This window comes from Haliotis asinina, chromosome 14 (assembly GCF_037392515.1).
Source record: "Haliotis asinina isolate JCU_RB_2024 chromosome 14, JCU_Hal_asi_v2, whole genome shotgun sequence".
Lineage (NCBI taxonomy): Eukaryota > Metazoa > Mollusca > Gastropoda > Lepetellida > Haliotidae > Haliotis > Haliotis asinina.
Genome location: NC_090293.1, coordinates 35,519,790 through 35,635,187, shown reverse-complemented (window position 1 = coordinate 35,635,187; position 115,398 = coordinate 35,519,790). Strand labels below are relative to the sequence as shown.

Here is a 115,398-nt window from a genome sequence, read left to right as displayed (position 1 = left end):
CGTCACTGCGGGATGCGACCATTTCGTCCCGCCATACGACGTACAAAAATCGGTTTAAAGGGGTGCGGAAATCATGTCCGCCAACCTCAACTGTTGTGTTTCCTGTCGAGTCCAGATTTAACTTGAAACCGTAGTCAACATGAGACCTGTTTCACACACAAGTGGAAATTCCGTATTCTCTAACCATGGCCCAGAAATGACATCCTGAAGTTTTAACATCCCCATGCTCAACTGCCACATGAAGTGACACCCCCTAGGAATCGTCACATTAGCAACATACGGTTGAGGTGAGCACAAGGTGGACCACCAGTTGTGGCTGGTCACTCGTCGTTTTTGTTTTTTTTTGTTTTTTTGTTTGTTTTTGTTTTGTTTTTATTTTTATTTTTGGTCTTGTGCGTGCGTGCGTGCGTGCGTGCGTGCGTGCGGTTTTTGTTTTTTTCTTGTAACTTTGTGCATTGTTGATAAGCATGGTCGTGTCGGAATGAAGCCTGCCCGAGGCCGGTTGGGATATTAATGTAGTTGTGGATTGATTGTGGTGTAGGGTAGCATCACTGACTGACCAAACCTTACTCCATATTGTGCAAAGAAGGGCCCCGATAGTCACTAGTGTAAAGACAATGTACTGACACCCTTTTTCGTTCCGTTAAGAAAGCGTAAGGACATAAAATAGCTTAATTTTAGACACTTAAACTAAAGCTTCATCAGCCAATGCGTTCCTATCTGTTTAAGATAACGAGTCGTTCAGATATCTAAATTTATGTATTGACTCCATGTAGGTAATGTTTGATTGAGTACTTGAATATATGGATTATCTTTCCGGGCACAGCTATTGGGAAAGACATAAAAACTGGATACGAAATCAGAAGGCATTCCAAGCAAAGCAGCACATTAAGAGTGCAGGAGATACTTCACAATGTAGTTAGTGTGTATTCTTAATACTAGCATACATACTATACAGAGTCTTAAATCCTTTCCCTTTTGTACAAATTAAAAAAGAAATCGCCATACAGATACCACAGTGTACCACAAAGTGCATTTGCCTTTTTGTAGATCTACGCATTTCTTCTCGACCTGTTCCGTGAAGGTCCTGTGGTAGAATAGGCCTTCAGCAACCCATACTTGCCATGAAAGGCGACTATGCTTGTCGTAAGAGGCGACTAACGGGATCGGGTGGTCAGGCTCGCTGACTTGGTTGACACATGTCATCGGTTCCCAATTGTGCAGATAGATGCTCATGTTGTTGATCACTGTCTGGTCCAGACTCGATTATTTACAGACCGCCACCATATAGCTGGAATGTTGCTGGGTGCGGCGTAAAACTAAACTCACTCACTCTTCTCGACCTGCCAGCTGGGCCCGGTGCACAGAACGATCTTGGTGCATGTGTTATTGTAAGCCTGTGTTGAAGGAGAATAGGAGAGATTTTAGCAATTGCGTTGTTTTCCGTTTCAGAATAAATGCACAAACTTATGTTTAACGATAGTATTGATCAATTTTATAAAGGTTACATCTAATTGTGGTCATGGATGAAAATGGCGGGCTCATTTTTGAAATCGCCAGTAGATGGCTACTAAAATTGTTTTAAACAAAATGCAGCAGTAATCTTTCCACAGACTGAAATAGGTAGAATTCCAAGTAAAAGTGAAATTCAACGTCATGACCTGATAGGGAGATTTGGCGTTTTTTAACATCCACAATAGCAAGAGATCTGAACAGGGTTGAGACCGAGGGAGAATCTTGCAGGTTCGCGAGTGCATTTCGTCTGGCCAACTCTCTCTTTCAAGCAAATGGGACGAGACATCAGTCCAAATCGCTACGGCCCAAACCTGGCTTTCATTCAAGGAAACCTGACTGCCCAGCATCACTGCAACGAACTGATGACACCAATCAGTGTCTCTTCTATCCGCCAATACCGTTGATTTCGTTTCCAGCAACATAGCGACAAACACCGCACGACCAGCCTGCTATTCTCCTAAGAAACAATGTTCAGGTGTCGCCATGGCCAACCAAGTTTCCTAACGACTCACTCGCCAGTCGAGCCTACACGAGCATGTGAGAGTCACACCAATATTCACAATATCTGTGACCTATCTGTAAATCTCTGACGTAGATATGGAATGCTGTATCCGTTGCAGACATCGGTCGACTCAACCGGACCATGAGGCGACGCTGCACAACAGTAGATGTCATATATCTGTCACACATCAACATTTTCCTGCTTTACAGGAAGGTTGACGTTATCTTTTGAGAACATTACCGAAACGTAAATGCCATCATATAGAGAAATTAGCAATGAATACAATGCCACATACATGTGTTTGATTTTTTTCTTTTAATCTGTATACACCATTTGTCTACTTACCGAAAAGATGAACCCTTTCAATTTAGTATATGTTTGTTACGAATCACATCAACTGTAAGATCGCTTTAGTGAATTGCACATACAGTTCACAACCAGTAAGTATTTTATCCCATAAATAATAACATTCATTTAGTCATGTTATCTTCGGCTATTTTCTTAATGTGTATGTATAGCCAATAGAAAAAAAAATGTATGACATATCTATTCCTACTGGGAGGAAATTATCTTTATCACGTCATGTTCTCTTGAGGATCCACCAAAACGTAACTTTAAAAAATTGATACCGACTCATCGTCAGCAGGCCATACCTGCACCATCGACAGTGATGGAGAATACAGATAAACGCTACTATCACCCTTACTCCATACTCCACCAGTGAAGATTCGGGGTAGAATATGTCTTCAGAAACCCCTGCTTGGCACAAAAGGCGACTATGCTTGTTGTAAGAGGGTGGATCGGGTGATCAGGCTCGCTGACTCGTTTGACACATGTCATCAGTTCCCAGTTGCTCAAATCGATGCTCATGCTGTTGATCACAGCATTGTCTGGTCCAGACTCGATTATTTACAAACCACAAATATAGTTTATTCCACAGAGGTGGAATATTGCTGAATGCGGCGTAAAACAAAATTGGCCTCCTCCCTCCCCACTACACACCTATACCACAAAGGCACAGACAAAATATACCTCAAACACTGCACTGTCAAAGGTGATAATGAAATATGCTACATATGCACGTCTCACAATAAAAGCTTGTCCATTACGAGATCGATAACAAATGATGTTGCCTCGTTGTAGTAGTATTGTCTCATTCATGTATGGATGTACTGTGTACCACAGTGGATGGTTTTGGTGAAAATATGAACTGAACTGAACCATCCACTTCCCCCGCGTCCACCCGACTGATCCACGTGTTGGTAGAGATCATGTAACATGATTTCCCTGACATTTATTTATCCCAGTGAATTCGAATAATATCGTCTGTATGTAGGACTCAAGATGCCCTGAACACGGCTAGTATTTAAGAAAGGGAAATGCGCACACAGATATCCTGTACGTGGACAGTCGGCGTGAACCAGCATATAAGTGTGAGCTAAACCTCCAAACAGTACCTCACTTTCAGAGTGCGTGACTGGAGCTGGTGGGCAGTTTCAGAATGCCTGACACCGGACTTCTATTTTCATGTGAGTATTACGGAATGCTGAGCAAATAGACTAAAAGCAGTCTAAAGGAGTCCTCGATTACCCCTGGTATTATAAATATCCTACATATGGATAATTGCAGAATGTGATTCCTCTGCTGCATGAAACTGTTCCAAATTCCAGTTTAGGTCCTGACGTGGTCAACGAGTCATGTATGGAAATGTTTCATGGCCTCCGTGTAACACATATTCACCAAGTGGTCCCACAGTATACAGCTGTGAATCCCCTTGATTCAACCGAGTTATTAATGAATCGATGGTTGTGAGTGTGTAAATCAGGGATTAACCTGAAGATTTGAGGTCATTTGTTTATATTATCGCAGTTGGTTTGTCTGGGTCATACGGTTTAGTTTTGTAGCGAACTTCACAAATGCCATACTCCCGATGTTCACTCCATCAGTGGTCCGTTTTGAAATAATCTACCTGGGTGAAAATGTTTGAAAATATCGACTGCGAGCCCATTAGTCCTTCCAGAGTATGTTTCAAACAGTTTGTTGTGTAGGCTTCTGTGCCGTCAGGAGAAATAGCCTATGGCGAACTTTCTGATTGGCATGTCACGAGGATTATGCGTCTTCGCAATGATCAGGATACGCTTCTAGGTGGTGCTACACAATCAAATAACTTTGGTTTTAATCTTCACAAAACAATCAAAATATAGGCTCCAAACTATCTTGCTGAGACTTTAGGTAGATTATTGTATATCTGTGGCTGATTTCTCAACGATAAGTATTTTGTGTCAAAAAAAAAAAAAAATTCACAGAATGTAATTTTTTAAAAAAAGAAATTTTTTCTCTGATGATATATCTATGTATCCGACTTTAGGAAAACGTTAGCAAACTCACTCAAACCCATCCATACGTCGTGCAAATGACGTTAGTGCCAAATCAGGTTTTGCACGTGCAGTCAATCACCTGTTCTTCGCATCGAAGTTTTCTTCATTTGCACGTGTTTGCATTTGCCTCAAGAATAAAAAGCCACACTTTTAAACCACAGTTCTAACGGTACTTTAAATACCACGATTGTCAAATGTGCAGCGTGAACGTGCCGTTGGCATGTTGTAGGCGGGAAGATCAGTTATTGACGTCGCAAGAGCAATGGGATGCAGTCGTCGTAGTGTGTATGACTTGTATGTCTACCACATACTGGCACCACTTCTGATCGCCCAAGGTTGGGTGGTCCACGTGTGACGTCACGAGCAGAAGACCGTCAAATCGTCCTACGACACCAACGTGACAGATTCCCGCCGGCTACACAAACCAGGGCTGAGATGTTTAGAGGTCGACTGTCCTCACAGACCATTCGAAATCGGTTGCGGGCTGCCAATCTCCATTCTCGACGTCCATATCGTGGGCCAGTATTGACCCTGTTTCATCAACGTCAACGTCTGCTGTTTGCCCAACGTCAGCTCCGATGGATCCAGAGAGATTGGAATCGAGTCCTTTTTAGCGATGGATCCAGCTTTACCCTCAGAGTCGAGGACGGCTGGCATAGAGTCTGGAGACGACGTCGTGAACGGTATGACCCGTGTTGTGTACAGGAAGTCGACAGATTTGGGGGCGGCAGTTGCATCGTGTGGGGTACTTTCTGTGGGAACAACCGTTGATCTGGAAACCTCACAGATGCTGCTTACCGCGACCAGGTCCTCACCCCTGAAGTCGTTCCTTTTATCATAGTTCTAAAATACGCCATGTTTTCCCTCGGTCTTACATAAATATTTCTGAGTTTATAGAATTGAACTAAACAACCGCGTTCCATACTGTTAGTTTATACGATATACTGTCACTTAAACTATGCAGTATAGGCTAACTACACCAGGGAATATTTTAGTTAGGTATGACCATGTAGCACCACCCTAGATATGTAGTCTACGTCAAAATAGCTTACAGTATAATTTAGTAGCGTCAGGCATAATCTAACTTTAGTACATCACATTTACATATAATCGGGCTCGTGGAAGCAGAGAAATCATTGTGCACGTCTTGTATATTTTATTACGTGTTTACAATCAAATGTATACCAGTGAATGTATTTCTAAATGATTATTGAGTGCCTTTAATTCAAATGTATTACATGAGATATTATACTGTACACGCAAAACTAGGGAGCGCGCATAAGCCTTGCTGTTGCATTCTGCTGCTCAATATTGCTACGTTTTCAGTATTGTTAAGCTCTAATTATATATACGTTGAACACTTTCAACAACATGATGTTCGACATATGATCTTTTGTATCTCACGATAATCTAGATGTAAAAATGTGGTCATATGATTCAACTAGCACACTGACATGTATATTATTTGTGTATTTATATTGCGCCCTTTAAGTTGTGTTCCCTGTCATTTACGACCTCCACAAACAGAAGATTATTTCAGTTATTGATAACACATGTATTACTTATCTTACTAAAACGATACCTCATCCGTCTCTATGCTTATTTGTCAGCTGCGCTGGCTTCACCTCCGTGTAATCCTTGCAATTGTTTATTGTAAGGTATTTTGTCAGTAAGGTTTGGGTAATTGTTAATTCACATGGCTTTCATATGTATTATTGGTACAAGTTTTGCTAATGTTTTATTATGTGATGACTCATGAAATGCACCGAATAAAGACTGGCCACTAATGGATGCTTCTCTTGGTTATTTTGAAGGTGTGCGGTCCCAAGCTAATTCCCCGACAACAATTCTAGGTATTATAATTATCCTAGGCCACATATAAACCCTAAAAAGGTTACTATAAGGTCAAGGTTATTATACTTTCATGGCGGCTCATTGCCCAGGTCTACAGTTCCAGCCTGATCATGCTCGGTCGCATACCGCGATGTTGACACGAAATTTCCTTCAAAACCCTGGACTGGCCATCAAGGTCCGCTGACCTTAATCCAATAGAGCACGTTTGGGATGCACTGGGAGCAGGCTTCGTGGTCTTAAGGAACCAACCTCAGAATTTGTAGGAACTTGGCGCTGCCTTGCAAGAGCAATGGCGCAGAATTCCCAGCCACGTGCTCACAAGCATCAGGCAGTCGATGAGGAGACGGTGTTTAGCAATGGTGAATGCGCGGGGCGGCCATACACAATATCGAACTGAGAAATTTCGAATTTTTATTCTTGTGACTTGACATTCTGCATACCCATGTTTTGGAACGGCGGTGTAGCCCAATGGAACTGATTGTGGGTCTGTCAGTGTATCGTGTACATCATACAGATCTCACTAATGAAACAATAACAATGTAACCATCTTACCATCTCTTGTTCTCTTATAGTGCCTTGAAGAAAGAATGTGGAGTTTCTTTTTTGACTCAGTAATTTGATAGTCCTAATGTGACTGTGTTTTGACTCAGTAATTTGACAGTTCAAATGTGACCTGTTTTCTCATGCTCTGACTATACCTGCATCTCCTGTTTCAGTAGCCCTGGCTATTCTGTCCTCACATCACGTCTTGTGCTGTCCGGCGTTTACATCGTGCCAGACTCGGATGGAGACTGCTCTAGTTGCACCCGGTGCTGACATAGTCAGCCTCTGTCAGTAGGTAGACATCTCCTGTTCTCTGTCTAAGGACTTACTTCACGCCAGGAAGAGATTTTCGTACGTCTGATTTGGTATTGACACACAGCATAATTGGTTCTGTATGTGTGTCCTGAAAATAAATACAGTATACCCTGGTTATGATGCCTCCGTTTGTCCAGGAGAAAATATATCCAGAGTGGCATTGTAGTCAGGTAGGACAGTCAGAGGCCCTATGTTATCAACGTTGAATGAATGGATAATCACAGCATATACAGGGGCTGCAGGTGGCTTTTTGTTGTAGGTGTCAGGAAGTGAATTGTCAATTTGTCACATGTATTTATGCTTAGTAGCAACGATTCCACGAAATCTTAAAGCATCAGTTGGTTTAGTCAAGTAATCCGAGTCATGTCAATTAACCAATTAATGTATATACACTACATGCAGCCATGCATTATAACCAGAGGAAAATAAATGACTTTTGTTAAAAAACAACATCGGAAAATGGCGTCATATCCAGTTGGGGTATTATAAGGGCAGGAGATCCGTTCTGACAAAAAGACATGGTGCTATATCCAGGATGGCACTCTTACCAGGGTGTTCTATAAATGACTGGTAACGAATCATACTGCGATTGTGACTGATTCCATTTGAAAAACGTTTTGAAGTTCATCCAATTGTGGAACACTAAGCCAAAAGACAATTTCACAAAAGTTATCACGTCTCCCTCTTTGCACAAAAGCGAGGTGTTGAAAGTCAGAAAATAACACTTCCACAGCACCATTGTGACTGCCGGAATATCTGAACATCCAGATAAGTCTGAATACCGACTCTCATTGATGACGTCACAGGGCGCGAGGGACAACAACCAATGACGTAAGTGATTTATAACTGCTGAACCTTATTTGGACATACACAACCCTAGAGAGGTCGGGACATCACTATGGCCATGCCGACCAGGGTACGTTTCCTGAATATTATTCCATTGTCTTGGGGGAACAGTATCCATTGTGGCTGTATTTAGAGAGGGGAAAGGGCAATTAGTGGACAATGACATTTATGTAGCGTTGACTCTCTTCATTTTATCACAAATCCCACTCGAGGTAACACCCACGGAACGGATGATCCTCTTGGATGTACACTGAGACGACTGGTCACCTCTCCGGCGATATACTCCCACTACAACCATCAAGATGGAACAGGTTGATCTTGCTCTCGTCGCAGATCAGTCCCCCTGGTCAAAACACTGAACTGCCTACGTAGCATAGTTAGACTACTCACGTCTTTTTGGCCGATGTTGGCGGGTCAAGGCCACCCAGCAGTGTGATATGGCCTCAACTCTTACTGCATCAGATCATCTTATCCCTGTATGTCTGATGGTGTGGCGTCCCCAACTTTGTACTTGTTCTCTCATGAGGTGATCACTTATGGTCTGTAGTTAAATGGCCTGTTCCAGTCTGGTGGAGTCGATGAATGCTGAGGACGTCTAGGAATGGTCAGTCGTTCGCACGCAAAAAAACCCAACATATTATCAGTGGCACTTAGAGACACAATCACTTGCTTTTTAAAACCTTTTTTTTTTCATTTTTATTCCCAAGGAAAAACTGTTTTGAGCCCAACTTCTCGGGATTTCCCAAATTTCATTCTAACAGTCAGAAAATGTTCTATTTGTATCGGCAGATGGTTTTGGTCTTAATTCGGTTTCCTTCAGCCAGCATATGAAATGTGAAATGTACAGTTTCTTTTAATAGGCAGTATATGTTGTAGAGCTCTAAGAGACTACCTTGAGTGTACCCGGGGCGCCAGTGCGTCGTGTGGGGTGTCAGAGAGAAGATACGTTGTGGAGGCGTTCAACGTCGTCAACGTCAGATATTCCACGCTCTGCTCAGCTCTCCATACAGGTAGGTATAACATCATCAACTACCCTTCCGTGTTATATAGCATTAACAATGTATCGGGACGCGATTGTATGACAGAATTGGACTCAAACATTTGAAAAAGACTCAACTGCTTGTTTTTCAAATGTGGTTCCGTAAGAAGGAAAATTGCAAGACGATACAATGTATGCGGCATAACGATTTCTAAAAACGAGTATTTCCCGAGCAAGGGGGTTTAAGTTTAGATGTTGTAGTGGCAGGTGAATGAGCAAATGGTGATAGTGATATTTATGTTGGCACTGGCACCAATGATATATCAACTACACCTAGTTGTTGAATGGATGGTTGAATGGTCGGCTTAACAGTTTCAAAATATCTAGACATGTTAAGAACACGTGAGCATACTAAATGGATCATGCATGCAAAATCGGTCCACGTCTCTGGTGCCCTGTGCTACAGGACTTGCTACAGGTGCCAGGCCGTCTAACACACACACGACAAACTGCAAACGTATCTTAGCAATTGACTGTGTCATCCTGGCAGACATGCAACATAAGTTATTTCTGGGATTACACTGTCTGTATGGACCTTGCGGCTGCTGTGTACAGTGGACATATGTATCCCTTGACGTTACCACGGACCAATGCTGCTATGTCCACTCACACAAGCCATACTCACCATTTCAGCAAGTACCTCAGCAACGGTAGACTCAACCACGGCAAACACTGCTAGTCCTTCAGCTGCAACATCTACATTGTCACCGACAACGACACTAACATCCATTGCGATCGAGACGACTACCCCTGAGTCTGACTTGGCACCCCAGAACTATCCGACTACCTTACCTTCCGTGCTGAGTAACCAACCGGAAGTGACGTCAGATCATTCCTCACAAAAAGACCAGGTTACAACGTCTGTGACTTCTGCAACCACTGATCAAATGTTAATAGCAACCAAAAGAGATGGTTCAGCATGTATCTACCTCCCTGGTGTTGCTAAACAGTCATCTGTGCAATGTAAGTAGACGTGAATATAACTAAATGTCACCTTGAATATTTTAACACACTTCACGTAAACCCTTTTGAAAACTTCTCAGAATTACAGAAAATGTATTTTCATATAAATATGACTCTGATATAGAAAGCAAAATAGCGTGTTGTGTGAAAGGTCCAGTCAGACCTCTTATTTCACCACCAAATATGTGTCAGTCAGTATGTTCGATGAGTCAGTATGCACCTATATTTAACCCAGTACGTCAGTGTAATCTCACCCACACTCACTTGTGTTATTCCATCCTCGTACACTTAATCTAAAGATAAGTATGCTTAATGCTTTGAAAGGTGCCTTCGGGTATATACCTCTTTTGGATATGCCGTATGCCCGATATATACCCTCAACTCGGTATATACCCATATATCTATATATATATATATGTGTGTGTGTGTGTATGTGTGTGTGTGTATATATATATATATATATATATATATATATATATATATAGTTACCCTGGATAGGATGAAGTTAAGCAGAACGAAACCAATTCTGTATTTCTGTATAAATGTCACTCTTCACGTTAACACCAGACAGTGGATATAACAAACAGGTTTTCAAGCCAGTTGTGCTCGAAATAAGTGGGTTCGGTTTCAATAAGACCTATTGCAGGAAAATATTTATATTTAATCCTTATCTTGTTTTAATCCTTAAGTTGTTTTAACTTTCTTATTCCGTGCCTGATCTAGGCAAATTAACTGACAACTAATGGTTTGAAGGAACTCGAAACCACATTTCACATGGTAACATTCAGCTCTAGGTCTATGACTAAACCATATGGTGTGTTGTGAACGGAACTGATCAGCCACGCTAATTCCTGTATCTGACTTCCCTAGGAAGTAGAATAGCGAGAGAGAGAGAGAGAGAGACGGTATGGTCTCATCAGTGATTTGTCTCATCAGACAATCTGTAGTGGTCCATAACATCTCCTGTCATGGCACTTTGGAAATATCTTATGGTTTTGAGTTTTCGTGAGTATATGTTTCCTTATCAGAGCTCCATTGATTGTCTCTATATCAGAGCTCCATTGATTGTTTCTATATCAGATCTCCATTGATTGTTTCTATATCAGAGTTCCATTGATTGTTTCTATATCAAAGCTCCATTGATTGTCTCTATATCAGAGCTCCATTGATTGTTTCTATATCAGATCTCCATTGACTGTTTCTATATCAGAGCTCCATTGATTGTCTCTATATCAGAGCTCCATTGATTGTCTCTATATCAGAGCTCCATTGATTGTTTCTATATCAGATCTCCATTGATTGTCTCTATATCAGAGCTTCATTGATTGTTTCTATATCAGATCTCCATTGATTGTCTCTATATCAGAGCTTCATTGATTGTTTCTATATCAGATCTCCATTGATTGTCTCTATATCAGAGTTCCATTGATAGTTTCTGTATCAGAGCTCCATTGATTGTTTCTATATCAGATCTCCATTGATTGTTTCTATATCAGAGCTCCATTGATTGTTTCTATATCAGATCTCCTTTGATTGTTTCTATATCAGAGCTCCATTGATTGTCCAGTCTTGTTTCTTCATTTATTAGTGGTTGGGTATATCGCTTCGAGTCATGCGCTTACGTGGTCTTCAATTTCTTGGGGACATTTGACATCACTGAATCTTTTATGCTTACATTCAGTTGTATTAACATAGGTCGTCTGGCCTATACGACAGGACACGGTTAACAGACACTAAAAAATCCCTACTTTCCGTTGTTGGTGGACGAAAACTCCTCTAACTATTTTTAAGAGATCCTGACTGGCGACTCAAATGACCTTTGTTTTCCGATATTCATTTATAAGTCCTTGTTTCTTAAACAATACCTGAAATTGGAATTACGACTGTTTTCATTTGCCTAATACACTGATTTAATATAGACAGGTTCTGGTCTGAACAATGCCTCGCACGTGACTGCTTTCCTCTGTACCCAAAACTTATAGTCAATATTTAGCTGAGGAGGGGTAGGTTCGCGATTACTTTTTAATCGTATTATTAACAAAAATATTGATATGTATTTAGAGCCGTACATGCTATGTTATGATAGTTAACATAGTCGGACACAGTGGAAATACAGAGGTGGAACATGGAAGTAAAAAGAGGTTTCGTGATTCATATTACAACATAAATCATTTGTTCTTCCTCAAACAAGAAGTGAATGCGTTTAGTTTGACGCCGCGCTCAGCAACATTCCCGCTATAAGGCGGCGACGTGTAAATTATCGAGGCTGGACCAGACAATCCAATGATTTGCGCAATTGGGAACCGATGACATGTGTTCACCAAGTCAGCGAGCCTAACCACCCGATCCCGTTAGCCGCCTCTTAGGCCATGGCTAGGCCAATATTCTAACTGTTATTTTTCGTATTATCTTGATTTATGTAAATAAAATGAATATCGACTGATGCCTTTTTGTTCCGGTGTCATGTGTATTTAAGTTGGGTTATCGCCCATGTTGATTTCAGTGTGCACAGTACGGCAGGTTATGTCTCAGTTCAACAGTGGATGTCCGCAGGTAGATGACTGTGCCCAGAAGGTTTTCACAAGTTTAAACAGCCCTGACGACGTTTTTATCTGCCGGTAAAGTTCCAAATTCAATCTACCAGGTCGTCCGTATTTTGTTATTGATTTTGTCATCTCCCGAATGTTCACTGGAACGTGAAAGAGATCAGTTTTCGTATCTGCAATAAAAGAATATTACTACGATTCCACACCCATATATTACCCTTGTCATCCTAATGTTTCGCCAGATATATTTATCAACAAATCGTTTCCGAAGTAAAACAACTCCACCTGTCCATTATTTAAAAAGAAACATGTTCCTTCTGCTACCACAACCTCTGTGTGCGTGAATGTGAAACTCGGCTGATGTCATCACGACATTGTTGGTTGGTGGTCCAGTCGGCTTTAAAACATTTCAGTCAATTATCAGTTAAGGAATTAAACAATTTTCCGTTATAGGTCACTGGTCAGTTACATAACGTGTGCCCAGAAAGCCAAACGTGTATGTGGAGAGGTCGACGATTCCGATATACAGCAGAGTGTGACAAACATATATACAGCAAAGAACTGCACAGGTATGTAAGTTATACAATTTGACGGTTAACGCCCCATGTGCCCTGTTCAAGACTACATGTAAACCCCCACAAGGCTTTATTCATTTGTTTTGGGGTTATTTAAATGATGATCTCACCAATACGTCAGGTACATTACGGCGACCTTTAAACATTCAAGTCTTGACCAGACAATCAAGTGGTCGATATTATGAACATCGATGCACGCCTTCAAGGTACGATGACATGCAAAGCCACCATGGAAACACGGTGGACTTGCGCAATATACCATGGCAGAAACTAACATATGATATATATTTATATTTCAGCTGTTCTTACGGACGTAACGACATCCGTGGAAATGCCTGCTGTTACGGCTCGTAATTCAGTATCAGGTACACGTATCTGACTTGCAAGTTTCCTCTATCTTTCGTTGTTAACAGGTGTTTAGCACAATAAATGACTAGGTCATCATCACATATTGCAATGCTCGTGCCATGTATCTCCCTCGTGTTGCATGTTAGCACTGCATCAGCCCCATGATGTATAGTTGACAAGCAAGGTACACACGATGTTTGCTCTCCGCCCTGACTTACCAAGCACTGTGTTTGGTGCATGTCGCCTGAACGGAAGTGTAGAGCAATTCTCCATTGGTTCAATGTCGGCAGCTTCCTCCCTGACAGTTCCAAGCATGTCTTCGTCCCCAGCATGTTCCCAGCGTGTAACCTCTCCCCCTGGCTGTGTTAATGTGGTGCAACCTCTCCCCTTGACTGTGTTAATGTGGTGCAACCTCTCCCCTTGACTGTGTTCATGTGGTGCAACCTGTCCCCTTGTCTGTGTTAATGTGGAGGACGCCTTGTAACAGAGCCCATGTGCCACTCTCTGTTATAGCGCCGACACGCGGGATCCATGAGACTGGTGAAACCAGCACCCAACCTGAAGCTGCATCTCCGGCAACAGATACCACCTCTTACATTCTAAGCACTGATCGTTTTAAAGTTACCAATGTTCAAAATGTTGATGTTACATCCACTCACTTGAACGACACAAATACTCCGACGATGTCCTTTGAAAGCACCAGTCGCTTGGAAGTTACGAATACCCAGAACAGAGATGGAACAACGACGCAGCGGTTGAAGGGTACAAGTACTCTGCCAGTAGCCTCTGCACTCACCAGTCGTGTGAAAGACACAGACACCCAGAGCACTGAACGCTCAACCGCACCCCTAATGTCCTCAACATACAGACCTACACAAGTCTCATCCTCATCAGACAGACATACACAAGTCTCATCCTCAACAGACAGACATACACAAGTCTCATCCTCAACCGCTCTCAACCGTGAAACCATCACCGAGGTGAAGACATACGCGCCCCAAGTTACGTCGTCGTCTACGAGGCACTCGTCATCTACTTCAGAGCCAGCAGTCGTCCGGCGAGGTAGATCGAGCACATTACGGGTCACAGTAGCACCACTGTCACACAAGGACGACACCACAGTACCCACATCTGGAATTGATATGACCACCACAGGAAGCAAGACAACGTTTAAAAATAACCTTGGGGCGAGTCTAGTGACAAACACGAGAACCTCTCGAGTTACCTCCCCTTCCATTCTTCCAGGCCAGCCCACAGACGTTACATCAGGTTTTCATCAGTCAACGAAGTCAGCAGATGGCACCGGATCTGGAACTGACATAAAGAAGACGAGTACACCAATACCAGGCGAGCTCCCCATCACTCCCCCACCTGAGGAAGAGGAGTCGACCACGGACACATCTAACCCTCAAGGTGGAAAACACGTAACACATTCCAGACTTGTTTAATGTGATTACAGAAGTAACATTTACTCCGATATTAGCTCAGGCGTTGGTTTATCTATAATGGCGTGAAGACAGGTTCATATTGTGTGTATGTTTGTGTGTACGTATGCAAGTACATGAGTCTATTACATTGTCCATAATGGGGAAATGTGTATTTTTGAATGACAATTCAAATTTTGAATGATTTGTTGACTTATCCAGATTTGTAGTCTATACACTTAAAACCTGAACATTGACTCAAGATTTAAGACAGGCTGAATTAGACTCATCAGTTCAACTCTCAAATTTTAAATTTGGATCTATTTTGATCTTACGATGGTCAAAGTATTTCTGTAAATATGTAGTTTATATAATGTATTGGAAGCAGTTTCAAGCCCACCCGCCGTTCTTTTTCCAAGTCAACACAAAGTTTAAGGTTTGCGTTGAACAGTGATTTGTTGTACACGGTTATACACGTTTCCGGATCCATTGTTAATGTTGTTCCTGTTTTAATTCAATCACGACCCTGCGCAAACAGTGTTATACATGCAGTTAGAACTTGAAGTCTAGCAATTGTAGCGGAGCACATGCGAACCACAGATATTCTGATCCGAAGCCGGGCGCCATGCTCACATGGCCAAAGTGTTTAACCTCTGACAAGGTAAGGGTGCCATCAACAGACGACACCTCCCAACCCGTATGACAGGGTACTGAGTCAGACTCTTACTTTGCTCCAATTTGATATGAACGTGCTCAAACCCGTTTTAGACGCCATTGTAGCGTCCAGAAAATGACCGAGTCCCGGGCTGGGGTTCGAACCACGGACCCTCTGATCAAAAGTCAGGCGCCGAGTCCAAATAACGCAAACGGTTAACCCCGTCGAGAGTGAACAGTGTGCCAACCTTAGACTCTTCTCACCCACTGCTAATGTTTCACAGCATACAACAATGGACAATAAAATTGACTGAGTTCGCATACAGTTTCAAATCTGTTTCAGGTGTGGGAGTTCCATCCTCAGGCACAAACGGTAAGCACAAGATCTGCTTGAAACAACTGGATACAAATCTGGGGCTCCTTTTATGAAGCACTAAAGTGACAGTAAGTCACTAAGGTAACCTTAGTGAAATGTTAAGGAATGGGAGTTAAGGTTAACCTTAGTAAAGTTGGTTTGTGAAAGGAGGCCCAGATCTTGAACTCTGTTTGAATGAGTACAGGACCCTTAAGTCAATATCACCTGACATCGTTGTGCTGTAGATAGAGCAAGCGTTTAATACCTGAGCATAGTTTTCCAATAGTCGTAATGCTGAAAACGATTTGTTCAACCGTACCTTGTGTGATGTTGATATCTGAAGAGGCTGCAACATCGGTAAGGTAAGGTTAATTCTGATTGCGGACACAGTAGTCAGCTTTCGATGCAACCCTGATGCCAGTTTAACTGACCGTTCGTCGCACTGTCTGGACTCTTGTGTTACCCCTAGAAGTAAATGATGCTGTTATAAATTTCATTCAGGTGTATTGTGTCCCCGTTAAGGGCGTAGTACTTGATACTGCCTATAGTGTGTACTATAGATGTGTATGCTTTCTTCAGGGTCTCTGGTTGTATCTACCGTGTCCACTGTGTTCGTCAGCTGGGTCTGCTGGACGTTGTACATCACAACTACCTGAAACCTGAACTTCGGTTGTCGAGTGTGCTGAATGTGTGTTGAGAAATGGCATGATGACCGACGAAGGAAATGCTACTTCTGAAGACAGGTGTAGGAAATATCACAGACGACCGGAGTTTGGACAGGAACAGCCGCTTCTATTTCGAATCTTGTGTTTATAGTCTTTTTAGTTTTCAAGGTATGTGTAAGGACGGGGAGGGAAATGCTAACTCATAAATATTTAAACTATTGGATTAAGTTATTATTTAACAGATCAGGTCAGATGGTGACTTTTGAACACATAGTCATGATTTCATCGGAATCGCACAAACGTCTTTAGAAATATGGAGAGTGTGATGACGCTGTGCTATTGTATTTAATAACGACTGCTAGGGCACAGTCCTGCGATCCAGTCCAGCAAGTGATCGCCAAGACCTAATGTCACAGTGACCTGACGGTGACCCTGTTGGACACTGTAAGGCGACAGTACATTTTGGGGGGGATGTAGAAGGTGGCCGGAAGTGTGTGTCACTGCATGTCACTCATGCTGAAACCAGGACTTTCATTCTTAAGCCACTTCCTGTTTTGACCTGATTAAATGCTGACATGACAGCTTCATCATGGATATGTCTCGGCGCTTTATGGCACAATACAACTAGTGAGGTCAGGCGAAACTGGGTTTAACATCATAGTTGAGAATATTTCGTTCATATGACGACGAGCATGAGTGTGTATGTGTATCTGCTTGTACTAGCCCAGACCCAAGCTTGTTTTGCAGTAGTTGCTCAATAAGATATCACGCCGCTGTTAACTCGGATATAGAAACTAGTTCCGTCCGTGCGCCCGTCCGGAGCATATCTCCTAAAGTATTCTTGATGACTTAACCAAACTTCACACACATGTCAAGGATGATCCCCAGATGTGCCCTTTGGGGAATAGACCCAGATATGAATTTTATTTTGTGGCTTCCATGGAAACATGAATGTGGCTTTGAGGATGTCATGTTGTCCTGAGCAGATCTTCCAAACTAGCTTTATCAAACTTGGTACAAATGTTCACCATGATCCCTAGATGTGCCTTTCGGAGGTTACACCAGTCCATGTAGTTTCCTTTTTCTTGGTTTCCATGACAACAAGTTTGACTTCGACTGAAATGGGTAGTTGTGCTCTTTTCCGGAGCAGATCTTTCAAACTATTTCTTCACCAAACTTGGCACATCTATAAATGTGGTGGTTTACTAGTGCTTTTTGGTTGGTTTGGATATCTGAATAAAATGTTTGTTGCGTTTCCAAGGCAACAACTTGGACCTCGACTGAATTTGGTGGTAGTGTTCTTTTCCAGAGCAGAACTGTAAAACTTTACTATACTCCTTCCACTCTATCATATACACTCGAAAACATTTGACATGCTGTAATCATAATTAGCAGACATATTCATGAAGAGTATTTGGCCGTGACAGGGGATATTAATGACTTTATATTCCTGCTAGTCCGCGAAAACACTTATCAAGTAAGTGAAAGCACTGCCCCTTACTTGATGAACCGATGTCTTTAAGCTACCTCAATCCATGCCTTTAGGGTACGATCATAAAGCAAGACAGCCAGGCGAAGACCGCCAATACTTTCCCCCACGTCTCAACTGTTTCCTGTTATGTAATATCTGATTAAGACAATTGTGTAATTGAAGTCGGTATTTGTGGGTTCTGTTTTCTGGAAATGGGTTATTATGGGGTGGATTTTGAGTCAGGTAGCGTGATGTATGGCGAAGGGATGATAAAGGAAGTTCCAGTACTGGCATCACAGCTACTATGAACATATAACTTAATGTATTTCATGTTTTGAATTAAGTGCAAATAATGTATTTAATGTGCCATGTACAAATGTATCAGAATGACGAAGAAGGAATTGTATATTGTGTCGAAATTACATACAAGTTACTTTGTATTTGAATAAACGTGTTTAATGTTACTGTTTTACGTGTTGCTTAGTCTTTCCCTTCCGCTGTACCATCATCATGCTAGTGTTGTGTTGGGGTAAACGTCGTACCGTAATCATGGTGACGTCTCGGGCTCGGCGTCGTGGCGACGTGTGTCAGGCTGGACGTCGTACCTTCCTCATGCTCGTGTTGTGTTGGGCTAAACGTCGTACCGTCATCATGCTAGTGTTGTGTTGGGCTAAACGTCGTACCGTCATCATGGTGACATGTCTCGGACTACGCGTCGTGGCGACGTGTGTCAGGCTGGACGTCGTATTGTCCTCATTCTAGTGGTGTGTTGGACTAAACGTTGTACCGTCATCATAGTGACATGTCTCTTACCGGGTGTCTTGGCGACGTGTGTCAGGCTGGACGTCGTACCTTTCTTATGGTGACGTGTGTCAGACTGGACGTCATACCATGCTCACTGTGACATGTGACACGTGTCGGGCTAGACGTCGTATAGTCGTCCTGGTGACATGTAACACGTGTCGGGCTGGACATCGTACCGTGTTCAAGGTGACGTGTGTCGGACTCGACGTCATACCGGGCTCATGCTGATGTTGTATTCAGGGTATATAATTGTGACGTAAAAATTATCACAATGGACATAACGTCGGGTTCTTGCGTTGGTATTCCTCACTGTATGAAAGATGAGGCTAACGGTCGTGATAATCATTTCTTCCTGCGGTAGGTTACCAACGCTCTCCCACAATATTACAAAGTACGTTTTACTTTAGATCCAAAGCAAACAAAACTGCTGGCAATAATTATATGGCAGGATAAGACGAATGTCAATATAACTTACCGTTTATGATCTATGATGTTTTCTCTTCGAAATTGATTTCTTGGCGGTTTAAAATAGTAACTGTGAATAAGTGAGTGAGTTTAGCACTCCATATTCCAGCAGTATCAAGGCGAGGGATACCAGAAATGGGATTCACACATTGTACCCGTGTTGGGACTCGAACTCGGGTCTTCGGTGTGACGAGCAAACGCCTTAACCACTGGGCTACATCAGCGACCCAATAATTGTGAGAGACTTAGGGTTGAGCTTAACTGAGGTAACAATCTTATATGTCCCTGTCATCGTGAACACTTAAGTCACAATTAGTTCTCTGAAAATTCAAGCCAACGCCCGGGTATGCAGTGACTAGCGTAAAGATACCCGCAGTGATAATAACACGGAAACCAATGTCCTGACAGGCCGAATGTCAGTGTCGACAACTTGATCAGTCATCAACAAAGAAATATACATGCTGCGTATATATGGTCTCCTAACATCCTGGCATAATGTGTGTGTCCTGTATTTGATTCATTTAAAACTATAACTCACCACGATTAAACCATTGTCTCCCCATAAATGTGTACAGCATCACAGCGTTTTGTCACTAACCTCGTCAAACCGCCAGTTTCAGTTTCAAAGGTTTAACGAGACGGCAGGACAGCTGTCCTGTCAATTGCCAATGGTGTACACGAAGTGTCCGGACACTCGTAACACTAGTACTGCATATTACAGCATAACAAAATAATATTTTCCATTTAATGCCACTACAGAAAACAAATAGTAAATATACAGTAGAAATAGAATTAAACATAAACAGAAGGACGAAGTACGTCTGCACTATATATTGTACTATTACGAAATCCGTACCATTGTCTCTGAGGCGCCCGTATTACAGATGCCACATCAGGGGAGATTTTGTCAGTCAATTTCAAATGTAAGAGGGTCTGATAAACAGTTTCTCACAGAGTGCATTCCAAGTGTGCGAAAATGTATTTTTGTGAGAATTTAAAAAGCACTACAGCGAGTGTGGTACCTATATCTTAAACCTTCTAGGTTTTGGTTTGGTCTGGTTGTTGTTCAACTCAGCAATATTCCGGCGCTATTTGGATACGATGATTTGTGTCAACCATATCGTCTTCACGCTGTGAAATGTCGCGAAAATGTCGCATTGTCTCATTGTCGCGCTATGGCTAATTTGCACCTCATTTTGCTTGTTTTTGAGAGGGCGACAACGCGACAATGCGAATTCCCTCAACAGTCACCCCCTAGCTTTTTCTAGTCTAGGTGTGTGTGTGTGTGTGTGTGTGTGTGTGTGTGTGTGTGTGTGTGTATGTGTGTGTGTGTATGTGTGTGTGTGTATGTGTGTGTGTGTGTGTGTGGTAATATTTGCAGGAATAACACATTTCCGATCTAATGATCCCTAAATTACCACGACAGTGGTAACTGTGACAGCCATGCATGGTTGCACACATGTTGTTGTCCAGTAAAGTCATATTTGTCGGTCACGTTATATGAAACTAGAACATACTCGAGTCACCGGAAAAGTAAGGTGTGTCTTGTCTCGCATATCACAAGTTGACGCTCAAAGGGATTCGGGAACCAGCTTTGTACCGGAAGTTTGTACCTCTCCAGACCTTCTGGTTGTAAAGGCTGATTGCAGTTAACTCCAGACGTACGGTATACGACCTGTTCACTATACAGGGTGGTGGGTGCATGTCACACGCTAGCGACACTATCAGCCACGACAGAAAACACGCCCATGTTGTATGTAAAACAGATTGCAAATACTATCATTCAATTTCATCATATTGTTTGGTCTGCCCCAAGACATAAAAATCGAACAACAATTCTTTACATTAATGATCTTAAGAAACTACAGTATTGCCTTTTTGCCTCAACTTAAGTGTGTTTGATGTTCGAATACTTTCATTTATGTCATTCGATGTAAGAATGCACTCAGACGCCTGTAGAACAGAAACGTAACGGAACACTTTGATGGTTGCTAAATAATATACCGTACGAGTCGACAGGTCAGCAGTTCAGAGCTGGGATGTCACGGTTGTTGATACAGATGTAGATAACGGGATAACAGCCTCGGGAGGAATATCGGATATTGCCACGGCTTTAGTGCGAGCTTAACGCTTAAGGTGTGACAATAACATGAATTCAGTGGTATTTCAACATTGGCGTTTCTTGAAATCTTCAGCAGTTTACACAGTTTACAGGTTCCACTGTTACGTGAATACTTACTTCTGTAGATTGACACGTTCTAGTGTCTGAACGGTTTGGAACCACGAAAGTGTGTGTGTGTGTGTGTGTGTGTGTGTGTGTGTGTGTGTGTGTGTGTGTGTGCTGTCTGTTGTAAAAGTATTTGTTAAAAAAAGAATTGGATAAAAAGGATTATAAAACACAACATTTAAAATGTAAAGTCGAAAGGGGAAATATATCATAAAGAGTGAAAGTAACACAAACCATGTTTTCAAACGAAAAAAATACTTACCTAAGATATAAGAATTCTGAACGGATAGTTGAATAGATTTTTTAAATATGTGATATCACCATTATGTTCAGCTTGTTTATGCTGTTATTGATAATGATAAACTTTTAAATAATTACTCATGTGAAAATATTGATGACTCCCTGAATATTATCAGTGTCCCTTTAACAATATAATAAATGAAGTATTTCTCCATTATTTTAACTGATCTGTAGCTTACATTTTCTCTTTTCACTATTGTTTCCTATTATCCGACCACCTCGTTATCACAGCTACAAATGTGGGAAGCACCGCACCACCTACACAATGTACGACGTCATCAACCAGCGTGCTGTATTCGAATGTCCAGAAATGACGTCATGTTAAAACGATCTTTGATCGTGGCATAACCAGGCACGCCTGTATGAGGCGAGATGAAACGTCCCTATACTTCGCTGTGTATGATCCTGAGAAGGAGCATATTTTATATGTCTCGTGAAACATTATGTATTTGTCATGGTGTGACGCAAATGGGTTATATTTTCAAATTATTCATTAAAAGCTTCAAATTATGCTTAATTAAATTTAAACATTATTTTAATTGAGACAATTTGAATAACGAAATCCAAATTCTCCCAACTGTAAACTAAAGACTGTTCACTTCTTTGTTCAGGTACGCGGATAAGATATAGTGCACACATACACACATACCTGTATCATATGTTGTTGTTATTTGTTGTCATGGTTTGTTGTCTTTATAATAAGATGGGTTTTTTTATCTTACAGTAATCGTCAATGCTCGGCGATGGCACACGAATACATGACAATCACAATAAGAATGACTCAACAAAAGAATGGGAAAATGATCAGCAGTTTGCAGTGGCAATATGCATAAATACTTGTGAGGAGTAAAATAAAGTCCCATATACATAAACTGTAAAATATTATATGTGGACGGGCACAATGTGTGAATATTATATGTATACGAGGATATTAATGTATATCAGGCTGGTCGCGGACGTTTAATGTATATCAGGCCAGACGTGGACGTTCAATGTTTATCAGGCTGGTCGTGGACGTACAGTGTATATCGGGCTAGACGTGGAGGTTCAATGTATATCAGTCTGGTAGTGAGCGTTTAATGTATATCACTCAGGTAGTGGACGTTCAATGTATATCAGTCTGGTAGTGAGCGTTTAATGTATATCAGGCTTGAAGTGGACGTTTGGTGTATATCACTCTGGTAGTGAACGTTCAGTGTATATCGGGCTTGTAGTGGACGTTCAGTGTATATCGGGCTTGTAGTAGATGCTGAATGTATATCAGGCTTGAAGTGGACGTTCAGTGTATATCAGGCTTGTAGTGGACGTTCACTGTATATCGGGCTTGTAGTAGACGTTGAATGTATATCAGGCTGGTAGTGGACGTTCGGTGTATGTTACACTCACCTTTTCCGGTAGTCTGTTGTGGCAGTGATTGAGAGCATTAGTCATACCATTGCTCTATTCAGACGTCTTGTTACCAGGGATACTTAACTAAGGCATGACTGTATTATTATTCTTTTATCAAGTAATTCCTGCAGGCCATCTATTCTCACTGAACCATCTCTGTGTGTTCATCTGTGAGAATCCCAGACTACAGTTGGACCCCGTGCGTCACTTACACCAGGCACAATGTGGGCGGTGATGGCCATATACCATGCACACGTAGGTACTGTAGATTAAGTGTGTTCTATTTTGGTATTCAGTCAGTTGTTGCCAGTAACACACGAGAAAGCGTAAACAACGGCACAAACAAATCTAATCTTACATCCGCCCTTTCGAAGTCGGAAAAGATGAAAAATTAAAAAATGGCAGTTACTTAACACGCGTCAAGCTGACACCCTGTTCGGCACTATCTTAATGTACGCCTATGATTTGTAATTTTACTTTAGAGAAAAGTCGTTCTAATGCATTATGCTCTGGTGAATCTGTTATGGTTGACTGACGCGATACTGAAGTACATTTGAAGTACATATCGAAGGGAACTTGTGCTAAATGTTCATTGCTCCAGTACGTTAAAGGTCTGCTACCCAATCCTGGCCTAAGTCTGGCCGAACTGAGACTCCCTTTGCCATTGCTAGGCCCTTTACAAATATTGAACTGAATCAGTACATGATTACACAAGGAGCCATTGATTGTTTGTTCATTCAGGAAGCAAATTCTGACCTACGCAAACTTGAATCAGATACAATTCACAAGGAAGAGTATTTCGTTGGTTGAGTGAATATATTGAATGTTAATTCCTAAGACTGGCATAGGTGATCCGACCAAATGACGACGTTCTAAATGCATCAAATAAAATATATGACTGTTATATTTGGGATTACACTTTCTCAGTAAAGTACAGATTCTAGAACTTTGGTAGGGTTGAGTGTACACCCCGAGCCAGGCAGCTTATCGCCAGTCAGTCGCCTAACCCACCCAGGCAGCGCGACATCAGTGTGAGTTCGATGGGGCTGAACCCAAAAAAATCACAGGAATATATACTTTGCTGAGAATGTGTAATCCGTATAAAACATTTATAACAACGTTATTGTCAACTGGCATTTAACAGTGATTTCGGTAGCAAAACTGAAGTTGTTTTACACTTGGGAACATTTTTCAGTGACAGACACTAACTGCCGGTCACCATATGCAGCAGACCATTTGATCAGACTCAGTCCATTTCCTGTTATGAACATTACACCATTAGAAGCATTTATGAGGAAGCGACTGATATGAACATGGAGATTATAGAAACAAGAAGTAAAATGTACAAAACACATCCCAGTACTTCAAGCCTCATTGAAGTAGGTCACTGTTGTATTCTAGACCGGTATCGCTTCATCCGTTTCTTCAACAGTACACCCGGACACGTAGTGGGAGGACGGATATACTGTATATAAACTCGTTGTGGTGTCATTCATTCCATTTCTCATTCAGTCATAAAGACAACACTTAAAAACATTAATTTTCCCATAAGTAATTGTTTTGGAATCCACCGATACACTGTTTCTTAAGTTGTTTATTCAAGAAGCAATAGATGGCCTGCGGCAACATGACGAAGGCCTTCCTCTGACACAGGACAAACATCAGCTGCAGTCGCACACTGTATTCCATCTACAATGTATGTTTTTATGACATACCTAATGGTGTAGATATACCCCAAGCAAAATATAGGAGCGTGTATCATGAACAGAGGACTGAGCCTGTGCGTCTACGCACGGATTATAATACAATAAAAATATGTTAGGCGTAGACTGGACCATGAAACCGGGTTGTAATTCAATTATCCCACTGATGTTTTATTCTTTGATAGGATTCATATTATAAGTGATCCATTCAAAATCAAACCCATTTAAAATTCATCTATTTGTAAGAAGTACTCATTGAAAGACAGGATATGCATGATTTCACGCCTCAAAATTGTATGTTGATTCTTGTGTTTACGACATGTGAAATACTTGCATCTCGTCCTTCATAGCGTTACGAACGGGATATTTCGCTATTTATGTGACACTATACGTGCCTTCGCGGTCACATTCAGCCATATTCATGATAATAGCGATATTTCGCTATTTTTGTTTTAAATACCGGTGATGAATGGCGGATTAGTCAGATAGTTGTATTCTACGCAGTAAAAGAACGTTAGATTTATTTCTGCATCACCCTGTAACAAGTTAGAAAGATCATCAACCATCGTGTTTATGTTTACAGTTGCTTCAGCAGCGGGTGCGACCTGGGATTGGTCTTGTTCACTATGTCACCACAAGCTCTCGTATCACTGCGAGACTTAAAGATATTTTTTTAATATGAAACTTTTGAGATGACCCCTCGACTTGAAACGCTTCACAGTACAATATATCTAGAACCTTTTCAACTTGGGGGGTCATCTCAAAAATTGTGTATTTGTTGTTTGTTTGTTTTTGTTTTTGTTTTTTTTTTTAAAAAAAAAAAACCCCGTTAAACCTTGCAATGGCACGTGAACCTGTGCATGTCACCTGCCCATCCCATCCCTAATTCCCATATTACATGCGTTATGTTGCGCGGCTCCTCCTGTAGTAAAAACCGTCTCCAAAATCATGACACGATATGTTGGCGGGAATAAGCCATTGCTGAATACACATTTCTCCTTTCACTGATAGCGTTAACACAAATACACACGTGCCCCCGACATTTAAACACATCTCAGTTTACCCACACATCCCGAAACATAAACTCTATATCCTTCATTGTAGCATTTTTCAAGGTTATAAGCTCCACCTTTCCTGACGTACGAACATTGCCACCTCATCTCTGGACTATGCAGTTGGACTACATATATGTATCGCCAGTTGACCGGGGTCAGCAACTTACTGGGTGAACAATGAAATTCTAGTATTGACTTTCTTCCCCTGTGATATCATTGTTTTCTCAATAGCAATCTAAAGTTGATCTAATCTGCTCCAGGCCTTACACTTCTGTAGAACATACAACGGATATCTCCCATGGAAATCATTAACGTTTCATGTTATGTAACCAACACATCGATACACATGTAACCGTCATCTACGATCATGAATCCATGTTTTTGTAGATTATGCAATGAACAGTTCATATCGAATCGACCATTAATTAACACCGGCCTTGGGGTAACCTTTCCAGGTGCTAAAAGCACACCATTGTGTGTTACTTCACACCTCGGGAAGTCATAAAAACATGTATCCAAATAAACGTTTCACTGGGCCCCAGAAGGTAATAAGAACTTCATGAAAGTAACACCTAAAGATGCTGTCTGTTTTGCTTCTGGACACGCCCCTGGCTAGTCGGAACAGCGGATACATATTTGTATTCAATTTCAAGACGAGGAATTAGCTGGTTCAAGTCCATGTTCGGTTCTGCTTGGTTCTGTGATAAAGAAATGTACAACCCTCTATATCTTCACTGATGATAGCAGCAAGTGATGGCCACTGTTATTTTACATATATAAGGTTACATTTTTCAAATATTATTATGCTGTTTATTTTGCGGAAGGTTGTCAGGTACATTTAATTGCAGAACCTTTTTAGCACAGAAATATTATGCTTGCAAATAAATCGGTCAAAATGTTCATATTTGAGATTACATTCGAAATGATCACGCATATTTGAAAAGCATGAAGATGTTAATATTGACATCGATCAACATGGAACTGTGTCCGTACGCGACGATCTTAGGGATAGACCTGATAATCCGAACAGAAACATTCTTAACGACTGTTTGCTGTGTCGAAGTCACCTTGAAGTGATGAGTCGAGGAGAAACATGGAAGCTAGCGCCGTGAAAACAGTCTGATATAACGGGAGAGATGACGTTTGTGAACATAATAGGTCGTGCGTTGAACCTTGAATGTGCTGTTACACGAACGGTGCTAGGTGAAGTTCCACAGCGTGAAGGTCAAAGTGTCTTAGGACGCTGATTAAGGTTTTGAAAGCCTGATATTGTCTGTGATCCTGTTCGACACTGTCTTAATATACGGAAGTATGTGTGATTGCAGTGTATTGAAATATGTTGGAAGAGAATATGTGCGAATGAGATGTACATCAAAAAACCTGTCAAATCTCACTTAATCCATCTCGGTAAACGAGAAATATACACTTGAAACTGCAGTGGCAGTTTAAGACATCCGGTAAATGACTCCTAGGAAATATTACCATTATAAAATAAACATCATGTATGGTAGTATAATCCATTTGGTGGTTTAAGCTCAAAGGGCTGTAGAAGTTTTCAGTAAGAAGAGACAATTGTACAGATACATAATCCACGCGTTATCGTTCAACCTTTAACCTAATACTTGGACTTGTTCTTGTGACCGGCACTTTCGATACGTGTTGTAAATATCATTGTCTATGAAAACTACCCCAAGGGTGTGATGTTACGATAGCGTCACCAGTGACGCGTGACGCTCAGTCAGGTGACTTAAATCTCCCTGCCTCCTGAATCGTGAGAAATTCTATGCTGACTACCCGGCCAGGCAGGGTCTTGAACCAGTCGTCCAGGAAAGTTCATTCTGATCGCCGCTCAAGGGAGGGGAACAACTCTAAAGTGGAGTTTCTTCAACGATTTGGGAACAATTTGGGTTACTACTGTGACAGCCACTCGACGACTAAGATACTACTGGTCTAGTCACCAAAATAGTGTCACACACAATGTCACGGTTTGTGATTGCGGCGGTGGGGATTTTTCTTGGTCCAGGTAAGAATTCCGAATTAACGGGTTTAGATAAATTTCAAATTTGTCCGTTTTTGTTAAAAAAGTAGTGCAAACATTTCACAGTTCAGGGCACCATTTTGTACTTTCTAACTGCATCTTGTTCAGTACCTCGCTGGAATTATATTTTTAGTAAAACTATGAAACGCTGCTGACAAATTTGGAAATCAGTTGTGCACATTACTGTATTACTACCCACCGAACATTTATCATTTGACACTTTATTCGATTCGTAGATTGGTGATGTCATTTTCAGACCTAGTAAAATCAGTGTTTTAAAAAACACCAGATTTCATAACTTTAAAACAACAATGGGGAAACTAGTTGGCCACACTGGTGAAATAAGACAAGACAATTTCAAAGGTAGATCTAAATACCTCGCTAGCTTTAACAAGTGTATGTTATGATGTATGTTAGATAGCAGTAATCATTCTTCGGCTTCTCTCAGATACTCAAAATTATCTTCACTTCTACTTGTTATACTTCTGATATTTGTCAGTGTCATGCATAAGCTCTGGGTCTCTTTAACTGCTTATAAGATCCACGTGAAATAGTGTCAGCGAAATAAAGAGCGGGTGCTTCAAATACGGTACGGATCGTAGAGTGCCACACTTCCTGCCTAGTTTATGACCTATGGTTGCTTCTGGTAAACAACTCCCCAGGGTCTCACAACCCCTGATCCACCCACCTGTTGTCCTGTAGATGCAAATCTAGAGACACGCCTAATGTACAGGGTGACAGTATCGTCAAGAATTACATTTGTGTAGCTATCACTACATCTGCCATTTGAACTGAAGTAGGTGGTCCAGCTGATGTGTCGTAGTGGTGTAGGGTATCACATATGTACCGGAGATGTCCATCTGTAGTAGTTGCTGTGGCGTAAGGTATCACATATTTACCCAAGGTGTTCATCTGAAGTAGTCGATGTGGTGTAGAGTATCACATATTTACCCAAGGTGTTCATCTGCAGTAGTTGTTGTGGTGTAGGCTGTCACATACGTACCCGAGGTGTCCATCTGTAGTAGTCGTTGTGGTGTCGAGTATCACATATTTACCCAAGGTGTTCATCTAAAATAGTCGTTGCGGTGTAGAGTATCACATATTAACCGGAGGTGTTCATCTGAAGTAGTCGTTGTGGTGTAGGGTACCACATATTGACAATATGGACAACTTTATGGCTAATAACTTCTTTTATTTTGTGAATGCTACGTTTCGATACAGATTCTTTTATCGTCGTAACGCAGATTGTTACATTAAGTGGAGGGTGTGTGTATATGAAAAAAGAAAACAACATAATAGCAGAAATGGGTGGGCAATAACCTGAAAAGACCAGGAAATTAACATGGGAGAAGAAGTGAAAACCAGAAAGATACAAATGAGAGGGAAAAGTATAGTTTGAAGTTTGGGAGATGTTCATACACTTGATAGGGTTGGTAGAGGAATACATCATAAGTGGACGGAGTGAACAGAGCAGAACAGTAGATCATTCTCATAAAAATCGCAAAAAAATGATATACAGAACATACAATGAAATTTGAAAAAAAGACACACACATTATTTTACAAATTTTTACAATAACTGAATTGTAAGCACAATTCATATGCTGGACACTTTTGGCAACAGCTTTACTGGAGCAGTAATACTAAGGTAGATGTGTTTTAACGTTGAGATGAGAGTGATGGACAGACAAGTAGAAAGTGGAATTAGCCACAGATATCTAAATTACACAATGTACTGATTCTATTTTCCCTTAATACATTTACCCAACATCCAGCTTAAATTGAAAGTCTTTGACTAGTCGTTCTTAATTTTGTGATCCATAAGCTGAAGGTTGTGGCAATATGTATGGTTCTAATTTTAAAATATCTTTGGACATAAAATAAGACTTTTCTTTCCACGATGTCATGAATGTAGAAACAGTGCTGGTGGGGAGGGGGTGGGGGTGGGGGGTGGGGAGGAGGTATCTGTTTCATATTTTATGAGGCGTCTGATTTTGTGGGACGGTTTGCCAACGTAAGGACAAGATGTTTTCACTGGGGCTAGATTCTGGTTTAGGTCTTTTGTGTTCAGAAAACCATCTGATCAATACATCCACAACTTCTCAAACCATCCACGTATGGTTAAGACTGGAATCATCTGTACATTAACGAGAATGGGTGAAGAGCATCCGTTCAACAAATCTACAAAAAGAGACTGAACTCCTGAAGAAAGTCTTCGTAGAATTCACTATTCACCCAAAATAGCCAACAGAACCACTCCTTCAACTCTGTCACCTTCCCACATGGGACCTACACGAGGAGAATCTGTATCGAAACGTCGCGCTCACGAAATAGATGACGTTATTATCCATAAAGGTGTTAATAGTTTACTTACCAACATCTAAAACTCCACTCAAAGAACTTACGAAATTTCCCCCAGATTCCTAAGTGAAGTAGCTGTTGTGTTTAGGTAACCACATATTTTCCCCAGATTCCTATCTGACGCAGCTGTTGTGTTTTGGGAAGCACATATTTTCCCTAGATTCCTATGTGAAGTAGCTGTTCTGGTGTAGGGAAGCACACATTTTCCCCAGATTCCTATGTGAAGTAGCTGTTCTGGTGTAGGGAAGCACACATTTTCCCCAGATTCCTATGTGAAGTAGCTGTTCTGGTGTAGGGAAGCACATATTTTCCCCAGATTCCCATGTGAAGTAGCTGTTCTGGTGTAGGGAAGCACATATTTAGCCCAGGCGTCTAACTGTTTGGGTCTGCGATAGGGTAACGATACAGGGCATTGGAAAGCCAAGCTATAATTGTAAGTTATATTATCAGTGTTTTGTGATACCTAGTAACGCCCTGTAGATCTGCAGTACCAAGTGCGTCCCTATTTCTTTGAACCTATTTCTGTAATACCACCTATTAGGCCACCAGCAGTCAGTTTGTTACATGCGTTATGAACCTCTTTCCTCCGACATAATGCCGACACTCCAGAACTAAAATCCTGTTTTGAACACCGTTAAGCACTGCCATATATTTTATAGTTAGCCTTTATGCATAGTGAGCTTTATATTATCTGCTACTCATTAGCAGGATCAAAAGTTTATTGAAAACAAAACAATATTGACAGGACGACATTCGAGTCGTATTTCGTGAGTGTTCTTGTATAGGCTATGATCAGATATATGTGCCTGTCATATGGTATAACGTGCTGTATGGCCTGTATATCTCCTTCCAGTCCTGTGTCATGGCCTTACGGAGCAGGAGTGTGGGCAGTTCAACCATCTCAGCAACTGTACTGCCACAATGCAGAGCACCATCGCCTCATCAAACAGCATGACGACGAGCTGCAAGTAAGTGAACTGTGACCCTTTTATAGATTGTTGTTGGACTGCTTTTCAAATATGTCTGACTATTGTATGACTCTCAGCACATATTTATCTGTGATTTATCTGTGTCTGAATTAACAGGCTGAGGCCAAATTGTCCATCCACCAGTGTTCAGATCTGGTTTCTGTCTGTGTCTGTAACGTCACTTTGCTGATCCCCCGTCTGCCCAATTGCAAGTCTCTGTCTTTCACTTTTTGCGCATGGTTTAGTTTGTGTAACTGTCGTCCGTCCAGGTCTTGACTGATTGTTTTGTGGACCTTCCAAATGTGTCGTGTAATATTTGTGATGTTGTGTTCCAGTGCTATCCTGGCCTACATAGAGTGTGTGGAGAACGTGGCATGTGACTGCAAGCTGACCACCGTCCCAGGAGTGGCCAACCAGCTGACCTATATCTCGGGATTTTACTCCTACCAGCAGTGTCAACTGTGTAAGTATGCAGCCCCACCATCCCGGAAACACCTTCAGATTACAGAATATGTGTAAACGGACCAAAATGCCCTCAGTAAGGTTACTGTGAGTGATATAACGTGACGGTAAATGATTGTACATGCACACATGGCCGTATATGGCGAGTTGGCTAACACCTTAGAGAATAGAAGATTCTGTAGGTTATCCCTGTTAACACAAATCATTGTATATATGGTCGTATATGGTGAGTTGGCTAATACCTTGGAGAACTGAAGATTCTATGGGTTATCCCTGTTAACACAAACCATTGTATATATGGTCGTATATGGTATGTTTCATAAACCAAGTCGTAGTTGATTCAGCTAAAGTCACATGACCACAAAGGATGTAGAATGACAGCTACCTGGTTGATTGTCTGGAAACTCAAAGAGCCAATTGGTGGATTCTCTCTTAGACGACAGGTATGCTCTCGGACCATTCCTTTGCATGATCCGCCGTTCTATAGACTAACATCATGCTAGAGAGTGTGACAATTGGCCAAACAGTCATTAGACATGTAGGTTGTTGAAATATGAAAGTTAAAACCCATTCCAATGGATGATTATGACATCTGAAATACATACATACATGGGCACCAGAACACCTGTAAACTCAATCAATCAAACTTTCGTCAAATTATCACCTACAGACCTGTCAAATCACATATCAAAATATTCTGTTAAACATAAACCCATCCCTGGGGTAATGGCAGCGGTTAAATAGTACAAAAGTCACACATCACACACTAATTTCCTCATAAAATCTAGCCAACATTTGGTGGTTAATGCGCCAAGAACACAGATGTCCTTCCGCTCATTAACGATTGGTTCAGTATGCACAGTAGTGTCCGAGAGGCATTGTAACACTTAGCTGAGAGTGTCAGCTCCAGTGAGTTGCTGAATCACAGATCCAATATGGCTTAAACGTATGTTTGTTTCGCCAAAGCAGAAATCTGGCTCGGCGAACATGTCATGTGGTTTATATAAACGCCGCTCCAGTACATTAAATTATTCCAATCCGTGGATATATAAATGAAATAGTTTGACAACAAAGAATAATATTAAGACCAAATAACATATGACCGTTGCTTGATGTTACTTATGCCCAGTAACCAAGTAAACTGCTGTAGGAAATCAAGTTACATCAAGCTTGTCTTACATTGAATTCATATGCGTAGAGATGGTAATCACTGAAAACGGTTGAATGAACTGGTGTAATGAGTTGATAATGTCTTTTTTGGTGAGTTATCCAATGTACTGTATAAAGTAGTTTTAACATCATATCCTTGAGTATTAACATACATAGTTGTCCTTAGATTCTTATAGCTCTGACAAAAATAGTAAATAACTTCTTCGTTATAATGACCACATCACCACTTGGATGTTTCCAACATATGTCGATTATATCTGTCCGCGTTTAGATCGCTACAGCCGAACTTGAGGTGAAAGCGGATGATTTGACAGAATCCAGTACCAAAATTCGTGTAAAGGTAAACTGAAAAGCAAACGAAAGTACACAGGTTGTGTTTCTTCCAGTAAGATGAAAATAACAAAACCTTTTGATGCAGTTGAAACCGTACTTTGAAGTACACTCCATTACACGTGCTTTAACAGCAAAATGGCATTGCAACCATAAACACCGATGTAGTGATGACCACTGCAGACGGTTCGTACCACGAAGGTCGAGGTCATTCCACGCAGTGGTCTGCTGGACCATATACCAGCAGCACGAAATCGTCTTGTCACTGCGAATCGCCTCACGCGACGTCCCAATGATATGGCTGCTGATGAAGACACCGTCCACATCCGGTTGCCTAGGTGAATTACCCGGGGATTGCGATCTTCTTGGGGTGTTGTCACTCTGGGAAGCCCACTACTGGGCCAATCACATGGCTAGCCTGCCATATTGAAACGGTTTAACAGCCGAATTAGGGGTTGTCTTGTGCAAAATAGTGTCCTTGCAATATGGCTGTTGGAAGCACCGATATGTGACATTCCTGTTGCCCGTTCTTGTTCGACGACCTCAATCTTGGCAGTCTGTCGTGAAATTTTTGTCAAGTGATTGTTCAGTCTTCACGACAACCAGGTTTTATACCCTTTGTACGAGAATTGCTCGTGCATGGGAATATGATCACAATTTTGCAAAAACAAATCGTGCAAAACACGTGAAAATATATTGGTTTGTATTTTGTTAAATGGAACATGATGATTGTGTTCTATACAGTCGGTGTTCTTCAATAATTTTACTAGTTAGAACGCTTTTTTTTTGCATTGCAGCAGTAATTACACCTGTGTACTTTATTTTGCTGGTCAGTTTAGTTACGAGTTTCTGCTGCGTTTATCATGGTTGTAAATTGATTCAGGGAAACAACGTTAACTCTATCAGGCAATGAATTCCACAACATAATCGCGCCTGGTAAAAAGTACTGTTCCTAAGATTATAGTTGGGTTTTTTGTTCAGATACACTATCCGGTCCTAGATCGTTCAGACTATGTGGAGTCAGACGATGATACACTTTTTTTATATAAAGTTATGAGCTTAGGGTTATATCGTCTTTCTTTCAGTGTGCTATCACTGGGCGTCTAAATGTAACTTCTTCAGTAAGATTACCTGTTCAATCTACAGTTATCCCATATATGATTGCAGAAGTCAAAGTGTGGTAAGGTAATTACAAGGAATTATATAAAGTATTTAGAGTTTTCCGAGAAAAACGGTATTTCAAATTTCTCAGATTGATCATTGGACTAATTTTCTTTATCATGTCGCCTATATGAACTTTCTAAGAACAATCGCTTTGAAGTGTAATACCTGGATGTTTATGGTAATCAACATCTTTAGTGATTCATTAATAAGTTCGGTCTGACATTTTTGCCTTTTTTCGCGTGAATGTTAACCTCTCAGTCTTACTACTATTGAAAATAACTTGCCACTTTTTAGCCCAGTCTGAATTTTTTTGCCAAATCTCTGTTTATATTTGCAGCTGTTGCAATATGGCTATCTATTGCAACATCGATATCGATGTATCATCCGCAAAAAGGCGTCAACAATGCCTTTAATATAGATGATGAACAGAAGCGGACCTAAAACGGAACCTTGTGGAACACCACCTTTCACTGTTTTAATATCTGAACTGTAACCATTTATTACCACTCTCAGTATTCTCCTGTCTAGATAACTTACAAACCATTTTTAGAGAGTGCCCCTTATACCGTAAGCCTGAGGTTTATGAATAATGCCCCTCTGCCAAACTCTGTCAAAGGCTTTGCTTATATCACAAAATGCGGCTCTAATTTCCTTTCCTTTGTGTACTTCATCTCCGATAAAGTCATAAATGGATTTGCTATAGAATCACCAGGCATAATTCCACATTGTAAGCTTAACAGAGTGTTGTTATCTCTGCAGAATGTGAAGACGTATTTAAAAAACGCATTTAAAAAAATGTAGCACCTTTCTTACGAAAAGGTATTACTGAGGCGAGTTTTATTACGGATGGAAAGGTTATACAACTTAGCAACTTAACTCTGTTAGAGAGACAGAGGATAAGCTCATTTTTATATTTCCAATGCCATTGGGCCTCGTAGCTTTAGATCAACTGAATATTTTGAGCATCTCCATTACCTATAATGATTGACGACAAAACATGGCCAATTTCACGCGGTTTGGTACCAGACAGGTTTTTGGATCAGAAACTTGAGATTGTTGTGAGAAAAACGAGTTGAGTACATCAGCGATATCTCGTTCATTGTCATAAACGATCGATGTCAATAAACTGACAATTGATGGAAGCGATGGTTTATTATAATTTGTTTTTACATAACTCTTAAGTACTCGCCATCACATTTTTGTACCATGATTATCAGTGTTATTTATAGTTTCGTCAGCTTTAGCATCATAGGCACGTTTTGTATTTCTAACACTTGATACGGAGCATTCTGAACTTAAACCAGTCAGTAGGACCGTTTCGTGTTTTAGCAGATTTATGTATATGATTACGCTTCCTTATTAATGATCGGATTTCGTTATTCATCAATGCCGGATCTTTGGTTCTATCTGTTACAGTTTTAAATCTATATATTCAGTCATGATATTCAATGTTAAATATGTGAGATATTCTGTAACAATATCAAGTTCTCCGAAGAGAAAAGTGTATTTGAGTTCATCCCTTTGATACTTTCGAATATTGTGATCGAAGGCTAAACGTCGATACAGTATCTCCGAGTATTCATTGTCAAACTTACATTGTCTTTCATTCAGTACCAGGTACCTTGTAACTGTGCCAGTCAGAAATATATTTTGGTACAAATTGTGTCTTGATATATATTATTTGTATTTTGCAGACACCGGCGAACTAGTTCCGAAAAAAGGAATACCCTGCTATGGTGATAATATACATTTTGTCAATAAGTGGCTTTGTGAATTGAAATAGTTACGAAATGAATAATCGCTTCTCCTTATTATAGTAATCCTTTTGTTTAGTTAACTTTTCCATGCTTCTGTAAACGTGTCATGTGCGAACGACCAGCAGTATATACTCTCCAGGTAAAAAGACCCAAACAATTGTATTTTCCCGAATTTAACCTGTTAATTTTAAAGTGACATTGACAGCTTAATTTGAAGTATAATTTCTTCTTTATGTCATCACCCCAATTGTCTTTGTCGCAGACAATGCCACAGGCACTGTGATCGAAGGAGAGTTGTTGGTGCTTGCCACCTCAGTAGGTATGTATATCTCATTAACACAGTGTGCTTGCCACCTGAGTAGGTGTGTATATCTTATTAACACAATGTGCTTGCCACATCAGTAGATATGTGTATCCTATTAACACAATGTGCTTGCCACCTCATTAGGTGTATATATCTCATTAACACAATGTGCTTGCCACCTCAGCAGGTATGTTTATCTCTGTAAAGCAGTATATCTGATAAAGACAGTTCGCTGTCCGACTCGGTTCGTTGAGTGTGCCTGAAGAAAACGATGCATAACACTGTGATGTAAGTATTTCATGAAAGAATCGTTAAGTGAAAGATAAATCTTTGACATGAATGGAGCTTTTTCAGCCCTTATGATACTGATTGCTGTCCTTTGGCCAGACTATGACTATATATATTGTATATGCATCAGAGACGTTTTTGTCTGCAGGTTCACTCGTCCTTGACCTTGAGGCTGAGTGCAATGGTTTCCAGGCGTGTTATGCAACCTACGATACTAAGGCTGCCCTCTCTCTTCACGACAGGAACCTCGTGTCATTATGCAGGTGGGTATAGCATTTGTATCTGGAGTGAGTGTGTGAGTGGGTGAGTTAGTCGGTTTTGTAATATGTTCTCACTGAGTGACATCGTAACATCGGCGTCAACAACTGGTAATATAAGCGTTAACTTACTCATCAGATCTAATTCAGCACACGTGGACAGACTATACCTATGAAAATACGAGCCCAGTTGGGTGATTTTACACTTACAAACCCGTCACCCGTAAGCTAATTAAGATTTATCTTAAAATCACAACTAATCTTAGTGTTTTAATAAAATAAGTCATTTTCCTTTTGCTGTTAATGCTAGCATCCAAATGTCATCGTTGACAAAGCGGTTATACCTGACCCACCATTGCAGGGGAACTTATATCATGTTGGTTATTGGCCTATAACATCCCACAGCAACCATAAAGGGTTAACGTCTCATCTTTGACCCAGTTATTTTGAAAAAATATAAGACAAAAATCGGTTAGAAGCAGAAAATGATTAGGTTTATGTTTAGCAAGTGAAGTTTAGTAAAGGCTGTTGGGGCAGTGTGTTTCCACAATGAAGACAAGAGTTCGATTCCAAATTGGGCTTGGACTGAAAAGCACATTCTTATGTCAAGACCATACAACTCTTTCCTTTTCACGGAATTTTGCAAGGTCCGAGTGAAAGAGCTTATGTCATATTCCTGTAGCCTAGGTTGTTGGCGAGGAACACCAGTGTAGACACCAAATACATGACATTTTGAAATCGTTTGTTGAGATACTGTTCGAACATCTTTCTTGTTTGATTACTCACTTTATGATTTCCAGCGTCCTTGACGAAACCATAGTATGTCTGGAGAACGCCGCCTGTGCCTGCGGCGAGAGCAACAACACCAAGCTGATCGAAGACGTTTTGTACAACAACCAGGTTTTTACACAGACATGTTCAATTGGTGAGTGTTCTCAAACACGCGATCATCTTCACAGCGAGTTGGGTTGCACGTCGTTTTAGCAATATTCCAGCAATATCACTGAGAGGGACTTGTACCCATCTGGGGACTCGAACCTGGCTCTTCGGCGTGACGACGTTATGATTGAAAAGTATTGTTTTAATCAGTGACAGAAATATCATCTGGATAAAGTGTAACGTTCCTTGATCATGTTGTCCTATAGATCCCTGTGATACGATAGTGAACCGAAGTTGCAGATGTGAACCTGTACATTATGATTTCATGAATTTATTCTCAACAGTGAAACCCGACATACTTCCCAAGCAAGGCATCCTGTGCTCAGGTGAGTCATCCTTATCACTGTGGCATATACCATTAGGACATGAATGATTGGAAGATGGTGATAGGGCAGGGTTGCGTGTTGTATGTGTGTAGATAAGTGGTGAGGTGGCTATGTGTATACTGTGTGTTGTAATGATTATGTCATGGGTTGGCTGTAAATGTGTGCTAATATGTGTGCCTGTGCCTGTGTCTGTGTCTCTCTGTGTGTCTGTGTCTGAGTATGTAAGCATAATGAATGATGCTTTAAAGATAAAAAAATCCCCCAAAGTGGGAGAATACATAAAATGGAAGAAATAGGGGACTACTAATTTTCGTTGCAGACAATGGCACGGCTGTGGCCCAAACCGTGTGTGACACCAAAAACCCAATCTACAAGTGCTACCTGGAACTGGACAGCACCCTGGTCAGCAGAGGAAACACGATGGACGTCCGGTGTCCGTGAGTTGTCCATCTGTTTGTCCAGTATCCCTGTCCACGCGTCATCCACACAACGTGAACATAGAATATGTGGTCCACTTGATGTCATTGTGATAATCTGAGATCCATCCCATCTGACAGCCACAAATGGACATATAAACTAATAGAAATACCTAAAGATACAACAATAAAACATTTTCGGGCAATGTTTTGTTTGAATGATATCGTACAGGAAAGATGTCTCTAAAGACGGTAACACTTACAAATGTGATACCGATAATGACGATGAAGTGTCAGTTTCATGTCATGGTCACTAAATCAAGCCATGTTCCATTGAAACCCATCTAACGTTGACATGAAGAGCTTATATACAAATGTGATACAGAACAAGTGAATTACGTGTATTTTGCACAGGGCACTTAAGTCGTACATGGAGTGTACAGAACAGGTAGCGTGTGAATGCGGCCTTATCCGTGCTCCGAGCGTCTACCGAGCTATTACTGTCGTCGCCGCATCCTACAACGACTCCGTCTGTTCTACCGGTAATCCTCATTTACATATGCTAATGTTTGGATCATAAATTACGATGATGTAAGTCAATTGTCTGGACAACTGTTTGTATAATGACGCTATTGGTAAATTGCAAAGTATAATTCGATTTTCTGTAAGAGATGTTTGAAAGTGATGAAAATATGATAGACGTAATTAATTCTTTTACAGTTGCTGGCCCGCTGAATATTGTATCCGGCATAGCGTGTCCTGGTATGTTGCTCGTCATTTTCTACTGGTATTTTGTTAGCTTTTATTGAACATTGTGCTACCTTTCATGCAATGTTTTTTTGGGTTTTTTTTTAAGAATAGATGGTGATGGTGCTTCAGCAAAAACTTCAGCACGTTTCATTGCCTAACACCTGCGTAAGGGATGTCTTAAAGTTAAATGTCTTAAAAATTATACAACACAGTGTTGCCTGTTGAATTTGATATCTCTACCAGGAACTGTTTCCAGGAACTGTATTTCTGTGTTTAGATGGCACGGGCACGAGAGAAGATGAAGACCGCCTCATCATTGCCCTGTCTGAAGGTAAACACATTACCTCCCACACGAACCTGCCTCTTGCAAATTACTACTTCTAACACATTGATACGTCGTACACACTACTGCGTCATGTACAACATGACTTCTTATGTCACTAGAGCTTGCACATCAACATTTCTTTCACAATACTGCCTCTTACACATTACAGTTTTTGGACATTATTGCACATTACTGCTTCTTACACTACTGCATCTTTGACACTTCTTACACATTACTACTACTTACTTTTTTGTGACTGGATATTTATGTAGCGCACATATCCATGCAGCTATTGCTTGCTCAAGGCGCTGGTATTTGTTTCCCTCGACTGTTGGATGCCCGTCTCAGCGTCACATAGTATCATCAATCTCAACTCCCTGGGGAGTGTGCAAGTCTTGCCACTAGGCGCACCGAGTTTATTGTGGCATCCTAACGAGGTACCCCGTTCACAGCTGGGTGGACTGGGACACATAGTCACAGTATTTTGTCCAAGTTTACTGCACGTTGCTGTACCCGCAACTAGGTGTATGTACGTATTCATGTGGCCACCATCTGGTCACATACCAAAAGATTCATGAGTTCTTTTAAGTGCACAGGGTTGTGCACTGCACACTAGGGATTGTGACAACACGGAAAGAGTCTGCACACAATGTTGACTCGAAGGTTTTTACACCTGGTCACACGTGGGCTCGATCCAGACACCTCAACCTCGCTGGATCACTAGCCTGGCGCTTTCGCCAGCTCGCCCACCGCACCCCCTTACACGTTACTTCTACTTACACATTACTACTACTTACGCGTTATTCCTTCCTACACATTACTACTACTTACACATTACTCCTTCCTACACATTACTACTACTTACACATTACTCCTTCCTACACATTACTACTACTTACACATTACTCCTTCCTACACATTACACCTTCCGCACACCGCACCCCCTTACACGTTACTTCTACTTACACATTACTACTACTTACACATTACTCCTTCCTACACATTACACCTTCCGCACACCGCACCCCCTTACACGTTACTTCTACTTACACATTACTACTACTTACGCGTTATTCCTTCCTTCCTTCCTACACATTACTTCTACTTACACATTACTCCTTCCTACACATTACTACTACTTACACATTACTCCTTCTACACATTATTACTCCTTCCTACACATTACTACTACTTACACATTACTCCTTCCTACACATTACTACTACTTACACATTACTCCTTCTACACATTACTACTACTTACGCGTTATTCCTTCCTACACATTACTACTACTTACACATTACTCCTTCCTACACATTACTACTACTTACACATTACTCCTTCTACACATTATTACTCCTTCCTACACATTACTACTACTTACACATTACTCCTTCCTACACATTACTACTACTTACACATTACTCCTTCCTACACATTACTACTACTTACACATTACTCCTTCTACACATTACTACTACTTACGCGTTATTCCTTCCTACACATTACTACTACTTACACATTACTCCTTCCTACACATTACTACTACTTACACATTACTCCTTCCTACACATTACTACTACTTACACATTACTCCTTCCTACACATTACTACTACTTACACAATACTCCTTCTTACACGTTAATACTTACACATTACCACTACTTACACGTTACGACTACTTATACATTACACCTTCTTATACATCACTACTACTTACACATTACTACATACTTACACATTACTTCTTCTTACACATTTCTACTTCTGAAACACTACAGCTTACATATTACTGCATCTTGCACATTACTCCTGACACAGGTGCTACACGTATTTTGTTTGAGTACTGTGTTCTTCAGTGTTTAAACTCTTTCTATCCGGTGATTGTGAGCACTTCCAGACAGATGGAAATGCATACATGACTATCCGACCAACATAATTAACATCACATAACCCTGAAACATTGACAAAGATTTAGAAGAATGTTCGCATTCAAGAGTCAGATATCAAAATACTTCTTGTGCACGTTTTTCTATCAGAAATCAAGGTGGTCAATTCAACGGGATATGTTTGGTGATTGTTTGTTCAGTGATATACATACTACATAACCATGAGCATTACGTAACGATAGTACATATTGTCCCTGCAGACCCGTCTGTGGTAGAACTGTATGCTACCTGCCCTGAGATAAAGACCTGCTACAATGGTCTGGACAATGCAACAGGAATAGCACTCTTTCAGAAGAACATCAAGAAACTTTGCGCGTGAGTGAACAATCTGACAGTTACAGCTGCCTGTTAACAGAAATGTTAACATGTCAACCTTTAATTTTCCATGTTAGCTATGCCTATTACCACATGAGCAGAGTACGTGAACTGGTCATTTGGACTTTAATGAAAGTTTCCAAAACATATTGAGAACAATAACCAAGAATGGTCCTTTCCTGTAGTACCTGCCAACTGATTGATTGCATCCCACTGGTGCTTTGCCGGAAAACATTTCCTGCTGTACGTCCGTTTCAATTTACAAGCCTGGGAGCTGATTATCAACCATACAATATACCGACACGATTGTGTTGCAGAGGCCAGAAGGTGTTTATCGAATGCATGGAGGAGTCTTACTGTCAGTGTGGCTTGTACGATACCAAGAATGCCACCACGTTTCTCTCTCTGCAGAGAGATAACCATAGGGCGGCATGTTTCACGGGTAAGCTATCACAGTTGAAAATCACATTGGCATTAATGTCAAGGAATCTTCATCAATTATTACACATATTGCGATTTAAGAAGTACCTTGTTGATTATATAACATCCACTCTGAATCAGAGAATCAGAAATATGCTTGCATTTGCTCGGGGCGTTGGGGAAGCCTAGTCGCTCGTCGCGCCGAAGACCCGGGTTCGATTCCTCACATGGGTACAGTGTAAAACCCATTCCTGGAGTCTGCCGCCGTGATATTCCTGGAGTATTTCTAAAAACGGCAGAAACCAATACTCACTCACTCGGGTTTCTTAATTATATATTTCCCATTGGATATTTGTTTCTCCTGAAATACCCTGGTAGCTTGTCATACAATGACCAGGTCATCCAGATCCAGTTGTTACAAGACGATAACCATGCATTGTACATGCCACGATAATTCTAAATCAATTTGTATTTCAGACTCAGTTCTACGGGATGATTTCAAATGTGGTAGGTGTTCCCTGTCTGAAACCCCAGTCAACAATCTTTTATGAATCGTACAACTGCCTTAGTGTAATAACGTTTTGGACATCTGTTTTGTTTAATATCATTGCATTAAAGTATGATTAAATTTATCCTTTAAATCTGGTAGGCGTTCTCTGTCTGAAACCCCAGTCAACATTCTTTTGTGAATCGTACAACTGCCTTAGTGTGATAACGTTTTGGACATCAGTTTTGTTTAATATCATTGCATCAAATTTGGATTAAATTAATCCTTTAAAAGGTCAGGTGCCCTTAATATGTCCACCGATACTGAATATTATTGTTGAAACGTGCCTAATCTGTTCAATGTTCCATACCTTGTATAAGAAACTCTGCAATATGTGTGTCCGCGAGTAATTTACTCTTCATCATATGGCAGCGGTCTGTTGCAGCATACGGATCAATCGGCTTCAAGTGCACGGACAGCACCGACTGTCAGGTGATTGGGAACTCAGCGTGTCACTCTAATGGCATGTGCGCCTGTAAGGAAGGGTTCATATACAACTCTGAGGACAATGCCATGGCATGCACCAAAGGTAAGGTTCTGTATTTGATGGCAACCATAGACATTCTTACATTTCGACTTCAGCATGGTGAGGAAGGATAACTATATATGGATGAAGAACTCTTTAGTGGTGACAGGAGGCGTGTTAGATACTAGGCTGTATTGTGGATGGTGTCCCTGCTACGGGCTTTCACAGAGTCGTTATGGATTTTTATGATTCCATGGGCACTGAATGTGCATATACATAAACACATAAACATATATATGTATACATATACATACATACATATATACGTACATATATACACATACACATATACATACAAATATACACGCATACATATACATATACACATATACATACATATATACACATATACATACATATATACATATATACGTACATATATACACATATACATACATATATACACATATACATACATATATACATATATACGTACATATATACACATACACATATACATATAAATATATACACACGCATATATATATGTAACATATGTATATGCATGTGTGTGTATACACACACATACACACACACACATGCATATACATATACATATGTTACCGTAAAAAAGAACTTCCTCCATATATTGTTCTCAAAGAAAATTTCTGATGTGGTTGTACTTCAAAGGTGCAAACTTCAAGTCTCACGAATACACTAATGATTGCTCAGCGCAACCTTGAAGGTCCCCCATCATTGTCAGAGACCCAAATATCTGATCAGCTGGTGACCCTGTCCGTTGTCTGTAATATACATCTACTACCTAAAATTGCGGCAGTGCCATCCTGCTGTCAGTCAGTTGTTTGCCATGTCGGATTTGACTATTTGATTGTAGTAACGTATCAATGTAGATGTGGGTGTTGTAAAACAATATTCACTGACGAACCAGTTTCTGTGGTTCTATTCGAGGTGCTGGTGTGATCAGTATCATTGTTATTTTATTGTTATAGATCTACGAGGAACCATCGGGTACCCGTGCTCCACCAACGCAGACTGTCAGGTAATACAAAGTTCTGAATGCGGCATCGGTGGCGTCTGCGCGTGCCAGAAGAACTTCCTCTACACAGAAATAGATTCTGCATGCAAAGAAGGTTTGTTGGCACCATCGTTCACACGTATTCTGTTATAAAGCGAACATTTGTTCCGTTTGTCAGTGTAGTAGATGATATTGACGCTGTGATGACGCAACTTTATGGGTGATCAACTTCTTTATTTTAGCAACTGCGACGTTTCGGTGTAGGTTCCTATAGCAGACAGGGGAATCTTGTCAATCTTCCCAGTAGCCCGTGCATGGGGGAGGGAGGGGGAGATCTTCATTATAAATCGTCATGATTGCGGTGTAGCCTGGCCGTTTGTTCGTCTAAACCCCAGCTTCCCCCATATACTTGAAAACGATATACCTACACCTATACCGAAACGTCGCAATTATTAAAATAGAGAAGTTGATCATCAGTCGTGTCACCTCTACAACAGCAACTTCTACAATACCACTGAGACAAACACATATTGACGCGTGTACAGATAGTTAGTCTACTCACTGTAAACTGCCCGTCAGAGTATATGGGTACATCGTAAGTATGGGAGAGCTACATTAATTTGGTGCGCCTGGTAGCTACTAAAGTTGTATGATCCCCAGGGAGTTTATATTAATAAAACAATAGCCGTTTGAGTTTGACATCCAGTGACTGAGTGTAAATCAAAGCGCTATGATTTGGCGCTATACAGATGTTAGTATAATAATAAAAGTATTTATATAGATCGGGAATAACTGCGAATGGCAGACTTGGAAATGATGACAGTGATGTTGCTGGTGATGGTGTAGTGATATATTGTGCAGGTTACATGTCAGAGTGTATGGCATAACAGATGCTAAGTGACTGATCTCAGCATGTTCTTTTTTCAGTGTCAAGTGCCGTTACTGTGAAGTCAACAAGTGGTGTTTTGCTGGGACTATTCGTTTTGTCATTCGGATATCTATTATAAATAGGAGATAGCTATCCTGTAAATATAGCATGTATATCCTGTAAATATAACATGTATATATATGCTACGTGATATATATTATATATTTATATTTCACATGAAACGTGATCACACATATGTGTATCATGTGGAGAATACAGGTTACAAGAAACGAAGCTGCCACACCGTTATCTCAACCACGGTCGAACTTAGATCATTACGTGCTTGATTCCAATCAAAAGGCCCATGCACTTTGGTGTTTTTGTATGCTTTATCAGCTGTGATGTGTGAGGTGAAAGCGGCTGTAGTAAGAAACAAGTATCACCGTTCATCCTGGCACAGGCAAGGGAAGCAACACTGTAAAGACTATACATGCCTGCAGATTATTCCAACTGAAACTTGTTATCTACACGTAGACATTCCATACACATAAGCACGTGATCAGTTGCCTACATGGCTGAAACAACAACGAAAAAAGGTTATTCACTCACACGACCGACGATTCAACAGTGATATATTGACATTGTCTGTGGGTAGTTAGCGCTATGGACTGATAGAATCTTAGGTCGGAGTAGTCATTACACTTTCTAGTGTCTATGGTCTCAAAGTCTCAATCTAGAAAAATGTCCAATAAACATATCCTCGTTGTCTGTATATTTCGTATTTGAATGATGTCAATAATTTATTGCTGTATATATTGTTTATCTACTATGCTACTTGTTATATACTGTCATATTTACAAAAAGACGTTTAATACAGTTCTTACTACGAAGTTGGGGTTTGTTTTCATTTTGAATTACCATAGTTTCCTTTTGAGTTCTTTTCGGAGACAGCTCCTATCGGATATATGTCTGATCCTATGGAAAACTATGTTGATGCAGAAAGTTTTTTTCAAACACTAACGTAGCGGGAACCAATGATATCAGAGATGTCTTGATTTTTACAGCAGTTCATCAAGAATTTATCATGGTAACCATATTTGTGTTGTTGAGGAGTCTACTTGGCAATGAAAGTACTTAAAGCTCTGAACTTATGACTGTTTGTGATGATACTGATAATGATGACGATGTTCATGCACATGACATTTCTTGTCGTTGATGCTACTGCGACTACTGATGATGATGGGGACGAGGAGGACAATGGTGATTTTGATGATAATGACGAAAACAGTCGTTTAAATGTTTTAAGAGAAATTACATGTGACATTAGAGAGAGTTTAAACATAAAGATTCTATTGATCTAATAGTTTTATAGAAATGGAACTGGATTTCAAGAGCCAAAAAGACAAAAACATCACATAATATTTACAAGTCCATACAGACATAATACATCCCATGCAAAAGAAACATCCCACTACATTCTAAATACAGAAGAGGGTAACTGATAAATGCTATACGCATATTTACTTGAGACTGTTTATATCCTATCAAAAGTACAATACAGTGGATACGATTCTTGAAACTGAGAAACACATTGATATGAGGTCACAAGATGATGCTTATCTTGGGAATCTCAAATCTGTTTTCGGAATACGTTTATCAGCATTTCACATAAGCATAGGACAGAATGTCAAGATGTAACACGTATTCTGACCACACTGCGGTCGAGAACTTGGAAACCAGTCCAAACCTCTCGATTGTATTAATGATGTTGCAACAGCTATTTGTTTCACATTGAACTCAGCCAATGGCAGGAGTGACTGAGAGAGAACCCTGTAGGCAGTAAATGTGTCTGGGTTTTTAGACGCGTTTCGGATGTCTTCTAGAGCAACAACACAAACAATGTTTACCATTAATACACTAAACTGAACTAAGGCGTTACAGTAAATCATCACCTTTGCTTGTTTTTGTAAAGAGAGCTTAAAGGCCACATGCAACCAAAAAATCAAACATAATTAAAACACATTTATCACTCATTCATGACATATAGTGTACATTGCTGCTTTTAAAAAAACAAAGAAAGAAACTTATAAGCGTACAATCGTGATTCAAAAGTGCAATATTTTGTACTTGGGCTTACTTCCCCCGAAATGAAGCCCTCGGGAGACCGAATCCAGTCATAGCGGGTGGATATGCACTCAAGTGTAACGACGGCTTCCGATTGGCTGTTTCATTTGCTGATATGCTGAGGGTTCATTGTGTGTACAGAAAGATGATCTGTTTGATGGGTATTTTAGAAGTATAGCCAGTCACAAGAAAGTAAGATTCTTTATAGATAACAACTTCTTTTTGTGTACTTGATGCGTCGTTTCAGTATGGATTCATATACTGTTGTCAAACAAAATCATATACACGAAAAGAAGTCGTTATCCATGAAGAATGTATATAGAGATGTTGGGTTTGGAAAATACATGTTCTCTGAATTTGCGCTCGATCCAATCAAAAACCATATCAGTAGAGATGGTAAACTACTGCGTGGCTGGAATCTGTCCAAGTACAAAGCAGGACTTGAAACTGACAAGAGTTTGCACCAGTTTCCGTCAGATCCAGTCATCCGAAAAAATGAATGTAGTTTGTTTCCAACCCACAGACATAAAAACATGTCATGTGTATCACATGTGCCTAATTACATAATATGGCAGACACGGGACTCGGGTGCACGAGTCATAAATCAACAATCTATTTTCTTTCTGTCGTATAGTCTGATAGGTGATAAGTTCAAATTGCACGTGGTCGATGATTGAAGCTGAGTATTGCATGTTGTCTTTAGCAGACAGGCAGACAGGCAGACAGACATATTGGTGTGAATAAACCAGACACTGAGCTTTCTCTGTGACAGAGACCGCTTACCACAATCAACAAGTTTTTTTTACGTAACGAGTAGATTATTTACTTGTTTGTGTACACAACCAACATTAGACTACTGCTCACGACCTAAGACGCTGGGCATGCATACTGTTTCAAGCTCCAAGAACCTATTCACTGCGCATGCGTTATGAACGCAGCGCAGCACAGCTGTTGAAGCCAGTTTTCCCCCAGCGCTGAGGGGAATTTAGTGAAACGTTTGAACTCCGATTTCGCGGGCTTTTTTTTCATCGCGTTTTTTCAACTTTATAGCTTGAATTGGCATTTTTTATGATTTGTTTCGATAAGTGCATACCGAAAGGTACCAGAATCTGCAAAGTTGTGTTTTACGTTGCATGTGACCTTTAAGTTACGATGCTTTAATACTTTCCACTGAAACTTTTACGATGTGTTTTAATTGCTTAATTGTGAACCAATATCGTTCACTAATAATCCTGAATTTAAATCTGCAACAATCATCTCAAATATATTTCCGTATGGCCTACATGGACTGTTATAATCCCCAAAGTACATAGTGGGTGCAGTAGTCCCTCTTTGCAAGATAACATGATTATTCTTAATCGAAAAGATGTGTTATACAAGTTATACGCTCTTGTGAAGTCCTCAGCAATATTGTCTCCTGATGAAAAAAAAAACAGGTATCAGTATCTAAAATCTAACATTTTAGCGTAAGGGAAGAAAATGTGGTTCTGATCTTTTTTCATCCAATACATGAGTAATTACTACTCACGGTAAAACATCCTGTAGACCAGAACGAAACCGTGGTAAGGCATTGAACGTTCAAGCGTACAAGTCAGCTTTCCTCCAGAATAGGCTGATACCTCAGCTGGCTTTACCCGGGCCCCATCAGGCAAAGAGTCCTCCATGGTGGACAAGGATCTGGGTTCATAAAGATGATAACTTAGCCCCCCATCTCCACACCCCTGGAAAATTGAATGGTTGTTATTGAGGTCTAAATGTCTATAGTGACATTGTCATGTCACCTTGACTCTGTCGGGGATGTTCTCGGTGTGTGTAGCGGAGTGGAACACCGGGTATCTGCTGATGGACAGCCCAGGGCTGACCTGGAAGCACCAATCCTGGGTTCACCAGGGTCTATACGGTGATTTACGGGTCACTGATATCCGACAGTTTGCTATTCCTGCTGTGTAGAGCTGTCTGGATTACTCCACAACCACGCAGCAGCTATTTGGCTGTATTAAATGTCTGCTTTACTGGCGTGTAATTATCAATGTATGCCCAACGAATTGTTAAAACCGACGAAGTGCCAAAGTTTATTCATCAATTAATGGTATTTTGGGGCTATATGGAGGGGTGGGATGGGGGTAAAGACTCGGCTGATCCGTCACTGAAGTGATATCCGACTGAGCTATATGTCGTACTACAGCTTATCTCCTTGGTATTCATCACACACCGCCTGCACATACTTATACATCGCTATGTCGGGTACGTGGAGTTATTTTTGGGTGGAACAACCAGAAACAACAAAGGATTAATCTAGAACACACCACACTATTAATTCCACCCCAAGAGGTAGTAAAATTAACCCCAGATCCAGGTAGAATTAAATATTCTAAAGTAAAGATGACGTTATATGTTGAAAGTAGTAAACCAACCCTAAACTTTTATCAAATGAAAAGCTTATTAATAATATACAACAGTTTGAAGATTTAACACCAGTGAATAACGACCATTGTCGTTAACTATTTGTAGCAACCACGTGTCTGCGATTCCGTTTTGGCTAGCGACAATCAGGTGCACAAAATTAATGTTTGCTTGTGTTATTAAGGAATAACCAATTTATCATCCAAAACTGTGTTCCACGGAAGATATTGCTAGTGTGAGATCACATGATATCTCCGATGCTATGATATTAATGGTAATACAATGTTGGGAGATGCACATTTTTCATTGAAAACTAATGAAGAATGACTGTTGATGATGATAAATAGATCCTCATCTCTAATGATATGAAGGAATCAACACGCGTTGATAAATGTAAAAATATCCTCGGCGAGCCTCAGATATTTGTAACTTTATCAACGTGTTGATATAATTGATGTCAGTCCACCACTCCTTAGACCCGCACACAGACAAAAAGAACACCAAGTATCACCATACAGCTACATTGTTTGTCACCATCAACACAGGTGAACAAAGGCAGTATAGGTTGGTCGTCTCACTGCTCTGGTCGCCTTGGGTCACTCCCGTGTGATCATCATGGATGTATAAAGATGTTATCTAAATATGCGATGACGTCAGTGTTAATCTTGCGTGCTGTCGGAATGGGCGCAATTAGCCTGAAGGACTGTGTCACATATGTTTACGTCTGCCGGTGTTACCAAACCTAAAGGTGAAGGTCGCAGTCTTGTTTAAGGGACATGTTTACATGAGCACAGTCCGTTTGTCTAAACATGTGAACGCGCACGTTCGTTCACGATGACTCACAAAATACCTCAAAATTATATTATTAATTTATAATTATATTTAGTATATAAAACGTCAATATGGTACATCGCAATGAATATCCTGCTTTTGTTATACATACATCATTCACGGAGGGAGTACCACAATAGGAGGAACAACGCATCTTCACGAATGTCTTTCAGTTCATCAGTTCATGCTGGCAGTAATTAACTACTTGAAACAAGCTTCCTTTTCTTAGCAAGCTGATGGGGACTCAGTTGATCAGACCACACAGGTGGGCAGTAAGTGGGTACCCAGTAGGGACTCTAAGGAATCTGGGAGAAAGTTATTCAGTTCGTGAATACAAATGTGAAAATGTGCAGTAAAATCTAACATGGGATTACACTTTGTTGGTAAAGTACAAATTCTAGTACTTTTTTTAGTTGAGTCCCATCCGGGATTCGAACCCACACCAAATATAACATATGTTACATTTGACCACTTTCTAACTGGCATTGTGTAATCATGCAGTACAATCAACTTTAAGTGACAACAAAGGTAAGTAATTAATCTACCACGTTTGCTCTTGTTAGATACCAGTTTTAAACGGATAAACTTTGAGTTAGTATACTTAAAGCATTAGAGCAATATGTTAAACGCATATAAGCGAGGAACATTACCCCCCCCCCCCCTCTTTACTCTACCATTCATGCTTTATAAAACAGTGTGTTCGGCGGTATTGAATCCTCTCACAAACTACGCTAATACCTTTCTGATAAGCACGTTAACTTCACATGCCAGGAACGTATGAAACAACTCCTGTATATAGATTATATTCGTTTCTTTTTACTCTCTAGGAAAACTAAAGTGGCCATTTTTGGACATATGTTGTACAAAGGTTAGTACTATAAATCTGTCTTTAGTTTCACACCACAACGAACATAACACCGTTTACGTACAAAAATGCATCACAAAGCCTTTCTTAACAATCGACAGTTAAATACGCATCAGGTGATGTACCGAATAAGCATCATTTGTAGGCTCCCAGACATGTAAAGTCTAGCGGGTCAAAAGTTCGACCTTCGGGTGTGTGTGTTCACTCGACTGAGTCGGACTAATGATTTTCGAGTCGTTATTTCAAACGGAGGTATCTCTGCCTAGTACAGGAAAACAACCTGTCACCGCATGTTGTTCAAACACATCGTCACACTAGATTGCCATCTCTCTGGGCAAGAGGAGTAAAACGCTTCAGTCACTGGCTCGTATAAGCATCTTGAAAGGATTCTTGAAAGTCCTTAATTCTATTCAGTAAGGTATGCTTTTCCTAGACAATCTTAACACTCAAAGCCAGCTGAGGCATTGGAACATTGCTTGATATATCAGCGGTGTCTAATGTGCGTTAACGTTTTAGGTAATTATATGAATTTGAACATTTAAGCAACCTGCTCTCTGTATGTCAGTATAAGCCTAACAGGTTTGAATAATTAAGTAACCGGTCGGATAGGTCATGTAACTGTAAACCTTGTAGCGCAATATCGCAATAAGAATGGACTCATTATTATTCCTATTACAATTCATGTTTTTCTATGTGTCAGAAAGACATACAACTTGTGTTGACATATTACGGTACTTTGAGATATAAGGGGAAATTATTTACCATGCAGTAACACTCCGAATCATATTTACAACATGTAATATATCACATTTAAATATACTGCATCTGTGTGGACAAGTTGAAACTTGAGATTGAAGTGGAAACAACGCTGCATCTATTCTTGTCAACCTTCCGTGTTAGTCACCAGTGTATAGGTAAACTAATTGTCAGTTGTCCTGATGGTAGTATATGTAGCACATTTGGGTAACGTCTTATGGAACACGTGTTCTCGAAAAGTAGTTAACTATGTAGTAAATATAATCCACATACAGCCCCCAGAAGGTAAGCACCTGCAACATTTTCGATGTGTATTTTCATGCAGACAGTTTAACGTATTCAACGTATAAACAACGTATTTATTCAGTCATCTGTCTGTGTACGGTGTGCTACTCCGTCATGACAGTCAGTTGTCAAGTATGTTAGCTTCTTAGTACAGTGTAAGCGCTTGTATCCTTACCGTTCAATGTACTCCAATGAAAACGTTTTGATTTTCCATTTACGCTGTGGTGGTTCTGTTTGCGTTTATCGAGTGACGTACATGACTGGTCTCCATGCTGGTGACAGTCGAGATGTGTTTGTTCCGTATGTCCAAAGTGCGTGAATGGTGCGTCAATGGAATCAGTACATTGTCCGTCTGGGTGACTTGCATTCAGCCTAGGAGCAATGTTATTTTTATTTGCTCCGTGACAGCCGTGCAATAAGTCCCATTTATATGCGCACTGAACTACAGGACATTCCCATCCATTGATATGGTTTGTTATAGGACATTCCCATTCAGCATATGCATATTCACAGGGTGTACCATATGACATTCCCATTCAACAAATCCATTGAGCACTGTCAATCTTCGTTATATATTTACACTGACTGTAGAGTGGAGTGCACTATTCTCTATCAAGGTATAACAACATTGATTACTGTAATCGTTAACGTTCCCGTGGCATGCACAGGTACGTCTTGATGACACGGATATGACCAGAAGATGTTCCCAACTAATATGACCGTTATACTCTCCTTGACGTATTTGTGGAATACTATCAGGGACATTCTCATGATCTCGCATTCTTGCACTTTGGGCATGTTAAACTTGCTTCCAAGGGTAGGGATGTCCCCTAAAGTATTCCATACCCGCCTAGGCAATACAGACAGCTGTCTACTTCATCATATTTAGCTCCATGCCAAACAGTAGATATTTGAACACTGTTGAACAACAACATCTACCTTGTCATGTTGTGTTTGAGAATCCTCATGCCGCCCTCAGTCCAGCAGTCTCACAAACGACCATGTACTTGATAGCAGCAATGGTGTAACTGACACACGCACACTCCAGTTCTTGAGCGCACTTCACAGGCTCTCAGGGAGGGCTGGTCCTTAGCATATTACCTGAGAGCTTGTCAGTTATCATGATGGATGGTCATCGTCATGTCCATATCTATATCGACCCACCTAGGAACGTTGTTTATATTGAGAGACATGCCGCCATGATGGCATTTATATAACAGACTATTCCTTGTACATGGGGGCAACACGTATCCTTCTCCTCAGAGTCGGCATCGGAGGTAAGATGTTCTTCCGTGCACAGATCGTGTATGTACATATTAAATCACGTCTAAATTCGTATGTAAAGGCGGTGTAAGGTACAACATGGCATCAACTAAATGTTTTATGCATTCTGTTTAGGTATTTCAGATAGGAACATCCTTGTTTAATTCGACTCACAGCTTGAAATTCATCGTTGTAGAACATTTCACACGTTTCATATATATTTTGTCTAAAACTCTGATCCTGAGCACATAGAAAGATAGGGATATGGTCAGAGTGCTGTCAGTCAGTAGGAGAACGGAAGATGGGTGGGTCGCACCACGAAGACGTTATAAAATGTGCCATCCTGATTAGCTCTCGGCATTTGAAAGATTAAAACAGACTGGTCGGCTGAGATTCTGAATACTCTGACATTTCCCTGGGAACATTCTCTAAGGGGAACATTAAAGCACTAACACACACACACTTCACTGGAAGTCACTTGCCGGGTGAATGTATAGTTTATATGAAATAAAATTTGGCTGAAGTAGGTTTAGTCTCTTTTAATAACCAATAAGAACCTTGAAACCCCAATATAATTTTTGTTTAAGAAGTAAAAGTGGAGGGTAACTGTATATCAAATGGAACCTATATGGTACTTCCTGTATTTTGCGCTGATCATACACATACTATTGTTGCACCGATAGTTTTTCGTGCCAACCATCGATTAATTGCTGTAGGAGACTCAACAGTTGCAGTCCATCGATAGTTTGATGCATCGTTACTTCCCTAGAAAAAAAACAACGCTCACTTCTCTGTGCTGCTGCTATTCTTTTCCTACCCATGAAGATCCGGGTTAGAATTGATGTTCAGTAGCCCATGCTGGTCGAAATTAATGGGATGCTTATGCTATTGATCACTGGGTAGTGTGGTCCAGACTCAACTGTTTACGGACCGCAGCCGCATAGCTGGAATATTGCGGCGTTAAACTCACTCACTCACTCACTCACTCACTCACTCACTCACTCACTCACTCACTCACTCACTCACTCACTCACTCACTCACTCACTCACTCACTCACTCACTCACTCACTCACTCACTCACTCACTCACTCACTCACTCACTCACTCACTCACTCACTCACTCACTCACTCACTCGTGTTCTGTTAAAAGTGCTGCTGCTCCGACCCAATGTATACGCCTGCACAGAAGGAATACAGGCATGTTTCACGTATTTCAACTCCAGGCTGGGAGCGTCCACCGGTATTTGTGAGTTAGTATTCAGTTATCTTGCTGTTCATATTTTAATGAAACAGTTTACAGATATGATGACATGGGAGCTGACATATACGTCACATAATAATGCAACATACGGTACACTCAACTTAAAGACAAATAATTAGCAAAACTTCAAACCCGGGGTAGAAGATGCGATCTATTGTACGCTCGTCTCTTTACCAAGTATTTACGTTATACTGTTATCCATTGTTGTAACCTGGCTTGGAGTTTAACATAATACCTCATCTGGAAAAAGTAATTAAGGTTACATTGTTTTCCACTGACATGACAATGGACAAGCTTCCACATACACTATTGTTCCGTCGTACTTAAATACAACATGATATTGAGTATTTCGGTCTCGGACAATGATCCCATACGGAAGCATAATCATTTCTTCCTGTCCACGTCAGCCTGGCCACTGACCAGCTGGACTGTCTGCAGATGGTCAGGCTGTCCTGTAGTTCGACGGGACTGGTTGACGGCGCTTTCCAGGGCTTCAAGGCCGAGTATGAAGGCACCCCAAACAACTGTATATTTGGTAGGTGTGGCCTAATACTGTTAATTGGTGACCTACCTTTGTGAAAGTGAATGTTTCAAGATTAGGAAAGAGGATTGTAGCACGGAATGGTTGATACATGTGTGTGCACCTTTAGATATATGATCTGTATCCAAGTGAAATAAAAGAAGAATGCTTCTAAATGAGACATCGGGTCGTTTGTTGAACGACATCGCCATATATGGTTGAATATGTAGTCTGTGAAGTTAATATTGTTATCTATATAGCTATACTAAATTTACTAAAATGTTGGCTTTATGGAAATAACTGTTTATACATAGTGCACATAGCTGCCTTTATGTTTACAGGTCGTTGAATGCAAACAATATCATAAACGATTTCGTTTCAGGTAACATAGCTCAAAGTCCGGATTATGCAGGTGAGCTCAAAGATATACGATTCATACCCGCAACTGCTTCTAGGCAATGGTTTTACGGGCAGTTGTTTCGTGTATTAGTTTACTATTCAGAACATACACCAATTTCACGCCATAGGCTGTAGTACTGAAACGGTTCAGAAGGTACAGGTCTGTCAACATTCTGTGGTCTGCTGTGTATATACAGGGGTGCTAAGCTCAACACCGGATACCGTTGCGTATCGACAAATGGAAATGACAACCTAAATTTACAATCGATCGGACCACTGCTTGATGAATTTATATATATAATGGTGATGATTATATAATACGAGACAATATGCACTTCTTTAAAGTATGTTTTGAAGGTGCATTGAGCATTGAGCATTGGTTGTGGATGCGGTTGGTTATTTTCTGTACTTATCTTACAGCCTTCCAATGTACGAAACTGTTTGATGACTGCAGGTCTACAGCCACGATCACCACTTGTGGGTAAGGACCTGAAGAATTAGCGTCATTAGGAGGACTTACTCACAGAGTCTGTTAACATTCATCAACATAACAGTTTCCAATCTCTTGACGGAGACTGAAGAATAAGCACCTTTATTTGCCGAATATAAAAAAAACCCAAAACACCTACCTCTTTATGTCGGGAAATGCCAAAGTAAATAGTACTTCTATGTACTATATATAATTTCATTATGCAGCATCAGGTTTTGCATAAGTAAAAGTATTTTGTCACCATCCACCAGTTTGGTGGATTTCTACGAGATCTGTACGGGCGGTCTTTCGGCATTTTGTTCTAAACAAAATCTACAAAACGCCACAGACTTCATCACATGGGAGAAACAGAGGCTTGCTACAGAACAAGGGTGCTACTTTGGTGAGTAGTAAAACATATACCCTCATATATCAACCTTACACAAGGGTGTGTTGTCTCCCTTTCAAATGCCAGGAATATTTATCATTAGTGTTGTGTGATAATTCAAAGCCAATGTAACTAGTATTAACTGTAGACCAAACATTGGTCATTGGCAATGTTGTAATCTATGGCCACAAGTTACATTCATAAGATTGTTACAATTATTGGCTTGTTACGTTCATACGATTCTTACATTCATAGTATTGCTACATTTACACTATTGTTACAATTAGGCTTGTTACGTTTATACGATTGTTACATTTATGCATTTATTGCCATATTCTACAGACTGTATAGATTGAATCATAGTGCACTGTCTCCCCAGTAGGCTAAGGAGTTGTATATTTTGGAGTTACTTAGCCGATCGAGGGTTGGCATCAGAGAATTGCTCCTACTCTTGAGTAGTCAACACCTCATGTTTAAACAGATGATATCTGCAGTACGATATCCACGCACTAGTGGGTTTCTGTTTCAGCTACGACACCAAGGGTTCTATTGTCAGGTAGGTCCATCCTGTAGCACCGGAGTATCAAGCGTTCTTGACTGTTATTGTCATGTTAGTAAATGCTGTTTACGTCTGCTAAAAATATTGTAGAAAATATTCTGTAGCCAAACACTATAGTCTGCATTCGTAATGAGAAACTTAAATACACTCAACTGTAGAAGCCTGCTTTGTCTCGTTGGGGGGCGGGGGAGGGGCTAATGGTTAAAGCCTTCGCTCGTCACACCAAAGACCCGGGTTCGCTTCCCCAAAGGGGAATAAGGGGTAAAACCCAATTCTGACGTTCCTCATCATGATGGTGCTGGAATATTACTAAAACCGGCGTAATCCCATACTCACTCACTCGCGAGATAAATGCTGAAGCGTATTGTATTCATGATAAGCTGAGGGATAAAGCCGGTTTTGTCCACTGCTAAGATACATAGTGTACATAGACGAGCGTTGTTCAGGGACGCGTTAGGTAATGTCGTATTACAGTTTACACAAGAACGTTTATCATATTATCGAATATGAACATGTGCACATAAAAATCAAAGAAAGACAACAACGGCTACTGACCTTACTTGCGACTTTACTACTTTGAATGTTTCTGTGCAGCAGTTTATAACATTGAACTGTACCTTGATATGTACACCCCTTCCCCTACAGCTCCCACATGCATCCCACGGTACATAGCCTGCTATGAATCGGAGGGCATCACTGCTTCTTCAAACCCATGTGTGTAAGTAATATAAGTTACCTAATTCAAGGAAGAGAGTCTTTTAATGTCGATGACGTCACCTGATCTTAAACATACAATGTTAATATACTGCAACAGTTTCCGTGTGAGACAGCTGGGCGAGAAGCCGTAGCGTGTATTCTCTTACTTAATTCCCAAAACTACTCCACCATGAATTCTATTTGGAAATGTATGTATTGAATGTCTAGTTTTATTTCTTACCCAGATGAGGATATTTTCATGACTCATGTTCATGTTTACTTTATTCTAATGACCTACATTGCTTTGAAGATTTCCTTTTGAAAATGTGTTTAAACTGTGTTAACTATGCCTCGTTTCTGTGTGTGACGTCAGAGCTGTGCCTGTGTATGAAAGGTGCCTACAGTCGACGGTGACTGACGTGTGTGATGCTGCAGCGTCACAGATGGTTCTCTCCCTCATCAGCTCTAAGCAGTCAGAATGTGGTACTGTAGTGCTATCAGATGTAGATGTGAGAGATACATTTTGTGTTCAGTGCAGTTAGCTTGGAAATATAAAAATGAGAATTTTCAAAGTGTTATCGCGCTTATTTTAATTATTGATAATTAATTTTTACAAAACTTTGATCTGGCTTGGCTTCTTCACATTCTTCTCTGCTAAGAGGTATATGTAGACTTGCTCTTTGGAAAAAAACACGAAAACAAAATCCAAGAGTTGATAATTACTGAAGGATACTGAAAGATATGCCTAAAGCCTAAAAAACCCAAAACAAACCCAATCAAACAGACAAACAAAAACAAACCAAAACCCACCACCAACAAAAACATGACAAGGAATCACATAACGGATTAGGCCCCATGATGAGCGAATCTCGCGTTATGTACAACAAGAGTTCCACATCGCTGTTCGAGCCCAGAAGTTGAGCGTAGCAGGTCACCAGACTCTGTATGTCGCCAGCGTATTACAACACTTCTTCAAAGATAAATTTTTATGAGTAAAAATATTTCAATTGGCATTCTCATTAATTAAATTAGCTTAATATAAGTGGTGGTTTAAATTACGTCCTTCACATTAAATGGTAAAGTCAGCTGGTTCTGAAACACATGAATATAACATGTACATTGATTTCCGAAAGGTAAAAGAGATGGTCTCATAGCTTCAGTGTGCGTTTTCAAGAGTAGTAGCATTAGCGTGTCTTGATTTTAGCCTCGGCAACTACAGCGAAAACCGCAACATCACTAGCGACAGCTCTGTCTACTCAAGCGTTTACTTCACCTAAACACATGGCAACATTGACAACTGCTCATGGTGGAGTTCGCATCTCAACACAAGGCATTGACAATGTGCAAGGACATATCAGACTTGATTTCAAAGGTTATTATAACACTACTTTTACAAGTATTACTTACAGGATGTTTTTCTGCTGCTTTATAATTTACACCAATCTATACCTTTTTTCATTTATTACAAGTCACTCAAAACACAATATGCTTAGAGTAAGCTATTCACGGGATCCGGAAATATACCATGAATTCTTACCAAACATCTGATGTACGACACATGAACCTGAAAACAAACACCTGTGTTAAGAACGTTAAGTGGATTATAACTTTTGCTAATATTATTTTCTTAAAAGCGTTTCAGAAACACCAGTGTCTAATGTCAGTTAAGTGCAATTTTTGTTTTAGCTGTTTCAGTATTTTCTGTTTTTGTTTAGTTTTGTTAACATGTTTAATGTTTCAGACTCTGGAACGCACCTTTGTCTCCATGCTGTGGTGGTTGTGTCATGTGTCTTGATGCACGTGGTCCTCAGATAGCGAGTGACGACGGTACAACCCCAATGTCACACTGATGACAAGCACGGAAACAGAATGGTTGAACACTGCCTGTGCTTCAGTCCAGTGTCATGTAAATACCAACATGTCTCCCTAACGTCCGAATCCAGCGAACTCTGTACCTTGTTTTGCCTACCGTGATTGTTGCTTATCTCCATGTTCAATCATTAACAGAACTGCTATGTTTTCATGTAAAAAGGTTGGAATAATGGTTTGGGGTTGTTCTACAAGAAAATAAAGATATCGCGATTTTTTTCGAATCCTGAGTTCGAATCCCAGAACCTTGACGTGTCTGTACCACGCCCGCGCTCGTGTGTTCCCCCTATGTGGCCTTTCTACTGTCGTTTATAAGACGTGCCTCCTACATTAAGCGGAAACACAACAGTCAGTATTTGTCAGGTTTGTCTGGAACTAAAGTGGCCTGTTTACATGAAACACAGTCCAGATGATATCGAGTTAACACGTGTCACAGTGGCAACAGATCTGACTCCGTTGTGTTGTCTTTGACAGTGGATACGAGATTTAATATCACTTTTATTTCGGTTCCGAGTTGCCGGTTACAATCAATGGTGATGGGAAAGATGCTTTTGTGTTCGTCAGGAAATAAATTCCAGACCACGTGTTTCATTTATATGCTGTTTGACTGTGTGTTTCAAGTTGGTTCTGATCAGGTTCAAAGCTGCTGTAAAGTCTGTATCAGTCTAGGGACCTGCAGGGGCTTTACACAGGGTCCAGGATTTCTCCGCGCATAGCCTATTTTTCCACTTTAGATTATTTGGCTTGGTCCGTGCACATTTGCCATTGGCAACGTTGTTGCCGCCCTCGTTGGCGTCCCAGTTGGTGTAGGTCGACGCTGATCCATCACCCCACTCAAAGACACCCGATGTAGCACTGTAGACAAAGTCTGAAACATACAGGCTGATTGTAAGCATTCGGCCAACTCTTGGGACCTAGGTAACAAAATATATATATTGCACAAAACAAATGCATAAATACAGAATATATATTCAAGTTATGCACAATAACTAAGTCCTTTAATAGGACCCATATAAGGTGTTTCTGTCCTGACAACAATGACAACCCAACAGAGCACGTGCTATATTAGAGTTATTTCTTCCAAGTTGAAATTTTCTTTGGCTATATATAACGTGAGTCACTCAGTTAGGATTGTACATAATCACTGACAATACACGAGAATTTTAGACATATTCTCTGAAATCTTGTGTAACAGTAGTTTGAAGTATAGTTCATTGCTGTTGTGCATGATCACTGTAACATTCACCGCTCGTGATGCTAGTACTTGCTTGTATTTTGTACAATAGTTAATGCAGCATGGAGTTCCTGCTATCTAATTAACAATAATAGGAAGCAAGTAGTTCCATTTTAGGAGGCTACGTAAGAAACAATGAACATCCTATCTTTAAAAACACTTGTGTTACTAACGGACGGCAAGGAGTGTGCACTACAGTAAATCAATGTCTGGGCCATAGGGTAGAAAAGCAGATTTGTGACTGTTGGGGAGATTTACTTTCACAAAGGTCATACCTACAATGTACTATAAAGTCATCATGGAAAATATATAAATTACCATATACAAGGAGTATTAAACATCAGTCTGTCACTCACCTAGCCACAGTTGGGTTGACGCATAGTTTCCTACAAACGTGTTTTCAGCATCGTCTTGTACGGTGAGAAGACGACTGTCACCCCTGAAACAATGGTGACTGGTGAATGAGCATTGTATACATGAGAGAGGATCAGTTGGATATATGAGAAAACACTGAAATAAATCCCACCCCTGTCTGGAACGTTTGCCTCCTTGGTAAACCAGAAATGCTGATATGGCGGTGGGAATGCTCATTATCAAATCGACTTTTGAGATTCAGTCCTCGAACACCAGGTTTTAGCAAAATAAAGGATGAACTTCATTAAGCCGACTGCACGTCTGAGACGACTAGGGGTTTCTTACTATCAAAGCTAAGTGCGTCTCTTAAGGAACAAAGACTGAGGGACGATTTTTATGACAGGTTAACCTGACATTAATTTCAACATATTTGATAACAGTGTTTAGTACACTGCAGAAATATATAGGAAGCTTTCTGTCAGACAATCTATATTAGGTACTCCCTGTTGTTGTTTGTCCGTTATGTGCATAATCCATATCGATCAGAGGGATGTGGTGGTTGAAAATTGTTCGGGTCATCATATTTTACTAAACGCTGAATCCAGTTACAGTCAAGGGACATAAGTATCCGTCAGTCGGCAAAATTCTCGTAGACTTGCATGTTATTTTAGTGTAGCTGTAATAATTTTCATTAATTCAGTTTTGTTATTTGGTTGTCAAATTTTGCAGGTTGTCAGGAAATCATTTTGGTCACATGTACATACACAGAAAGTGTTTCTACTTGTCAAAGCAGATGTCTCCCCTTTTCCCTATTACACGTGTCAGTTAGTTTCAGAATTATACTCAGGAAACGAAGTCCAAATTGTTGCTATGAAAAAATGAAAAAATAAAACGGATAACCACACTGTGGTTTTTATTATTCCAGCCCCACCAAACAAAAGCAGAACATATAACCAAGAACATAACCCAAAACAACAACAACAAAGAACAACAAAACAGAATATCGTAAATACATGTATTGTGAAACGTGTTTCGATTGTGTGGTGCTTTGGATACAACAAAGCCGGGAACAGATTCCTGGTGGTTGGCATGTTTAGATGCCAAGAATTTCAGCAGCTGAGCAAGAACGAGCCATTGGAATGTCGCAGATTAGGTCATCGAACAGTTATCCTGGCAGAACGTTCGGCTGTACAAGACAAGACGTGGGCTGTATCGTCCGGCCCACGGAACATGTCCACCTGACTGGTTAGACACGTGGCAGTACCGGAACTGTAAGACTGAGAATGATCAATATGTAAGATGATCATAATCTACGCATTCATCGCGATGACGCCATCAGTCACCGAATCAATAAGACGTGATGTCGACCATTTAAGGACACCCCATTACACTATATGTACACTGGGCTGGGTATGAGAGGCTGTGGCAAACTAGGTACGATATTTGTGGTGTTTTGGCATCACGTGAACTATGTTGGTGAATTGCAAGTCCAAGTAAAAACAGTTTTCAAAATATTTTCGTTGCTTTTTAAAATTATATATTCTCCCAGCTCTATTTGAGTACGCTCTTTTGTACGTCAGTTAATAACCTGGGCCTCGTTCTTCAAAGCGATACCTAAATAAAAAGACACTCACTGGTTACAGAAGGCAGACGCAGCAGAGAAGGTGGCCCACCGCCGTACGGAGAGGTAGCAGTTACCGCCATGGTACACCCAGTCTGAAATATAAACCAGGAATCACAGTATAGAACGCCGCCACATTATGACATACGAGAGCATGGGTTTACACTCTAGCTCTGTACAATATGCAAAATATATCACCCATACCCAAGTACATTCTAATTATAACCCCCATGACACTTCCCAGTAGTAGGTGATGGTATTGAGATAGTATTGAGATAGTCCCGTCCTCTTAGCTATCTGTGTATATATTGGTAAGAAGGTTTGCCGCAATACCTGCACTTACCAGTTTTCAAATGCATGGAGTCTAAGCCCCGCCTTTCTGGAGTAATCATAGATGTAATTACAAATGCTAGTTTTAAAACGTAAGACCAAATTATTTCAAAGCGGACACTGTCTCAGCCTAAAATGTGGCCAGCATGTGATCGCCACAGTAACAAAACCATTACTTGAGTCACCTACCGCTGGAACACCGGGCGCTGCTTGTCAGCGATTCTGGAAACAAAATCACAATCTTCAAATAACAATAATCAATTAGAATGACCACTAAAGGAAAGATTCAGATTTCAGGAAAGGTATTCGTGCAGCTCACAATCCTAGTATGGAATCGAGTGAAAGTTCGTTACGTATTCCCGGAACAGTGAATCCCGGTTATGTATGAACATATCTGTGTTCATGTGCACTATAACAGAGCCCTTACTGAGGAAAGGTGAGAGCTGCAACTATATGTCCAAATAGACAAGGTACACTTCATAACATTCCCACCTATCTTACAGACCACTCCGTTCAGGTTTTGGTGGTTCGCCGACGTCTTGTTGTACGATGACGCATGTTGCAATTCTGGAACATACGATGATAACGTCTGTATTGTTTGACGAAGTCAACATATGTATCAAAGGCAGAGGGACAGACACATCTCCCTCCTGAAATACTTTATCAAATACACAATATTAAATATCACATGCATTAATCTGACCTACATGTTTTCCTAACATCCTGAAAGACTCGTGTATAATTCTGTACTCTCACCATAATATTCACTGCCTTCCCTCGCCACCCAGTAGTTCGTCTGTTGGCCGTACAGGCTGAGGTGTTCCAAGATGTCAGCCTTAGTAACAGAACAGACCAATCATGTCAAAACAAAACTCCTGTCTTATGTCCTGCAGCTGTGACGAACATCTGTCAACACCTGGTGTAAGATACACCTACCAACACCTGGGGATCAGACACCTGATTTAAGATACACCTACCAACTCCTGATGTGAGATACACCTGACAAAACCTGATGTAAGATACACCTACCAACACCTGGGAATCAGACACCTGATTTAAAATACACCTACCAACACCTGATGTGAGATACACCTACCAACACCTGGGGATCAGACGCACTGGCCACAGTTCCCCGTCTGGTGTAGCAGGCAAACAGGGCCTCGTCATAAGTGCCGGGTGTGTTGTAGATCAAGTAACAACCTCCTCCAGTCGTGGTCATCTGCTGACCATAGCCATGGTGTCCACACACCTCCACACCTTCAACCCAAACAAGTAATTTGAATGTTCCTAACTATTTTACAGATGTTTCTAACCAATAATTGAACTGCTTGATATAATTTACACAGAAGAACAGCGATGCTAAACTAAGCGTGTACCTGGTGTGGAGGTGACTGGAAGTTGACACAACGCCTGATAGCTGTTTCCGACATTCTCATCAAACCACATGTAAAGTCTGTCTGCCATTAAAGCTGAAAAGAAATATATTCCATATGATAAGTTACATACCTTCGCAGAATCGGGTTGCTGACAGGTACCGCTAGGTATACTATCCCTACATGTTGTGTAGTCTCCTGTCAGTATTTCACATGGAAGTCTTTCTTTAGTGAAAATCACGAAATTATGTTCAAGTCACCGCGAGACGGGAAAAGGCAGGTGTATGTCAGATCCACAGAATTCAGCAAACGCTTTTCTTACCAACCCAATGATAACGGGTAAGTTTCAAGCTTTCATGATACACTGATTGAAGAAAATTGCAAATATTAAAGGTCTCATGCAGCGCAAGACACAACTTTGCTGATTCTGATAGCTTTCGCTATGCAGATAGCGAAACAAATCATAAAAAAATGCTAATTCAACCTATAAAGATGAAAAAAGCGCAATGAAAAAAAAGCCAGCAAAACCGTTTATTCAGACCTATTCATAGGCATGGAATGATTACAGGTCACATGTAATGTAAAACACAACTCTGCAGATTCTGATACTTTTCGGTATGCACTTACCAAAACAAATCATCAAAAGTGCCAATTCAGCCTATAAAGTTGAGAAAACGCGTTGAAAAAGACCAGTGAAATCGGGTTTCAAACGATTCACTAATTTTCCTCCAGCGCTGGGGAAAAAAGCGGTTTCAGCAGCTATGCTCCGCTGCACTTTTAATATGTGCACAGTGAATAGGTTCACGGAGCATGAAACAGTGTGCGTGACCGGAGTATGAGGTCGTGATCAGTAGTCTAATCTTGGTTGGGTATACAAACAAGTAAATAATCTACACGCTACGTAAAAAACAAAACATGTTGATTGTGATAAGCAGACTCTGTCATACAGAGAACACAATGTCTCGTTTATTCGCACCTATATGTATGCCTGCCTGTCTGCTAATGACAATATGCAATATGCACAAATTCAATCATTGACCACATCCAATTTGAAATTAACAAGTATCGGCTAAGATCCGGCTATGCGTATCGGCAAATGGACCAGTGGCCAATGAAAAGGTTTCGTTACACTTAAGTCCACACCCACCGGCTGTGAAGGGGTTTTGTATTCGTTTCGAGGGAGGTAAACTCAAGTAAAATATATTTCATTTTCAATTTGCGATTATACGCTTATAATTTTCTTTATTCATTTTTTCGTAATCATAAATAAGTGATAACTGTTTTAATTATGTTTGATTTTTTGGTTGCATGTGACCTTTAAGCTAATTAGTCAAATGACACAGCCTCACTTAATAGCATTCCTCACCCACGCCATCTTGGAACTGGGAAGCACCCTGTCCTGACAAGAAGTTACTGTAGCTGCCTCGCGGTGACCCATCAGCAAATTCAAACACACCCTCGTTGACGATGTCGTTCAGACCAAACCATGCGTCAGTCATCTTCGGTCGCATGTAACGAGCTACTTGGCCCTGCACAAATTAACTGATCTATACTGACTAGTTTAATTACATTTTTATGACAGAACATAACTTTTATTGCGGTCAGGCTTTAGCGTATATACAGATGAACAAATGCACAGTTAGGAATACACATGATGGCGGGGTGGTTTGCATGGGGCTTTATACAGTTTACACGATAGCAATACAGAGTATACAAAATTTGTTTAAAACATTTATTTGCTTACAGTTAAACACTTTGATAAATGTATGTTACCGATAACGGCTGGGGTGTACCTCTTTCGATGTTGTTTGAAGAAAGGGCAGACTAAAACGTAATCAAATTCATCACACCTGTAGGACAAGGGCTACATATACACAATTGGAAATATTGTTTCTGTGTTGTTCGATGTACGTCATTACTGCACAAATGTCAGTAGACATCCAACATACCATGTCTTAAAAGTGCCGACTTCTTCTCGACAGCCACTAGGAAATATCACATAGTACACGCCCTTCTAAACCGATCGACTAACGCATTCCATACAAATCGACCAACAAGTTAAAGTATGATATAAAGACAGCCGCTAACCTGTAGATCTTCTGAGTTGATTGTGGCCAGATTTCCGCCCAGCTCGACACACGCTTCCTGGGCCTCGACGTAAGAGTAACTACTGGACGTGAGGTAGAAACATTTCCCATCGAGCACTGCGCCAGAACCGTCGGGTCCACATGTATCAAAAGATGGAGGTTCGGCTGGGACACAAAACAAGACCAATCCATGAATCTACGAGTGATGACATTTGACTTTCATCAAATGTAAGGTACATATACGTTTAGGATAATGTCAACTGTTAATTTTAGTTAGTTTGTTGAACAATTTCCTCCTTCCTATAAAAGGAAACAAAATAGGTGCGTTGTAGGATATCTATCCCGTCGATTTAATTGGAAAATATTTGTGGAAAAAACAGTGTGTGTGTGTGCGTGCGTGCGTGTGCGTGCGTGCGTGTGTGTGTGTGTGTGTGTGTGTGTGTGTGTGTGTGTGTGTGTGTGTGTGTGTGTGTGTGTGTGTGTGTGTGTGTGTGTGTGTGTGTGTGTGTGTGTGTGTGTGTGTGTGTGTGTGTGTGTGTGTGTGTGTGTGGTTATTTTCAAATTAGATCGTCCAGAAATTCTAGAGTCTCATGGTGGACGACATGAACCTATGCCGGTCGTATATACGGCGACAGCCTTGTAACCCCCACAGTTGACGTCGCTGTCCCCAACACAGGGTTTGGTGCAGTCGCTGCTGGCCCCGTATCCTCCATACGCGTCCCCACAAGCACACTCCCGCCCGTTGGACACTCCAGCGTAGGGGTACCCTCTTGCATGACACCTGGACACAGATCATATGGTTGGTGGGTTTGCCAAGAACGAGAACGCACTAGGTATTTTCTTCTGTCTGGAGATATGTTAGCGTTAGACTCTCTTGATAAGCATTGTCCTCTAGGGATTATATATATCCACATATCAATAGACGTATGTTCCGTTTTCTTCAAGTGCTAGCCATTGCTCCTCGACCTTCTCCTCCATTCCATCAACGGTCATAGAAACTAAATTTAAACTGTCAAGGTACTCTCCTCATCCACACTATCAGGGAAATTATACTATGAACGTGCTCACACGCACTAAATGACATGGAAACTAAACTGTCAACGTACTCTCCTAATGGACACTGTCATGGAACTAAACTGTCAAAGTGCTCTCGTCATACGCCAACTGTCATGGACGCTGCTCTGTCAATGTACCTTTTGACGCACACATCAACGGTCAAGGACGTAGGTAAGGATATGTAGGCGTAAGGGAGGTCCCTTGGCAGGTAGCGTTCCCCGTAGCATCCTTTTAGCTCTGAATAGAAACACATTGAAAGATGAAATTACATGTGGATGACGGAGTTTCCAAACTAGATTTCATCGTGTTTGTAAGCTGTTGTTCAGAACGTATACAAGTTTCTTTGGTAGCCATGGTAACAAGAATCTGTATGTTTGCTGTCGTTAGGTCGATATTTCATAGGCACATTTTTGCTTCGAAAGATTTAATTCGGAAAGACCCAAGATCTTAATGCCATTCAAAGACGTTATCGGTCAAATACAAACATCAGGCTGAAAAATGAGACATCTGTTTAAACAGGTAGAATTAAACATTCTTGAAGAATGGTATAATTGATTTGAATAGTTGGCGGAAATCACTAATTATGACGCACATGTGGTGATATTTACTTGGTTATACACCTGCAGGTGTGCGCCAACACCTGGGGGTAGATTTTCGAAGTTCTAAAATTGTCGTAAGTGACTATCTTGACGTTAAGAGAGCTCCGAAAATGTAGGTCCTAGTGTCCTGATTTACAGTAGTTCATACACATCGTTGTCACAGCTATGTCAATAATGGGTATTCTCTTGTACTGATGTACATTCACCATCTGGTTGTGTGTTTAGTGGTAGGTAGTAGGTGGTAGATGTAGGAGATACGTGATAGCGTTAGTTTATTGAAGGTGTTTACCTGCTTGTACACCTCCAGTTTTACAGGTTGGGGCTGTGGATTCCGCGGCCTCAAAGAAGTCCGGCTCTACGTCAGCTCCATAGCCCTGTAGACAACAAACAAACACCGCAACTACACACTGTTCAGCTTCACCTGATCAAGTGAATACTAAACTAACCGTGTCATAAGTCGCTGGATCTACTATTGTGAAGGGGTGCACCTCTCTCAGTTGATTGTCAACATGTCCGAACAACCGAGACAAGGTTTTCGTTTGACATCTCAGTGTCGAGAAATCGTCAGCAATGTTTTGATAAAAAGAAGATACTGACAGTCGAATGTTTCCGATGCTTGCATTCTTCGCAAGAACAGAACATTAATAACATTCTCTGCTCTGCTCTCGGATTGTTTATGAATGAAACGCCTGTACACAATGAGGACGTACAGAGGCTCTGCAACAGTCAGGTGAACATATATTGAAGGACAAGTTTATACATATTGATTTAACACTTACATCAGAAGACGTCTTGACGCAGGCTTTGGCTGTTGGAATGTTCGTGGCAGCCTGCAACATGGACATTGTGCTTAGTAGTGTACAACTGGGACGTCACCGGCAACAACATCGTAATGCTCTCAGTGGTACACCACATACCGCCTTTAATTAATACTCTTTCTGTAATTAAACACGACTGTATATCGGGATAAACCAAACCAGTGGTTTATATTATGAGCACCACCCACAATGGTGGGGTACGACCTGTTGGTTTTAGAACTGGAAAGCGTATTTATACATGTACACGCAACTACATTATCTTTGCATTTGTTACACAGCGTCTGACAAAACATACGTCTTCGGGTTGGTTGTACGTTCCATCATATGCTGCAGCGTAACAGTCCACGCTGATGTTGCTGCCGCCGTTCCTGGTAATCGTGATTGCAGGACAACGACGACCGGGGCAGTGCTCGCCGTCAATGCGGTCGGCGTCAGAGTAAACCTTCACAAACAGCAGTCTAGAGAAGAAGAAAACACAAGGCGCAGTGCAGTTTAAAGCACATTTATCACGCGAGAATTTAGTATGTAGATAGTATGAAGGTTGGAGCCTACGGCCAAGAAAAGTCCAATACTGATCTCACTCATTTTAAGCGTCCTCTCACTACCACCACCACATGTTTGCTGTCAAGCACCACGGAATAACAGAACTACCACGATGGTGTAGCATTCACGTCGTGGATATGTAGAGGGAACACCACATTGATGTAGAGGTCACGTCGTGGATATGTAGAGGGAACAACACATTGATGTAGAGGTCACGTCGTGGATATGTAGAGGGAACACCACATTGATGTAGAGGTCACGTCGTGGATATGTAGAGGGAACACCACATTGATGTAGCATTCACGTCGTGGATATGTAGAGGGAACAACACATTGATGTAGAGGTCACGTCGTGGATATGTAGAGGGAACACCACATTGATGTAGAGATCACGTCGTGGATATGTAGAGGGAACAACACACTGATGTAGAGGTCACGTCTTGGATATGTAGAGGGAACACCACATTGATGTAGCAGTCACGTCGTGGATATGTAGAGGGAACACCACATTGATGTAGAGGTCACGTCGTGGATATGTAGAGGGAACAACACATTGATGTAGCAGTCACGTCGTGGATATGTAGAGGGAACACCACATTGATGTAGAGGTCACGTCGTGGATATGTAGAGGGAACAACACATTGGTGTAGAGGTCACGTCGTGGATATGTAGAGGGAACAACACATTGATGTAGAGGTCACGTCTTGGATATGTAGAGGGAACAACACATTGATGTAGAGGTCACGTCGTGGATATGTAGAGGGAACACCACATTGATGTAGAGGTCACGTCGTGGATATGTAGAGGGAACACCACATTGATGTAGCAGTCACGTCGTGGATATGTAGAAGGAACACCACGGTGATGTAACAGTCACGCAGCATTAAGTCATTAAGTAATGTTAGAGCTGTTTTACAGCTCTTCGGATATATGAGTGAGCGAGTGAGGTTAGTTAACGCTGCACTCAACTATATTACCGCCATATGGCTGAGGTCTGCAAATAATTGTGTCTGGACAAGACAATCCAGTGATTAACAGCAGGTATATGAGCATCGGTCCGATCACATGTATCCACCAAGCCAGCGAGTCTGACCACCCAATCCTCTTACGACAAGCATAGTCAACCTTTGTGGCAAGTATGGTTTGCTGAAGGCCTATTCTACCCCGGATCTTCACGGGTCTTGAATATATTGATGGTGTGCTCAGATCTATTCGTCAGTATGTTGTAGTGCAATATCTACAAGGGTCGTCTAAAGTGGTGAAGGTGAAATTGCACTGCATGTCATGAATAAATGACTAAAATATGCTTTCCTCCAGTCTATCATCATTGGGCTCGCACCGCTTACCCCCGTGCCTGATCCCAGAAGTAGGCCGTCCCCGTGGTGTCACTGTCTAGCTCGGTGATGCTGCTGACTTGGACGGCAGGGTTGGCAGTATTGATCAAGGGATAGTAACTCTGGAATGTGAAGCTCCTCACATCTTTGGGGTAGCACAGTCCTAGTCGCACGTAGTCACCTCTGTCAACATACAGCTCAGAACACTGTAGCACATGTACATGGCACATGGTACTCCACTACCCACGATAGCACTGATTACATTCTGATTAGCATTAATTACAGTGAAACCTAAACATTCTGAATAGCATTGGTTACAGCGAAACGTCAATATTCTGGACAACACTGATTACAGCGAACTCTCAATATTGTGGATCGCACTGATTACAATGAAACATAAAGATTATGGATTGCATTCATTACAATGAAACGTCAATATTCTGGACAGCATTGATTATAGTGACACTTCAAGACTCCAGTTAGCATTGGTTCCGGTGAAACCTCATTATTCTGGACACCATTGACTACAGTGTTACCTCATTGTTCGGGACAGCACTGGTTACAGTAAAATCTCAATATTCTGGACAGTATTGATTACATTGAAACCTCAGTATTCCAGATATTTTTGATTACAAGGAACGTCAATATTCTGGATCGCACTGATATACAGTAAAACCTCAATATTTCAAACTGCACTGATCTCAACAAAATCCCAATATTCGGAATGTTCTAGAGGGGGTTGGATCATATTTACTCCAAAGATTGAGATCGATAAATTATTATCTATTTTTTATATTCTGATTAATGTGAGGTGACGGGGATTTATGGCACACTCCTTAATACATGAAGAACAGCTGATTGTCATTTACAGTAAAAGCAGCAGCAGCAGCAGCAGCAGCAGCAGCAGCAGAAGTATAGCATTAGGAACAATAGAATTAGTAGTTGTGGTAGTAGTAACAGCCGGAGTGGTAGCAGCAGCAGCAGAAGTATAGCATTAGGAGCAATAGAATTAGTAGTTGTGGTAGTAGTAACAGCCGGAGTGGTAGCAGCAGAAGTATAGCATTAGGAACAATAGAATTAGTAGTCGTGGTAGTAGTAACAGCCGGAGTGGTAGCAGCAGCAGCAGAAGTATAGCATTAGGAGCAATAGAATTAGTAGTTGTGGTAGTAGTAACAGCCGGAGTGGTAGCAGCAGCAGCAACAGTAGTAGTAGTAGTAGTATAGTAGTAATAATAGCATTATGAGCAGCAGAAGTAGTAGCAGTGGTAAGAGTAGCACCAATCCTAGTAGCTGAACGTAACGTAGTGTATACACCTTCCCATGATTCGCCAGTGTTACTGAACTGTGTGCACCAATGTCCACTTACCTGCCCAAGTTATGTCCCTTGACTTGTATTGTGAACGGTGATGCGCCATTGAAATAGACTGTGTAGGACTTCTTTTTGATCACTAGGTAGTTGTTTCCCCAGACACCTACGTGACATGGCACACTGCTGTCATGCATCTTGTTAACGATACACCTATATGGCTGTCATGCATATTTTCACAATACATCAGAAACTCTCCAGCTGAGACTCCGACTCACATTTTGTTTCCAACAGGAAAGAATTTACGATCATGTTAAATCGTTATTATCGAAATCCAGTCCTGTCTTGGCAGTGAAAGAAAATGATTTATTTCAGGATCTCAGATACTAAAGAAAAAAACAACATTTTTCCTCTTTATGACACCTCTAAAACCATGTTCACAGCTGACAAGCGTGTTATAAAAAGGGATATACATCAATATCAATATATATAGCATATAGAGTCTATGTTATGTTCATTATAGAAGCAAGGTGTACATGTGATAAGTACCTTCAACAGAGAAAGGGTCATCTGGCCTGTCGTCACGTCGGAGGAACATGGGGAAGTTTTGGTGGAGAGTGTCGAGGGCCCCGTCTCCAGTGAACAATAACTACAACAGGTGATCTTCTCATACAACATTTGTACATCAACTATGAGTGCATGAGTTAGCAGGGGAAACTAGTGGCTGATTGTATGTGCACACAAACACATCACACATTGTGACCACCCAATCCGCAGTTCAGTCCGCGGCTTAACGACATAATGTTCTAGTCATCTGATATCATAAAATCCCTTGACAATAGATTTGTCCTTGAACTACCATAAGATTCAGCATGCCCTTCGTGTGATGTGCGTCATTTGACCTCAGCTTGATTGTGTATTTCCTTTACCTTACATTTAATTTCAGCTCTTGAAAGTTATAAAATTTTAGGTATTATTGATTTTGTACTGACCAGACGGATCAAAGGATATTACAAAGAGACTACATGTCCCGATCAGGTAATCCGGCTTACATGTCAAAGAAATAATATGTTTGTAAACGTTGTTAACTATCTTTGAGGAGACAACTCTTCCTAATGACGCAATAATCGATTACCCGAGCGTACTCATGAGGACACACTGCGAAGTTCGAGGACGGCCTATAGTCACACTTGTTGGTGGTGAGGAAACGTGTGTTCGGCACGAATTGGGTCCCTGCAGTTCCGGAGACGCTGCCATCGACGTCCAGGAAGTTGTTCTGTCTGTTGCCGTCTATGTTGTCAAAAAATGGGTAGGATGGATCCCCATTCAAGGCCCAGCTGCCCTCAGTCTGTATACAAATCATTATTCTAGATTCCGATATGGCTGGAATACACAGCGTTATTTCAATCCGAAATGCATTGTAATACTGTCTTGGGTAATCAGTGGATTTGTAAGACTTTCGTTTCAGGAGTAAGAATTTTAATAAATCAATGGAGTTTCACAGGACTACACATAAGCAAAAATAAATGAAATACAAGAGAAACCTGAACCGGATTAGGAAAGGGTCATATGTAGATAAAATGTGTTGATGAACCCATACTGGTGATTTCTACTAAGTGACGACCAGTTGATTCACATACACAACAGATCTCTTTTGTGTTCGTACAAATGATTTTCTGTGCGCATCATACAGTTTTCAAAATGATCCTTATGACAAACAACAAGTATGTACAATGTCCATGCTTACTGAACAGGATTTAACAGGAACAGAAATTCATAAGTAAATCTGTTCATTTGGTCTCCCTGCACGTACCACGTCACAGAAGCCAAACTTGACTGCCTGGACGCTGGAGCTCGCCCTGACGGGGTAGTGGCTGCTGCGCTTGACGCTGATGGCACCGGCGTACCTGATGCTGCTCCCCGCCACCTTCGTCGCGTACTTATCGAAGAATGAGTTTGTGACATAGCCTGGACCTTGGTAGAATGTGACACCTTGAAGTGGCTCCACGCTGGAAATATGGGGGCATGGAGATGTAAAATCACTGGCTTCTCAGTGTGCAGGTTGTCTTGTTCACTGAAGATGTATCATTAGGATGGTTGTTATTGCAAGATGGAGATGTTACATCTATCTAGCAACCATTGGGAAATTGATTTCTTGGACGTTAGGTCAATGTAACGTCTGTCGTTCATTTATGCCACTTCTGTCATCGCACTGTAGCAAATATTTCAGTTTTGTCAGGTGGAACATTCATGACCATCTTTCAGTATTTGGGGTGGAATGACTATTTGTCACAGAAAATTAGAACTTTTGTTTATTGATTCAATATACTTTTACTATCTGTGGTGGCGTATATCCCTACTGGGAAGTCCCCAATCAGCAGAGTCCCCAGAGGTCCAGCTGTACTAGGAAGAGTTGCAGAGATTTAAACCAAAGCTATCGAAGTGACTAAAATTATAGCACTACTTGTAATTCACCAACCAGCAGATCCAACTGAGCACTTGCTCGCCCTTCCCGCCAAAGGAACGGGTTCGATTTCCCACATATGCACAATTCTGGTGTCCCCTGCCGTGATGCTGCTAAAAATAGTGCTAAAAGCAGCGTACAACCCAACGCACTCACTCACTCACTCAGTCACGGCAACGAAGCACCAACAATAGACTGTGTGCACTATCTTTCTACATTACCTTGATACGGCCACCGAGCGACCGAAAGGTGCCACCGGCAGCCCCTTGTTGTCTGTTTCCCCGACAAACAAGGTGTTGTTTATCTGTGTGTAGGTGTCGCTCTCCCCCCATGACATGGTCAGGCCGACAGGAGAGTCTGCAAGTCTGGAGGGAACAATGTGCTATGTTTTAACACTTTAGCACTTATTATTACCACGACAAACATGCTAAACTTTGCAGAGCTAAACTGACATTTAATGTACTTCGTAATCATTAAGTAATCGAGTCGTCTTAGGCGCCACAATTCACTGCGCCAGTTTCTTGGTTTATGATTTCCAGAAAGTTATAATTGCGAAACCCCCTCGCATTTATTTGGGTTTCCAAAACCGTATCGATGTCCTTAGCTTTTACCGAAATGGTAACTGTTTATGATCCGAATCCTTCCGAGCTTACATCCCCCACAAAATCAGAAATCATGCAGAGAGCGCCATGTAACTCATACACGTTCGATACCACTGAAATACAGAGGTACTGCCCGTTCACAAGCCATACAGCTATCTTGTAAACAGCGGTGTACATCGATTTTCAGTACAGTATATACTGGACTGCTAAACGTGGTTTACTTACGTGAAACTCTCCATAATGGTGGTGCCCCCTTTCGTCCAAACGTTCAACTCTCTGTTTTTATAGCCCGTGAAACTGACAAAGAAAGCGGAGAACGCGATGGAGAGTTTTTAAATAGCAAATCCAGCAACTGACAGGTGTACTCTATCGTGGGCAGATACATCAGAAGTTTAATGTAGATGTTCACACAATGTCTGCGTACACATGGTTTCATATTTGTTTCAACACTTGATGCGAATCACAAGTATGTCGAGGTGCATACAGGAAGAAAGCTGCGTTAATCTGATGGGTCCGATATGTGCCATGTATATCCTAATGCAGTAGCATGGACATCAATGTGCACGCATGGCCTCACACCGCTGTGTAGCAAGTCTTGGCAAAGCTGACACAAGAAGGTATTTCGTATTCTTACGTCAACTCAACATATGTTGAGGATGATTGTAGAGTTCAGGCTTGTAAAATGAGTTAAGGGTCCAATAACATAAATTCATAAATATTTTAGTATGTGTTAAGTTACCTGTACAGGTGAGACTTGTCTAACTCAGCGTCCTGATCACCAGGTGGGTTGCGAGGAGAGTGGGATACACGTGCAGACACAACGCCATTCTCGGGGACAAAGACGTCGGTGAACACTTCGCCGATAGATATCTCGTCATCCATGTTGAGACCTGCCTACAGATCAGAATACTTCATAACAACCAAGTCTGGAATTACACTAAGATTACAGCGTACGACAAGAACGTGACATCATCCACTATGTTTTAAACCCAGTTACTTAGTACAGGAAGAGGCAACTAACGAAATCACGTGGTCTGACTCGCAGACGTGGTTGACACATATCACCGTTTCTCAGTTGCGTAGATCGACCCTCATGCTGTTGAGCACTGGATTGTCTGTCCAGACTATGTCATTTACAGACCGCCGCCATATAGCTGGAATATTGCTGAGTGCGGCGTAAACCTACACCACACACCCACTCACTACAGAGTCTCGTAATATAAGCGTGATAGAGATGTGTTATAGATGCGATAGAGAGAACAAATACGTTATAATGTGATACAGATGCTCAGAATAACATTAATTTTATTCTGAAAGTTTGAATGATTCTTCAAGCCGACCCATCCATACTTCTTGACGTCGCAGCCCCATTGCAACAATAAAGATCATCGGTGTCTCGATATTAATACGCGAACTTAGCATGATGTTACATGACTTAGTAGCGCTCAGTTTATTTTGTTGACTTGGAGCTGAACTATAGAAAATGTCGACTCTACCAAGGCATTCGAGTGAGCAGTGTTGTTTCTGAATTCCTTGATCTTTGTCTGCATGGCATGGAACTCAGGTACCAACCCCCTCTCTAGCTGGCGTTGTCGGGAGGGGCCGAGGGGAAGACGAGACGCAAGGATCCAAAATCCTGTATGCTGAGAAAATACCATTATTCAACATTTATTCTAAATAACTCTGATAATCGTTTTATGCCTTGGCCGGGTTCATCTGAAGAAATCCATATCTAACTCTACTAAGGAAACATTCAAACCCGTTCATTCTTAATTTTAGATCAAAGATCATTATTACATCATATGATATGTAAAAATTAAATATAGGAAAGATAGATATGACTGATTTCTTTTCCTTCTCAATCATTTACCATGGAATGTAGAAAGTGTTCTTTATGTTTCGGTTCCCATCCTGAAAATTGCGGAGCGCAGATTTCCGGCCATTCAATAGGAAGTCATATAACATGTGGTCACGTAGCCACCAAATTCTGAATATGGGTTGGTCGGTCGGGGAAAAAAAACAAAAACAAATTTTATTTGAAACATTCTTGGTTGTCATTTACTGTATTTCTTATTTATTTTCCTCGCGTCGGATGGACTTGTGGCAGCGGAATACAAATGTAATATATAAATATATTTTATATGACGAGGCGACACGTATTAGGTTCGAGTCTGCGGTGTTGGAATGATAAATAAACATTTTTGAGGGGTCGTCAATAAAATTAGATGGGTCGTTGGGCGACGGGAAACACAGAAAATAAAACTGGAATGGGCACTGTAATGGTATACTTACATCTGAGCCGGCGGCCACGTTGTTGATGAAGGTGTTGTTGGGGTGTGTGATCCAGTAGGAGGAGAGGGCGCTGGGGGAAGTATAGATAACGTTAGAAGACTTCCTACAGACATGTGTTCCTGTATAACATTGCTGGGGCTCCAACACTACTATACTATGTAACCCTGAGCGTAGATTTTCAAAGCTGTCTTAGTGCTGAGATAGTCACAAGCGCATATTTTAACATTAACTTATGACTGTTTTAGCGCTAAGAGAGCTTTGAAAATATAGGCCCTGCACTGCAGGACAAGTTAGGTAGATCGGCTCTAAGTCCTATTATCACGCATCAAGAAGAACAACATATTTACTCGCAAAAAGGTTTCATGGTAGAATTGCACCACTCCTTCTTCATGTCGGACAGGATGTGGGTGCCGTGCATGGTGCCGATACACAGGTTGCTGTCGAAGACGTTCCTCTGCTCTGCGCTGTCCTCCAAGAAGAATCCATGACCGTGGTGCAGATAACACACATTGTGAGACACCTGGTGTTGAGAAATTAAAGAGATAACGATCTATGGGAGATAACACTTGCCGTAAGACGTCCAGTGTAGTGAAAATGTAAATATATTATGAGACACCCGGTCTAAAGAATACACCATGAATAACATTCCTCACACAATTAAGGCGTTCTGAACTAGGCTGAAATATATATCTTCCCGCATCTGATTGCACTGACCTCTGCGCCGTCTGTGCCGTGTATAGTGGCGCATCTAGCGAGACAATGGTGAAGAGAGTTGTGCTGGAAACCGTTGCCGTCGACGTTGTCGCACATGTGGAAATGGAGTGGGTAAGAACCTAGCACAGAAAACATTGATATTACAAGTTCGTCGAATAAAACGATTTGTAAACAACGTTATGTAAGCTGTGTCTTTCTATAACAATATGGATCAATGGATATGTATCTGGTATACAAGATTCCCTTCCGTACCAGAAAACCGTTGCTGTCCCATGTGGAATAACTCCGTTCCCTGGATATGGGCAGCTGCAAAATCTCTCACAATCTGAAAGAATATGTACACGTGATGATAGTTAGTCCTAAAGTTTATATTAAGCGAATGGGGTTATTAGACAATTGCATATTCTCCGCTAAACTAAAAATACACTTCCAAAGCTTCCTGAAGTTTTCATAAAATACCACCTAATACCGTATGAAATTTGGTAAATGTGGAATTAAGCACTATTAGTGAGTGCACACTATCAAAAGTATATATGTAGTCACACACAAAAATAATGAAATCTTGAAATTGTGAACTAGCCACCTTAATATGACCTCCAAAAGTGTCAAATCCGAACAAGTCACAGAGGTACTGATCTTCCGGCTCGTTGATACTGCAACCCTCTTCCGGTATCACGCCCTCGATGAGGATGTTCCGACTCAGCAGTCCCACTTCCGCCCTCTCGTCCACACCGAGAGTTACTTCCCCATAGTGTGTGTATTGCAAAGGTTCTGGAAGAAAATGATTCGCCAAGAATAACAGTATCAACAGTTCAGTGCAATCTCATAACCTGAAGGAAACACAGTGTCCAACTCATCACGAGACGATGGTGGCACGTGACCTTTGATGTATATTAGCCGGAAGTTGCGGGACAGGATGAAGGTATGTTCGGCCATCGGAAATGAATTTGGGCAACTGTGAAAATGGCACATGTGTTCGATAGGTTTGTGACCGGGTGGGGATGGGGGAAGGGCGAGTTAGCCATTGATGGGGCAGTACAGATAGCCACTCGAAGAGTTGCGTGTGTGCTGTGCTGGCAGTCGGGCGGTTTTCCTATACTGGCAGTAAGAGGTGGGGAGATTGTTGAGCCTTTGTCCGCCTTAAGTAATTGAATGTACCAGATGTGACCTTCAATTGTAATGACTATTATCACCATTCCTATTTGTACCTGATCCCAGAGTAAAACGCTGTACACTGTAATATGTCTTCTCTGTGACTTTAAACGTAAAGAATGCTGCTTTTTGTCCAGTGTGTCCAGTCTTGAGAACTTACGTATCTTTCTACGTGTGACAGATCCATATGTCGCTGTGGAGATGTGAATGTAAAATACCCATTACCAGGACTACTAAAGAAACCTTTCCCACTACGCAAAACAACACAGAAAGGCCCACATTAATAGTTGTAGTAGTGAGGTACGATGGTTATGTTTCTATTTCTACGAGTAATATCGGCTTTTCTTTGTTTTCACAGTGGTAAGCTTTCTTTGGCAGGCCTTCATTACATTCTCGTGCTAAGTGATTGTATATACCTGTGAAACAGATCTCGTTGGCGGCACAGGAAGGACAACTCTTGATGGTCATTTCTTCAGCCTGTCTCCAGTCGAAGTCGGTAGAGGCTATGACGACTTTGTCTCCTGCAAAACAAATATGTTATGAAAGAAACACAATATAAAATGATTCAAAATGTATGAAACACATCGTGAATTTGTTAGAAAAGGATCATCCTATTTCTACTTCAGTGGAGTTGTCATTTCAGGAAAAGCATTCTCAAACACGGTGATTCTTCTGCCATTTTAGTGATGTTCCACCAGAATGTCTGACTGATTATTGCTGGCCCAGTCTCACGGACACACAGCCCACCTGGTCTCCACTTCGACACGTCCGTGTTGACTGTGATGCAGGGAAACTGTGCTTCTTGAGGCAGGGACATGAAGTTAACACCTTTTGGCATTGCTGGGTCTATATAGACTCTGCTGATGACCCTGAACTGATAGCCGTTATCGTTTAGAGACAGATAGCCAGTCTCTCTGTATCCACCAGTACTTGGGCTGGAGACGCGCTTTTCCCGTGTTGTGCCAGCATCACCTGCAAATACACCAGTCATTAAGCCATGCTCTCGTGTATGCTCATATTACATGTTTCATGGTTAATTCACCAGTCCCCGATATTGCCACCATATGTTAACAAGCTGATATACCTGGACAAACCAGGTATTGCTAGCATGTTTGACGTCTTACATCATCACGTACAAGTTTTACATAGACTGACTAACCGATGCTTATGCGTTGAATAGTGACCACCGAGTATGACCTAAAAACTCTTCAGATCTGTAGATTTATGCATAGAAATATAGAAACATAGCCTTGTGGAAATATTATTGAAACAGAAAAGATGCATTTCTAAGAGACCTCCTGGCGAAAAGGACGAACAGACTTTTGGGTGTATCAGCTTGGGCAGGTTATTCCAAGTACAACACGTCTGAAACTGACTTCTCACATCCTGGGACTGGACAAGAAAGTCGAACATGATGTCTGTTTTTTTCTCAGGCCGATGAAACATTTATTTATTTCAACTCAACTGCCATTGTGGTACAGCAGTCTGGTAAGAATTTTGAAGCGTACATCTGCAGAAAGTAAATGGAAACGCCATATATTCTTCAGATCCATCTTCCATATCCGCACCTTTCCACCATTTGTCGTAGAGAAACTTCACTGAGTAGATTATACAAGAACAGATGCATTTTCTGTTTGTACTTCAAACATGCATGTGGAGAAGATTGATAGAGTATAGCATATTAGTACCGCTTGTTCAGCTTGACCTGATCAAGTGAATACTAATGCATTGCGTAACCGTGTCATAAGTAGCTGGATTTATTATTGTGCAGGGGTGCACCTTTGTCAGTTGCTTCTCAACATGTCCGAACAGCCGAGACAAGTGTATGAATGTAACATTTCGGGCATGCAAAATACTTTTCGTTATTAAACATGTTGTTGAATGTTTGTGGTAGCTCTCTCACCATATTGCTCAAATGCCTACATACTGTTGGGTACATGTTGGGGTAGCTCAAATACAAGTCTGAATTATGCACGTTTGGCATTATATTAATATGGACTCACATTGATATGGAATCACTACCTACCTGCGTAGTAATGATAACCTACCTGTGTGGTAGTAAGATTCACCTATATCGTTATCATTACCCACATGTGTCGTAGTAACCATTACCTACCTGTGTCTGCTTTATGTACCTATATCGTTATCATTACCCACATGTGTCGTAGTAACCAATACCTACCTGTGTCTGCTTTATTTACCTATATCGTTATCATTGTCTGTGGCGCAGTAATCACTACGAACTTGTGCCGTGGTAATCACTATTTCTGTCGCAGTGATAACACCCTACCTGTCTAGTAGTGATTATCTCTGTCTTAGTAATCACTACCTATCTGTGCAGAGGTAATCACTATCTCTGTCACAGTAATCACTATCTATCTGTGCAGTGGTAATCACTATCTCTGTCACAGTAATAACTACCTACCTCTGCAGTGGTAACCACTATCTCTGTCACAGTAATCACTACCTTTGCCCCAATTGTCCTGACGTACCTGTTTTCGTAATAAAAGCGTAAGCCTCTCTGTCAGTGACTTCGCGGACAGCTGATGACGTCAGACCCCCTGCGGACTCCAGGGTTTCGTACACGGCGGCCATGTCCCCACTTCCAAGTCTTCCTTGAATGGCTACTGCCAGAATCTTGCCAACTGGGATGTCTGGGGAAAAGCATTAATTTGCATAATGAAATGCGTGAGTGTTCCCGTTTGTATTTTAGTCTCGTTCTCATATTAGTCTTCACATGTACACCTACAGGTCTGTACCACCAAGTCTGTTTGTTTAAGACGACATAAGAGACAAAACTAGGATCATTTGGGGGGGTGGGGGGGGGGGGGGTGGGGGGGGGGGCGGCAGTTAAGATCCTTCAAACATCCGATGTCCACAGTAAATGGACTGTTGCGCAACACATGCTTTGGACTTCATTATAAATGACAACAGTTGTTTTTCACTTTCGTGACATTAATACGTAAACAGAAACTGAGACGAAGTAGTATCGTCATGCCACTGTCATGAATTATCTTACGAACAGTAACCTTTGTATTGACAATTGCCCACTTACAGTCACTATTACCATCGTAACGTTCTCTCACTCAATCAGCTCAAGAACATACCTATCAAATGAATGAAAGTGCCAAAGCTAGTTCCAAAAGCTGTTTCTTGAACTTTCCAGCCTCAGCCTCCTAGTGCCGCACATAACATGCTGCCGATCGTTTACCAGTGTAGGGACAGATATGACACAGTAAATGCTATGTCTAAATTGTTAGCAGGGGCATTAATGGATTTGGCTTGTAATCCCACTCTACTAGAACTGATTTTACCTGTCATGATTGGTTTGACGTGGGTCAAACATACCAGTGACAAAATCTCTGAACTTGACGTCCTCGCCATCAACACCATCACCCGTCCTGAACAACGCAAAGTCAAACAGAGACCCGTCATTGTTGAAGACAGTCACGTACAAGCCTTCGCCATCCTCTTTGTTAAACTCACTGTACTGAAACATAGCAACACTACCGTTGTGAATCAGTCATTTAGAGAAATGACTAAAACTGTCAGCCATTTCATGAAATCACTGAGAGGATCAACCATTTCACGCCAATCAATATACTTCAGTCATTTCATGAAATTCAATTTCAACAATATGTGGTGGACAGGATTTTTTTCAACAATATGTGGTAGACAGGATTTGTGATGTGTGGCTGCTCTTTGACACGGCAAGTCTCAAACAAACAGGTGTAAATGTTTCAGTGTCAAGCTGAAGTGCAATATTCGCTGCCACAATAATATTAACTGTCAGTCACGATAAGTGCTGTTGAAATAGAGACCCGCTTTTGTTGATTAAGTTGTTAATAGAAATTTGACTGACCCTATTACTCATTTCACGAAATGACCGAACTTTGGGGGGACTCAAACTTTATTCAACTTTTGTTGATATGATGCATAATATGTACACTTTTAGATATTCTTGTTTATGACTTTATAATTACAGCTTCAATTAAGGTTCAAGACGTCTTTAGACAAATTGACTTCGTTAATACTCCATGAATGCAGCCTGACTTGCATAAATACTAAAGTGAGCAGATATGTCAACGAGGTGAGCACGTTAGATGGACATTGTGGTTGGCTGGTTGGCTGGTTGGCTGGATGGTCGTTATTTGACACCGCACCCAGCAGTATTCTGGCTTTGTGACGGCGGTCTGTAAAGAATCGACCAGACGCTCCAGTCCTCAACAGCATGAACATCGATCTACGCAAAAGCGATTCGATGACTTGTGTTAACCCAACCAGCGAGTCTGGGTAACGTTTCAAGAAGCTCTTCGTAAGCCTAAGATCTCGTAACTCTACTTGTAAGTAACTATACTATAACAATGGCTTGCGATAGTCGTGGGTCTGCGAGAGCTTTGTAAGAATGGGGCCCAGACCTCACGACCACTTTGGTCGCCTCTTACGATGAGCACGGGTTGCTGTTGGCCAATTCCAACTCGACTCTTCACGGGTAGAGACCTTTTGGTCAGTACTTGAAACGATGATCAGTGAGAGGGAGTTTCGGACACGTGTTGACGGATGGAGGGGCAAGTATTTGAAATGGGGTAACACTAACCTGAAAGCTAAAGAGATTTTCACATCCGTCAGTGGGTGAGTATGCTGTTTTTATCAGTTTAGTCCAGGATGGTTTCTCATCTCCATGAATTTCTATTGTCCCTCCTGCGTCCACACCGATGAACTTTCTGCCGAAGCCTTGAACCATCAACGTCGAGTTGCTTTCACCTGGAGCATAGTTAACGAATCGCACTTTTTGAATGGCTCCTGACTAAAGGCAGCAGGTGAATGGTAACTGTGTGACGTGTACTGGTGTCTATGACCGTGATGGAAACTGAAGAACTGGCCTTAATGTCTGGTATTTCTATGCCAACAGAATGGTCGTTGCAAATTATATAATAGAACTTGTTATGAAATTGTCGATTCCCAAATACATTTCATCCTAATATTAACTGTATGCCACCAGTTCCAATGACAATGAGCTCACATGAGGCTAACGGATGACGTTGTGCATATTCACGTACCAGCCAAGGAGAGCCTCACCTACAAGTCTGATGTGAGTGTTCCTGGTGAACCTACAGTCCTCACTTCCGATCTGGAGGCGGCCTCTGATGAGGATGTAGCTGACACAGACGGTGAGGTTGTCCACATCGCCCCAGACTAAAGCTGCCCCAGTCTCGATGGTGATGGAGGACAGACAGGGCGGGGACACGTTCAGGAGGAGTTTCTTGCCTGGAAGACAACGTGACACAGTCTTCATCTCAGTCTACCTCATTGGTCAGACCTACCCATTCCTCTCTTCGTAGGTATTGATGTGTGGAAATGTATTGGCGATGTAATAAATTCATAATTATCCAATCTGAGTAGATAGGAGTGTAGCAAGAGGAGGATGTGGGTGTATTATTTTTACCTATGTTATAAGAGAGAGTGGTTCCCGGTTTCGAGTTATACGTTGTATATACCTCAATTCGTATTTCCATGATTATATAAAACTGATTTATTACTGTCAAACAATCAAAGCGTAATATAAGTTTTGAGCCATTTTTTGCATAATCAGCACTACTTGGGTGAAGCAACTTAGAGCAAACACATGTACGCAATTCCTCAGTGCTACAGTTCAACACCTCACTCTATGATTTCCCACAGTTAGCGTACACCACTTCCGAGAGTAAATCCATATATTTCCATGATACGATTCACATCTTTGCAGTAAATGGTTTGGTTACTATGGCTACACTACTAGCATGTGATACACTCAGATCGCTTAATGGTTTACAATCTGTGAAAAGTGTTTGAGAAGTTTTAATAACTAGTGCCACGAATAAGACTGAAGCATGTTATGTGCGGTACGAATTAAATCTAGGTGACTGTGGCTGGAAAGGTCAAGGCATGTAACAGTCGGTGTATCAGTATGTGATAAATATGGGAATGAAAAACACATGATGACTGTGCTAAATGTGTAGATATCTAATAGATGTTCAAGATAAAACATGCCACATTAGCAAATAATTGTGTAACATTGCACCAGGAGAAGTGTACAGATGGTATTCACCCATGCTCTTAGATTCAATCAGATGAAACAAATGTTACCGTCTTTGGTCATAGAAGGTCATTGAAATGTTGGTTTTAGGAGCAGAACAGTTAGATAAGTCCAAACCCTACGTGTTTCTTTAGCATGCGCTTTCCACAGAAAAGGGTAAAAACATTCACACGTTTGCCCAAATACACAAAATTCTAAAATTTATTGGTAGGAATGAAAGCTCGAAATGCTGATGTTGTACCCGGAACCAGGCAATGTGTTAGTTTATAAATGTTGAGGATGTCGTGAAGTTGAAAATATAAAAAAGTAGCAATGATCTTGCTATAGCACATGAACATGCATATGCTGACTTGGATAGACAAAGAAAAGAGGAGAATGCTGAGAACAAATATATATTATTCGATAATATGTATGACTGGTTTACCTGATGGAATAACAACTTGGTCATTTTCTTTGGGCAGTTGGCCAGATGACCAGGATGTCGTATCCCCCCAGTTCTCCAGTCCAACCTCTAGATGGGGACAGGCACTCTCCCCTACACCTGCATACAAACATACTACAGCTAACAGCAGCAACTTTCTCATCTTATACGAATGTTTGCTGATATGACTATATGGTGTTATATATATATCACGTGTTCCAAGGCCATGACGTCATAGGTGAAGATGACCCTGGGACAGATGTCACCCTCAGCGGAGCATGAGGCATTTGGTCTGCAATAAACAAGTGACCAATATAAACAAGATACAGATAAGCTAAACACTTGAGGCTACTGATTGAACGTACGGACTTGATACAATCTGTGCGTGTTATGCTCAAGATGAACTCGATAATACCTTGCTTACATAAATGTCACAATGAACACCATGCACTTGGCAAAGGCGGTATGTGGATGGCTACTCTTGGATGACAATGGGTACACATAGCAAGAACCTGTCTTTAATTCAGATGAAAATATTAACGACAATGACGAGATTAATAGGTAGATATTACTGTGCGTTAATAAGTACATAGGACAAATATATGTCGTTTATTTGTTGGCTGACAAAACTTGATATAAGCATGCATAAGGCCGATTGACAATGGTTAGATCTGACAGCCGGTGTCTGAACATCAAAGAAGGAGTGACAATTCGGGAAATGTAGTTAATACGGCCTGTAATTTAGTATTATACCATTACAATGATTAAACTTGATAGATATGTGTTCTTTTATCAGGTGACAAGACATAGGTGGTAGACAAAACTTGGAAACGGACATTAAGAGAATAAGTAATAGGGGTGGTGTGTGTGTTTGTGTGTGTGTGTGTGTGTGGGGGGGGGGGGGGGGGGGGGGCTGTGTCTATAATCTATACGATCTAATCTATATGACCTTTAGCAACCCATGCTTGCCATAAAAGGCGACTATGTTTGTCGTAAGAGGCGACTAACGGGATCGGGTGGTCAGACTCGCTGACTTGGTTGACACGTCATCGGTTCCCAGTTGCGCAGATCGATGCTCGTGGTGTTGATCACTGGATTGTCTGGTTCCGAATCGATTATTTACATACCGTCGCCATATAGCTGGAATATTGCTGAGTGCGGCGTAAATGTAAACTCCCTCCCTCACCAACAGATAGATATGATAAACGTATGCCTGTAACTGTATGATAATGGGTACACGTGACGTTTTAATGCATGATAGAGTATGACAATAGGTAAATGTTACAACTTAATGTCTTTCACTGTATGACAATATGTAAATATAACACATTAATGGTTTGACGGTATGACATTATGTAATTATGACAACTTAATGTCTTAACTGTATGACGATATGTAAATATGACAAGTTAATGTCTTTAACTGCGTGAAGATATGATATCTACACACTGACGTGATTTTTCCACCTACCTTCTATCATCCACAACAACTATAGATGTTGACTACTTGCAACATAAGACAGTATATTTTACTTCCTATTAATTTAGGATAACTTTCCCGTACGTACGGATGATTAATATTTGGCTGAGAAGATCATCATTATGTACGGATGTATGCCTATATAGACTACTAAGTATAGCAAAGTCGCTATCACTCGCGACACGGTGAGACATGTTATAGCAACAGAAAATCGCAAGAACCAAGTGTGCATTATTAAATTAACTATGCTTTGGCAATCTTTCGAACTGACGGAAAATACCATTTAAACAACAAGGGTTTACATAGACGGACCCGTGAAGGTCCCGGGTAGACTGGGTCTTCAGCAACCCATGCTTGCCACACCCGTGAAGGTCCGGGGTAGACTGGGTCTTCAGCAACCCATGCTTGCCACACCCGTGAAGGTCCGGGGTAGACTGGGTCTTCAGCAACCCATGCTTGCCACACCCGTGTAGGTCCGGGGTAGACTGGGTCTTCAGCAACCCATGCTTGCCACACCCGTGAAGGTCCGGGGTAGACTGGGTCTTCAGCAACCCATGCTTGCCACACCCGTGAAGGTCCGGGGTAGACTGGGTCTTCAGCAACCCATGCTTGCCACACCCGTGAAGGTCCGGGGTAGACTGGGTCTTCAGCAACCCATGCTTGCCACACCCGTGAAGGTCCGGGGTAGACTGGGTCTTCAGCAACCCATGCTTGCCACAAAAGGCGACTATGCTTGTCGTAAGAGGCGACTAACGGGTTCAGGTGGTCAGCTCGCTGACTTGATTGACACATGTCATCGGTTCCCAATTGCGCAGATCGCAGCTCATGTTGTTGATCACTGGATTGTCTGGTCCCGACTCGATTATTTACAGACCGCCGCCACGTAGCTGGAATATTGCTAAGTTCGGCGTAAAATAAAACTCACTCACTCACTAAGATGTCTGATTCTTTAACTACTTGTATTTACTGTGAATCTACAACACTGTCACTATATGGCGGCAATATTGCCAATGTGACATTTTGACTCGCTCACTCACTCACATATTACTCGTGAAGGTCCCGGGGTAGAATAGGCCTTCAGCAACCCATGCTTGCCACAAAAGGCGACTATGCTTGTCGTAAGAGGCGACTACCGGGATTTGTTAGCGTATTTCTAGTTTAAAGTTGATGATCAGCATATGACAATTTCTTTCTGGTGATAACACCAGAGAACGTTCCAAACGCTCGTGAAGCCAGACCGTGTGATACTAATTATAACACCTTCACGCATGAACTCGTTCTTTGGTTCCATCCTCTTTGAGAACATCAGACTTGCAAAACATCTTATAGCTTGTATGTATGTATGTATGTATGTATGTATGTATGTATGTATGTATGTATGTATGTATGTATGTATGTATGTATGTATGTATGTATGTATGTATGTATGTATGTATGTATGTATGTATGTATGTATGTATGTATGTATGTATGTATGCATGTTAACCACGTGTTAACCACGTGTATAACATTGACATAAGACCTTGAATGGTTCATTAATCACGTGGAATGATACTTGCTCACGGCGGTTACAACGCCGGTTAAACAGGAGATTACCTTTTCCAGGAGCCCGTGGCGAGGCTCTCAATTATTCAATACACAACTGACCAAAGGAATACAATGTTTAACTTAGACTTTAAGATTGCTTATCTGACGACAAACAAAAAGATTCAATTAAGCTAAGAATGCTGTTGTTTACCTGACGTAAAGTCGTAAAGGTTTATGCCTTCCCTCAAAACAAGCGTTGTAAGTGTTATGGGTTGTACCGTTTGTTGGGTTCTGGGTTTAGGGTCATCGTGTTTAATGTATTCAGTGGCTGAGTAGTTGTGACTAAATATACGCATTTAGAGTCAATGCACACTGGAGTACGAAATGAATTTGCAATCCTATGAAATGTGCTCCGAGATGTCTGAGATATCAAACAATTGTTATTTTCAGACCAGATCATATGAAAAAAACACATAAAAGTATGTCTTGAATGCTGAGCAGTCACCAGTAATATCTATTGCATATGTGATGTGATATGTGATATGTCGTAATAGATGTCCTCTTTCCTTCACGTCATGGAGACGCGCCGCTCTGATTGGTTGAAATTTCGCATTGCGACTGACAATTGTGCTCTTTTGACAAAAAGGTCGATTTAAGGTAATTAATGATCGAAATGAGCAGTTGTAATGACGGGGTGTCATTTACAACGATGTCAGCAAGTGATTTGTACCCTATTAGAGTATATGTGACCTTTAAGTAAAATGTTGTTAAGGTCAACCCAAAGTTTGTACACTTAATTTATTGAATACAGTATCAAGATTGAAAGGAATAAGCATGTCACTTACTTATTCAAAACGTGCTAACTGATCACAGTCTTTGTCTAATATGTTTAAACAATAGTTCTACATTACGGAGTATGTCCAAATCCATCTTAAGTGCCTGGTGGAAGAATACCCAGTGTGATCCAAATATCAAGGCAAGATATGTGGAGGTGGAAGTGTCAAGGCAAGATGTCTCCAGGTCATCCAGCTGTTTATAGATGGGTTCAGGGATCATCCAAACATTAATTTTCGGTACATTGTTGACTTAATTGGTATTGATTAACGCCTCTCTTGGCAATATTACTATAAGGGTAACGCTATTTTTCAGGGCATTATCATTTGTAGAAGCCCGAGGTCTTTCATTATAAACCACTCCCATGTTCAAATGATAGATATAACGTATTACCCGACACCTTCACTGGATTGTAAAGTGGACAGTGAACAAGTGAAGCATGTACAGAGTAAGCCTCAAACGAATTCGCCATTGTACTTCTGTCGGTGGCCACCCGAAACTCGACCTGCCACGATCGACCTCCTCTCTCCTCTCTCCCTACTTACCCATCTTCTCTTGTGCATGTGTATCATTTCACCTATTTCAAGACTGGAATAATAAAAACAGCATTTCAAGTTTATATGTTTTATTTTGAGATACTTCAGAGGTATATGTACACATGCACATGCCTTACACTGTAACGAATATAGGATACATGTATGTTATCATTAACGTGCACATTTTCTTAACGTTGCAACTTTGGTTTTAAATTTCTATAGCTTTGAAAAGTTATCTATTTTCAGCTTGCTCTATATAGGAATGATCAGTTCCTTATTCATACAATTTACGTCTATTTTTAAATAGACCCTGCTTCCCTACATGGGTACAATGTGTGCAGCCCATTTCTGGTGACACTACTGCACTATTGCTAAAAACTCATTTCCGTTGGTGTTTAAAAATATACGCTGGCTGTCTTGAAGATCCTACTTAGAACCATAGCCCAGTGGGTTTGAGCAGTTTTTCAAAAACCATGACGAAGTTGCTTACAAAATCTAAACAACCCCTCCCTCCCCCTCCCCCCCCCCCCCCCCTCCGCCACACACACACGGACACACACACACACACACACACAGACACACACACACACACACACACACACACACACATACACAAACAATTGTCCGTCTTCATCTACAGTACACATGTACAGACAGTCAGCACTGCACTTAACCCATAGGTTTTCCACTTTGAAGTTTCATGTTGCTTAATTGATATCTGTGAGTATTTTCAGCTTTCTTCTATTCCGACCTGAACCATTTCTTGATTAAATATAGATCCGAAGACAGATTGTAAACATTCGGAAACGAGGCATCGACATTTTATGCGGTAGGCAAGTTTGTTTTAAGCTTACCTCCCTTTACGACTAGATCGGAGTATCTCGTCTATATCCGTCAGCTTTCGTTTTGACAACTAGTTACCCATTTCCGAGATAAACATAAAAGATACAGTGTGAACCGATAGCTACATCCGGAAGTTCTAGAGGGCGCTGGCGCGAAAGAAGAAGAATTGCTTGGCACTGGTACAAAAATAAACATAAACGGTTGACGAAAGTGATTATTGCTGATACTATCCATTTTAACTGAGGACTATAAACCGTGCACGTCCTTCTATGGACCACAGAGCTAGAAAAAGGATTAGAGAAGCGAAATCGAGAGCGAGACCAGGTATGGTAACGTTGCAATGTTATGATTTTGAAATCGAATGTCACACGTTTTCTAACTTTGTGAACTATAAGTAGGTTACTAAACAGTTTATAAGTTCTTTTCATGAACATTCTACCGACTTGCACAACTGCGGACCATTTAGTTGCATACATTTGACGTACAAATGACTAAAGGGACGTATATCTTGAGTTACATAAGTGTTATCACGGAGGTACGACGGGAAGAAGGATTTGTCTACGTGACCAACCGCATGCATCGATTAGCCTGCAGTGAACGTGACTGTAGATTTTGATTATGTTCACTTACTATATCTTGGAGGCAATAGCTTACATGCATACCGTATTTATATATGTCTACCCTGATATTTCTCAATAGCTACTCTGTGAGTTAACAGCTATGGATACCATGGTGTAACGTGTTTTCGGGGTATAAGTGCAAAGATGACCATGAACATTATTGCGTATCAGTAGATTATGAAAACTGTAATTCCATTAATAAATATCACCTCACCTTTTATGAATTTATTGTTAGAATGTTCTGTCGTCCACTGGTTTCCAATGCAGCATACATTTCGTGTCTTGTCTGCAAGCACGAACGCTATTGCGTGGGGTCACGCCCCTGTGTGGAACTTGAAGTGCATGTGATACATTCATCTTCACAAAAATCAACAAATACAACGTAACATTTTCATTAAAAGCCAAGCAAACTGGTGATTTTTTTCTATATTATATTAATGCTTTTCTTTTTTCTTGAAATTTGTTAAAAATAAACATATTTACAGGTAAGTTATTCAATCATCTGCACATTCATTCTTCTTGTCTGCCTGGCCCACCATGGCAGGGACAATAGAACGCGTCATGTCTGCACAGTATAGTATCATCGCAGTAGTGTTTTCAATAAACCCAGAGGTCACATGCCTGATACAAATTCTGCGGCATGAAAAAAATATTTAAGAGATGACCAAATCGGTGTTCAATGTTTTTTTATTACGTTGGCAACATTCCATTTGAGTCACGTGATATTTATGTTTGGCTTTTCACTCAAGCTGACGATGGACCGCTTGACAAGTTGCGAGCGTTATTTCAAAAGTTATGATCACATTTCTGAAGGTTCTCAAAGTGCATTATGTTCTATGGTATAATTTTAGTACTTTGACAGAAATTAGGCCACAACATCCGTGAAAGCTGAACATTTCAAACATCTTGTGTTCCGATTGCGACAGAAGCTTCTGCACACGAGTCAGAGTTTACAGGTGACGCTGTCATCTCACTGTATGCAAGAAATTACGGGGAAAAGAAATACCCTAAAAACATGGTTCCCCTGAAAACATGGTACTGCACAGTAATATATAGACTTATAGTGGTGTTTCCCATTCTCGTGGTACTTACGGATATCAGCTGAAAGAATAATACAAACAGTTCTTATCGTATGAATGCTTGTTGTTTTTCAATAATGAGATTCACCCTCTAACATCTGGATCTATCAACTGCTTGATCCTTCAGGTGTATTACCACTCTTAAGCTTGATGAAAAACAAGGTCATCCGCCTCTGACTTATCGAGGTCTAGCCCATTCTCATGGCATGATTTGTCCAAGCTGGAAAAAACTCACCAATATTCGTTACATACACACTTTTGACTCATGATTTGCCCTATTTAAAAAAAAAACAAACCAACAAATATCATTGTTTCATATGTGAATTAATTCTCACATACACATTGCATCCTCTACTATTCAGGAGTTTAAAAACAAAGTGTGTCGGTCACATTCAAAGCCTTTGACATTTGAAAAGAGCCTGTTAAACGTGCACTAGTTCACTTATTGGTTTACATCATCACAATGATAAATATTTTCTGAAAAATGTTAATAGTGAAAATATATCACCACAGCAAATATATCTTCTTGCATGTTTTTCAGACAAGTACTCTAAAAGGGAAGTATTTAAAAATTCGGCCAAATATCAGACATATTTTTCAGGCAGCTGGACATGAAAATTGCCAGGCGAGCAAGCCTTTATTGCAATCACTGGTTGCATATAATCATAAAATTAATCACATTCTAGCCTTTACTCTAAGGGATTACAAAACCTCCCAACTTTAAAAAACATCAAAATATGGAGCGGTTGTTTCTTATCGGAATTCAAATTTGCTAATAATCAACAATTACTGATTAGTATACTAAGGGTGTATGGTCTTTGATACAATGTTTTCACAAACTAGGAATAACCTCTACACATATTTTTCACATATGTACGTGTGATTTGGTGAAAATACCCATGATGAAGGAAAACACTCACTCAAATCGAAAAGCCATGGGTAAAATACCCAATTGGCCGAATGCTTATCTAGAGCTTTTTGAGATTAGGATAGCATAAATTATTGGGATGAAATAGATTGTATGTATTTTCACTTTCATCTTCATTCAAAAAATGAATTTTTTCTTCTAGAGCTGAGCAGTGAAAAGAATGGCTGGTACAAATACAACTTCTGCAACAATTTTGACCTGAGCCTCTCACAGGTGAAGGACAATGTGATTCGTGTAGATGTTTCTAAAGTTAGCCATGCAGAATTTGTGGAAAAGTATGAGAAGACCTATGTACCAGTGGTCCTCACAGGAGCACAAAGCAACTGGGATTCTGAAAAGAAATGGTCCCTTGAGGTTTGTTCACGGAATGGATTTTTACGTTTTTTTATATACATAATCTGAGGTCTTAGGTATCATATGTCCATCTCCATTTCATGGTCTAGTGTTTGGTATTCAAATTGTTCTTCTCAACTCATCCAGATTCTGAAGTTTTTCTGATCTAGCAAGTCAAATATCTCAGTTATATTCACTACCTATAAATCATTTAAATGTCTGTAATATATATGACTCGCGTTACATATTGACATTTAACTGTAAACCTGATAGAGTGATCTGCTGTTGATAAGTAGATTGTCTGATCCAGAGTTGATTATTTACGTTAGAGCAGCATAAAACTCAGTGTTAATGTTGACAGGAAAAAGCCAAGTGTTAGTGTTGAATGTTTGTTTCAGCATGGTATCATAACCTGAGTATACTGAGTAGGCAGATTATTTTCATCTATTTGTTCCAGCGACTGTCAAAGAAATATCGCAACCAGCGTTTTAAGTGTGGAGAGGATGATGAGGGCTATTCCGTGAAACTGAAGATGAAGTATTTTGTAGATTATATGAAGAACAACACAGATGACAGCCCACTGTACATATTTGACAGCAGCTACGGAGAGGTAAGATGTTTTTGAAGGCCTCATTATCCCCAGCAACGTCTTTTTCAGTGGCCACTAAAATACACACCTTTCATCCATGTTCCATTGGTGCAAGATGTTGATTATACAGCAGATTTTGAAATAAGTATTTATTGACCACATTTGGCACACAGATTGATCTACTGCTCTCGTCCCTTGGCATCAGCTTTGACTTGATAAAAATGGCAGTTGTACTCATTTCCTTGAACATGTTGTAAAGTGTACAACATTTTTTTCACAAAACTTTTGAAAGTTTGTGTGGCAATACACTTGTGTTTGTTATATGAATATTGACTTTTGCTGGGGAACTAGATACCTGGGAAGCTAGATAGCTGGATGGCTGGGGAGTTAAGTGGTTAGAGAACTGGGTGTCACTGTCAGGAGAGCCAGATGGCTGGATAGCTGTGGAGAGGTGGATGAAGAGCTGGGTGTCATGGGAGCTGGATGTCTGGGGATTTCAGTGGCTAGAAAACTGGGTGTTATAGGAGTGGATGGCTGGATAACTAGGGAGCTGGCTGGTTGGGCATCTGGGAGCTCGATGTCTGTAGCCTCTTGATTGAACTCTGTATGTTGTTCACATGATTGTTGTGAAGGGAGGTAAGTGTGCAATGGTGAAGAAATCTTCTTTCAACATAAAAATATTGGGTTTAAGACTATTTTGGAGGAGGATTGAACAAGGTAATGCCAGATTGGTTTTACCATGTGTGTATTGTTCAATGTCAGTGACATGACTGCCTCTCTATTGCACTGTTTCAGCACCCCAAGAGAAAAAGACTTTTAGAGGATTACCAGGTGCCCAAGTATTTCAGTGATGACTTGTTCAGTTATGCTGGTGAATCTCGAAGACCACCATACAGGTAAATACTAGTTTCTATAGCATCCTACGTACAAATATTTGCTAAATGATAAAAGATGTGAAAATACATACCTACTTGAGTCTCTAGTATGTGTTAGAAATGCTGTTTTGTTTTGGATAATATTTACTTCATCTCACACAATTTTTGTGAAAATCAATTTGCCTTAAACAGCATGTGTAACTACCCAAGAATGGTTTTAAGCTTGCCAGCAATGAAATATATTTTTTGAATGAATGACTTCTGCAAACTTGTCTGCAGTGTTAGACATGTGATAGAGTTACGTCCCTTTCCGAGGGCAACATGTTTTCCATCGAGGGAGGGTTTTTTCTTTAAAATATGGATTAAGAGACCTTCCCAGGGAACGATCATTGGACGGTGAAGTTATATATAGTATAGTCTACACATCTGGAGGACGAAATGGTTTCGATTGATGCCTATCGAGCCAGAATCGGCAGTTTCTCTCACCCGAAGGGAACACGACAAGTGACGTTGCACAAACAAGAGAGGGAGTACTCACCATCCGTGTCGGGGACAGATCTTCACTTTAGGCTGATAATTTGTACATTTCTCACCGCTGTGCATCTTACCTCATCATACCTCTTAATAGATGCACTTGAAAATGTCCATTTTGAGCGATTTGTGCCGAAAGAAAACATCTACCTTTGTACATCATGTGACTTCACTACTGTCAATTGTGACCCAGTTTCGGCTATGCATACCACTCCAATTGCACGTGGGATTTGCTTTCTGGGTGGTAACGTGCCGCCCGTGGGTGTTGTGAAGCATATTCTGATGTGTGCAAATGACATTGAAACTAATCCCGGCCCCCTGACTTTGGAAGAAGTGAGAGACTGCTTAATAGCTGAAATACGTGACGTCAAATTAGATCTGTCATCACAGATCACCGCCTTGAAAACTGAAATGATATCAATCGGATCGAGATGTGATCAATTAGAGAAGGCGGTGGTAGATATCAAATCAGACATCGCCACCTCCAAACATGAGTACGGCATCATGTACTCTGATCTGGACGCCATGGACGAAAAGGTTAATGGATTTGATGAACGTTTGACCATGATAGATGATGAACTAGATAAGTTGGAATCCTTTAGCCGTCGCGACAACGTCATCATACATGGTGTACCGGAAACCGAAGATGAAAAATCAATAGCGTGCAAAGAAACTATCTTAAAACTGTTCACAAAGTTCCTAACGTTCAAAACGTGGCAACCAACTGACGTAATCAGAGCCCATCGCCTTGGGCGCAAACGTGCTGATTCAACTAAGTCACGCCCGATAATTGTCAAGATGCTAATGTCAGATGACAAAGTTAGAGCACTTAAATCTAGGTCTGTATTGAAGGAAAATGGATATGGTATCTCGAGTGACCTGACAACACGCCAACGTCAAAAACTTCAGGATCTGAAGGAAACTGGCCAGTTTGGTTACTATAAGAACGGCGAACTTGTAGTGGTACCGAGTGAACATACACACACTCAGTCCCGTCCCCATATGCGTATTACACACCGTAGACGCCAGCCACGTACCGTTCGTGACGACCGTCAACCACTTGCAAGTACTATATCTGAATAGGACGGCGGCCAAGGCCCGGACTTTATTTCACCGGGTCCTCTTAGAAATGACACCGGTGATTATAATCATTGCTTCACTCGGATTGAATCTGTTAGTGAGAGAACCCACTTTCTATGTTGGAACATAAATGGGCTTACTGAAAAGATTGATGACATTAGTTTTATTGATTACATTGGTAAATTTCATATTATATGTTTGACTTGGACATTTGTAACCAGCATCTCCTTCAGTTGGCTGGATGGGTATGATGTGTATTATAGCCCTGCCGTCAAGTTGTCAGATCACGGTAGACTGTCAGGTGGTGTTTGTATTTGTATTCACCATTCGCTTAGAAATATGTATAGACAATTAGCATCTGATATCGATAATTTCATCTGTATCAAATTCTTAAAGGAATTGTTTTCACTTGATAAAGATTTGAATTTAATGTGCACTTATATCCCTCCTATTGGTTCAACATATTATAAGCATACGAATCGCAAATGTAATATTGAACAACTGGAGCAATATCTACTAGCGAATCTCCCTGACTTTGCTGAAAGTCACACTGTTATCTGTGGAGATCTGAATGCCCGCACAGGAAAACAAAACAATGTGTGCCTTAGTCTTGATGATGATGATAATATGAATCATATATTTCAAGCGTGCGCTGATAGTGACATCTATCCTATCGATGATCAAAATTCTCACGACAGTGTTGTTAATAACTTTGGTAATTTGTTATTAGACTTATGCTATTCCTTCAACCTTTTCATAGCGAACGGTAGAGTATATGGAGACTCGCAAGGCGAATATACGTTTCATGGGCAACATGGATCAAGTGTCAATGACTATTTTATTGGTTCACCAGATTTCTTTCAATGTATTAACTCGTTAAATATTGGAGACAGAGTAGACTCCGACCATTTACCATTAGAACTGACTTGCCAGTTTCCCAATATGAACAGCTCAGATAACAATAGCCATATTGATGATTATAAAGAAAAGATTGTTTGGAATGACGCCTTCTGCGAAACATTTCTAGATAATTTGAAAAGTAAATTATCACTTTACAGTGACCGTCTCTTATTACAGCTCGAGTTCGATCTAAAGGGAGCTCTAGATGAGTTTGTCCATGTCATATTAGTTTCAGCAGATTGTATGAAGAAAAAGATTAAGCCTTTTAAGCAAAACCATAAAGCACCCTTAAATGACGAGTGTAAAACTGCACGACGAGACGCGCGTAAAGCACTTAGACGTTTTCGGTGTAGACCCTCGGAGAGCAACAGATATTATTTTTGTAAAATGAGGAACATGTACAAAGCTTCATGCAGAAAATTCAAATCTAACCTGTGTAATAAAAGACTGAACAGATTGAATGATTTTATCAACAATACTACTATGTTCTGGAAACAAATTCGTTCATTTAGAAAGAGATCAAATCCAAAAAGTAATATTTCAAAAAGTGAATGGATGACGCATTTCATGAGGGTTTTTTCTAATGATGCCGTTTTTCCAAGTGATGGGTACACATTCGATGATGATAACTTCCCTTCAAATGAATTTGACACTGTTGATCAAATGATTTTGGAAACGCACATTTCAGTTGATGAGATTATGAATGCTATAAGTAGTTTAAAGAGCGGAAAAGCAGCTGGTCCCGATAACATTATAATCGAAATGGTTAAATGTTCTCAAGCCGTGTTAATGCCCTTCATCCATAAGTGTTTTAATACTGTATTCGAAAGTGGTTCGTTTCCCGAAAGTTGGTCTCGTTCAGTCATTATACCTATACATAAAAAAGGGACTAAAGACAATCCAGATAATTACAGAGGCATATCTTTAATGAGTGTTATTGGGAAAATATTTACAACTGTTTTAAACAAAAGAATTTCAAACTGGTCAAATATGAGAAACTTAATTCCTGAATGCCAGGCGGCTTTTAGAAAACAATATTCAGCCATTGATCATATCTTTACATTATATGCAATAATACAAAAATGTCTGTCGCGAAATAAAAACAAACTCTATGTAGCATTTGTTGATTTTAAGAAAGCCTTTGACTCTGTGGATCGTTCTAAATTATGGTACTGCTTACGAAAATCTGGTTTACAGGGGAAAATGTACACTATTTTAAAATCTATGTACTTGAATATAAAATCATGTGTTCGTTGTGGTGATGATGTCACCGATTTTTTTGACTGCCCCATGGGAGTTCGGCAAGGGTGTATTTTAAGTCCTATATTGTTCTCCTTCTTTATAAGCGAACTGTATTATGATATTTCTAATTCAGGCAAACATGGTGTGCAAATGGTTCCAGATATTATCGAAATTTTTATCCTCCTTTTTGCCGATGATGTAATTTTAGTGTCAGATACTATTGTTGGTCTACAAAACCAACTGAATATTTTGGAATGTTATACAAATGAATGGAAATTATCTGTAAATTTTGAAAAAACAAACATAGTTATCTTTAGAAGAGGGGGCCCTGTGGCCTCTAAAGAAAAATGGTTTTTGAATGGCAAACCTCTATCTGCTGTTAACCACTATACCTATCTCGGACTAGTGTTTTCTCATACCATGAACTTTAAAAAGAGTGTTACAGATTTGAAATCACGTGCTAAGAAGGCTCTGATTAACGTTATGTCAGTCTCCCAAAATATTGGAACTTTAACCCCGAAAATATATTTTAAATTGTTTGATGCACAAATTCAACCGATTATGCTCTATGGTTCTGAAATTTGGGGATTTCAACGTTATGAATGCCTGGAGAAACTGCACCTTTTAGCATGCAAAAGATTTTTAAATGTAGCGCAAGCAACACCATCTTGTATGGTTTATGGAGAATGCGGTAGATATCCGATCTATATAAATTCTCAAATCAGATGTCTAAAATATTGGTTAAAGATTCTTGGAATGCATGAAAAAAGAATCCCAAAACTAGCTTATAATATGCTTGTATTTTTAGACGCTAGGGGTAAGACAACATGGGCTTCCTATATTAGAAATCTCTTGTTTTCTCATGGTTTTGGATTTGTTTGGCTAAATCAAACAGTTGGTAATATCAGTCTATTTCTTAAACAATTTCGAGATCAATCTGTAAATATGTATTATCAAGAATGGCATTTCTGTCTAGACAACAGTTCGAGATATCAGTTGTATAGATCTTTTAAGAGCTTAATCCAACCAGAATTATATCTGTCTGTATTGAGATCTAGAAATATCAGACGTATATTTGTTAATTTTCGATTGGGCCTATTAGACTTATCAGTCAATAAGGGCAGACGACTTTCAATAGAGAGACATTTAAGGTTATGTCCATTATGTAACTCGGCCATAGAAGACGAAATCCACTTCGCTTTTGTGTGTCCACATTACACTGATTTAAGAAAAAAATATATCCCAAATAACTACCTGTTGAAATATCCATCAACTGCATTTACTTCCATTCTGTCCTCCAAAAATGAAAATGTAATACGTAATCTTGCCCTCTATGTGAAACATGCTGTTAACCTTAGAAGCAATATTTTATCTGCACTGTAAGTTCTTCCGTGAAATGTCTGTAACATGTGCTAACAATGTACTTGTATTACTTGTATATGGGCCGGAGGCCTTAAGTACAATAAATATCTTTGTTGTTGTTGACATGTGATAGAGCTATATATATATAGCATATCTTCCTAGTTGATTATGATCCAGTTAACAAATGCTGGTGCCATATATTAAAATGGTGTCTACATGTGTTCAACTTAGAAGAACAGAGGTGCACCAAATAGCACAAAAGAAGACGCTGTTAGCAAAAATAATAGTTAATCAGTTGGTAATCACCAAACATGAATCTAGAAGAATAGTGGAAGATATATTAGGTGATGTTCTTTCTGGGTTCGTTGTCTGTGACAGTTGTCAGTATTTTGAAGAATGATCTTGTAAATGTGTTCAGACAGAAAAGATGACACAGTAGTAATCTTGTCACTAGCAAGAACGAGTGGTTAAAAGGGAAAGAAGTTTCTGCAGCTTCAGGGTTTGAGAAGAACTGTCAAATGTTCATGGGCTGTAGTTTGTGTTGTAAGGCTCAAATAACAAAATTACAAATAGGCCTTTGAAGGGACAAGTTACCTTCAGATTCTGAGAATTGCCTTCACCTTAGTTTCCAGGAATTTATATATTGCGGTAGTTAAAGCAGACTAAGGTGAGATCAGATGCTGATGTAAATGCACTGCATAACATTTGTTTTTGGTTGTCTTGTATTCTATTTAGTATTTGGTAACATTTTAGCCAAATTCTGGTGTCCCCTGTTGTGATATTGCTGAAATTTTGCTAAAAGTGATAGACCTTGGAGAAACAAGTTGCTACAATGAAGCTTAATAGACCACAGTAGGTAGTTTTACTGACTGAGTGAGTGAGGTTAGTTTTACACCGCACTCAGCAATATTCCAGCTATATGGTGGTGGTCTGTAAATAATCGAATCTGGACCAAACAATCCAGTGATCAACAGCATGAACATAGATCTGCACAATTGGGAACCGATGACGTGTGTCAACCAAGTCAGTGAGCCTGACCACCCAATCCCATTAGTCACCTCTTACAACAAGCATAGTCGCTTTTTATGGCAAGCATGGGTTGCTGAAGGCCTTTTCTACCCCGGGACCTTCACGGGTTTGGTAGTTTTACTGTTATGCTGGTGTATCTTAGTAACCTTTGCATAATGATTGTTTCTCAGGTTTGGTGCTAATTACTTACTGCAAGCTGCTGCCTTCTTTCAGATGGTTTGTAATGGGCCCTGGGAGGTCAGGAACAGGTATCCACATAGATCCATTGGGAACCAGTGCTTGGAATGCCCTTGTGAAGGGATACAAGAGGTAATTAGCACAACTCTTGCAATACCTGTCCTAACTGAACATCCATGACGTTCAAGTAAGCTCGATTACATGGTAATGACATTTCTTGTGACATCTGCTTTTGTTTGTCTGTGAGATGTTTACTTTAAATTTTCATTGAAAAAAAGTTACTGGAATGATGGGTGTGACATTTTCAGTATATTTTCATCATTTCTCCATGTGAACAGCTTAATGAGGGGAAATGTCTCGGATACAGTCAATCATGTCAGTATGTTGACAGGTTTGTCTGCACTGTATTCATGCCAACAGGCTTTGCCAACTTACACCCGTACCTGTGCTTTTCTCTTGCAACATGCTGACACTGAGATATTACTGAAATACTGTTCATATTGTCATAGCTTATGTACTAAAAAAGGAAGGTATTTAAATGGAAATAGCCATTACCACTTTGGCAAATGTATTGAAAACACATTTAACATTTAGATTGGATGTAGATATTTTAACTAATTTTTGATGGTATGTAACATGTGTAAAACAGAACTCACACATAGAGGTATTTGTACTGGTTTTAGTGTATGGTTTCCATTCAGCTGTTCGTGTTAGTGTTTGTGTTGCATTTGTAGAACATATTGTAAAATTTTGGCACTTATTGCTTCATGTTGGTGCTAAAATGTTGCTCATGTAAGCCCCTACTCTATCTAGTAAGTTATTACTGATCTTAAGGCATGGAGAGAGGTGGAATGTTTCTTGATCTGTGTACCACTGTCTGTGTGGAATGGTAACTTTTTGTAATTGTATTTTTTAATTTTTTTTTCTCACAACATGTTTAATATGTTGGTGTATGAGTAGACTTGCTTAGACAGAATGCTAACCATTTGTTCAGTTGTGAACTATATTTTGTCTGCTTCCATAAATGCATTATCCAACTTTGAACATGGTAACAAGTTTACACTGTTCATCTGCATATGATTTAATGATTTTTATTCAAGTTTTACCCATTCTCATCCAGTAATATTCATATCTGTTGTACTCATGCCTTTCAAGATGGAGATGTCCCAGGAAGGAATATTGTTCTTTTCGTTTTTCAGATGGTGTCTGTTGCCAACTACAACCCCGAAGGAGATGTTGAAGGTCAAGGCTGAAGAGGGAGGAAAGCAGCGTGATGAAGCTATCAGCTGGTTTACACATGTCTACCCCAAAACTCAGAGTCCGTCCTGGCCAAAACACCTCAAACCGGTGGGTCCATAGTTTGAAAGATCAGATAGTATTGTTGTCCATTGGCCCAATGTACAAGACATCACTGTACAGAGTTGGCTCCCCTCCCCTGGGTGTCCCAGCAGTAGGTTGTTTGTGATTGCCCTGGTTATCATGTCGGCTTGTCTCACAGTCACAGTTCACATCATGACTGAAATAATGGTAACACCCACTAACCCAATCATTCAGATGGTCTGTATTTAGGTTTCAGGATGTAAACTTAAAATTAGTGTCTACAGCAGGCTTACTGATTAAAAGTGAATGAATTCACATCTGTATTATTTCATTAGTCTAATTATTAATAAATATGTAGTATGATAATCCTAGTGACAGTGTTTGTAGTTTTTCTTTGAAAATAATGAACAATTTTGAAATCATCAGACTGCTGTTGCTATCTTGATACTTTTATTTAACATTGAAGGATCAGCAGTGTATTGCAGTGTAGTGTCAGTCAAAAGCCCTACGTGCCTCACAATGAAGTTGAGCTGTTTGTTAATGCTGGTGTTGTCATGAAAGTATATCTTTACATGTTGCAGCTGGAAATTCTCCAGCATCCAGGAGAAACAGTGTTTGTTCCCGGGGGATGGTGGCATGTTGTCATTAACCTCACAGACACTGTCGCTGTCACACAGAACTTCTGCAGCGTTACCAACTTCCCTGTAGTGTGGCATAAGACTGTACGTGGTAGACCCAAGCTGTCAAAGAAGTGGTACAAGGTACTCAAGGTAAGAAGCATGCTTGAGGCTTTTGAATTGCTGCACAGAAAGTGAAAGCATAATAAAAGTTGTGAGACAATAAATATTGTGTATTATTCAGAAATAAGATCCATTAATATTTTTGTTTGTCCTTTTGTTTCTCGGCACATGTTTCATCCACAGAGCTGATATCAAACATGTCAATAGTGTCAAGCAGGACAATGTTTTTTTCATTGTATTTATTATCTTTGCAACAGGATATTTTCTGTTAGATGTTTTCCTTTGTATAAGACTCAGTAATAGTTAGTGGTTGGGTGTTTCTGAATCAAGGTGATAAAGAAATGAAATTTTAGGAGGCTGACATTTAATTCACTTGAAAATCCAAATATCAGCCATTTTTGAGTGGATGGTGAATATTTACTCGTTCTGATCTAATTGAGTCACAGCCCTACCAATTAGGTAAGGTGCTGTTGTGTATAATTTGTTATATATCTCATTGGTCTTTATTGTTGTTGCTGTTGATAACTGGATTGTCTGGCCCAGACTTATTTGCAGACCGCTGCCATACAGCTGGAATATTGCTCAGTGTGGCATAAAACCAAACTTCCTCAATCACTCATTTTGCTGTTTGCTGTTGTTCAGTATTATGTGTTGTTGAGGATGTGTTGTTTGTGTAGAGGGAGCGACCAGAGTTGGCTGCTGTGGCTGATGCTGTTGACCTCCGAGAGCCCACGGGTTTCAACTCTGACAGCTCCAGCTCTGCCTCCAGCTCCAGCTCCAGCTCCAGCTCTGACAGTGACTCCGACTCTGACTGGGAAAACACTAGAAAGAGGTCAGTGACATTGATATGCAGTGACCATTGTTGTTTGGCATTGTTCATGATTTGATATAACTCTGCATTCATATCATTTGTAGAACCAAGTGCTGCCTATCATCTTATACTGTTGTTCATTGTCTTGCAGATATATGTTATTTTTGAAATTGGCCCTTGTGTTTCTGTGTAAACAAAGGACTTTAATTCACTATTTCAGAACCATGACTGCAATAATAATATGATGCTGGTAGTACAAGTATATCAAACATATTACCTTGTATTGACAAACATGTCAAGAAATGGCCAGTGGAACCATTTCCAAGTATAGTCTGTTGGCAGTGAAAACAAACCGATGAATTTCACTTTAAATCCCAAAATAAACCAAACAAAGAGAAATTAAGATTGGGAATCCTCATAATTTTACCTTGCCAATTGAAATTTTAAGTCTCAGAATTTTATTCAACTTAGGATGAAAGTTAGTTCGGTTACTTTCAAATTGTTGTTATTGGTTTGTATTACAAGGGGGTAAACACAACAGTGAAACATGCACAAGCAGAGCGTTAACTTAGACCAACCCTGTTTGTTTTCGGTGTTTCATTTAAAGTGCATACCCCTCTGGTGATACTAACAAATAAAGCAGTTTGAAACTATGATCATTTGTTAAACAACTTTTATCCTAAGTTGAATAAAATTCTGAGATTTAAACGTTCACTTGGCAAGGTAAATTTACAAGGATTCACAATGTTACTTTCGTTTTATTCGATCTCCTTTTTTGTTTAAAGTGAAATTTATCAGTACAGTTTCAGTGTAAACAGACTATAGATAGCTTGAGAAGTTTGAAATGCAAGTAATGCAAGGCAGTATAGAGGAGAGACTTAGAGATGTTGTCTGATTGTTCTCATGTAGACTTATCATAACTGGATATGAAATGACTTAAAGCAACATGTATTTATCACGAACTCTGAATGATTTTCATGTTTTTACTTTAAAATTCACATTTGAAACTCTAGACTCTGTGGATGTGCTACAGGTACTATATATATGTGACATGTACAGTGGCATGATTCAGAGCAGTTTCAGTATCTGTTGTCAACACTGTTGTTGTAGCCTGTTAAGCTTGTGTGACTGTGCAGGCAATACAGTTAGATTTGAAAAACTGCAATGTGCTTTTAAAAAATGTGGAACTTACCACAAGTGCAATTATTTTCAGACGCAAGGTCACAAGGTCAAGGTCTCTCACTCCAAATGGAAGCAAGCAGCGCCATGCATCTCCTCATCGCAGCAAGCGGAGGTCAAGTTCAAGTTCAAGGTCTTGTGATAGTCGTGAAAATGAACATTCACAGAGGAGCGTATCGAGCACGCCCAAGAACTCCAGATGACAGGGTTGACTATGATTGAATAACCTGGTGCTTGGTGACAGCTGACCAGATAGTCAATGTCCTTACTGCTAGCATTAGAATTGTCGTAAACCACAGAGTTGGAAGAACTGCAATATTGTGTCTTTGGTGAAAAACCTTTCCTTTGAAGATAGACGTTATCTGAATGTTATTTTTGAGCTGTATGAATAACAAGTGTAAATAAACATTTTTGGTATGCAAAAAACTGCAGGAAAACTTTCCATGTAAAGCGCTTTAAGCGTGTTGAGCACTCGTAGTAATTCTATCACAGAATTTATGTTTGTTCTTTCAGTGAGAATGGTTTCATGATAAAATTAGTTAAGGCATTTGATACTTACGCTTGTTACTCCTGGCCAGATGCTGGCCTCTGTTTTCTGCTGATCGGGTCACATTTTCCCAAACCAAGGTAGTTAACTGACAGTTCAGTTTCCACCATTGCCAAACAGGTAGGAATTTGAATTGCCAGCAACGACTTTTACAATGTGTTTCCATCATTGTCCCTCCTGTTGACCTGTGAGATTATCCTCTCACACCCTTTGTGTATGCGACAGACAAAATGGAGATCTCCAGTTGAGATGGTAGTAATAAAGCAGTTTTTATTACAGTGCTGCTGATCACTTAAGCATATAGATTAAAACATTAATGCTTGGCCAAACCAGTAATCAACCCAAGTCTAAATGGCAGTCATCTTCTTTCCAAGACCCATAAATAAAAGGGTTAGAATTGGTCTTTAGTGCCCATGCTCGTTGTAAGAGGAAACTGACTTGGTTAACACTTTTCTGCAATGGTGTACATCAATGCTCATGTTGTTGATCACTGGATTGCCAGGCCAAGAGTTGATTGCCATATAGCTGGAATATTGCTAAGTGCAGTGTGAAACAACTAACCAGCCAACCTTGTTTCCCAACTGGATTGTGTCATTTGTTTATACAGTTTTGTTTTAGAAACTTTCCCGTGCAGCTGCCGATCATCCTTCCTCATTCTACCCATGGTCTGTCTGACACACACAACACATGGTCAAGACACATACATTGCTTATCAAGCTAATTGAGGGTGGTTTTTTCTTTACTTAAAATCATAATTTGTTGCATGCGTTTTAGTTGTGATGTTGACATTTCTGCTCATTTCCAACTTTATTCCTCTTCACTGTAGCTGATCTTCATCCCAACATTCCCCAGGTGTTTGCTTAGAGGGATTGCATAGGCTTGTTTGTTACAAGTAGTCTACATTCAAGAGAGTGAATGCTAGGAGAGGTACATATGGTTTTTTTTCTACATATGTCCAGTTTTGGAAAACAGCTTTCAAAAATAAGAGGTAGTGCAAGAGTTCTGGAAATGAATGGCTATAATTAAAAGTAAACTTTAGTTGACTTTAACTTGAGTATAACTTGAGTGTCACGTAGCTTTCCTACACTTGCGAAGTTTTTACATCAGACATTACAAAATATATATGTCATGTAATATGTCATGTATGTCCACACGTCTGTTAGATCAGTATGTCAAGCACCATACTATTCATCAACCTCTGTGGTGACATTGTGTATCGTGTTTATGGTATTTTAATTGTAGAAAATCAACAAGTTGGCATTCTGGATGTGGTCATGTGTGTGCTGCATATAGATTTTGGAGTTCAATGTGTAAGATGTCTCAATTTATTGAGAATTAAGAACAAATGTTGTGTTGATCTGCTACAGATATAAGTGAGCCAATATGATAGAAATGGTTGTTGATACACATCACAACAATGACTGATGACTCCACATCAGTCTGACTGCAATTGAGATCATGGTCCGAATCCTGTCTTGCTTCAATTCAGCCAACTAACAAGTGTAGCCCTGCTTGATCTTGTTTTGTTCACTACCAAATGGTTGGAGGTTAATATTTCTATCAAGAACACTGAGAGATTATAGGGGTGTTATATGTGCCCTTGCTACAGAACATAACTCTTTGTCTTTAGTGAAAACAATGTGTCAGAGAAATAAGAATTGATACACATGATGAATGTAAGACTGGTGGCAATGTGCAAAGAAAGGCAAATCTGCTCATATCCACACATAGCTTTGATTCCCACTGTTGTCATTTCTCATACCTTCCTACTATTTATATACATACACTAGTCAAGAACCAACTGAAAGAAATAACATTGCTGCTCTTGGTAATTACAGCCTCTCTTGGTTAGTTAAAACATTGTGTGTGGTATCGAGAATATGGTTAGAATTAACTCTAGCCTTCGAGCCCAAGTCTTGTGCAGTTAGTACAATACCCATGGCCTTAACATACAAAGGGTTTTTATCTTTATCTGGACTAGTGAAGTTTTTGCTTTGTTTGACCCTGATATGGTCTGTGTACTGGGACATCAACAAGGCTTCCTTTAGTAAAATTTAGTGCAGTAATTACCTTTGCCTATTTGTCTTCCATTGCAGCAGTAACAGCAATCTGTCTTTATTCTCATCTGTGCATGTTTCAGAAAACTAAACCTCATTTGGTGTTTTCCTCCAAATGTAAAGTTGATGGATAATGATATAACTGGGCTATAGTTTAACCCAAACTTACTCAATGCCCCTCATGCTCGCCTGTTCTGTGGATGGGCTGACTTGCACGACTTTGTGACAACCAGTGGCAGATGTTTCATCCAAACCAGCAGGTTTTCCTCACACCTGCTCAAGATGTTGATGAGTAATGTTGAATTTGTATACTGAATATGTTAAAGTGCTGCCATGTAATGTTACAAGTGTGAAAGTGAATGAAGAGTTCTTGTACCGAACAGCTTACAAAGAGCCTGTACTTTTGATGTCCTATGCCTTGTTCTCTGTTCAAAACGAATACTATTGCTGTGCTATGTAAGCCAAACCATTATGCAGGGATTACATTGTGGGTATATATTCAAGAAATATTGACTGTCATGATCAATAAAATGTTGATTTTCCAGTGTTTTAAATGCAGTCTATGTTGTCTGTGAAAAAAGAATGTTTGAGATGAGTGTTGACCCTCGTGTTTAACTGCTGCATTCAAACGTTAAGGGAAGCCTGAGACAGGTGAAACTTCAAAGGTCAAAAGACTGACAATGTCCACATCAGCCGAACCGTCATTAGTACATACGGAGTCAGTAGCATTTTGTCATTAATCATCGCATGTATATTGTACTTGTAGACAAGCCCTACATTATCACGTAATTATTGTCAATACAAGTTTGCATATAAATCCAAATACTTTTATATGAAGGGAAAGTACGGGAAAAGATTCGTTCCCTCTTCAATCACTTTTCACGTCCTCAGCTGTTACAAGTTTCATATCACTGAAAGAAGCTTTGTATCACTGAAAACAAAGCAAAACAATTTCGTTATACACAAGCCTAGGGATTTATTTAAATTAGTATGTTGCAAAATACTATTATTCAATTATTTATACACGTCTACGAAATCACTGTCAACGAAACAGTCGGGGTTACGAACTCACCGCGTCTACGAACTGATTCAATCTATGAAAACACCGTCTCCCATGATCCTGTAAAGATTATTAACTGCCGTCACATAGCTGGAACACGAACTGCAGGGGCTAATGAAATCAAGCTGCACCGCATGGTTACAGGCTACATGTTGTATCAGTGTAGAAAAAAGATAACAGGGGGTACCCGTGTAGGATTGGAGATGTTTATAATTTGGTATCGTTGGTTGAAAACACGTACTCTTGGTGTTCAAGTTCTGGTGAACCAGTGGTCCTTTTGAAGCAATTCATGCTCATGTGTTGATGCAGTCTCGTGCATCAAATGTGAGACGAAGCGGTTGTGATTTATCGTTACATACTGGTGCTGTATTCCATCATAAGACGACTGACTGAACACAAGAAAAGTTAGTAATTCGTATATGGAATGGTTACGGCTAAAGGCCACCAAAGCGAAATATCACGCAGGGAAAAAAAGGAATGAAAAGTGGGACGGCGTTGAAGACTTTAAACGAAGTTCAGTCTCGGTTCGCTCTCGAACTGTTTGTACAATTCCCCTTTGGCAGGATCGTTAAGGGACGAAATAAAATATATGCCTGAAAATGTCCGTCTGTGTGAGATGAAGCGGTTGTATAAAATATATGTCTGAAACTGTCAGTGTGAGATGAAGCGGTTGTATAAAATATATGTCTGAAACTGTTAGTGTGAGATGAAGCGGTTGTATAAAATATATGTCTGAAACTGTCAGTGTGAGATGAAGCGGTTGGGGTGTAGAGCGTGGGTGTGAGTGTGCTTACGTGTGTGATTTTGACAGCGTCTGATCTTTGCTATCATTTATTTTTCACCGTTAACTCTGAATCTCCTTAAAAGTTATTGTTGCCTTGTCCCCACGACATCGTGGATTGATTGCATTGTCGTATTGACCTGGGACTTATGTCAACTTCAGCTTCCATTCAATATTGGTTATACTCATTGGAAAAAAAACGAGATAATGCCCAAAGCATACCCATGGCAATCTGAATTAAGCATGATTTCATATATAGAACAGACAACTGTGATTTACTGTCAGCGTGTAATGGTAGTTTGTGCAGTGCCGGAGATGAATGGTGCAAGTCAGGTGGGACCAGGTCAAATGTTCACTTTCCAGCAAAAGGAACCCAAATAGAGCTGAATGTCCCTATTAAAAACAAAGACTGTTGTGTTTATTAATGAAAGTAACACATCAAAAATATATACAACAAATACAACAGACATATGTCAGAGAGAGCAGATTGTCAGTGTGGCCACCCTACTGAAGATGCACGTCACTATTTCTTTGTATGTCCCCGATTTGATGCTATCAGAGTAAATACATTTTATCATATTAATGGCGTTTCATTAGAAACAATCTTATACGGAACGTCCCCCTTGAATCCACAAACTCAGTCAAATATATTAAAATCAGTCCATTTATTTTTTATTGAAACTAGGCGATTTAGCTGAGAAAACCATATACTACAACCTATAATTATAAGAGGCCTTAGTACTATGAATCCCAACTGCAAACGACATAAATGTTAACATCAATTTTCATTAGATATCATCTTTCTCTTACCATGATACTGTTCCAATCCAGTTCATGATTTTTCTGTCGTTGCTTTTGTCATGAAAAAAAATGTTTAAACCAAAACATGCATGTTAATCTTATTTCAGGCATTATTTCAGGGCGTCTTTCATACAAGAATGGGCTATAACCTGCCACCAAGTCCAAAGTCTAAAGGAGCATTTCCCCTAACCTTTGAAGTTTTTGATGATTTATGTGGGCACGCCCGCACGCCCGCATCCCCGCACGCCCGCACGCCCGCACGCATACAGCCTCCTTCGCCAAAAGCCTGAACCCTACTTTGAACATACAGATTAAGGGGGTGGAGGTGTTTTTAGCTCCTTCCAATCTTTTTCCAGGCACGTAGCCTTGAAACATGTATCAACGATAAACACAATGGCTGCTTTACAAGCCTGATCTAGAAACACTCCCATTCTCGTCGCCATTGTTAACTCACACAAACGAGTAAATAGGAGAAAAATGTTTGTTGTATCACAAGGTTTGGGGTTTCTCGGGTATAAATACCACAGGCTACAAGGTGTGAGCTGGCGGCGCATTGATTCTCCAGTGTGGCTGAGCGGGTCCCAGCGGATCCGAATTTAATTCATGGCGATTCGTTGGATTCGTGTTCTGAGGCGGCTGACATTGGGTGCTGGCGATTAGGTGCTTCACTTTAGGGGTGAGGTTCGAATTCCAGATGGGACTCAAGCCAACAAAAGTACTATCATCTGTACTTTACTAAGTGTCATTCCAAATATAACAAACTGACCGGCAAAAGAAAGTATACCAATTTCTGAAATTTTAGAGATATATTGTTGCAAGTAAATTGTACACTGAAATATGTCGAGTGAAACGTGAATTTATGATGGGTGGTCAGACCAAAGGTGAAAATGTATGTATTTGTTTTTTTAGAGGTTGACCTTGTTTCCTTGTTTCCTAAAACGATTAACACAAGTAAATCTTTGGTTTTTAAACTCTACTAGAACCTTCTCTTCTGTCATACCTGACAGACAGCCGGTACTATCTCTTAAAAATACCTCTACTTGTTTTCAGAGTCTTGTGTACCGAGACAGCAACTTGGTTGTTTATGAGCTGCTATTTTCTCAGCAGACTGGCAGACCCACGAGAGACACGTTCCAGAGACAACTGGCATTTTTACCTCTCCGCAGATTCCTTGGATACCTTTGGAGATGGTAAAAGGTTTTCCCATAATAAGCAAACCCCCTGGCCAGGAATCTTTAATAAAAGGAGATATCTCATCATCGGATGAAGAAGGCACTTGACGACGTTGCTCGTTTTAGATGGACTAGACTGAACGTTTTTATCCATGGTGTAATGATATGATTCAGCAACCTTGCTCCCCAATGCCATGGAGTGATAGCAAGTATTGCAACACTGGGTTTCAGGGACGTTATACTCCAGAAAATGCAAACTTGAAAAGCCATGGTATCTTAATGAATAAGTGCACATACGTGTCTATTTAACCAGATTGGCCTATGAGCCACCGACTCCTGGCATATGACTCACGGCAAACATTTACCAAATAATTTCAAATAATGACATTCATTAATTTCCAGTGAATGCTTCCTTCCACAGAACCCGGTAGGACTAGTCGACTGATAGAAGTCGGCCCATTCTACCAGTCGTCTTGAGGAAGTTATCGTCGAAGTGGTGTTTGGGGGTAAGGGACGCTGTTCCTGGAACTAGTGCCTTTAACCGCCAGAATCCCATCCTCCACCGACACAGAGGTGCCACCCTCTTTAAAGAGGTTGCCCGATTTGGTTGTCTTTATCAAACAGCAGTGCGGTGCGACGTGAGGCCTCCATCGTTATGTTTAATGCAGGACATTGCAGGATGTTGGCAATGGCATGGCCTGGCTGGCCTCATGGAGGAAGACCCGTCACTAGAGTCTCAACACTGTCAATACCAGACAAACGTCTTACCGACTGAACATCTATGGGATGTTTTTGGGGGAGTTTGCAACTGATCAGACATGTGATTGATGCCAGGGGAGATAATGCGGTTTTTGATTTTCAGTATACCAAGATATCCATATATATTCTTCATAATGAAGACCGAATTCTCCAGCGTCATTTCTTTCCACATCACAAGTAAATTGACTTGAAGACATCCTTATTCACACTACATGCAACGTTGGGTACAACTGTTACTTACTTGAACCTGTTCACCCTGATCCTTGTAGTTTGAAGGTCACGAACTGAAATTACAACCTACCGCCACTAAGTTCCGAAATCCTACTGTTACAAGCTATAATGATAAACTAGTGACAGTATCTCACATCGTGTCATCATATGATACATTCCCACACTCACAGCTCGACATCACATGATACTTTCCCACACTCACAGCTCGACATCACATGATACATTCCCACACTCACAGCTCGACATCACATGATACATTCCCACACTCACAGCTCGACATCATATGATACATTCCCACACTCACAGTACGACATTACATGATACATTCCCACACTCACAGCTCGACATCACATGATACATTCCCACACTCACAGTACGACATTACATGATACATTCCCACACTCACAGTACGACATTACATGATACATTCCCACACTCACAGTACGACATCACATGATACATTCCCACACTCACAGCTCGACATCACATGATACATTCCCACACTCACAGCTCGACATTATATGATACATTCCCACACTCACAGCTCGACATCATATGATACATTCCCACACTCACAGTACGACATTACATGATACATTCCCACACTCACAGTACGACATCACATGATACATTCCCACACTCACAGTACGACATTACATGATACATTCCCACACTCACAGTACGACATCACATGATACATTCCCACACTCACAGCTCGACATCACATGATACATTCCCACACTCACAGCTCGACATCATATGATACATTCCCACACTCACAGTACGACATCACATGATACATTCCCACACTCACAGTACGACATTACATGATACATTCCCACACTCACAGCTCGACATCACATGATACATTCCCACACTCACAGTACGACATTACATGATACATTCCCACACTCACAGCTCGACATCATATGATACATTCCCACACTCACAGTACGACATTACATGATACATTCCCACACTCACAGCTCGACATCACATGATACATTCCCACACTCACAGTACGACATCACATGATACATTCCCACACTCACAGCTCGACATCATATGATACATTCCCACACTCACAGCTCGACATCATATGATACATTCCCACACTCACAGTACGACATCATATGATGCATTCCCACACTCACAGTACGACATCATATGATGCATTCCCACACTCACAGCTCGACATCATATGATACATTCCCACACTCACAGTACGACATTACATGATACATTCCCACACTCACAGCTCGACATCACATGATACATTCCCACACTCACAGTACGACATTACATGATACATTCCCACACTCACAGTACGACATCACATGATACATTCCCACACTCACAGTACGACATCACATGATACATTCCCACACTCACAGCTCGACATCACATGATACAATCCCACACTCACAGCTCGACATTATATGATACATTCCCACACTCACAGCTCGACATTACATGATACATTCCCACACTCACAGTACGACATTACATGATACATTCCCAC

At 40.6% G+C, this 115,398-nt stretch overlaps 5 protein-coding genes across 7 annotated transcripts; 4 read left to right on the top strand and 1 right to left on the bottom strand.

Annotated features, from left to right (window-relative positions):
• Positions 1 to 9,812: 9,812 nt before the first annotated feature.
• Positions 9,813 to 18,457, top strand: LOC137261844 (uncharacterized). 3 transcript variants are annotated; one of them, XM_067799644.1, is made up of 7 exons: positions 9,813 to 9,955; positions 12,459 to 12,573; positions 12,955 to 13,070; positions 13,376 to 13,441; positions 13,938 to 14,837; positions 15,846 to 15,875; positions 16,437 to 18,457. In XM_067799644.1, the coding sequence occupies exons 1-7, from the start codon at positions 9,880 to 9,882 to the stop codon at positions 16,511 to 16,513; spliced, it is 1,380 nt and encodes a 459-aa protein (XP_067655745.1). In that variant the 5' UTR covers positions 9,813 to 9,879; the 3' UTR covers positions 16,514 to 18,457. The 3 variants fall into 3 exon arrangements, with proteins under 3 accessions (XP_067655745.1, XP_067655747.1, XP_067655746.1); XM_067799646.1 differs by lacking the exon at positions 9,813 to 9,955 and adding an exon at positions 10,765 to 10,960 and having other exon boundaries at positions 14,670 to 14,837; XM_067799645.1 differs by lacking the exon at positions 9,813 to 9,955 and adding an exon at positions 10,765 to 10,960.
• Positions 18,458 to 27,675: 9,218 nt separating this feature from the next.
• LOC137262119 (uncharacterized) lies at positions 27,676 to 46,281 on the top strand. Its single transcript, XM_067799895.1, has 18 exons — positions 27,676 to 27,959; positions 31,188 to 31,302; positions 31,638 to 31,765; positions 36,123 to 36,164; positions 36,448 to 36,504; positions 36,926 to 37,040; positions 37,835 to 37,959; positions 38,258 to 38,299; positions 38,619 to 38,736; positions 39,130 to 39,257; positions 39,436 to 39,477; positions 39,743 to 39,796; positions 41,940 to 42,054; positions 42,372 to 42,496; positions 42,952 to 42,981; positions 43,407 to 43,550; positions 44,498 to 44,638; positions 45,451 to 46,281. Exons 1-18 carry the CDS (start codon positions 27,914 to 27,916, stop codon positions 45,528 to 45,530), a joined length of 1,647 nt encoding a protein of 548 aa, XP_067655996.1. The 5' UTR covers positions 27,676 to 27,913; the 3' UTR covers positions 45,531 to 46,281.
• Positions 46,282 to 53,889: 7,608 nt separating this feature from the next.
• LOC137260770 (uncharacterized) lies at positions 53,890 to 60,026 on the top strand. The gene is made up of 11 exons (XM_067798344.1): positions 53,890 to 53,932; positions 55,070 to 55,169; positions 55,588 to 55,715; positions 56,083 to 56,112; positions 56,520 to 56,580; positions 56,841 to 56,971; positions 57,486 to 57,512; positions 58,161 to 58,233; positions 58,585 to 58,694; positions 59,416 to 59,583; positions 59,953 to 60,026. Exons 1-11 carry the CDS (start codon positions 53,890 to 53,892, stop codon positions 60,024 to 60,026), a joined length of 945 nt encoding a protein of 314 aa, XP_067654445.1.
• A 657-nt stretch (positions 60,027 to 60,683) lies between these two features.
• On the bottom strand, positions 60,684 to 86,617 carry LOC137261537 (inactive cell surface hyaluronidase CEMIP2-like). Its single transcript, XM_067799297.1, has 36 exons — positions 86,458 to 86,617; positions 85,037 to 85,225; positions 84,555 to 84,721; positions 83,306 to 83,447; positions 82,450 to 82,611; positions 80,705 to 80,929; positions 80,374 to 80,478; positions 79,389 to 79,576; positions 79,058 to 79,130; positions 78,806 to 78,924; positions 78,439 to 78,611; positions 78,092 to 78,161; positions 77,296 to 77,442; positions 76,539 to 76,693; positions 76,025 to 76,096; positions 75,419 to 75,562; positions 74,547 to 74,742; positions 73,869 to 74,081; positions 73,283 to 73,382; positions 72,794 to 72,899; positions 71,441 to 71,611; positions 69,848 to 70,010; positions 69,514 to 69,564; positions 69,024 to 69,108; positions 68,273 to 68,372; positions 67,688 to 67,860; positions 67,081 to 67,244; positions 66,359 to 66,521; positions 64,996 to 65,088; positions 64,716 to 64,876; positions 64,376 to 64,454; positions 64,112 to 64,186; positions 63,809 to 63,841; positions 63,303 to 63,384; positions 61,671 to 61,753; positions 60,684 to 60,948 (listed from the first exon to the last, which is right to left on the bottom strand). The coding sequence occupies exons 1-36, from the start codon at positions 86,615 to 86,617 to the stop codon at positions 60,746 to 60,748; spliced, it is 4,785 nt and encodes a 1,594-aa protein (XP_067655398.1). The 3' UTR covers positions 60,684 to 60,745.
• Positions 86,618 to 91,746: 5,129 nt separating this feature from the next.
• LOC137261259 (bifunctional arginine demethylase and lysyl-hydroxylase JMJD6-like) lies at positions 91,747 to 109,626 on the top strand. The gene is made up of 9 exons (XM_067798982.1): positions 91,747 to 91,997; positions 94,443 to 94,654; positions 95,091 to 95,243; positions 96,018 to 96,118; positions 102,455 to 102,550; positions 103,618 to 103,765; positions 104,320 to 104,508; positions 105,156 to 105,310; positions 106,503 to 109,626. Exons 1-9 carry the CDS (start codon positions 91,943 to 91,945, stop codon positions 106,669 to 106,671), a joined length of 1,278 nt encoding a protein of 425 aa, XP_067655083.1. The 5' UTR covers positions 91,747 to 91,942; the 3' UTR covers positions 106,672 to 109,626.
• Positions 109,627 to 115,398: the final 5,772 nt, after the last annotated feature.

Bases quoted from the DNA above. Each gene is read 5' to 3' on its own strand.
- LOC137261844 (XM_067799644.1), top strand. From the start codon at position 9,880: ATGTTAATAGCAACCAAAAGAGATGGTTCAGCATGTATCTACCTCCCT. The intron at 9,956-12,458 runs GTAAGTAGACGT...TGTTGATTTCAG, and splicing joins TAAACAGTCATCTGTGCAAT to TGTGCACAGTACGGCAGGTT. The intron at 13,442-13,937 runs GTACACGTATCT...TCTCTGTTATAG, and splicing joins GGCTCGTAATTCAGTATCAG to CGCCGACACGCGGGATCCAT.
- LOC137262119 (XM_067799895.1), top strand. From the start codon at position 27,914: ATGTCACGGTTTGTGATTGCGGCGGTGGGGATTTTTCTTGGTCCAG. The intron at 42,055-42,371 runs GTGAGTGAACAA...ATTGTGTTGCAG, and splicing joins AACATCAAGAAACTTTGCGC to AGGCCAGAAGGTGTTTATCG. The intron at 43,551-44,497 runs GTAAGGTTCTGT...TTATTGTTATAG, and splicing joins TGCCATGGCATGCACCAAAG to ATCTACGAGGAACCATCGGG.
- LOC137260770 (XM_067798344.1), top strand. From the start codon at position 53,890: ATGGGGGCAACACGTATCCTTCTCCTCAGAGTCGGCATCGGAG. The intron at 55,716-56,082 runs GTAGGTGTGGCC...ATTTCGTTTCAG, and splicing joins CCCAAACAACTGTATATTTG to GTAACATAGCTCAAAGTCCG. The intron at 58,234-58,584 runs GTAAGTAATATA...GTGTGACGTCAG, and splicing joins GCTTCTTCAAACCCATGTGT to AGCTGTGCCTGTGTATGAAA.
- LOC137261537 (XM_067799297.1), bottom strand. From the start codon at position 86,617: ATGAGAAAGTTGCTGCTGTTAGCTGTAGTATGTTTGTATGCAGGTGTA. The intron at 68,373-69,023 runs GTAAACACCTTC...GTTTCTATTCAG, and splicing joins AACTGGAGGTGTACAAGCAG to AGCTAAAAGGATGCTACGGG. The intron at 64,877-64,995 runs GTACACGCTTAG...TTTGGGTTGAAG, and splicing joins TCCAGTCACCTCCACACCAG to GTGTGGAGGTGTGTGGACAC.
- LOC137261259 (XM_067798982.1), top strand. From the start codon at position 91,943: ATGGACCACAGAGCTAGAAAAAGGATTAGAGAAGCGAAATCGAGAGCG. The intron at 96,119-102,454 runs GTAAATACTAGT...GCCTTCTTTCAG, and splicing joins TCTCGAAGACCACCATACAG to ATGGTTTGTAATGGGCCCTG. The intron at 102,551-103,617 runs GTAATTAGCACA...TTCGTTTTTCAG, and splicing joins CTTGTGAAGGGATACAAGAG to ATGGTGTCTGTTGCCAACTA.